Source organism: Argiope bruennichi, chromosome 6, assembly GCF_947563725.1.
Source record: "Argiope bruennichi chromosome 6, qqArgBrue1.1, whole genome shotgun sequence".
In the NCBI taxonomy this organism is placed as follows: domain Eukaryota; kingdom Metazoa; phylum Arthropoda; class Arachnida; order Araneae; family Araneidae; genus Argiope; species Argiope bruennichi.
Genome location: NC_079156.1, coordinates 79,347,364 through 79,491,542, shown reverse-complemented (window position 1 = coordinate 79,491,542; position 144,179 = coordinate 79,347,364). Strand labels below are relative to the sequence as shown.

Sequence of the window (144,179 nt, the reverse complement as noted above, 5' to 3'; positions counted from 1 at the left end):
GCTTTTCCAGATTTGACTGCGCTTCATTCCTTCATAATGCAAAGACAGACCGAGAATTTCATATAATCTATTATTTGCAGCGATCCATTCTTTGTTTCATACATTTCTCCCTCTCAGGAAATGTATTCATCTGAGATCGAAGGTCACTCAACAACTCATAGGAGCCACATCATATGTGTATATTACACCATGCTCAAATGCATTATGCAAAAATCATTCAAATTGCTTTATAGGGTTTACAGATGAATCTAGAGCTACACAGTTTGTCGCACGCTTCCTTCTTTAGTAATAATGCTCACTAAGGAAAGATATGACAAAATTTTTATAAGGTATTTAAACAAAAATTATTCAAAATTTCGACATTTTAAAAATGACTTCGTTGGATATTATTGCACAATAATCATTTTTTCCTGTGCTATTTTTTCCTGAATTTTAATAATTTTTTTAAAAATTTTTAAATTATGTTTCTATTGTTTAATTCATTTCAGCATTATTTTAGTTACTGGATTCATACGCAGTCCCGTTGTGATAATATTAAATATATTTAATACTTTATATAATTACTTAATTATTTATATTTACACAATTACTTAATATTTTATTTATTATATCAGCATAACGCGCGAATATTGCAAGACAGACATGTTACATACATAACTAGACAAATCAAGCCTAAAACATCATCATTCTACGAAATTTCTGATTCGAGTTCGAACTTTTAATTTTTTTATTTTGGTTTTTAATGTATTTTTAGTAAAAATTCGATTAAAAAAACTTTCTATCTTCAATCCCTAATTTTTTTTTATCTTTATTGTTTTATTTTTATTTAGAGAATATTATTTAATCTTACATCTCATTCGGCTGATTCTCACATAATGGAGTAACATTATTATTATTCATTCATTTTAAAAACAATTTTTGGGTTAGCGTTATTAATATTGCTTTCCATATCCAATAATAATATTTGGGGAATATCGTAGGAAAAAAAAGAAATGTATTTCAACTATAGCATCATTTGGCACCAATGAAAATTGCCTTCACTACGATTTATTAGGATCACACACGTCGAAGTGGGTAAAGATATGCGTCCGGTGTATGTAAAAGGTGTTTTCGTTGTCAATAAATCGCCGATTAGCTTTTCTACAGAGGTGAAAGTGACCCACTTTGGTGTCTTTGGGGCATCTTTGGAACCCCCTCCCATGTCCCCCTCCCCTAGGCGACGTACAAAATAAATAATCATAAGGAAAGAGACGAAAACGAGTGCTGCGCAATTTACGTTGCTCTCACCAATCAAGGACGCTAATCTGTGACGTCAGATACTACACGTCACATCTCTGACGTTCGCCACACTTCAAACAAATGATAGCACAAGTTACTATTGGCGTACGCCAAAGAGCTTCCAACGCAGTGTTTCGGTATCCTGTCCGTCCGAGTTACCTCTCTTTTCGCTTTCAGATGCTAATTTAAAAATCCTTACTTTCACTTTAATAGTATATTTAATATAGTGTAGTTTTCCTCTCATTTTTATAAATATTAATCTTAATTTTAATAATTAACCGCTTAACTGTTTTGCCCGAGTGCCATACGTGCATAGATTTATCGAATTTTGAAAGTTGTAAGCAAAAAATAAGCCATTCATAACGATTATAATTCGATATTAAAATTACTTCGAATACATAGATAAGTCAAGTATTCAAAGGATTTCCATTTGAAACAAAATAAGAAAATAGTCCCAAAATAGAAGGTGCCATCTTATTAGATAGTAAAGAAAATAAAACAGTTAAGGGGTTAACTTGGTAAAAAGTTCTGAAATTCTCGTGAAATAAAGGATGCATTTGTAAGCTTTTAAATGAAGTTTAATAGCATGAGTTTGATGGGATTTATAATTCATCCATGATTGAATGAAAGGTTAAATCTGCTTAGTACTACTTCCTGTTGCAGCAGAGAGTACAGAGGAAGTGATATTGCACCTTCCAATGTTAAGACGTTGATATGGTCATTTATTCAAACTTATCAAATAATTTTCTGACCTTTAATTTAACTTTACACAGAATATCGTATATTTTTGTTATATCAGTTGTTTATCTGTTATTGTTGATTTTGCGTACTCTGTTCCATTTGGAAAAACTTTTAATCGTCAATATATATTCAAAGTTATTTTAATAAATCTTAACAATAGTTGAAAAAATAAAGATAGACTCTTTGAATCTCTTATCCGAAACGCCATTGGTTAAGGGCCATAAACGCCATAAGGTTTTAGGCTTGAATAATCTATCTTTATTTGATTTTAAAATTTGCTTTGAATTGTGTAGATACAATAACAAAGAAAAGCGATATAAATTTATTTAATATCATCGTAACGTGTATGATTATAAATCCAATAATTAAGTAATGAAAATATATTTAAAAATATTTTTAACTTAATAAAATTAGAGAAAAATTCTACGGAATTGTATCACAGCAATTTTTTTTTTTATTTTAAAGTGATAGAATTACATGCGTATAGTTGTTAAAGACTTGTTTGTTGTAAAGAGTTCGAATACCAAGTGTATATTTTTTTATTGTGCATTCTGCACTCTGTTCCCACATAATAAAATTCTCAAAAGTAAATATGATGAAAGGTAAAACTCAAATTTATTTCAATAAACAAAAGCTAGAGAAAAAAAGCAGAGAACAATAATCGTAATGCATTTTTCCTTACTTTAATTCCTAAAACAAAACACTTAGCAAAATTAGAAGCCAACTATTTTAAGATGTGTAATTTAAATAAAAAAGGAAAATAAAACAAATGAAAAGAGAGTGCAAAAAATAGAAAATCGTATATAAAAGAAAAGAATGATATTAAGAGAAATAAATAAACTAAAAGTGATATAAAAGAGTAATAAAAGTCAGCAAAATTTGCTTTAATGAAATTGAATTCTTTTGCACATTATAAAGTACTTAATAAATTTCGAAATGTTATCAATTTAAATTCATATGGTAATCCTCAAGTTATGGTCAAGTTTTTAAGTAGTTGTCAATTACATATTTTTAATTCAAAACTCGTCAATTTATTTTTAAAATCCACTTTGCATCTTGCGTGTGAAAAAATTGCATAATGCCATAGCACAATGATATTACGTTGCTTTGGAAGTGGAATTAAGTTTGCCATGTGCCTGTGAATATTATGTGAAGTGAAATGATTCATTTGGGACAAAAAATCGTGTCAAAACGAAGATGAGCTAATGCCTTTACAGAGAGTATGGATGAAAGAATAACCAATAAGAGCACACTTGAAAAAACACATTAATTTCATTAACTACAGTGAATGAAAATGGTTTATGGTTGAATGGCTTAATTCTTATAAAAAGTAGGCAATTTTAGAGAACTAATTATTTGCCTTGCATTACTATTCGATTCTCTTAAGATATCTTACTTAAAATGAAAAATGCTGAAATTTTTTTTAATCTATAAGAATTATTTCAGGTGGTTGACTTAAAAGGGGGGGGGGGGAAATGGAATTATATGCATATCTGCTTCCTTCAGGATCTAGTATTTCAAAATTCAGATTGTATTGTCACCGGAATTGCACAATTAATATATCTGTTGCATTTACTGCGACGACTTATTCTTTCTCTTCAAACATAATACGCAATGAATTCCAAAATTATATTGAAGAAGAAAATTTCATGCATGTCACGTGATTATGAATTGATTTTATTGGCTAATATTTTATCTGTTGAAAATAAGACTTCTCGAAAAATTTCTGAGTAGTTTCTTGAAATATAAAACGAAATGAAAGGTTTATTACCTTTATTTGATTAATATTTTTCTGCATTCCGGCAATTCCATCGTTTTGATAAATTGTTAAATAAAATTCTCAGTCATCATCTAATTTAATTTATAGAAAATTCGATCGTTGCAATTGCATAATGAGTTTCTAATTATTAAATTATCCCATTTGTTTCGAACAAAGAACAGCTTTAATAAATTTTTTATTCAGTTTTAAATGCAGAGAAGAAATATAATTAACAATCGAGAAATGATAAGCTGTAACACGATTAACAGGGAAAAGTGATTTTGGAATGACATTCATGTATCACTGCATTCAGTTGACATAATCGATTAATTTCTTCCTATCGAATCCAGTATTTTATAATTAAAAAAAAGATTTTTTTTTGTTTAATCCGTTTAAAAAAGAATTAATATTAAATGTCGTTTTTCCAAGTTATACATGAAAATTTCAAATGAATCATCTTCGATTTGAAAAGCGGGTCTCTTCTCGAAATAAATTATTTATCTATCAATAGATACATTATAGATATATTTTTTAAAAAATTTATCACAAGATCAAAGAATTTTCAATGCAGTAAAAATATGTATAAAAGTTTTGAACTTTGTGATAAATGAATATTTTTTAATTAATGTCACTGGATCTTTTTACTCAAATAAATGAATGATTTGTTGTTCATAAATATAATCAGTTATTGTTCATGAAGTTTACTCCAAATGTGTTGAAACAAAATAATTCTATTATTCATTGCTCACATTGAAAAAGAAAAAAAGTTATGATGTCAGGGCAGCGTACGATAAACTATAATTGGATATTAAATTTTACCCACGTTTTCCTTGTGATTGTGAGGGTACACGATTAAACAAAACAGCTGGCTAATTTCACAGGTAAACCCCAAAAAATGCTGTTAACTTAAATGCCAAATGAATAAATTCGTAAAACACATACACACAAATTCTATGAGTGATAAAATATTTGGATAAAATTAACATTTGTAACATATAAATAGTTAGATTCTTATTTATTTCATTACATTTACTTAGTTATTACGGAAATTAATAAATATCACACTTCTACTCAAAATATAATGTGTACAAACTTAAATGTCGCGCAATCATTAATTTCATAAATATATATAATAAAAAAAATAAAAATCGCATCTTCAGAAATTACTAAAATAAATCACTTATTAATCACATTAATGTTGTTGTTCTTGTATCCAAGGTTTAACAGCAAAAAAAAAAGTAAGAAATAATTAAGAACATCCAATATACTTCAATATATAATTGAATGCAAACTTCTTCAAAGCTTTAAAAAACATTTAATACCTTAAAGCATTCAATACACTAAAACCTTAAAAACACACCAAAGCAAATTTAAAACACAATTTCAGCATCAGATTCCCCCAAAAAATTCGGCCTCCAACTCTGGCTCCTGAGAACTGAACAGAATTTCCCGCAGTTGGTCAATTTCCATGGATTTCATTACGTTAATAAATCATTTATTAAAGCTTTAAAAAATGTGCTGACATGTGAAACCAAATTGAACAGTTTATAAAAAAAAGAAGGGTCTCATAATGTGTTTTAGAACTGCAAAATGCCTATATCCATTACTAAATCTATACATTAATGAAAGAAAATGCTCAAAGTATTCATATCCAGGTGATCCTTGAAAATTCGGATTTCGAATTAATTTGCTCATTTGCAAATTAATCGTCCAGAAAATAATTTTACCAGTAGAAGTAGCTATTAATTAATCAATTTTATGTTTTATTTTTAGTAAACCATCCTAATTCTTTTATTAAAATTTTAAGCTAAATTCGTGATTTCTTTATTAATTATTGACAACACTTTATGATTAAATTAAAATCATTTGTCCTCGCTTACATAGTAAAAGTGAATTTAACTTGCATAATATTTAAAATTTATAAAATCTTTGTTTAAATTAAATTATTCCTTGGGTAACTTTTCATTTTTGTTAGTTGATACGAATGTGCAACATCAGTTTATTAAAAGTATAAAATTCTCCTTCGATTTTTCATAGCGTATAATCAATATATTAGAATTGCCAAATATTAATCAATTATGTGCTGCAGCTATCATTCCTTTTTTATGTACTAAATTGTCTCAAAACTGAAAAATTGTGCATATTTTCCTGATCACAAAGTTAGCTCAAAATGCAAGCATTGCTCATAAATTATTGAGAGGATTGATGCATGTTTCCTACGTCATGTAATGTAACGTTTAGCTTTGTGCTTAGATGACGCTTCTATCATGCAACATGAATTGATTCTGTTAATGGAGAGATCAAATTAACAAATTCTGGATTCAGTTATTAAACTCAAAAAAAGATACAAAGATATGGAAGTTTCAAAATTCATAATTTAAATTATAAAAATAGTTATTGGGATTCAAATGATTTCTACTATTCTGCTTCGCAGCTTTTAATATAATAAAGACAAAAAAAATCCAGCTTGTTCCCGTTAAATATAAAGATTTATAATACATTATTATTTAAATTACAAACAACTTTCAATCAAAAAGTATTAAAAATAATTTAAAATTGTAGTTTAATTCAACATAACACTTTAATTTCCAAATCAGTACTCAATTTTAAAAAATACAACCAGAAAACTGTATTAGTTAATATTTGTTCCTAAAATAAATTAAGAGAATAACATCTTTCTTAAGAAACTGCAATATCATATTTAATCTCAAAACTTGATTAAGTTTAAGCTCCATTTCTTAGAAATGAACCTAAATTCTTGGAACTATAACTTCTGCAGGTAAAGCAAGTTAATTATTTGCTTCAGATTTAAATAAAGACAAGATAATGCCTTTTATTGATTCTGGGACGTAAATAGAGCATGCTCTAAAAATATTTAATTTAAATCTCAATTTTATTATTTTACACTTTTCATTAGAAAAATTACATCGCAAAAAGTTTAATTTTAATAGTAGTTAATATGTGAGGGTCTACCCGATTCTAAGTCAAAATTTCCAGTCTTCATATAAAAGAAAACTTTAACGTCAGAGGGAAAAAAAACAACTGGGATTTTTAAATTTTAGGTAGCATTTTCCATCAGCTGTCAGTCGCAGTTTGCATTTAACACAGTATTAATAAATATCATATTTTAAAGAGTAATTCTTACCTTGTTTCTAATCAGCAGTCTGCATTTTTATGATCTTGCTATTGGCGAGCTCATGTAGAATGTCTGATTGATAGAATTCAGCTTCAACATTTTCAGTGAAAAAGAATGTTATAAGCAAAAATATCAGAATTCTGAATTCAGCTTGAAGAATTTGTTTCCTTCTTTGTACAAAACACAACTGAACATGTTACCTCTATTCTTTTGTTAAGTTCGATAAGTCACTTCTGAATCAAATGAAACCATATTTTTAATTTCCGTTGTCTTTGTCACCGTCACTTTTCCAAGATTAAAATTTTAACAATAGTATTCTTTCATGCTTATAATGTAAAACTTTTTGAAATATAGAAGTACAAAAGAAATATAAGCCTTCAGATGTAAGTATATAGATTCTTCGATTGACACTGATAATCTCTTACATTTAAAAGACAAATGAATCATTTGAAATTACCAAAAAAAAGAATAGAAAATGAAACGTTTGATATTTTTCCAATTCATTGCAGCTGCCATTTGTATAAAAAGAAATGAATTATAGCTGATATTATCGTCTGCAAACGATTTCAACAAATGGCAAATATGCATTGTTTATCTAGATTTAATGCTGTGCTTTTTTAAAATATCGTTTGTTAAATAAATTGATTTATTTTAATCTTGATGTATTAGACAATGATATAGCTAATCAATTATTCTATTAGTTATTTTTATTATTTAGTACTTACTAAAATTTAAATAATAAAACTGCTTAACATAATGAACTATAAAATTCTGACTAAGCATTAAAGGATAAGAAAGCAAAATAGCATGAATATTACTAGTTTAAAATCATTTATTTTTAAAAAGTGAACAAGTGAACGTCAAAACAGCTGTATCAAATTCTTCTCAAGTATGAAATATTTCATGAAAAAAACATGGTTAGCACATATTTTCAAGAAGTTAAAATTTGGGTGATAAAATTAAGTAGAAATATTTTTTTTCATAATCATTGGTTTTTATTTCTGTAGTGGTAAAAACAGATGCTCTCCTGTTAAACAGAATTAATTTATTAAAATTCCTCAAAATGTAATCGATTTTTTCACCCAAATATTGATTATATATTTACTAAATTCCACATTCATAAGGGCATAAAAATAAAAGATCTAATAAAGATCATACTGTGAGTAAATTGTATTTTTAAAATTGCTTTTCTGGCTTTTACTTTTAATAGTATGTCTTTTTGGGCATCTTTTTATTTTAGAATGAATCCAATAATGGAATTGGGAAACTATATTAATATCTGAAATATATTTTAGCACAATTTATGTATTTTTAACCGACTGGAGAATTTTTTTCTTTTATGTTAAATTTTGTAACTTTTCCCAAAATTGTTAATCACTAATGTTTTTATAAAAGCAGTCTGAAAGTTTTATGATATTCATAACTTCCAAAACGTTTGATTTTGTTTTCTATGCTTATAAAGTATATTAGAAGCAATCATTTTCTGTTATATAAGTTATCCTTCTTGATTTTTATTAATAATTTGCTAAACATATATTTTAAAATTTTGCCATGTAAAATTTATCAGACATATTACTTTCTGAGTTTTTATAAAAATAAAATGTGAGAGCGGAATTAAATTTTATGTTTAATTCTTCACATTCCTCCCCAGATTAATGATGAAAAGTTTCTTCACATTCCTTTTCATTACTTTAGTCATTGGATTTATACTAATGCATTTTACTGCGTAATTAAAAACATTTTTTACATGCATTTTACTACTGCTAAAGGATTAACAGCAAAAATAAATAAATAAAATAAAATAAAGAACCAGCGGGAATGGTCTCCTGAAAACTTTCTCGCAAACTCTTTAATATATTTGTCATACCAGAGAACGCCATAATGGCACTAGGCGTACAATAGTTACGAAATATTAATTTTTGGCGTCAATTTAGCATTTTTACTGAATCTATTGTGTCATCCTTGGCGAGTTATTTGGCTATTAATCCCTGGTATACGTCAATAGTATACAAAAATCGAATTTGTGGTTTAAATACTTTTTTCTCAATCATTCAAATAAAAACTTCCCGCAAAACTGCACTTTTAGTGACAAATTCTCCTACCAAATTTAATATATTTAAGTCATTCCGTTTTTGAATTTGTGGTAAAGACCGTATACCAAATTTCAACCAGCTAGCTCAAATCCCTTTTGAGTTATCTTTGTCACAGACAGATAGACGGACATTTTCCAAATATATATATTTATTTATTTAATTCAGGGAGTTCTAAATTGTGGAAATTCATCAAAACCTCGAGTTCGAATTTTTTTACCATTACTATACTTTCTCTATACTACGTATACGAGAAAGTAAAAATTAAAGTTTTAAGTGAAGCTTAAAAAATAAATTTAGACCAATCAGTACAAAATCATTATCATGCAATGTTTCTTTGGACCATTTTTATCTTTTAAATTTTGAATTCATTTTTCAGGTATAATTCCTAATCTCGGAAGAATAAGAAATTAAACATCAAGCGATAAACTGGCAACGATCTAAAAAATGAGTCAAAACAATAATTATTTATTATGTTTCAGTTGCATAGTTTTGTATAAGAATCCTTTTGCCCCACAAACTTTACCTCGAAGACTTTAAACACATTAAAAAAATTTGTCGTTAGTTTCTTAAATTTCTATTCTTCAGTATTTCGGCACAAAATATGTAATGGAATTTATAAATATTTATTTCAACATATCAAAATGATGGGTAAAAATTTTAAACTTATTTATTAAATAATTCGAAACTAAACAACAAACTTCATCGAAAGACTAAATCTGTTTATCATTTTTGAAGGCCGAAAAGTTTTGTTTTATTTAATGAAATTTGCGGAAATCTCAGTCACCGCAATCTAATTTCTTTTAGAATACAATTTAGCCTATGAAGAATGAAAAAAAAAAAGAAATTAATTAAAAATAAAACGTTTCGTTACTAGACGTAAATAAATTGTTTGTTTTTTTTTCGTTTGATTTTAGAAATTGCCACATAAACGTAATACGGAGATGAAAAAAATTGATTAATTTTCTCGAAGGTCGCTCTGTGAAATAAACATAAATGAGTACATTTCCGATGTAATCATCAAATAAATTTGCTTATTGAAAGTTCTAATAATTTTTTGAATAATAATTTATCTAAAAAATTTTTATTGTCTAAAACTCATTCATACATCAATTTCTCTTCTTCAGTAATATCAAGAGTATCCTTTTTTTATATTTAAAATGGCTTATACAAAATAATTTTCAGTTTTATAAATAATGAATTTCTTTATGTTTGGAATATTAAATTCTATACAAAACGAGAAGGAATAGTCTCCTCAAAACTTTCTCGCATACTCTCTAAAAACTTATCATGCCAAAGAAAGCCTTCAATAGCATTAGCTTGCAATATCTACGAAATGTTTACCTTTGTGTGAATTTACCATTTTTAGTGAAACTATCATATCATCCTTGGAGAATTTTTTTAATGATTAATCCCTGGCATACCATTAATAGTTTCCGAGTTTGCCAGTTTGAACTGCTCATTGCCACTATTTATAATAATAGTATTACATTTTTATTTTTAATTCTTACATTAAAAAAAAAATGCACATGCAATACTAGCTATTGTGGCAGATCGTTCATTGAAATATTTTTAACAACACTTTAGGGGTTTAAGTGGATAAAAATAGATTAATTTACTTTCGAGTGTTATTAATGCTTCTGTGTTTTTCTATCGACTAAATAAGAAAAAAAAGTATTTCAAATTATCTAATATATTTTCTGTATGTTCGGAAAATTGGAATAATATGCACATAATCAACTGAACAGTGAAGTAGATACAAGACATTAAGTAATTTTATATTACTTTATTAATTATTATTTATCCATGTACTGTGATGATTAGGAGTTTTCTGAGAAGAATTTGTTAAAAATTGTACGATACAGAAATGAATATGATTAATTTTTTAGGTTTTTAGTTTTAGGTTTTATCTTTATTATTTTAGTTAGAATATCGCTAACTTTAAATCTTTAACTTTCAATCAAATCATTATATCCCAACTCATAAGGAATGTAAATATCATTGACAATGATGTTAGACGCGCATAAACTACATCCGGTGAGGATTTTGGGAAACTAAAATCATTACGCTTTTGGAATTAAATAAATATGAAAGTTAATCCTGAACCGAAACCAAAATATCGCGCCTTTTCATTACTGACAAGTTTGTTTAGAACAGCATAACCAGAAAAAAAAAGGCCAGCGCAGCAGAAAAGGCCTTTGAAACCTATACCAGGATCATGATGCGTAATGTAACAACATTTTTTTTTTTTTTTTACATCAGCAAGAGCGTTTTTACAAAGTAAACAATATAACACTGGAGAAGATATAACACTTTAGAGCTATACAATGAATTATCACTTCCCCGGACAGTTTCTCGATCATTTCTTTTGGCATATGTTTTTCAAAAAAATAATTGCCAAATGAATAATTTATGTTTCAGTTTACTACTAATCCATTTTTATTAATCTTAGATAATGCATTACTTTCTAATAAATTTGTCTGTCATTTAGCCCGAGCGCACAGAGACAACTATTGCTGATGTGTACAACTACCAAACAAAACGCAGTCACCTAATATTCCATCATTCAAAATAATAGAGGCCCTTATTATTATTGCTATTTTAAAATTTGAATTCTTCCGCTTTGCCAAGGAAAGGAGCGAGGTCATTTTAAGTTATATCTGCCTGGAGTGAAAATAGCTAGATTAACAACAGATGAGAGAAGTTTATTTAACAATGGTTTTAAGATTTTCCTTCGGTTTTCATATCTCGTTCTTTTATCGCACTCATTCTTAGGCATGCTTTCTTTATCATGTTATATCACAACATGCAATCATGAAATTACGAACGGCAAAGCTGGATAAGAGACAACGCGATAAAATGGCACGGAGACAGTCTGTAGCCTGCCTTCGCTTGATATCAATATTGTCCCGTGATAAATGTTTTGCAGGACAATTACCATGAAGCTTTACTGATCGTCCCCAAAATGTAAATAAAATTATCCGTAGTCTAGAAATAATTTTTTTAGAATTTTGGGAGTGAGAATCATATTCCTCATTTTTGATTTTTCCCTTTTTTTTATGGCAGGAGGAGGGGGCAAAAGAGAATTTTCACATTTTTTTTTTTATTTGATAGAATGAAGAATTTCTTGTAAAATGATCACAAAGTCTTCAGACTGCTCTATTCCAATAACAAAAAAAAAAAAAAAAAAAGTCCATGAATTGTTTCGAGAAAAAAATAACGTTAAATTAGTGTAGATACCTGTTATATTCATCTGTATTTGTGATTGTATAATATTTTGTTTTAAATATATATGCATTTGTTAAATGAAAATTAATGGCACATGATTCAAAATACACATGGGGTTTTCCTCAAAAAGATTTCTTACAATGTTGTTTAACCCTTTATTTACCGAATTATTTCATCATCAATTTTTCAAATTTATTTTTGAACCATTAGTTTAGTTATGGTACGGAATAAACCAAGGAAGAAGAAAACATTTTTTAATTAGTTGAACGAACTTAATTAATTTAATTAATAATTAAAAATTTGTGATACGATTTTCAGTTGATATTTACTGCTTTCCGTTGGAAATGCACTCTACATTTTCTTTTAAATATACCGTGAGAAAAAAATAATCATATTATGAAAATATCAGCCGGATTTAAACGGTAATTTAAAGTACCGTCGGTAAATAAAAGGTTAAGTCCAGAAAGAGAATCTCTCAGAAGCTTTAAAATAAATAGTTAAAAACATTAGATACAAATTCAAACTATAATGCCTTTTTTTACAGAGTTAATAAATTTTGCCTCCTGAAAAAGAAAACCCTTTTATAAATTCCTTTTCGAATAATTCTGCTCAAATCTAAATAAACTTTTCTTTACTTTTACTTGTTATTTTTATTTTTATATCAATTTCATTTTGTTTTGTTTTTAAATTTATTTTCCTCACGTGGCATCATTTATTCAAAATCATCATAATTTCTCGGTAAAATTTCATTAAAAGCAATAACAAGAATTCACTTAATTACTTCCTGGAAACAGTTATCAGTCATTTTTATGATGGTTAGAAAGTTCATTTATCTGGCAATCATCTTAAGTCTTTTCTAAACAATAACAAAGAGTCCATTTAATATTTTTTTTAAATTGTATTTTTTACTTGAAGACCAAACAAAGATATAAGAGAATTAACTTCATGGCTTGAATAAGTTTTAGGACGGTCCTTCAACAGAAGAGTTTAAATGATGCTATTGAGAATTAATTAGCATAAATGTTCAGTAAATTCGGTTCATGTTTATATGCCAAAACAATTCCTTTCAATGCAGTAGAAAAAAGGGTGGATAATCATGGCAAAACTTAAGACAGCAGATGGCATGCTCAGTTTTATTAATCAGGTGACTGTGAAGTGTGAAATGACACCACTGCTTCAGGAATTTCATTATAGCTCACTCAATAATGTGACTTCTACAAAAATAGTTTCAGATTGATGATGGCTTCATTGTGCTATAATTCATCAATTCACAATGTCCAGAAAAGAAATAATCATAATCAAGAACTTCTACTGAAGCTATCATTCTTTGCCTTTGATAAATAATGCAATGTTATTCTCAAGCAAAGATTGCTGTTGAAGTTTACTAACTGCAGATGCTTGAATCAGATGATAGTAAATTCAGTGATTCATTCCAATGTTTAAATCTCTCATTTATAGCTGATGGCTTGATGTTTGAAGATAAAGAACTGGAATTATTGATATGCAGCTTGGGAATTTCAATGGTCTGTCTAGAAAAATTAATATTCTTATGCAGAATACTTATTTAAATTTAAACAGATTTATAATGATTTAAATTGAAAATTTATAATGACTTTCAATTAGAAGCCCATTTGAATATTTCCCTTTTCAATTTTTTTTAAAGCAAACCGAAAATTATAATAGTGACTACCTAATTGCATTTTTTATGTAATAAGGTTTATATAGTTCTTCCAGTTGCAGTTTTATAAGTCATTAAAACTTTGTCCGCCCAAAGCTTTTATCCAATCACAAGAATTATCCTTGGTACAGTAAAAATTAGATGTATAAAACACTAATGGAAAATTAAATCTGAAATCAGAGTTCCATGACCAATTTATCACTTTAAGTAGTTGACATTAATTATGCATGCCTTAACTGCATTGTGACGTCACTTTTTTGATTGTCCAGAAAATAGATAATGAATCCCAACATCTATAAAATTTCTTTTTTGCATTGAACGTGTGTCACGTCAGCATCAATTGGTTCCATTGATTTTTCTATTAAAAATTAGAAATTGAAAAAATATTCGACACCATGATATGCGCGATATCTTCAATTATATTTACCTTCTCGTAGACGTAATATAGAGAAGCTATAGTAATCACCGAAAAATTCGAGCTCCAGATTTTGAGGGATCCTCACGTTTTAAACCTTGGCGTGAATTTACATTTTTACTGAATATATCGTGTTATCCTTGGCGACTTCTTTGGTTATTAATCTCTGGATTGCAATAATAGTATCCAAAAATAAAATTTGTGTTTTAGATACGTTTTTCTCAGCTGACTGAAACAAAAATTTGACATAAAACTGCACTTGTAATTAAAAAATATCGTCCTAAATTTAATATATTTTACATGTTTCTGAAACTACTGACCACAGACAGTCAAATCCCTGTTGGATTTGCTTAAAAATTGATGTCTACACTATAGATGTTAAATCTGTGTAAGAAATTTTATCTATCTAGCTCTCTTCGTTTTGTAATTATCGCATTAATTTATATTCCAACAGGCGGACAGACGGACTTCCTCTGAACAGATTTTACACAAAATTTGATGGAAATTTGCAATTTTGGTGTAAAGACCGTATGCCAAATTTCAACCACCTAGCTAAAAGAGTTTTTGAGTTAACTTTTTCACAGACAGACAGGCAGGTAGCTATTCCCAGAAATGCGTTTTTCGAACCAGGGCGTTCTAAAACATTCAGTGATCATTCAATTCATTCAAAAGAATTCAGTGTTCGTTTTCCCATGGACAAATCCTCCATCTCTTCATAAAATAAATATCTTCTATCCTTTTACTGCTAAGAGCGAGAATGTGTTATCAGAGCGTTGGTGCCTCATATAGAAAAGAAAAAGTATACAAAATTTAATAGTTCCTACTTTCCTTCCCCTATAAGCAATGAAGAATGTAATTAACATTTTTAACATTACAGTATTTCAAAACAGGGAGATTCATTCCAATTACTCTTCACAATAGATTATTTTCTATAGCAGTTGCCTAAGAAATTTCTGGTACGATCACTTTATTATTGCAAAACTTATTTTTATTAGAACACATGAGATCATATAATATTATCTGTATTATTCCTATAATAATGATAATATCAATAAAATATACAAATCCAACCTACAAATACTCTTATAAATGTGGTAACTAGTACCAAAATGCCGAATTGAGCATAATTATTTGTTTGTTGCATTTCGACGTATGAAACAACTAGCGACCTTTCTTTCTTTCCTTTCTACCCCCACCCCTCTTCCTTTTTTATAGTTCTTGCGTGGGAAATCACAGCTGCTTGTCAATGTTTTGAATAATCAAAACCCCTCCCTCTGATGTCAGCATTAAAAGGTGGTCTTTAGCCCATCTTCCGGGTAGATTCCACATGGTTAAAAAAAGACCACATCGGCTTAAATTGAACCAAGGCTTCTGAGAGGTGGAAGTTTCTGAAAAAGAAGTGTTATTAAGCTCGGTTTTGAGAAGTTTCTTCCTTCTTTGTTTATTCCTAATTAGTTTTTATTAGGAAGAGTTTTCTGGTATTAAAATTCACAAATAAATCCCACCGAGAGGCATTAAGTTGCTTTCGTTTTTCTGATAATTCTTAAAAATTTTGATATTTTATTTGTTGTTATTGTTTGTACTCAAAAGATCTGACATATGTTAGATCAGCTCCAGCAGGTTGTAAACCTCCAAAAAATCTATAATAATAAGGGGATCGGATGTGAAGCCTACCTCAGAAAGGCCGATGCAACCCAGAATGTGATCCGGTAAGGCTGAAAGGTCATAACGTTTTTTGCAAAGTGAGATGGATTTTTCTACCACTTTCAAAGGAAAGACACTTAAGATGTCCACTTTTGAAAAAAAACAAACTTCTATTCTTGGACATTGCCCATGATGCTCCAGTCTTTTTGACCAACAGAAACTGCTCACTTCCTCCTCCTTATAATTTTGTTAACTATACTGAAGGCGCACTCGCAAAACTATTATAGTCACGCAGGATAAGATTTTGGATTATTTCATGTAAGACCTAAATTGAATTTCTACTTCTGAAATAAGCATTACTTACATATAAATAAGCTTTCAGAATATTCATCTTAACTAATAAAAAAAGGGAATGTGTGTGTTTCTCATCTGGCGCCATAAAAGCCACGCCATTTAGCCTAAAGCTACCAAATTCGGTAGAAATATACTTTGGGAAGAATAAATTGCTATTATTTGAAAATATTAATCAGAAACGGTTTGTCCTGTTCAACATTTTGAACACTTTTCTGGATCATTCATGCCGTATCATGTATATTGCAATTTACAGAAAAATAGATCAGTTTATAAACATTAAATATCAGATCGAATTTGGCACCTGAGTTTCAATTGTTTGCCCAGTATAGCGTTTTGAACAAATTTTTTTAATATCATTCAAGTCGATTTATTTAATGTAAAGATAGCATACAAACATATACTTTAAACATATTGTCATGTTAATAAAGAACACCAGAAAAAGTATTCCAATAAAACTTTGATACGATATCCAATAAAATTCATTCTATTTCTTTATTGAGTTGCTCGTTTTAAAGCGTCCGAAACGAGTATAGTAAATTTTCTTCTTTCTATACATTTTTAGAGACGACTTTAACGTTTGCTTTGTAAATGACTACAAAAGGGGAAGTAAAAACTTCGATTAAGCAGACGGGGATTTTTCACACCCTAACGGGAAAGAAAACTTTTCTGATAGGTAGTTTTGAGCTGTATCCAAAAAATAAAAAAAAGCATAAGAGGAATTAATTCCTCTTTTACTTTCTAATGATTCCGCGAAAGAGAGAAACGGATTCAGCGAAATGCGCCCACGGCCGCTCTCACAGGTGTCCAGAGCCTTCCCTCAAGGCCAAGGAAGACAGGTAGAGAGGGTGATTGTTTCCATCCACAATGGTCCCGAGATTTTTGGACGTCGGCCAACGGGGTTTTTTAACCACGAAACATTTTGGTGGCTGTCATTATTGTATCCTCGCTAGCGAAACAAAAAGATGGAGGGAAGAAAAAAGAATGCGTGTTATAGAGACTTTTTCCGTCTAACTCTTCTTGGGGAATGTGGCTGGCTGTGTTCGGTTGGTTGTTTTCAGGCGAGTACTGTAGACAGACTCGAAGCAAGACCAAAGCCCCTTTTCAATTAACGAACGCAGCTGCAACTACAGTGGGAACCTGATTAATAAGGCAGTTTTTAATATGAAATCGACGACACTTCGATATTTTTTCTAAAGCCCTTGAAATTTCCTATTAACCTTTTTTTTAAAAAAATCAACTATCATTCGAATTAATTTTGGTTAGTTTGGGATCAATACTTAAAATTCTTTTTTATTGTGAACCACCCGCCTTTGACTGTAATCTGATTTGCTGAAAATATAGGTTATGTTTATATGCTGTTAAATCTATTATAATAATTTTGATAAATCGTATCTTCCTTCAAAAATGTAAAAATACATTGTATAAATGAACCTTCCTGGTGAAATCAAGTACCATCACACTACTGTACTATTAAAAATGTAGCTATCGAGTGCACTTTTGTTCTAATTTTTGCGTTTCTGTAACTTCTCATACACATTACATAGATATTAAACAAACCGTTTTTTTCTTTTCTTTCAAAGGTGGAATAAAATTAAGCGATTAAATATCTAAAGAAACAATAAAAACAATGTCTTCCCCGTGATTTGGGTGCCCCGGGTTCGAGTCCCTGTTCGGGCATGGTTGTTCTTCTGTGTTCTATCTGTGAGGTGTGTGAATGTGCCCCCCCCCCCCTGTAAAAAGGTGGTTGTGCAAGCGAATGTGACGCGTGAAGTAGCTAAGTCGTACTCTTAGACCCAGTTGGCGCAACTGAAAAAACAAGAAATGCTCACTCGGCCTACATAGCTGACAGATAACTGTCAGTGGGCTTGTAAAGTGCCATAAGTCAAAACACAACAAAAACTTTCAGCTGGCGTCCTGGCGTAGAGGTAGACGTCTTCCACGTGATCTGGGCGTCTCGGGTTCGAGTCCCGGTTTGCTCATAGTTGTTCTGGCTGTGATATGTGTGAATGTGCCCTCATGTAAAAAGGGGTTGTTGGCACTACTGAAAAACAAGAGACGCTCTCCCACCGACTTAAAATCGATGTCTTCATGATAACTTGCTCGAAAGTGCCACAAGAAACAACAATAACACAAAAAACAATTTGAATTTCATTGCAACAATAATATTTATTGTTAAAAAGTTTCGAAAGTACTTTTCAAAATTCAGAAGGAAAAAAAAAAACTTCACGACAAATAAGTTAATATCATATACAAGATAAAAATTTTAAAATGGTCTAAAATAATTTTTGTACCCTAATATTTTTAGAAATTATAGTGGACAAACGCCGATATATATTTTAATAGTAAATAATTAAAAAATTGCTCGAAAGCACTCATTTCACTTACCAAAGTAATCAAAATGATCAATTCGGTACCAAAATCTGCAACTCAAGATCAAACAATATAGCTTGCAAAGCATCAAAACATACACACGTTCTTTCTTATTATAAGTAGAAAGGGATAAATATTTTGGATATAAGGATATATACTTTATTCAGATCAATACTTTGTACCTTGCATCAATAAAGTTTGTAAGTGAATAATTTTTAAGGGCTTCAAATCCATTTTCGAGTATCTTACTGCTGTACAATGTTTACAATTAAATAAAACAATAAAAAGTTTCTTCAAAAAAACTCGAATGAATTTAATGATAACTAAAAGCCTTTCTAAGTTAAATGTTTTAAACGATTATCAAAATGAAAGCAAAAATAGCTTTGTATTGTTCATTTTTTTAAAGTTCATACCCACAGAAGAACGGATATACACGTAATTTAAGATGATTTTTGTGTGTGTGTGTATATTTTTATTCTTCATATTCTGATCTTCTAAGGAAATAAAAAAAATGTGGTTAAATATCAAACATTACTGTAAAATGATACCGGATTATATATATATATATATATATTTTGTCTATCTAAAAAATTCTTTTTAAAAAATTTTAAATCCTGATATCAAGTATAAAATTTAAAAAATAAAACTGAAATAGAGAGCAGATTTCAACTCTTGAGTTTGGTATTGTATAATATTAGAAATAAATACTGAGAAAATATGACGTGATATTATTAAAAATATTCTATTATGTTATTAAACAATAATGTACATTATTTTTAAAATCTTACAATTTTCAATATTTCCACATTCGAAAATTATATCGCCTAATTTTTTTTATCAAACTTGAATAAAAAATATTATTTGATAACAATTTTCTTAAAATTGTAAATTCAAATAAACCTATAAAAATATTTTTATTAATCCTAAATTTTAATAATAATATCATCCACTATAATGTTCTATTTGGTGTCATTTCTGAATATTTAATAGAATCGAATCTTATATAATCGAAATCAATTGTTATGCATTATTGGATAACTTTAACATATACGCTTAAATAATTACTTATATGATGCTAATATTTGTAAAATTATTCTGTTATATTATTAAAGAATTTTGTACAATATTGGAAAAGTCATATTTTGCAATCATTCGGCTTTGAAAAAGTAAATTGTCAAATATTTTTTCCAAATTCTAATAACATTATTGATGAATAGCATTTTTTTTATTAAAAATGTAAAATAAAGCAAGGTTATAGCAATATTTTTATTAAGCTCCTAAATTTTAATAATAATATTGTTCATTCTGTTTTACTTGTTCATAAATCGAGCATAAGACAAGACCAACCAATGAAATTTTTTATTGACGAAATTTATGATATTTTTAACCTCAAAGAATCTAATTGCAAGAAGAAGAAAATCGAATTAAGGAAGCTCATATTATTGAGTTCGTGATCCAGTTACATGTTCAACGGAAATAACACAAGGCAAAAATTCGAAAAGCCTCAAATTCATTGGAAAACTTATCTGTGATGTACAATTTTGGCTTAGATAGTAAGCTGCAAAAGTCAAAAAATAAAATTTTCCTTTTAAATATGTAGTATTTTTCTTGAGTTAATTCATAAATGAATATTAGAATTTTTTTTCATCACAATGATTATTGTAATAAAATACAAAGAAAAAAATACACCAAGGTAAAATTCAAAACTTCTGCTATTATACACGGTCTTACATCACAGTTATATCGAAAGGGAAGAGAAATATGATTCGATTCAAGACTCTCTATACTGTGCACGAAGGAAGCGGTTGTGACCTTAAGGAGGAAAAAAGAATGCCACATTTTTTATTCCTGACACGACATTGTTTTACAGTAGATGTTATTTTTCACTGATTTTCTGGGGATTTCAAATGCAAAAAGACAAGAAAGAAGATGACTAGACGATTTTTTTAATCACTACTTCCGTTAAACTGTGTGATTCATGCGTCTCCTTTTCTGAAACAACCTCAAATTAATGGCCTTGAAAATATATTTGTGACAGAAGTCATATAAGCAATTGTTACAATTTCACCCCCGAATTTTCGATATATTTCTGAAAGTAATATTTTGCATACTTATCCCAACATTCCAGAAATAGTTTTAAAGCATTTTTTAAAGACATTGAAATAGGATGAAGGTTATAAAAAAAGATCTAAATAACTCAGACACATATCATTCTAAGCGTGACCCATAACTAATTCCTAAATAATCAGATATAGACATATACCCCCAGTTAGAAAAATTCCCAAATTAATATAAAGAAACGTTTTTTTTAATGTCATTTAAGTTCATAAATATACCGTTGAAACAAATGACTAAATTTTTAAGAGTCTTGCAATTAAATTCAGTAAAGTAATCTTTACACTAATGTTTTAAATAAGAAAGTTTCATTCATTTGCGGTTAAACCTGTCTCAAAAAATGAAACTTTCAATTTCATCATTTTAAATCAATCAATTGCTACCTAGAGAAAATGCCGCGCATTAAGTGGTAAAACTTTCCCGAGATGGATATTGAAATGCTCTAAAATTATTAAATAGTGATATTGGAAGTTCAAATGGCATAGATTCGTTTTTAGTCAAAAAAGTTTGGAACTTTTTCCTTTAAAATGCTAAAATAGCAATGATATCTCGTTAAATATTACTAATAATTCCTGCTGCACATTCAATCTGTTGAGAATAGAATGTCTTCTCGTCATTCTCATTGAGGAAGTTTGAAGATGTGAGGAAATGGCCTTCACGCCGTCTTCACCATCTGACCATAGTCGAAACTGTTAACTCTATCCTAGGATAGTCCTATTTTATCTTCAAAACGAGAAATTAATTTATCTTAAACTAAATTATTAATTCCAGCACATATAGCGATTAAAATATATAAATACTAGCCAATGAATTTAAACTTGATTTTTTTTTAAAAATTAATACATGTTAAACTTATTTGAGACCTATTTTTCTCATTTGATTATAAGTTAAGATCCGTACTCTGAGGGAAAACGAAATGATATTCAATACTGTAAAGATTAAAATATTATAAGAACGTTTTTTTAATGGTGATTAAATGAAGAATGTGGTTTCTGGATTTATTCTCTAGCTTCTAAATTGGTTTTAAATCCAAGGATTTTTTATAGCATGCTTTTTACCAGCTATATGCAGAGAGTATCTGTATGATCCCACAACTGCCAATAATTTTCTGATGGAAGAATCCTATCTTCTACAATGAAAGTTTGCGAATTCGAGACCTTTTTGCACCAAAGAATTGCCAATTTTGTGAGCTTGGAAAGGTCTACATGCTTCATTCAATATAACAAGGAAGAGTGGTACTAGCTCAGATGCCATCCTTATAATCTGACCATGGTTCAAAACAACAGGATTTATTCCGAAATAAACCTCAAGTAGGTTCAAAATAGGGCATTAATTTGACTAAGAAAATCTTTCCAGTCTCTACAACACTGCACTTTCAAGTAATAAATTTAGTCACATCCTTTAAACATGAAAGCTATGAAAAACTAAATTTTGTTAATAAAAACAATAGTATTAAAAATTATTATTGAAGTAAATTTTGTTGAAACCATTTGATTTGATTTTCACTTATGAATGATAAAAATCAAAAGAAAGCTCTGTGCTTTCAAGACTCAATAGTACCCCGTACAACACAGTCACAAAAGAAGCCAACCACAACAAATCCCGTCAATACTGCTTCATTCAGTGACCGCGGGGTGGGCAGCTGTACACAAGAAGTATTCCGTACAAACCCCTCTTTGAACAGCGTCCCATTGTTAAAGAAAACTGAACTGGTAACATTCTTAAGATTGTTAAGTAGCCAGAGTTAGTTTAAGCGGCCAATGAAGTGTTTTAGAACAATGAAATCTGGGCAATTTTTTTGCCTGCAATCTCATGACCACACCTATATTTAAAAAAATAAAGAGTTGAAATTACTAAATTAAAATTTAAAAAATTGAATGAGTTCGAACCTTTGATTGGAGGTATCGAATCTCTAACCTTAGCCTGATAATAATTCTAGAATCGGTTCGTCTAATTTTATTTTGCATATGTCTCGTATTTATTGAAGCAAATTTTAAAATTTTTAATTAAGTTTCAGTTTTGTATATAGCAACGAAGTTTACACACATGCCAAAAAAAAAAAAAAAAATTACTTCAATTATGAAATTAGCATAATTTTAATTTTATATAAATATAATTTTGCATATCCTTTAACATCATCGCAACGCGAATAAGCATAATCCAGTAGCAAAACAAAGAAAAGTATCATTATGCACTTATATTTAAAAATATTCTTAAAAATTTATTAAAATTGGAGAAAAAATGATACAGAAATAAGATTAATATAACTAAAGGACCCATTTAAAAATTTAAAAGTGGTTTATACAGTAAAGATGGTTTGTGCGCAATAATACGCCCTGAGCGTATTTAGAAAATGTTAAAATTTTAATTAAATTTTTGCTAAAAATCTAATTAAAATTGCGAGAAATCTTTTATTATTGAGTACTTACTATCAAAGAAATAACTAAATGCTAAATTAGCTAATTCTATAGAGCATTTAAATTTTTCTTTTCATTAGGCATGTTATATCATAATACAGTACACTCCCGATTATCCGCGGAATTGGGTGGCGCGGCCGCCGCGGATAATCCGAAAAAAGCTAAAAACGGGTATAGCAAAAGAGAAAACAGTCATTCCAACTTTGAAAAAAATCGTTTTATGTACAATAAAACTTAAAATAAACAGCAGGAAATGTTTAACTAACGCTTAATATTTTAGTATATCACTCAAAACTAACCTAAAATACATTTTGTTAATGAAAACAGAAAAGTGCTTTGTACTTACGAGAGGCGTTAAGGATACACAGAAAAATTAATACATATGTACTGTTTTAATACTATAATGTATTATGTAATTACAAAAGCATAACTAAAAAACTACACCTTTTTGAAGAAATCAGTCATTTGTGTTTGCTTCTTGCTTTGGAAGCATTTTCTCTTTGCTTGAAAGAAAAAAAAAAAAAAAAACTTAGTGCGGCAGGCGCGGATAATCGGGAGTCTACTGTATTTATAAATAGTAAGCCTACTTTTAAATATTATATTAACAAAAGTTAGCTTATAATAATAAATTTCAAGCATATATATATATGTTTTAAATTAAATAAATTTTAAATAAGAATGCATGATGTGTATACAATGCTTTTTCTACATTTTTTTTCTGTACTATGTACTTTTTTTTTACTTGTAGTCATGATTCAAAAATCCAAATAATCTCACTAGCTGAACTGAACCAAACTCTTTCATTACATCTCACATATTACAGTTTGAATAAATTTTTGAAATCACTCCAATAGGAACGTACGATCCAAGTGTTAACTCATCTCTGAAAGTGTGGGCGCTGGCAACTCTCCAAGCCTAAAACAACAACATGCTTAAATTTTCATTTCATTAACAGACGTTTGTTTACTCTTAATCTGATCAAAGAAAAGCTTCGCATGATTAAAAGTTGAAAGAAAAATTTAAACAAACACATAAGCATATATATTTAGTCTTTGATTTGCATGGAATAGTGGTTCCCAGAAAATGCTGCGTAAATTAAAATCATGCCTTCAAATTAATATTTCGCTTTGAATGCGATTCAATGAAAACTTTCATATCCATCTGAAATACTGCGTACTTTTTTTTAAAAAAATGTAAGTATTCATTTTTAGATGAATATGAAATGATTCAAGCAAAATTGTGCAAACAAAAATATTTACAAAAAATTTTGCAGTAGCAATTTGAATTAAATAATAAAAATGTTTTCATTGCAAGTTGAAGATTCTTTTCCCTTTGAAATATTTTGGTGGGACATCTAACCTACTGCAATCACTTGAAAAGATAAAAGTGAAAACATAAACAAATTTACAATTTGCTTAAATTTCTTTTCTGTACTGATAATTTAGAACAGATTTTAGTTTAGTTTAGTTAAACTGATGTTCCATTTTAAAGCAACAAGAGAATGATACTAGAACGAACGCCATTTTAGCCGAAGTCAGATGATGAGGATGACGCCTGATCTGCATTCCCTTCGACAAACTTCCTCGCCAAACCAGTTGAAGAACATCTAATACTTGAAGTCTCATTTTATGCGCGCCAGGCCAATAAACAAAACGGGCCTTCAATGAAATTAGGTTTGGAACCTCAAATCCTCCAAACTCGAAATCGAGTCGGAGCCACTAGGTCCCTACGATTTCATTTTGAATAAGTGGTGTAAATAAAAGCATTCGAAATTCTTTCAAGCAAGATATATAGAAAGTTAAGTTAGGATTTATTATTATTTTATAATCCAAGCTATTCAGATTAGCAAAATTGATAAAGTTAAAATTTATCTAAATTCTTCAAAAACTACGAACCTGGGACTTACTTTTATATCTCTGTTTCCTGTTCAAAGAACTGTTCTGCAAAATTATCTCTGTTCTTTTGAAAATCTTAAAAGATGCTCCAGAAGCTGGTGATACTGGATTAAAAATGAACATCCAAATTGTAATTATAAGAACGCTGAAAATTTCTTGTACTAATGCAGAAAATGAGAATTAAAACGTGTCTTCATGTTCTTCTCAATAACAAGTAATAAACTGATCGTTTTTTTTTTTTTTCAACATCAATCTCCGATATCCAGAAATTTAGACGATTAAAATTACACGAGCACTTTTAACGTAGAGGATATAGGAAAAGCATCAATAAAAAAAATAATTAAATTAGGTGAACGAACTGCTTTTCCAATTTAACTTCCATGAAAATGAAATTAAGAAAATTTTCTGGTTTTACTTTTTTATCTCGTTGTTTCTTTTTACTTAAAAAATTATTTATAAAATAGAAGCCGATATTTTTTTTTTTTTTTTTTTTACAAAAAATGATATTATTGATCAAAATTAATAGTTTAAATTTCAAACTAAATCAATTTTTCACCGGATGTATGATTATTTGTTTTAAATTTATTCCTTAAAAATTTCCTTTTCATCTTTTCCTATAATTGTTCTATTAAATAATAATTAGTATTTAAAAGGAAAACGAAGTTTTGAAAGGTTTCCAAACTTTTCTAATTTTTTGGGAGAATATACATAGGTGAAAACTTTTCATTTCCACATTAATATTGTGGTGGTCAAATAATTGCGATGATTTGGATATTTTTATATTTATTTAATGTGTATTTTTATTTTCCATCATTTTTCAAAAATATTTAAATTAAATTTTTAATTTAATTCATTTATTTTTTTATTGCAAATTTCTTCGATCACTCAAAAAATTGTAACTTTTATAAGAAATAAAATGATGATTTATGATCTATTATAATTTATCTATGAATTATCAAAACTTTGACTTTTTAGAAATATTTTATAAGAAAATTAGAAATAAAATGAGAAGTCTAAAAATCAGTGAGCTCAAATAACAAAGATAATTCCTAAAAATTCTAAATAAATTCCTAAAGAGCTTACCTAATTGATGAGGGGAAATGCGGGAAGTGAAGTTATTTAATCACAATTCATTGCTGATAGACCATTCGGCCACAATTGTGAGGAATTCTTAATACAATAACCAAATCAACTTATATTAAATTATAACAATTTGTATTGTTACTTCCTTACAATAATTTTTAAATAAATTTTAAATTCAGAGCTTGATCTGAAATCACAAAAGTAAACTTTACAAAATTAAATTAGATTTAATAATATATATTAAAAATTAATCTGAAACAAATTATTATTTTTTAAAATATAAATTGAAATGAATTGGAAATTTCTAAATTGCTTGCAATGCTTCAAAATATTTTCCATTTCATTCTTTCTTTTAAAACTACTTTTTTTTAAGATTTTAAAAGCCAAAATAACCTTTATTAAAAGTGAGAAATATGTTTTCCTTGTATTTCCAGGTAACCAAAATTATCCCGACTTTAGAGTTTTAATTCATTTAATTTATCACGTGATGTCGAAATCACGTGATATATATAAATCATGTCTACCATTTAAAGCTATCTTGCACTGTGCCGTGAAACCATTATCTTTACTTCCATCAAGATGCGATGATTCTAGAATTAAATATATGTAACGTGCATCAAGTGAATTAATTCCATTAGTCAATTATTTATTGATTGATTAATGGAATCAAACCTATTTTCTAGAAATTTCGGCAGTAAAAATTACTTATGACCTCTTTACGATTAATCAGCGAGAAAATTTATACAATTTCTAGAATGAATAAAATATATATGACGTCCACTTTTTATATACTTTTATAAACATTAATATGAAAATAATTATAACTTTCTTTTTTAAGTCAGAAAGGCATTATAAATTTTTACATAATACTAAAAAAAAAATAGAAATGAAAAGAAACGATTAAAACGAACTTCACTTTTATTTGTAAAACAAAACACATTCCACATGTAAAATGTTAAAACAGTGTTTTTTTTTATATATATAACATCATGCGAGATATATTTCTCGCGCTTGCGTTTCAACAACAAACAACAATATGAACGGTCGGCATTTCACAAAAAGTGACAACAAAATACTTTTAACCTTGTGTATGAGTTTTTTCATCTTCAAGGAATGATATATATGTATACATATTATATATATATAACTTTATGCTATGATACATTATATTAAAAGATTCTCTCGAATTCTCTCACAATTGGCTTGTTCGATTATTTTGAAAAAAAAGGGGGGGAGAGAGACAAGCGAGCGTTAACACGCAAATCAAAAGATCTTTCACTTAGCGATGACACGAGCAGTCAGTGGCGGTTGCAGAGGAAAAAAAAAAGCAAAGAATTTATCTACAGTAGAGCAAAGAGAGAGGGGAAAAAAATCGTTTGCGGTAAAATCTAAAATAAAAACGTTTTAAAATAATCATTATTTTATTTAATATTGATTTTAAGCCATTTCTTCTCTAATAATTTACCTCATTTAAATTTAAAAAAAGAAAGAAAGAATTTTTAAAAAGCTGATTTATTACTACATTATTATGAAAAAAAGAAACTTTTTAAGTACATTATCAGTCTGCCATTAGAAAATTTTAATAAATAAAATTTGAAACCACCTTTGCTTGAAGTGTCAACAATTTGTGCAGAATAACGAGTGCATTAGGAATTATTTGTTCAGAAGACTAGGAATACAACAACCACCAATATACTGGACCTGGTAATTTGAATTATTATTACTTCGACAATAAATAATTATTTCATAAAAATATTTTCTAAAATTTCATCAGAAAAGAAGTATTTTAGAATTCTTCTTAAATAAATATATTCTGGAATATCTTCTGTTCGTGCAACAAATTACTATTTAAATCAATTAACGATTGGTATTATATACAAGTCTTCTGAAAAAATAATAATAAAGTTCAAACAATATAAATCTTATTAAAGAAAAGATAAGAGAAGAAATATTCAAGGAAAGAATATTACAAGAACACAAAACTAGAACAAAAATTTTAAAATAGTAATTTAAAAATTTAAAGGTATATACATTAAAAAAAAAACTTCAATAAATAATAAAATAAGTGTAGAGTTTTTCAAGAATAAGGTTTTGAAAAGTTCACAAAAATAAATATAACCGTCACATTTCAGAATAAATAATGTATTTTTTTGTAGATATAAATTACAAGTGAATTTCAGAGGGGAAGAGATAAAAAGCAAGAAATCTTATGATATAAAGTGTAAAACAGCCTCGCTTGCACAGGAAATAAAAAATAAATTACATAGAATACTTTTTTTTTTCACCAAAAGACATCGCTTCCAAAAATAAGCATTACGTTATCAAAACTTTGAGCTACTAATGAAGATACCTATGTGCTTTGCGCATGTAACAAGACGATGTTACAGAAAAAGAGAGATATTCGCTTTTTTGGTGATTTTTTTTTTTTCAATAATGCCACTGCTTTGACTATATGCGCTTTCTTCTAGCACAGAAATGGAATGAGGTTAAATGGGGAATTTAAAAAACCAGCACCAAAAGGCTTATTTCTCTGCTATTGGGTCATAGCAACGAGTGATGGCTTTGGAAAATTAAGTAAAATAAGGTCAAACACTCGTGACACACATCTAGCGAATGCTTTGGATGAATTGCGATGACTTTTACTTTCGACGGCGTAAAATGGCGATTACTTCCGAAAACGACTCGCCTGATTTTTCTCCAAAGAAGTTGCTATTCTAGCAGGAAAGTTTTTTTTCTTATTTCTATGAGACATTAGATATTACAAATATTGTATAAAACATCGCTTACCAAAAAATATATAATAAAAATTCTTTACCGTTTTTACTTTAACTTTTGTCATTCTTTTTTAAAAGGGGAAATCAGTGTAAAGAGAAGAAAGAAACGCAGATGATTATAAAAACTTGTTGCCATCATAATTATTAAATAAAGAGCTATTATATTTTCATCTAATTTATCAAATTTCAAGTGCATAATATTAAATTCATTTCTTAATATTTAAAATATATTTATAATTAAATACTTAAGACATAAATAAATATTCTTAAAGTTAACAACTGAATGATACTTCATAAAATAAATTATTTGTTAACATAGCATAGTGGAAAAATGTGTGCATATTTTCTCTCAACAGATATATATATATATACAATTTACATATTTTTACAGCACTGGATAACATCAAATTTTTAAACAATAAACTTTGAACATAATTACAAATTGACATTATATTAACTGAAAGTCCAAGTTCAGTGAAAAATTAAATCCAGATAATTGACCCAAGATTATTGTTAACAGGAAAGCTATGAAGTTTCAGAAAAGTACCAAATTACCTTTACTATTTTCAAAAATATTCGGCAGTCAGCTTTATCAGTAAATGCACTAGTAAGATTTTTTTTAAAAGAAAAAGAAAAGTCTTAAATAAAAGAAAAGCATTCCATTTTCAAGGTTCTGTGAAAAACGAAAGCGTTGGAAAATGCTCTTAGGAGATTGGTTTTATAATCTATCGTACACACACATAATGAAACAGCTTCCATTGCACAGATTACACAATAAATTACTAGACACTGTAGAACATACATAGATGGGGAATGAAAGTTTCTAACAGTACATCTATCTCTGGAGCTGAAAAACAAAGAATAAAAGATAGTACTCGTTCGGTCCGATCAGGATATTCATTGCAATAAAAGAAGCACCGTATTGAAATGACAAAATTCTCTCACTTCATTTGGCTTGCAAGATGGAAAACCTTAGCTCTTTCAGAAGAATGGAAGAAACAAAATAATAATACATTCCACTCAGAACAATATGCCCTAAACCAAAGAAATTCGTTTCTTCCACTCATTAATTTAAGCCTTTCTCTGTTTCATTTCTTTAACAAACTTTCCTCAATATTTTTTCTCAGCATTCTCTTGAAAAAAAAATGTCAGTCATTTTTCATGGGGATCTCTCATTAAACGAGGATTTACTTAATATCAAAATCAAACAACAGCCTCCTTGTCGTTCAGAAGAAGCATATAAAACAAACAAAAGGAAAAAACGTACCACGGTTAACTTTTCCCAGAGAGCTTGGGAGATGCAGAATAGAATCTTATCTGCTGCGCTCTTTCTCCTTAGCATACGCACTGTAATCGCCCCAAAGATGACAGCACCATTGGAACACTGTCTCCTGTTGGGATAATTTCCTCCCAGATGGAGATGTTGCTTCGGTGGACGACAAATTTGTCAGGTGAGAGGTCGTCTCAAAGAGTAGTGGACAACGTTTTTCTGTGAATTTTGCATCATAAGAACACAAGAGAAGAAAGAGATCTGTCACAACATCAGAAGAGAATTTCTTCTTCCGGAGAGGGAAGGAGGCCGTTTTCGTCAGAGGGGGTTGATCCAGATGATAAGGGGGAGAAAACTGAGACAGGATTTTCAAATGGACACAGGATTGTCCCAGGTGAAAGGTGGGACGGTTACAGGTCTTGCATGGCGTGGTAGGAGTCCATGGGATGGTGCATGGTGTTTTTGGCCAGTTCGCTCTCTGCGTTTTCTGGCTGCATTCCCACACTGGACAAGAGGTTCTTTAGAACGTTCAGTTCTTTGGTGAGCAGTTCGACCCTCTTTCGCAGAAAGTCGTTCTCCCGAACGAGCTCGGACACTTTGCGCTCAGTCTCGCGCGATCGAATCTTGGCCTTCTCCCGTGATTTACGCACGGCTATGTTGTTGCGCTCTCGACGGCGACGATACTCGTCCGAGTTCTTATCCACATTCTTCTTGTGCTTATTGTGCTTTGAACCCCCGCCACCAGATGACAGGGACTTAAGAGATCCATTAGAGAGGGGCGAAGGGGTGCTGTGGGCCGTGCCACGACCCAAGTTGGGCAGGTAGGTGCCCAGCACAGATGCTGCGGCAACCTGCCTGTCCGTTATGGGGGAGTATGAATAAATGCTGGCGCCGGTCTGGGTATAGGACCGTTGACTGCAGCTGCTCAGGTCGATGTGGTCAATGGGTTCACGCTTTATGGCCAATCCGGCCTCGGCTCCGTATTGGTCAGTGCCAAGGGTGGACTGCTGTGGCATGGGATATCGGCCGAAAGGATGGCCAACTTGTCCGTGCTGCTGCAAGACACTTGGAAAGCCCCGGGGGGCCTTCTGTTGCTGATGATGCTCTGCGAGTATGTCCGTGAAAAGACTAGATGATTCGTCCAGGGATGCTCCTGGATGACCGTTGTCCGGCCCAATAATATTCTGGAGATCGAAGGAGAGCTCCGGAGAATTGAGGTCCGAAAGGTCTGGCACAGAATTGTCGCCGATATGCTCAAGCAAGCCCTTTTGCAGTACCGGGGGGGCCTTCAACTTCGCTTTCAGATCGTCCACACTCGGGAAGGCCGGATCATACATGTGGGGGGAGCTCATGCTCTGCGCGTAGCATGGTGACAAGTTCCGACGATCCAGGTCAAACCAGGCGTGTGGGGCTGCCGTCGTGCTGGCGCACCACTATACACTACACAAAACACAAACACCGCCGCAGCAACGCACGGATATCCGAAGAGAGTTGGAGAGAGAAACTTGTTGCTTCGAAGGCAGCTCAGCTAGGTATGACGCGACGGTGAAACGGGCGCTACGTAATACGTCAGCTATCAATCCACCTATACCCCTCCACGCGCGCAAGCGCAATCACTCTCTTCCGCCAAATCAACAGGTTCCTTTTTTTCCTCTACCCCCACCCTACAGATTCCGTTCGAATGTCACCAGTCACTCTGAAATCGTCTGCCTGTGAGGTAGTCCGCGACTTGCAGTGGAAGTGAAGATTTGCGTTTCGGGGCGAAATGTTCGAGGCTAAATATAGGTCAAGACGTCACTTCTCGGCCCTTTGATTGGAGGCGATGGGACTTGCCTCCTACTGACGCGAGATAAGGGCGCTCGCTCGTATTTTATCTAACTCCGATTAGATGCGTTTTCTATTCTGAAAACTTTTAATTCGCTTCCTTACTTTTAAAACAATCACGGAAAACTTTTTAAAACATCACCATGATCACATGAAATTTCCTGCTTCACTGTCTAATTATTATAAAAATAAAAACATGAAAGAAACGTCAATAAAAATAAAAACATTCAATTTATTCTATCTTCCCTCGCGTTTTCTTTTATAAAAAAATTTTTTTGTGAGCAACTTAATTCAGATAACATGAGATTAAGAATTTTTATGAGCATATGAAATCTAAGTGACGTCTGAAGTTGCCAGTATAAAACGATCCTCCCGTATATCCTCTACATGTTTTAAGTTCAGACAACTTTTCTAATTTAGCTGCGATGTATTAATTCACTGAACATAATAATAAATATTTTCAATCTTATGCGATTTTGAAGACAGAATTGAAAACTATATTTTGTAATCTGGATCAATTGATCAATCAATGTTTGCATTTCATTTCTTAAAATCTGTTTCAATATTTTAAAAAAATATTAATTATATGAGATAGCATATATATTCTCTGTTATCAAACATACAAATACTATATATAGAGAAAGAGAGAGATGTGCTTTTTATTTTATTTACTTATTTATTTGCTGCTCAAAGATACGAGCATTAAAAGTACTGATGATTTAAAATATTGTCATGAGCAGTATTTTAAAAAAGCATCTTATTCTGCTCAAAATTTAAAAAAAAAATAAAAAAATTCTGTCTCAAAAACTTTTTTGAGCAGTTTTCTCCGATTTGTTAATACGCACATGTCCAGTGAGCGTATTTTTTCCACAAGCGAAAATACCGTGTTTACTTTCTCTTAGGTTTCCGCTTTCCCAGCCGGTCGAAACCGTTCTGCGGCGCAGTCGAGTGGAAACACTTTCTTCTGGCAACCCCGAATAGTTTGGCGCTACTTGGCGATCGGTAGCACTCAGTCACGTGTTCTGTGTCTTGTGTTGATGTCGGTTTTCACGTGCCTGTTGCGTCATCCGGGCACGTGACTAAACCGCGGGCTAGGCCCCCCGACCCTCTGTGAAACATTCCTGGATTCAGATTTATAAGAAGAAAGGCTTTCTTGTTAAAGAAAACCAATCTTAAAAACATATTGCTTTGTCGGCTTTTAAGCGCATATTTTCTAGAGAGAGTGAGAGGAAAAAAAAAAACGATCACTTTCTTAAATTAAATATTTATAGCAGCGAATCTCAAATTATCTTGGCATCAGAATTTTTGATAAATAATTTGATAATTTAGTATTTATCATGATAAATCATTATTTAGAATTTTACAATTTAATTAGAAAAAATGACAAATTTCTCACGAAAAGATGAAGCGACTCGAACAGAAACTATTCTACTTTAATTTACAACTTTTCTGCAAGGATGGTTTACAAAAATTTACTCAAAACATTTTCACTTGATTAAGTAACAACTTACAAATAAATAAACACAATAATTAAAATTGAGCGGAATATTCTTAAAATGATGTTCACAGACTGGCATACTATCTGTAAATTAATATATTAATAATAATATTATCTGTAAATTAAATAATTTGACACCTTGATCTAAAATATGATGACGTAACTATTTCGATTCATTATCCTCAATAATATACTTTCCTCAATAATATACTTTTCATTTGTCTTTTCAATATATCAATCTGCGAAATTGACCTTACAACCCTTTGACCCTGAGATATCATTTGGCCTATTAATCGAACGCAATTCTTCAAATTTGGATCATTTGCATGATTGATATATTAGGGATTGCACTTTTTTACTTCACTTCTTTGGGATAACTCTTCTTCAAATTTGGGAGAAAAATTTTGGTAAATCGCCATAGTAAGTTTGTTCACCGAATCTCTTGCGAAATATTTTCAGTAATAATATGTGTAAATGAAAGTTGTAGCGGTTACATAACTCTACAACCTTCTCTTTTGATACAACAGATGGCGTTATCTTATTAACATTAAGATATATTTCCCATGATCCTTCTTGGAGGTCATAATAAGATTATATTCTGAGTGAGTGTCGTGTACTTTCGTGTTCATGTTTGCATGGTCTTGTGAAATGTGGAACTTAAAAAATAATTAAATAACTGTACCTAAACTTCATCTATTATTTTCAATCTACCTCATAATGAAGTTATAAAGAATCTCGTCCCTTTACAAAGTGAAAACTGCTTGTGCACTCAAAAGTTCAAATTACTGAATGAATTTTCTTTAAATTTTGTTGACGAATGCCATGAAGCAAAAAGGTTTAATAGCAATTAATTAGATAACTAATCTTATTTTGTGCTTTCTAATTTTCTATTAATAAAAAATCTATATCCCCATACACAAAGAAAGATAATTTTATGTTTAGTGTTGCCATTCCCATTAAGTGAAAATATTGTAGATTATCTAAATCATTTTAATTATTTCTCTCCTAATTATAAATCATAACGTTTAATTAGAAATTATATATCATTCTTTAAAAAATAATAATTGCTAATGACAAAAATTAGTTTATAGAGCTTTTAAAAATGATACATATTATAGTATATTCTCCATTATAAAATAGTATATAATATATACTATTTTCGTATTATGATATTTCATGTAAAAAGTTTTCTTACATTAAATGTATTTTATATTTGAAAAATATATTTATTTTCACTTTTTTTGGAATACTAAAAAGGGCTAAATTAAATAGTTTTATTTTCATATTGTATCAACAATTGATTTGATATACAGTAATAGTAGCCCTTGTTATATTTTAAATATTTTGTTATGTTTAATCCTACAAATTTTGCTTATAAATATTGAAAAAGAAGAAAGGATTTAAAGAAGATTTCGGAAATTAATTAAATTATTAATATTTATATCATACTTAAAAATAAGCTGCTTTTTAAAAGAAAAAAACTGATTTGTTAGCAAAATGGAAATGATGCAAAATAAATCATAAAAGAGTTTTATTTATTTATTTCTGCTTTGATCGAAAATATGAAAAATTAATGTATTTTATTTGAAAATGGCATTACAATTTCACTTATTATTGCAAACATCAACTTTCAGAGGCTAATTTTTAGAACAATACATTTAAATTGCACATAAATTTTGAAATACACGTTTTTGCCGACACTCAAAAAAGGATTTAGTTAAAACTTTTTGAAAGAAATCTGTCAGAAGGGAAAACGGAGAACTCTTAGGAATCCTTCAAGGAAGGATGAATTGCGCCATCTATCGTTGAAAATATAAACTAGCGCTATTTTAAATAATAAAAGTAATTCCCACGTTTTAGATTATACATCGAAAATTCAAAATGTATTTGAATTGTAGACGATATTTTGACATTATTTTAATAGGAAAGATCAAAGGAACAATAACCTAGGAATCTAATTTAAATGCTTTTCAATATTTACGAGAACTAAAAAATATATGAACAATTTTTAAAATCCGAAGTATCGAAGATGTTATTTTTTTACATTAAAAACATTAAATAAGCATCTCCCATTAAGGAACCTTTCAAAATTAATTTTCAGAGCACGGTGCGACCCTTTAGTTAATATTTTCGTTGAGTCCTTAACTTGCCATAAATATGGTAGCCTGATTATTTTCATTATTATCAAATTGATGTTTAGTAACCAAAAAATTCATCTAGTTATTCTTTTTTGATGCGGCAGTTTGTTTTTATATAAATTTAAAAATTGTGTAGTTTAAAGGGAATAAAAATGACATTTGTTAAAAATAATTTTTCGATGACTTTTTAATTTTTTGGTACAGAGGAAGTATAGTAATCGTCAAAAAATGCGAACAAAAATGTGAGATTTTGACGAATCTCCATGCTTTAGAACTCCCTGAGTTCGACAAATACATTTTTAGAAATTGTTCATCGGTCTATCTGTGACAAAGATAACTCAGAAATGCTTTGATCTTGATGAATGAATTTTGATTTACTGCCTTTATACCAAATTAGTAGATTTCTATCAAATTTTCAACAAAATCCTCTTAGACGAAGTCTGTATATTGCTGTTCGAATATAATTCAATTATATTTTAATAACTACAAAATAAAGAGAGCTATATAAATAAAATTCGGTGCTCAGATTTCACATCCATATTATAGACACCTATTAAGTTTTGAGCCAAATCCAATGAAAGGTAATCTGCACTTTTAGAAACATGTAAAAGCGATAACTCAAAAACAGAATTACTTAAATATATTAAATTTTGCATGGGATTTTTGTGACTACAAATGAAATTTTGACTGCAAATGTATTCAAAAACACAAATTCGATTTTCGGATACTATTAATTACGTGCCAATAAATCGACTAAAATGACACGATAGATTCAGTAAAAATGCCAAATTCACGTCAAAAGTTAATATTTCTTTACTCTTATTTATTGGTTGATTACGAGTGCCGGTGTAATGGCCTAGGGGTAGCGCATCTTCCCCGTGATCTGGGCTTCCCGGGTTCGAATCCCAGTTCGGGCATGATTGTTCTTCATCAGTGTTCTATCTGTGAGGTGTGTGAATGTGCCCCCCCCCGCCTGCAAAAAGGGGTTGTGCAAGCGAATGTGTGAGTTTCATCTTCATATGAGCTAGAAATCGGACTTCTGCCCTCGGGTGCTGAGGGGTCTTTACCGTCAGGAGCTACTGCACTCCCTTTCCGTGGTGACACATCATCGTCATCATTAGTTGATTGACTCATAAGTTAATCGTTTCGGTAAACCTTTTGTTTAAATATTTGGATTTTTCAAAAGTCTGTACCATATTGTTTAAAATTACTTCCAAATTAATTTTTTCATACTAAGGACAATAAAGTCATCGCGAGTGGCTTCAAATCGAATTTTTTGTTATTCCAAAATGTTATAATATTTATTATTTAAACCAGTTTGCATACAAATTAAGTTAAAATAAAAAAAGATTTCATTTTTGAATAAATGTTAAAAAACGATATCTATTTTTTTTTTTTTTTTTTTTTTTTACATCAGAGAGAAAAAAGGACACCCCTCCCCTTCATTGCGCATGGCACCTACAAGGTTTAATCTCAACTTATTTTTATATTATCATTCCTTAATCCGGTGATCTATAATATGTGATAGTATGGCTATAGAGAGAATTGCATACGTTTGATTTTAGAAGAAGTCTACAAATGTAGACGAAAAAATATTATTTATTATTATTTGTTTACAGGTGGAAATATCTGCAACTGTATTGTTTATATCTAAATGTTTGATTCGAGAAATATTTGAGCTTGAATTTTCCTCTTTGTATGTATAATTCTTTTCTTTCTTTTTTTTTTAGATCAATAGAAAAAAAATTAAAGACAGTATAATGATTTTCTTTTATATTTCTGAATTGTTTACTTTAGTTAAATAGTCCATATTTTGTGTCCTCAATCATTTAAGTGAATAATTTCTGAAGTTCTTAAGTTACTCAAAAATGTCACTATTATATAAGTCATTCAATTTAAAAAGCAATAAAAAAAAACCTTACTTTTTTTAAAGGTTAAAATGGGCTGATGTTTGTTATTCGAACATAAATCATGTGAAAAAGTTGTTTTGAAAATATTTATAAATTTAAACGAAATTATTCAGTCTATACGAAATCCTCAACAGCATTAAAAAAAAGATCACTAAGTTAGTTATTAGAAGGGCTTTCTTTTATCATCTCTACCAAAAAAAGCAATTAATCTAACGTTGATTGTATTTTGATATCCTTAGCAAGGATTGCTGTCTATTTATTATACGGGTTGCCCAAATAAAAGTGGACAAGTTGAATTAAAAGAATACCTTTATTGCAAGTCAAAGGAAATTTTCATGGGCATTGTAACACAGGTCCCAACGTTTCGAGAATCGAGAATTTGGCTTTGATTTATCGCCATCAACATATGCATTGCAACATATGCATGCAACAACGCCAACAACTTCTGCATTTTCGAAACTAAGCACTTCTTTGTAAGCACTTCTAATTCGAAAAATTTATATTTGATTCATTGTTACCAACTCGTTACTAATGGTGTTTATAAATTGATTTGTTCTGAAGGGTTCCTCCAATATGAAAAATCTTCCTTTCCCAACTCCTTTTATTCTCCTTTTACGGCGTTGGCGAGGCTACGATGAATATAACGATGCCAGAATTATTCAATAAGATAAAGTAACAAAATAGAGTTGCAAGGAAATACTTGTACCTTTTTTTATTAAATAACTGCATGCAGCAGCTCTGAATATTGTATTATTTATTTCGAAATTTTATTTTATAATTACTTCATTCAAAATACTGTATACCATTTTTTTCTATTAAAATTATTTATTTATTCTTTGAAACTGTTGCATTTAAAATAACATTTTTAATCACAATTAATATCACATTTTTTCATTATAACTACCTGTTATTTTTTAATTAATTATGTATTATTTATTAAAATTATTACAAATTTCGAACACTTTTTTACTGATATTTCTAATTAAAAAAAATCTTCTCTTTCAGACCCAATTTTTTTTTAATCGAATTCTTATTGAAATCTCTTCAGCTTCGAGTTAGTCAATTTGCATGTATTATATGAACGAATTGATAGATAATAATGTTGCAGTTAATATTTTGTTTCCTTTCATCAAATATATTTTCCAAATTAGTGATAATAGCTAGCAATTTTTTCATTTGATACCATTCAATAAGTGGAAATTCATTCCGAATAATATGGAATTCGTATTACATGGGTCGCGCAGTATCGGGCAGATGCATGCAAGTTGAAACATGTCTCTCATTTTTATCTCTCTATTTCGATAGTGAGACTTTACTTTTTTTGGTTTCCTCGCATAAGGAGTATGCAGAAATGAAGTATTGTAATTCACAAAACATTCAAACTCTGAATTATGACCAATTTTCACGCTTCAAGTCTGAAAAACACGTTTTTGAAATTATATCTGTCTGTCTCTCGCTCTGCTTTCTTTGAACACAATAACTCGAAAACGCTTAGAGCAAGACTGGTGAATGTGTGGTCTTTAGTTTTAATCGATATATATATATATATATAAAAAAAAAAATAGGGTACTTTTCCGTTAGCCGGGTGCAAATGTCGCCAATTGTGAACCAAACGCGAATTTGGCGGAATTCTGCATTATTTGGCGATTTTTTGCTTGCGCCCGGCTAACAGAAAAGTACCAAAAATAGCCTCCAAAATGCATTTTCATTTTTCTGGTACTTAAGTATTAACCTTATGTCCGGGATTAAACGACCTCCAAATATAGCGGAAGTGTTTTCCCCGAAACTTTCTCGTATATTGTTTTGTTTGTTTGTTTGTTTTTTATGGCACTTGCCACTGACAAGCCCGCTGTTACGAAGACAGCGATTTAAGCCTGAGGGGGAACGTCTCTTATTTTTTATAGCAGCGCCAACTAGGGCCAAGAGTACGACTTTGCCACTCACGCATCACTCATTCGCTTGCACAACCCCTTTTTACAGGAGGGCACATTCACACATCTCACAGATAGAACAACAGAAGAACAACCATGCCCAAACCGGGACTCGAACCCGGGACGCCCAGATCACGGGGAAGACGCGCTACCCCTATGCCAGGACGCCGGTTCGTATATTCTAAAATTTTGGTACTATTCTCCTCCCCATCATCCCATAAAATTGTGAACTTTGAAAAAGGCCACCATTGTGAACTTTGAGCAATGAATTCTCAAATTTTTATTTCCTCGCAGTTTTTGTTTTGTAGTATAGCGAAGAAACCCGGTTCTTATGTTTTGTTAACCGAATATCATTTAGCGAACAATACTTACGAAAGAGCCTAGCAAGCCTCTTAGGGAGTGATTTTTGGCTCTTTTATTTATTTATCGCATTTAGATGCATGCGTAGGTACAAATCGACAGATGATCAATTCTTTAATAGATTTGGTTCCACATTTTATAAAAATCAACATTTTAGATTCTAAATCTGTGTAATAAATCTTATCCACCCTATACTTTTCATTTTTTTAATTATCGCATTAAAATGAAATTATGTGCCATAATATCATGATAAATGTATCATATTAACTTGTTAATAATCGGGCAACCAGACAGGCAGTGTCTGAATGTATTTCGTCCAAAATTTAATAGATATGTACAAGTTTATTGTAAAGATGTTATACTAAATTAAATCCATATAGCTCAAAATATTTTTGAGTCATTAGATTCACAGACAGAAAGACGCAATTTTCATAATTTATTTTTCGTACTCGGAAAAGTCTGAAACTGGAGATTCATCATAATCTCAATTATTTTTGAAGAATATAATGCTGTCTCTTTGTATACTTCGAATAAGAGAGAGTGAAAAGGATAAATGAAAAGGATACACTTTTTTATCTTGTATTTTATGCTTGTGAATCTTAGGATACCACAAAAGACTATTCCGCCCCTCCTCGAAAGCATTCGGGGTGCGGGATGAATGGTCGGAACACCGGTTGAGTCCTAAGGGCCAATCATGGCCGCGGTACAACCTTTACCATACAAGGCATGTCCATTAGGGTGGAACAAAAATGGCCTTTAAAATATTTTTTTTAGATTTTAGTTTGGTAAAAGTGCGGTAAAGCTTCCTTTTAGGTTCAAAATCAATTTTTAAAAATTTGGATGAAATATTACATTATCTTGAAATGCCGCAAAGAACTTGAAATTTGTAAAAAAAAAAAAAAAAAAAAAAAAAAAAATTAAAAATGAAAGTTTTTAAAATGGACCTTTAAAAAATTTTCTTAGATTTTAGTTTGGTAATGGTACGGAAAAGTTGTCTTTTAAATTCAAAAAGAATTTTTTAAAATTCTGGTTGCAATACAACAATATATCGAGGTGCCGCAAAAAGCTGAAAATTTGTAAAAAAATTCAAAAATTATAAATTTTGATAAAATATTTTTATGAATTTTTCGTTCATATAATGTTACAAAGGATGATTTTAAATACGTATATAAGCGCTATAATTAGAAAAAAATATTAATTACAAAGTATAATAATAATAAAAAAATTATTTTTGGTTTCCAATTTTACGTTTTTTACTTCTGTATCCTTAATGATTACATGTTACAGCTGCAAAATGCTTGTTTCTACTTCATTGCCACATTAAACTGTTTTTTAATTAAATTTTGGCATATTCACACTTTAGTAAATTTTTTCTCTTATGTTTCCTTCACTTGCGATTGAACCACAGACATTTTGAACCGATTCGCTCTTTCCACTGTTTGCATGAGACAAAGAAGCAGGGGAAAATCGATAACCGAGTCTCCTATACTATTTGGTTCAGTTTCAGATGCCTTCCGTATAAAGTCTTTCAGAGAGTCACTGGAAGCATATTTTAACGAGGGAGGCTCAGTTACATCTTTTTTCAAGTCATGAGATCAAGTCGATGTAATTCTTTGCATCGAAGTTTATATTTGGAATATTAAACTTCCTGACTCTGTCTTTACTTTCTATTCTTGCTTTTAAAACACGTTGGAAACCAAGTTCTCTTTGAATTTTATGTTCATCACATATTATGGACATACTGCAAATGCAGTTAATATTAATAAAATAAATCATATAAACTGAGAAATTTTGGAAGTACTACACAATACATATCAGGAATTTTATTTAAATAATAATATTTAATTAAACTTGTTATCATACGTTCAGAGGCGGCGTTAACAGAGAATGCTTGTGAGCGTCAATTGTCCCATGTCGGTAACCGCTTATGCCTCCCCCCCCGTCGGCAAGAGATGGAAAGTTTTGTTGACAAAAGTTTTCGCCACTTTAGGATGGTTGTGGAGAGCAGGGCATTAACGAATATGACTGTTTAAAAACTATCTTAAAGTTAATATACTAGAAACAATCGAAATATTAAAATAAGATTTCAGCGGTTTGACTATATTTGACAATTTTATCGATAAGATGGTAAATAAATAAGATATCACATTGTGCTGATAATTTTTGGTCGTTCCCCTAAAGCCCCGTTCCCATAGCTCGTTGTCCTTACGGATAAATCTGCCATCTGACTCATTGTAGGGACATTCTCACCTGTGGATGTCGGTCAGGAGCTCCCCTCAAACTGTTAATAAAAGGAACAGACATCAAAGAGTCCCGCGATAACAAAAAATGAAAACAAAGAGCTTCCCGCCAAAGAAGAGGGCAAAATGCACTGGACTCAAGGCGCGCAAGAGCCATGGGAACGGGCTTTAGAATGCGACGAATGGTGATGACTCTAAGTCTTCAGATTTTCAGACAACTGATTAAAATGTCGTTCATTCGGCTTATAATTTGCACTTCTTTTGGCAGTAAAACCGACAAGGTGACAGGTGAATAAGATATCACATTTTGCCAATTATTTTTGGTTGGCCGTTTAAGAACTCAATGCGATAAATGCGATTAAGTCCGCAGATTTTTCGCAGAAAAATTCATCTGAATTTTTAAAAAGCTAAATAATATTTAATTTTCTTTAATTAAATGTATAATAAATTAATATCAATTATTTGGTATCGAAATTAGAGAAATTGTACTTGCCCACCTGTCGGATTTGCCTTCCTCCCTCCCTCCCTCCCATGACATGAATCTAGCATTTTTACTGAGTCTGTCTTGAAAATATTAATTTTGGATAGTTTTTTTGCAGACCGATTCACACCAAAATTTGACATGAAATTCAGCTATAGTCCCAAGACAGCATACCGAATTTCATAATTTTACGTCCTCTCGTTTATGAATTATCGCTTTTATATGCATACGAAAGTACGAACCATCAGATGATCAACCCCTTGACAAATTTAGGTCAAAATTTAATGCCTATTAATATTTTTGATGCTAAATCTGTATACCAAATTTTATTTTCATCTCTTTGCGTTTTGAAGTTATCGTGTTCATTTGTACTTGAACAGCCAGATAGACGAATTTCTTGTAAATGTAATCAGAATTTGATATACATTTACAAATTTGGACATAAGTCCATGTACCAAATTTCTTTTGTGTAATTCAAAGCGTTTTTGGATTATCGTGTTCATAGATACTATCAAAATCTATTGGAGTGTATACGAGAAAATCTTGGAGGGACCATTCCCTCTGGTTTATAGTTATAGTATTGAATATGCATATGTAACACATTACATCGATAGTCTAATGTCTTGATCTAGACTGATCAAATAACGAAGCAGAATTTCCAGACAATTCTTTATTTTACAGACCTATATATACAAAAGAACAACTTGTTCTAATCTTGGTTAAATAAATAGTTATTTACACCTGTAGTAGGAGACACAACAGTCGAAGTCGAAGGTTTATCTTGAAACTCAGTTCTCCATCAATACGGAGAAACAACACCACAGGGAACTAACAGGTTGTTAGCCAACACGACCACTCCAGGGGTAGTTCTCGGACTCCGAACTCGTGGGCGTAGTCCCACAGTCTGCCTGTAATTCGTTTCTTCTCCTCTCTCTAAAAAAAATCTCCGCACTTTATTTCTGCGACAATCTCCGCCTCTTAATTTACATTGGTCATTTGAGCTCTCTTTCGGCCAATCGGGGTTCAGCCATATGCTCCCTCAGCGGCGCCAGTCGGTCGTGGGAAGGTCCTTTTAGTGATGCACCTTTCATAACTGACTATTCTGGAACACGGAGTTATCATAGTCCTTTCACAATGAGAAACATTTAGCATCCAGATGTTTGGACACCCCTTTCTCTTTGAAGGTACTATCAACATCTCTTGGACGAGGAATTTCCACATTTGGTCTTTCACTGTAGTCGCTAATGAACAGAGGTGAAAAGATCCACCATCTGGCTATCTCGAGGAGTTTAGTAATTAACAGCGACGACACAGCTGACTGTAAATGTCTTATCAGTACTGGGAAACGGGGAATGTTACAATATCGTATTAAGGAAATTGATTAAATGTGTTTTAAAATCTATATGAGTTTGTATATTACTTTTACGTCATATTATATAAGTTAAAAACGCATGAGGCAGTCTGCGTTGTAATGCCATCCTGTCTAAGACTCTAATTGGCCAAGGATCATGGATTGAATAATATCGTCATCGTATCCCATCGGAAACGATTCGATTTTAAACCCCGAATGTGGATTCTATGTGTTGTGAAAAAAATAGGCATTTTATGTCCTGATCTGTTAACATGATAAAATATAGAGGACTAACGACTATATCACAATTTGCGTCATGAAACATGCACAAAAGTCTCATCGGGAAAGGTTTCCACAAAACTTTATCGCATTTTTCCTATAAAAGTGTTATCTCCTTATGTATCTACACGTATAAATTATGGACTTCGATCGCCACGAGGACTCTCATTTTTATTTTTATAATCCTGCAATGAATATTTTGTTTGTGTTCGTAATATAATGAGGGAAACTGATTATGCCTTTTCTACACCTTTCTCTTTACCGGTCATGACTAAAATTTGGCAACTTGTTACGATTTTAGTAATATGATTACACGCCAAACATAGCTGTACTTATTATGAGTTAAACATGAAAATGCATAAGAATGAACAAAATGGGCAAACGATCGAACTTTAACGAATTTAGTTTGAAATTTGATACAGAAATTACACTTCATATTATTTGATTCGCGGCTGCTCATTTGGTTTCATTTTAGTCGAGATTTGAATCATGTATCTATACGGATCTATACTTTAGGTGCTAACACTGTGTGCCGAACATCATGCATGAAATCACTTAAGTTTTGTAATTGTTGTGTTCACTCGCATTCGGACAAACAGACAAACATATTTTAACTGAATTTTGGTCGCAATTTGATATAAATATACAAATTTAATCTACAGATTATATACCAAATTTCATTCGTTCAGCTGAAAGCCTTTTTATAGTATTCACAGGCTTCATTCGAAAAATGAGTTTTCACGCTCACGGAGATATAAAATTTAGATTCCTCAAAATCTCTAAACCAAATTTTTTTGGCGAATATAATTTATTTATTTTCTTTGGATGTTCGTACTCTAGAAAAGTGAAAAACTTTGAAACGTTTTACTTAGCAAACCGTGGACATAATACCACAAAATTTTGCACGAAATGATTTTGTAAATAAGGATTAACTGAAAAAAAGATTATTCAAAATTTAGTTAGAAATCAATCAAAATCATAAAAATTTCTAAGCGTTTTGTCTTTGGTAAAGCATAGTTGATGAAAGTAATACTGTTTCTCATAGCTTATGTAATAACTTTTAATTCGTTTTTTCGTTAAAAATAAATTTAAATTATTTCCATCATGTAGATTTGGTGCGTGCTTTAAACTCTTAATATTTTTTTACTTTGTATCTTGTTTGTGTTTGCAGAATATGTATAAAGAAAATTTTGTTATTTTTTTAATTGTATGCATTTTATTTTTTTACAATACTGTGGACTAAATAAAAGATAAATAACTACTACAATTTTTAAAAAATATTTCCACAGCTTATTACAATCCTTCCTATACCGTATTATAGAAAGGTTTTACATTATTACTTTCTCGTTTACGTAGTATAGAGAAAATATAGTAATCGTCAAAAAATTCGAACTCGAGATTTTTGGGAATCTTCATGTTTTAGACTTCTCTGAGTTAACTCAAAAAGGTAACTCAAAAACACTTTGAGCTAGATGGACGAAATTTGGTAAATGATATTTACATAAAATTTATAGATTTCTATAAAATTTTGAGCAAAATCTGTTCAGAGGAAGTTCATCTGTTCGAGTATAAGTTAACACAATAATTACAAAACGAAGAGAACTAGATGAATTAAATTCGTTATACATATGTAATAACTATAGTGTATACACTAGCCAAATCCAGTTATGGCTTGAATGTCTATCGGTCTGTACTTTCAGAAACATGTAAAAGCGTTCATTCAAAAACGCAATGACTTAAATATATCAAATTTGGTTTGGAATTTTATGACTGCAAGTGCAGTTTTGTATCAAATCTTTTGTTTCAATCGGCTGAGAAAAACATCTTTACACCAAATTTGCAGATTTCTATCAATTTTTGAGTAAATTCTGTTCATGGGTAGTATGTCTGTCCGGCTATTCCAATATAATTTAACACGATAACTACAAATCGAATACATCTAGGTAAATAAATTTCCATGCACAGAATTAATATCTATAGTGTAGACACTTCAAATTTTTAGCCAAATCCACCAAGTGATTGACCGTCTGTCGGTCTGTAATTTCAGAAACATGTAAACGCGATAATTCAGAACAGCAATGACAAATATATCAAATTTGGTACTAGATTTTGTGACTACATGTGCAGTTTTTTTTTTGTCAAAGTTTGTTTTAATCGATTGAGAAAAACGTGTCTAAAACACAAATTCGATTTACCGCATGCCAGGGATTAATCGCCAAATAATTCGCCAAGGATGACACGATAGATTCATTAAAAATGCCAGAAGTTAATATTCGTATGTTGCATAATTACGGCCAATGCCATATAATGCATAGTTTATAGAGACAAGTTTATAGAGAATGCGAGAAAGTTTTGGGGAGACCATTCCTGCTGGTTTATTTTATTCTTAAAGCGGTCTAAAAATTCAGTATGTTGATTCAATTGTTATTAGAAAATTTGAAAGTAATTAATCTGTATTTGTTATCACTGAAATCGGTATAAAACCGTTCTTTTTGTGTCGATTCGTTAAAAAGTCCATATGAACTTGGCCGATACAAATAAATAATTTTTGATATTCAGCATTTGCCCTTCTATTCCACCAATAGTAGTTGATCTTTTGACTTATAAGATGCCACGCTTCAAAGATAAATATTTTAGACTAAGCAAAGCTATTTCTTATTTAATAGAAACAGTTAGTTAAGAGTCCAGAGTAGAGTGGAGTAACGATCTTAAACATTTCATTCATACTTAGCACTTGCTTTTCTCGGTTATATTTATAAAGAAACGTTGATGTGAGCAATAAAAAAAATGAAAGTAAGGCATACCATATAATTATTTACCAAATTTTGTGAAGTGTTTTTGATCTATCATATTAGTTTGAATTTGTCTTATAAAACAAGCACCAAATACATGTAAACATTTTCCGATTGTGCTGCCATCTACAGATTATTTATGAAGTTAGACATTTTCTATTAAATTTTAAATTAGGGTTTATACAAAAACCGACTTTTTGAAAAACCGGTTTTCGAATTCGATATTTCTAAAAAAACCGGTTTCAGCCGGTTTTCGAATTTTTGTCAAAAAAATATTTTTCCCTATTCTACCTTTTTATTTTATTTTAATTTATATAAAAGAACAAAAAACGAAATCAATATAAATGTCAAAATATAAAAAATAAAATTAAAGATTACATATACATATTACTTCCACAAAATAACGAAAACTCAAACAAAAATTTCAAATAATATTTATATTATTTTCATTAATTTTAATTTCTCCTAAGAAAATAGGATTTTAAAAAAATATCCACCGAAAGGTGGTTAAGTCTCATTCTTATTTTGGACACAATATTGCCTGAAATTGAAAATACTCGTTCACTAGTTACTGAGTTTGGCATCAAATTACAAATCTAAGTTTTTTGTTCTTTTATTCGTTTGTTCAAATAATGAAAATTCAGCTTTCAGTGTCTTTGGATTTGTAAGTTTTTCTTCAGGGTCTTCAAGAAATTAAACAATTATAATATATCCGACAATTATTTTATGAACTTCTTTCAAATAATCATGTAGATTGCTCGTAGATGATCCTTTGCAGCTCAACATTTTATTACAATGATTTCAAATTGCCTTGTCTATCCCGTACTTTTTGAAATTATCCCAAACTTCCGACTTACTCATTTTTATCTAAAAATGAAATTAAAGTTATTAAATAAATATTTTCGACGTTTATTTTACAATTTTATTATTTTAACTATTAATATTAATGCAATTTAAAATAATCTAATCTACACATTTTCTAGGAACTTTGAAAAAAAATAAACACTTCTTAATCAAATTCCGATGCTTGCTAAAGACATAATTTAAGTTAAAACGTTGCGAAAGAAAATATGGAATATTTTAACACCCTGTGTTTTATTTAAAATTCCAATTTTATATTAATTGAATATTTCGTATTGATATGGCTAATTCAAGTGGTGTAGTAAAAAAGCTTTCAGGAGTGGTACGAATAAAATTTTATATGATATCATTAAATACTGTGATCAGGAAGCAGAAAACGGAGAATTATTTATTCCTTTCACATGTTCTTCGAAACAAGCCAGTCAAATTGCTGACGTTTCTATTAGCACCGACTTCATACCGATAAACAAAACATCCGACGAGAAGCAAAAGATGAACTTTATCAAACTTTTGTTTCACCTAGGAAAAAAAAAGTGAAAAGGGATGTTCATGAAAAACATAAATTGACGAATTCGAGGCGCAACTGTGCAGTGCACAAGAACTGGCCAACGAAACTTGCAACGTTGAAAAAATGTGTTCGCTGCCCGTTGCATAGAATGAATAGCAAATCAAAAAATTCAAAATTAATTTTTACATAATAATATGAATTCTTAAAACCGGGTTTCTTAATTTAAAAACCGGTATTCGAATGGAATAAATTTACTTTAAAAAACCGGTTTTTTAAAACCGGGTTTGAAAACCGTCAAACCCTATTTTAAATCTAATTTTGCAAGAGCGTAGAAATTTTTTAGTTGAATGAATTCAACATTTATTTAATTCTTTTTTTTTATCTCCGCATGATAAATTTGAAAAGCTACTTACAAGTTAAAATAAAGACAATTGATGTTTTTATACGTAAATGGAAAGAATTATTTAGGAAACCATTTAGAACAAAAAATTGTTCTTGTGATTAGATAATGTTATATTTCTGGTAGTCATAAAGCAGCAAAATTTCTGTTTCCCTTTTCAGTAAATTTCATAACTAATTGTTCACTGTCTTTTAATATATTTTTTCCTATTTTTTTAAGTAAAAATATCAATTTTTGAAATAATTAATAAATATTTTGATCAAGATATCAATGTTCAATAATAAAATTTTTTAATGCATTCTTGCTTATTATATGCATTTATTTGATTATAAGTGAAATTAAACTTATCTGAAATTTTATTAAATTTATTAAAGAATATTATTGAAACGAATTGTAATTAAAATTTGTTTGATTTTGTCAAAATGCCTTTCATCCGTAAAAGATTGCAAAGAGAAAAATTTGTTTTTAACTAAATGGCTTTCACTGATTCTCATATTGAATTAAATGACAAGAAAATTTATTTTAATAAATAAATTTTACTAATAAACTGAATAAATATGAATTTTTTATTAATTACAATTTAAAGCAAGCATGTTATTAAATAAAATAACAAGACAAATTAAATAATGTCTCAACAATACTAATTATAATAAAAAATTAATTTTACTTCTGTTTGAAAACATTAATTCTAAATTAAATCTGAGAAAATGTCAAAAAAATTTTGTATTTCTTATTTTAAATTGCTGAAATTCCGGTGATAAATTTTTAATCTAATTAATATTTTATTATTTACTAGGGGGCACCGCCTCTTGCTCGCTTATGTTCGCCAACCCCCAGGAACTGCTAATGCAGTTCTTGGATCGCTTCGGAATCCACGCTCGCTCGCCATCTACTTAACCACTTTAGTTTAGCTACAGATATATTCAGATTCAATTTATTCCTTCAATTGAATCACTGACCAGCAAGTCTTTCAATATTTCTGGTGGATTCAACAGATGTTGTGAAACAATTTTTTTTATTTTTATGACAACTTTTCGTGTTTTTGTCACTTGAATGTACTTCTTTTTCCCAGTAACATGCCTGACAAAAATAGTTCCGTCATAGTCCCCTATTATGCTCCTGTAGTTCGGAAACTTCGCTCCGTACACATAAACGTTTAGTCCTGTCTCGTTCATTACGACTAGATTTTCTTATGAACAATTCTTGGGCATTTTCATTCGACCTGTCTTCACTTTTTCAACGATTTCGTTTTAAAATCGATATGGCACGACTTAAACTCATTGTAAAAAATTTTGTCTGCTTTTTGACCGTCAATTTTTTGTTTAAAAAATTTTCAAACCGATCCAAGAATAGCGTTTGCTTGCAATCTTATCAAATCGCGTGTTGATGTTCCCGGGCGAAGTCGAAGTGTTGCCAATTGGCGATTAACAAATTCGGCCTGATTTTGCGTCCACGTAAGCGTTATATATATATATGTATTTCTCAAGGAAAACTGTGAGGACATTATAATGTAGAGTAAATTTATGAGAGCTTACTCGATTCATTTTAAGGCACCTAAAATGTTTAAACTACTTGTAAGGGTGTTTTTCTATGAAGTTTATAATCTGTACAAATTTTAGGTTTAGTGCTGCCATCTATTGTTAGATGTGGGATATATACTAACAAAAGAAAAAAATAAATAAATAACCTTTAGTTTATTACTGCATGACAAATGATAATTTTTTGTATTAAATTTTATTTTTAAAGAGATAGTTAAAAATTTTAGTATTTAGAAAATATTTTGAAAATTCCTCAATCAATTTTCTAAGTCTTTATTGTAATTAAAATTGACCTTCTGAATTGAAAAAAATTGTCCTATATTATAATTTTTTTTAAGATTTGCTCACTTTGAAAGAAATTTTCTCACAGGATTTTTAATTTTTATTTATATTATTTTTTAATTTTATGTTATTAATTTTTTATCATTAAATTAACATTTCCCTCACCCGTGCTATCCATTTCAGAGAGTGATTAGAGCGCCATCTTAACTTATACAACTGCTTTTGTTAATATCAATTTTTTAATAATAACTCGATGATTTGAATTAAAAAACAATTCATTATAGCATTATTATCTGAAAACAAATAAATGCCAGTAAATTTATCGTTTCGGTTTCTCTTCCGGGTTGCCACAAGTAATTTGTTGTAATTATATGCATCTCATTCATTTTTTTTTTTTAAAAAATATTTTCTTTGGGATTCAATACTTTATTTGAACATTTGCTTTCTTAATTTAAAATTAATTTGTGAAGGGCAATATAATTTAATAGTTTTTCTTTCGACCATTCGGCAAAAAACGAATTTAATCGCATTGTCCGGTCATTCACTTTGACGGCACGTGTGCTCTAGTGGGATTCTTTTTTCTCATCCAGCCGGTGCTGATTGGTTGCTTCTCTCAATGTTGATGCAATCAATTTGGCTTGGCAAGAAAGAATTACCAAATCCTGACGCTTCTAAGGGAACAATATTTCGTCTTAAAAGTTTGTATATTTGTTTATTTTTTTAAATAATACTGTAGAGAATGCATAGAGTACATAGCTTTTTTCCTATAGTAAGCTTATTTTTAAATAAATTACTTTTTCTGTATCTAATTTTTATGATAACTTGATCTTTGTTGACATGTTGATCAGTGATGCAATGGTGGCGTCTGTCAGTAACATTGAACTTGTACCCATAAAAGAAGCGATTTCCGCAAATTTAATTTTTCTTCTTTCCCTCTTTCGCCGCTGTAAAGATGCATGCATTATAATAGAACTGCTACTCAAATATATATATATATATATATGTTTTTTCATTTCTAAAAATAGGTTGCTGTCTTCCTTGGTTGTTGGATTTCGATTTGATTATCTATCAGACGAATTGCATGCTGTAAGTATCCAATTCTATTTAATTTCTAAATTCAGTGCATATTCTTACATTCTTAAACCATATATTAATAAATATATTGCTCCATATATTAATAAATTGCACTGAAAATTTGAATATTTTATTAAATTTTAAATGCATATGAATAAAATTGTGGTGTATTAAGTGTGATAATTTTTTTGTTTTTTATTAAAACTAAATGATTAAAAAATATATATAAGTTGTCACAAAAATTGAGAATTATAAGATTATCATATGAATCAAGAATCATCAAGAGATTATGCAAGAGAAAAAATTTTGTAAAAATTGTATAATAATATTTTCAATTTGATTTTTATTTTCATTCTGTTAATTCTCTTATTTTATGTAGTAGAATTTTAAGATGTATATTTCATATATCTGTTTCCTTAAAAATGCATGTTTTTGTAACTTAGTATTTACTCACTTTTTTTTATACTTATTTCCAAATTTCTAGAAATAATCCTCATTTACAAGTTATAGTAGTATTTCAATTCATATACAAAAAAAAAAAATTTTTTTAGAAATATTTTGTATTTTTAGAAATATTTGCCATACTAATTTAATGCTTTTCTATTTTTCATAATTAACTATTTAATTGATTATGCTATATGAGTATCAAATAATTTCATTTTTAAGTTTTAAAATAAGCACAGAAAACATTCATTAATGTTATATTTCTATATGACAATTATTAGTAATTTGTTTAGTCATACCCATTAGTAATCATTTAAAATAATTATTCCATAAGCCTCTTTTCAATTTCTACTCAATACTTTATCATATATTACTATGATGAGGTGTGTGATAAATGATTAGAAGTATCTACTAAAATATATGTGCAACAAATAAAGAACTTTTAACATCTTCAATTAAATAGAACCTGAAAAAAAAAATACTGGTGAAAAATTAAAAACTGCTGATATTTATTAGTTTAATTGATATTGCATTATTATTATATTTCAGGGAAACAAAATTAAACAACATTTTAAAGCTATCATATATATATATATATATATATATATATATATATATATATATATATATATATATATAATCACAATTAAGATACAGAATTTGTATGTGATAACTTTTTAAATCTGCCTTTTTCTAATTTTATTGCTGAAATTGTAAAAATTCATTGTTTGAAAATAAATTGAAATTTGCTATGTCAGCATAAGATGCTATGCCGATTAGGTGAACATTACTTGGCAAATATGATAGTCTATTATCTTTTGTGTGTGTCTGCCCCAGCAACTTTTTTTGGCATGCCCTTGCCATCTTTCTTCTTTCCCAGAACGTGTTTAATTGCTTCACTATCGTGAATAGAGAATTAAACAGGAACAGAATTTTATTGTATCTTCCCAATCTATCTTTTTTTCTATTTCTATCTTTTCTTCACTAATACAATACATTTATTAATTGTCGTCTAAGTCTAACTTTCAAATTTGAATCATCATTTTCAAATGTGAAATATTTTGAGATGGAAACTGAATTATGGGTTCTATTTTTATATATAAACTAATGCTGTGGTGTATATAGTTTTTTTTTTTTTTTTTTTTACTTCAAAATAAGTATTTTCTATTGATTGAATGTTTCATATTTTGATTTAAGGAACAAATATGTATTTATATAATTATATTCTCTGCTTACATGAACTATATGCATAAAAGAATATTTCACAGGTTAATTAATTAGAGAGTATGTATTGATTAGAGAGCCCTGTAGAGCATTTGAATTCTGCAACTATTGATATATCCCGTATTTTTACTGTTTCAAAACTGCACCTTAACACTTAAAGAAACTCTAAGAAAAATGAAATTCAGTTTCATAATATACATTTGTAGATTGAAGATGTGTTGAGGAAATTGTCAATTAGCGATATAGTTTAATTGACTATTTTTGCAGTTGTGTACTTTGAAGAGAATAGCAAAAAATTGACTTATCTCTGTGTGTGTGGTTTAAGACAAAAGGTTTAAAAAAATATTCCAAGAAACTCATGAGTTTACTACCTATGTTATTTTTTTTAAATCCTAAAAATTTGAAAAATGTATTTTTTTTAATTATAATTCAAATGAATAATTGCTATAATTTTTTTGATAATAAAAAACATTTACTATAAAAAAATTATATTTCTGCTTGGATTTTTTTTTTTTTTTTTAATTTTGAAACAATAGATTTACTAAAATAGCATATGGATTTTCTTTTCATTTCAGCATTTTCCCTCATGTAAGTTTTTTTCTTATTCTTTTTTTTTCTCCCCCCCCCAACGTTAGTGCTCCTTGAAACTAGCGTATACCTTGTAAAATTGGTCAGTGAAAAAGAAAGAAAAAATAATAATTCTTGTAAGAAGGAGTCAAATTCATTTAGTTGGAATTTGATTGGTAATTTAATTATAATTCCTTTAGTAAATTGTATCAGTTTAATATATCAGTAAGATCATACTTCTGATCTTGTAAAATATTTTTGTAAAAATGAAAATTTTATGCATAAATGAAAGAAATCTTAAAATTGTAAAGACTAGTTTATTTGAATGCAGTGATTCAGATATAAACTAAAAATTCAAATTTTGGTCACATTAGCCAATACATGGGAAATAGCTTGTGGTGATGCTTATAAGCCAAATAACAACCTTGGGACACAGGTGATCACTTTTGTCTAGTGGTATTGTTACTTGGCTACAAGCCCCAATGTTGCGAATTCCATCCTACCCAATACAACTTCCTCATTGTTACTCGGCTACGGACCCCAACGCTGTGAGTTCGATCTTACCCAATGCAACTTCCTCAAGCTTATTTATTAGACAATATGTATAAGTAAATAATATTGCTTATTTTCACAAAATATGTATAAATTAATCTAAAATTATAAAATCAGCTATGTCATGTTATTCAAATATTTCATAGATGATCTTTTTCTCTGATAAGGTTTATTATATGTATTTAGGTGCATGAAAAAGTTCCAAGACAACTTAAATTGATAAAATAATTAGTAACTTAATTAATAAAATAATTTGAACATTATCTTTTTGAAATAATGATTTTCTATTGCTGGAATATAGCTTAATCATTTTATGTATGAAAATAAATGAGTTAATGTTGAACTGCTGCAAGCAATTAAATAAAAATGTTTTTAGCTGTATGTTTATCTGATAGTAAATATAGAAGTTAAAGACAGTTTCTAGTTAGATGAGTAACTGTGAAAGTGATAATATATTGTAATTGGCAAGAAAACTTGTTTGATGCCTGCTTATTAATCATATGCACTTTGGGGGAATCTAATTCTATATATGCCACAAATCCAGTAGGCAGAATCTAATGTTCTAAAAATATTGGAACTTTAGAACTTCACCACAAAACTTTATAATCTATCACATTTTTAATGAATAATGCCATGAATATCTATGAAGATAAGCAAGATCTCTTGCCATTTTACCCAGTCTAAGACATAATTTTATGTGAAGTAAATTTTACTTTGCTTTGTTCTAATTATTTATCCATGATTACATGTATAACATCTAATGTTAATACATTGATGTCAGTTGACTTAATTTTTTTACCCTACCTGTTGGTTATTTTCATTGCTAGCTGAAGCCTGTATGGTAATATTTTGGTATTTTACGACTGTTTTGAAACTCTTTGATTTGAAGGAATCTGCATGCCTGGAAAAAAGGGTTTTTAAGCTGTATGTATTAAATACAGCATTTCCCTGTCCAAAGAATGTTGCTGTTGCCCGACTTGTATCAAAAAGTGCTGAGTGTTTTCAAAATGGAAGAATATAAGGATTTGAAAGCTGTACAATTATTAATTCTGATTCAGTTTGATAAATTATGTCTGAAATGAATGAGCAGTTCAAGCATTGCTTTCTACATGTGTCCAATGCCATTTGTTCCATGATACAAAATATGGTAATATGCAAGTTTTTTTTTTTTTCCTTAAAATTATTAGTCTGGTGTAATTGATGCAGTTGCTGCTTTAATCCGGATTTTGAAGTCGAATAGATCAGCGGAAAATATAGGTACATCATACAGTTTTTTTTTTTTTTATAAAGCCCTAAAATTGTTTTTTAAAAAATTTGTAATGTTATGCATGAAGGACTTATGTATTCAACATTTTATTCATTTTCTTGCCTTCCTCTTTACTAAGACATTTAGTGCTTTTAATTGATAATGCCATTTAGAGAAGATACTGTCAATTGGAAGATTATAATAAAAATTGATATGGCATTTGTATTTGGTTATAGAGTCACAGAAATATTTTTATTCAGGTGATCATCATTTTGCTGATAGTAAATCCTTTTAGAAAGTAGAGGTAATAGGTAATAAGCAAGTATACATCATAAACTGTCTTTGATTTTTCATTTCAATGTTGAATCTTTATTTTATATCTCGTATAAAAAATGTAATAATTTCTTAAAATCCCTATACTCATTTTGAAGTTTTCAATAATTTGAAATTGATTATATTATGCTTAAATTTTAATGTTACTTATTTTATTGAGTATTTGTTATTCTGTTTAATTCTAGATATAAGAAATTATGCCAAATTTTGAAAAAACGTTTTTTCCTATTTTATGGAATACTTGAATTTCATACCAATAATGTTAACTAAAACAAATAATTTTTTTTCACTTGTTATTAAATTTTATGATAATTTGTTCACTACAAAATGCAACAACATAAGTAATTATGTAAATTATGATTTAAATTATTTTTTGAGTTTAGTATTTGTTTCAATGGATGTCATGCTTCCATTACAATCCAGATTTATATTTAGTTGAGTAATTTTCTCTTAGGTCTAGACAAACGTTTTTATTTCTTTATTCATTTATCTAATTATGAAATTTGTGATTTTTTAAAATTTCTAGGTAGTGTTTTAACTGTGCATCGTCATGGCCCCTCGAAATCCAATAAAACGTGACATCGATGATCTCTCCTCTGACTGTTCTTCTGATTCCTTCCGTAAAAGCAGCAAAATAAAACGTACACATTCCCTTGATAAAGACAGTGATGAGTATAAAAAACGGCGAGAAAGGAACAATCTTGCCGTGAAAAAGTCCCGTTCCAAAACAAAACTTAAAACTCAACAAACTGTAGAACGTGTGAATCAGCTGCGGGAAGAGAACGAAATGCTTGAAGCCAAAATAAAAATTCTCACCAAGGAGCTCAGTTTCTTAAAAGATCTGTTTTTAGCTCATGCAGGAAGTGCTCATGGACAGAACTTGACAGATGCAGAACTAAATTATTTGAAAAGTGATGTTGACCTTAAAACGGTCAATGCTGATGCTAACCATTCAGCATGAAATGTTCCATTCTTTTAATGCTTTTTTTTTCCCCCCTGATTTCACTTGTCGTTCATTTCAGTAACTGTTTGTTTTCTATATTTTGAAAGCTTATGCATTACATGACTGTGCATTATTCTTATGCATAATTTTTGTTAATTGGTATTAATAATTTTATTTATTATTATTAGTAAATGTTTTGTAAAAGTTAGTGAAATATTTCAATTATTTGATTTTAGTAGTCATTCTTTACCATTCCTTTTATATTCAGATTATTACATTTACCCTTGTTATTCCTACAATCATACTCATATTTTTAACATATTTGTTAGGTTTCAAATTTTAATTAGATTTATTATTATAGTTTAAATCTCAGATTTTTTTTGTATTTTTTTCTATAACCAATTATAGAAAATATCGATTTTTTTTTTTATAATAACATTTTATTTTCACTATTTGATGATGTAGATCTTTACCATCTTTAGATTTTTTTCCCCAAAGATTTATTACTTTTGTTAAAAGTTTACATAGTTTAAAAAGAATCATTTGTAAGATGTCTTCATTTTTCGAAACTTTTATGGAATTCTTTTTAATGCTTTGGGTTACATATTCAAAGGAAATTAAGAAATCTTTGACAACTATATGTTATGAGTTAAACATAATTTTAAACATAACCTTTCAAGGTGAATTTGTTTAAAATTGGTACTTTATCATTTAACTTGTTGACAATTTTAGTAATATTACTTGGGTGTTAAATCAGCATTACAAAATAAGTTTTGTTTATTGATTTTATTAGGATGTTTCTTCATATAACAGCAGCTAAAATATCTCCAAAGTTAAGCAAATGTACATCTCATAATTTATTTGTCATTAACTTAGCTATGAGCAATTGATGGAAATAGTGATGCTTTTCCATATTTAATAGCTGCTGTTTTAATAGAAGAGTGACATTTTCACTAAAATTTAAGCTTGACACGATTGCTGTGGAGCTAATGGAAAAGTATTTTGTTGTTAACCCTGTAAAATATGCTTATTGAAATCTTAAAAAAATATAACAAAATCAAAATTATTTGTTTTGAGTTATTATCAGGCATATATAACATGTATAGTTCTTAATCATCATCCTTACATCATTATATTTGAACTGATTATCTGGCAAATTTTAATTTCCATTTTAAATTATTATTTTCCTCTGAAAATTTAGGGAATTGCCATGCATTTCATTTTTGGACCATAAATTATTTGTAATCTTTTGGTTTCTTGGTTTAGTACTTTGAGTGGCTGAACTAGCTTTATCCACTTTTCAGGATCTGTTTAAAAATCATATGCATTAGTTGTTGCTTAATGTGGTCACTTTAGATCTTAAAAAGTTTGATAACCTTTTTTAAAAAATCAGTCATTCAATTGAGTAAATTTTTATTACATAAACAAAAAGTGTGAAACGAAACTCTTACATCAGGATGATCTTCAATTTATTACAAAATAATAGATTTTTAAAAAATTCATTAAATTCTCACTTAAAATTAGTCTACTTATAAATTATGTGTTCTCATAACATTTTTAGAAATTTATTGAACATTGTTTGCACTTTGTTTTACAAAATATCCTTTGCAACAGTTTGGCTTTCATTAGAGGATTTACTTCAGTGCAAATGTGCCTGTCAGAATCTTCATTATTTATTGCTGGGTCTTGCTCACAAACAGCTGGCAAATTTCCGTCAGTATAGTAGGTACTGAAATGTCCCCATCAGTGAGTATCCACTTTCCATACTCTTCCTTTAACATACCTCTAGAAGAATCAGGGATAATCCAGTGTTGCATCACTGCTACATCAGTTGATATTTGTTTTCATGAATTTTCTTGGAAGTGGTTTTTCTTGTTTTCTCTAATACTAGAATCAACCAACTGTAGCAGCAAACTCTTTTTTTTTTTTTTTTTTTTTGCAGTTAAATCTTCTGCTTTATGGTGCAATAGTGGGCTGTGGATTGGAGGGTCATGTCCATATACATTTATAAACCAAAGTTTCAGGACTTTGCAGTTTTTTCATTCTTGCAGAATTTACAGTTGGTCTTTTTCATTCCTTTTTACTTCCCTTAATAAATCTTCTTTTTTTAAAAAAAAAAATTACTGAGACTAAAATTTTCAACTATACTACAATATTAGACACGCTGTTGGGGTAAACTTCCATGCTTATTAAGAATTTCAATTTTGTCTTAAACATTCATCTTGCATTTCTAATTCGCGTACAAGCATCTAATTTACAGCTGTTCAACAGATTTCTAATCATGCCTCATAATGACCATTTAGTATGTATTATCCTTGTTCATATATACTAAATGGACAAACGTTCAAGATAGAGGTAGTGAAAGATCTCCATGTCAAAATTCTTAGCATATTGTGCGAAGACAATGGAGAAAAAATGTTCCCTAAATGTTTCCTTACAAGCAGAGCAATAAATTCTATGAATATCAATTTTTAAAAATTGAGGATTAGTCAATTCTCTACATCTTAACATTTATAAAATTAATTATATTAAACAGAATATTTTAATGAACTTTTAAATATGTTGGTGTGGGATCTAAGGTAATAATAACATTAAATATTACCACATTAAGCAGCGCTCATTTATAATTCACGATTCAGTGTTTTAATTTAAGAATAAAATATTCTTAATATTTTAGAAATTTGATGAAATGCAAAAAAGAAAATCATTTTATTTATTACATGATCTGATTCTTCTGACTTAAAAACCTATGACACCGAATAATTAAGTACTAAAAAGTTTAAGAAATTGTGTTATATTACATAATCAGTCTTAAATTTTTATATAAAACCAATTGCAAATGGAATGAATACATGATTTGGAGGGGAGGGGTCATGTAGGAATATATTCCTTTAATCATTGCTGTGAAGTTACTAGAGCAAAAACATGGGTTGCTATTTATCAAAATTTTCAAAAATGTTTATGAAAAAATAAAGTGTGACAACTGTTTATTCCTTGCTAGGGATTTTTTTACATTGCTTATGTTCTTTCTGTAATTATCGATTTTTGCTAAAGTGTGGAGTATCAGATGATTAAATATGTAAGAAAATATAATTATCTTAAAACATTTTTCTTACATACATTTACTTTACATTTTTCTTACATTTTAATCATACATTTTTTCATTATATACATACATTTTTCTTTTTGTGAAATATAAAATTAATTTTATCTGGCTTTCTTTTTATTTATGTGAAGCTCAACAACTGAAAAAAAAATGTTTACATTTTAGTTATGGCCTTACGGATAAGAAAATATTTTGTAAATCAATCTTGAAACTCAAAATTAAAATCATTTTTATTTAAAGTTTTGTTTTTTCTCAGATTTTACTTCATAGTTTTAGGAAAACAATCAATTTTTCTCTAAATGTTAGCTATTGTAGTTGATGTGTGTAAATGTTATTTATCTTGTTGTCAATAGCCGTTTCCTTGCACTCTTTTTGCTCATAGTGTATTTTTTAAATTATATGCCAAGATAATTGCTAGTAAAACACTAGTTTTCTCTTCCTTGGTCATGATTTTATGTATGTATATGTGTATATATACTACAGATTTTTCTATTGGTACTTAATCTTTTAATTATAGTTGGAATAAATCAATTTCATAAAAGTTCTAAGAGAATACCTTTTCCTATTCATTACTCTGTTAGAAATTGGAAAGAGGTTATAAACCCACTGAAATATATACTTTGTTTTAATTGAAGAAATCATAGCTGTGGCAGCTGGTATTCAGTAAATTTCTTATTTGCATCTTAGAGGCTGAAAAATGGCAATTGTAGCCACTAATATTTGTCATGATATTGAAAGACATGTTCAGTTGCTCTGAAAAATATATGCAACATTATAAAGCTTGATTGGTTTTATTTATGATGCATTTATTTGACATTTAAAAATATGTTGGAACAAGCTGCTGATTTTTTTTCTTATACATTTCCAATGCAAATTTTTGAAATTATTTAATTCAGAATTTCTGTTGTTACTAAGTAGTGGAAATTATTTTTATTATTATTATTTTACCCACTAGCTAAAAGATGAATATTTTATTATTATGTGAAGTAGATATTTTAGTTATGGATATGAAAATAGGAGATACTTTTTATTGTTGTTTATATTGCACATGTTTTATTTTAAAAAGTGTAATTATTTTTGCACTGCCAAGAGCAATATTATTATTTTGCCAAACTAATTACTGATCACTCGATACTTTCATCCATTAACATAATGTAAATTATTTTTGCTTTTTATTATGAATTTGAATTCAAACTTATTTTGTTGTTTATTAATGTGTGTTAAAAATGTGACTGTAATTTAATGTATTGTTTGTTCAGTATATGGATGTAAGAAAAACTTTTGTGTTTACTTGTGACTCTGTATGTGTATCACATTGGGCATATTTATTTTTACATAAATTATCAGATTATTATCGAAATTTTTACTTTTTTTATCATTTTTGTTTTAAGTAAATTAGTATATTATTTTAATAAAGCGAGCAGCTAAACTGCACAAAGATTGTGCAATTTAGTTTTTTTTTTTTTTTTTTAATACGGAAAGAAAATATAAATGACTTACATTAGCATTCTGTTGAAAGTGTATAACTTGATATTAAAGTGAAAATTAGAAATTAAATTTAAATTATAGTACTTCTATATGTTATATATTAAAACTTCATATTAGTTCTATAGTTTTGTCCAAATTATCACCAATTATAAATGGGTAGATGCTCAGCCATTTCCTGTTACATATTTTGCAATGAAATATTTCATTTTCAATTATTTATGACCTTGTTATAAGCGTTATTACATTAAGCATTTATGTTTATGCATGTTTTTAAAATAAAGCCAAAAGTTTTGTTCAATACGTGAAGGATAGGATTAGTCAATTAACAGAATATGGTGTAAGTCATTGATATGCATCACTAATTTATATTGCTATTAAGGCAATATAATTCACCAACATGTTTATAAAAATAAATGTTCTACAGTTATAGCATTTATAGTGCATCTAACATGAGAAGATAGGTGACTTATGACCTCTTATAAACAAGTGCTGAGAAGGATATAAGTATGTAACAAAAACAGTTGCAAAAAAAAAGTTGTGTTAAATGGACTTGATATCTCCAAATTAATCAAAATATATTTGTCTAATATAAATTATTCTTACTTAACACCTGCCTTCTCAAGACGGATGAATCATAGAATGTAACACACTTTTATGCAAAATATGATATAAATACTTTTTTAGCATCTACTTTCTCCAATCATTCTATGCAATTTTTAGATATTCTGTCAGCATGACAAATATTTTTGCTAAATATAAATGGTATAAAAGCATGATAATTAGGTTATTTATCTCTTCTCTTCATATGTATCTGTATACGGTGGCAGATTTTTTAACTATTCAACTTTTTTGAGCTGAAGGGGGGGATCTTCAGGCAAATCATTTAAAAGAATATCAAAATAAGTTACTTTGTAAAAATTACCATTTCTATAAATTATGAGATAGTAGGATAATATTAATATTTTGTCAGGTTCATGTATGTCTATGATTAAGTCATAATTACATCATTTTTAAGCACCGAAAACCTGTTTGAATAATATTGTACTCAAAGATTGATTTTACTCAATCATGAGTTATAATAAATCAGAATGTGTATATTTGCACAAAATTACTAAAATAGAAGAATTGGCTTAAAATAAATCATTAAGATATTGTTTTTATAAAAATGTGAAGCTGAATTTACCTGTATAAAAAGAAATGTCCCATAATATGAACTGTCTAGGTCCACCCTTATCCTGCCACTGTCTATATATAATTTTTTTAACCCTATAACCAATTTAGTTCAATGTTGATATCTTTATTCCTTTTCAAGTTTCCTTTCTGATGCCAAAATAACTTTGGGTCTGGATTTTGCTACTGTATGTCCAGATGCAATTTTATACAATGGATCAAATGTCCTATTTGATGTAATTTCACAAATTAAATGCCAATTCCAATATAATCCTAAAATGCAGAACCACTAAATTTGTATGAATTATTCATTATATATCCTACATACAGATCATTGCATTGTAATTTGATCAATAGGCATGAAGTTAATTCAGTTATTTATAAAGTTGTAGTTGTTATGCATGGGAGGGTATATTAATAACCATGTGATCATGAACCATTACTGTGACAACATTGTGTAGAATGCCTGAAGAAATGTGTTCATTATGTGACCTATTTAGGTCCTACTAAGCAATTCTTAATTTTTGCCAATTATGTGTATAAATCATTTGACTTTTTATATTTATTATTCTCTTAGAATGCATTTCATTATAAATTGAAATTATGTTGATATTTTTTTTTCAATGTTTATTCATTTTTTTGTAGAATGTAACCAGTAGTTTTCTTGTCCATACTCTGTGCAAGTTGAATTTAAAATCTAGATGAAAAACATAGTTTATATAAATTATTATTAGAATTTTGTTGAATACTTGATTGTTTATGAATTAAAGACATGATAGGTTCTAGTTAGAATATTCGAATTAATCTGAAGTATTATTCATCATTTTTTTATTGGTAAGAATAATTCACATTTGTCCCACCGTTTACATCAGATTTATTTTTAGTAAACTTGTGAACAATATTACATTTTTTTCCTGGAATTTCTTTATTTATAGTGGATTATTTTGTAAATATTTTCTATATTTGTGCTTCCTGTTACTAATAAAACTGTATGTCTTGGTGTTTCATCATTCTTGTAATGCTAAATTGTCATTTTTTCTATTTGCACCTTACATTTTTTAAAAATTAGTATTATAATAATATTGGGAAAAAGCAATGCAAATGTACAGACATGACACATTTCGATTTATTTCATCATTCTTGAGATAAATTAGTTTTCTTTTATGTATTAATTTTGCAATATTTTTAACATGTCAAGTACTTCTCGTATGAATTTATTAATTTTATTGTTCAAATAATCAAATTTGTTTTACTTATCATTGTTTGTCACAAATTAATTAGTTTTATAAAAGTCGTGGTTCTTTTTTCCAAAGGTTTTTTCAACCTATGTCGTTTCTAATTAAGAAAGTGAGGAAATAATCGAGTGACACACTTATATTGTTGTCAGACCCCCCCCCCCCAGTTTGCTTTTTTTTTTTTTTGAAAGGAGAAGGGGGGGGGAGAAAAGAAAAGGACTGCACTTGTTGGAACAATGAAAACTTATGTTTTAAATACATTATCTTAATTTCAGAAAATAATTGAATTTGGCTCAAAAATTTTTAGTTTGTCTCAGTGAATTGAAAAAAATTTCCTTCAATTTAATATCTTGTCTTAAAGTCAAGCCACGCACACACACTTAATCATATAAAAGGGATTGATAACTAAATGCTTTGTCAGTTCATGCAAGATAAAAGCACTCTATATATATGTGTCCATTGATATATTAAAAAAAAACATTTTTTAACAGAAAAATAAATGCTTGTATCATTGCCAAAGTTTCAAATTCTAATTTCCTAATCTTCATAATGTCAAAATTGAAGTAGTTTTTGTTTTTAGATTTAAAAACGTGGTTTTTGTACAGATGCAATTGTAGTGCAGATATAACTGGAATACTCAAATTTGTGAAATGTTGACTATTTCTTTCATATTTCATTAACCCCACAAAGATATTGGTAGAGTCTTACGGCCTTTCATTAAAAAAATTCTAGAAATTTTTCATAATTCTCTGTGACTGAACATTTCTAAGGGGATTTCAAATTAAAATTTGTAGCTGTAGATACAGGGGGAAATTGTGCTACATCTTTTTATTGGTGGGAGGGGGAGCAGAGAATTTATCTTATGCCTGTTATAGTATCTTAGATTTATTTTATGGTATAACAAGTATATAAAAAAAATCGCTTCAATAAAAAGCTATTTTAAAAAATTTTCTTACATAATTTTTTTTTTTTTGGGGGGGGGGGAAGGTGGACGATACTGATATACTGTTCGTCAAGAGGAATGCATTTCCGGTATTCCCTTTGACCTTGGATTTCCTCTATTAGATACTAGTGAATGTAAACATCTCCTTTCACCTCTATTTTGACGAATTAAATCCATCTTAACGCATGCGCAAAAGCGCGGAGGGTTTTACAATCCGTTGCTGAACAATATAAATATTATTATTATTTTTGGGGCGTTCGTATAATCCGTGAGACCCAAAAGAACAATAAAAAAATCTTGACAGATTCTTCTCATTTCAGATTCCAGCTGGGTACCTGTATGTCCAACCGGTGCCATTTAAAGTGAACTTATTGCCCTGGAGGTCGTCCATATCGGAGGTAAATAAACAAATAATGGATATCATCAAGAATTGAACCATCCCTAGCGGAAGTGACATGAGGATCATTGGTATGCAAACAAGTTGGTCTCATTAGTTCTCAGAATTCATAAATTAAAATTATTCGCAATGCAGAAATCAAAATGATTGTCTGTACCCAAGACCAGAAACGAAATGAACATGGATGTGATTTGCATTTCTATCTAAAATACAAAGTACAGGGTGATCAAGAAATAACAGAAAATGTACGGAGCCCTGTAGCGTGTTATGTACGGGACGAAATATAACAAAATTTGGTCACCATACACATTAAAGTATGCGGTTTCTATATATATATATATATAAAGAAAATTGGTACCAAAAAACGCCGATAGGGGAAATCCTGGCGTGAAAGCGCATAATGTGTGAAAAAAGAATACATAACTGCCAAGGAAACAATAAATAGCAACACACCAAATACCAATGAAAAGCGTTTATTATATTAACTATTTATTTATTAATTTTTTTACACGTTTATTAATTTGATGTTCTAATAATTGCATGTGGTACATAAGGTTTTCGACAATGGCTCATAACATATCGGCATTTATTCGTCTGACATGTAACGTTATTTGATCTTTTAAAGTAGGAATGTCAGGAACATGTCATTGATACACAACGCCTTTCAAGTAGCCTCACAACCAGAAATTGCCAAAATTCAGATCAGTGTTATCTTATACCGATAAAATTTCAGGGTCTTACGCAATATCTTCTGCACCATCGAGAACGGGATATCTGTTTGTCGTGATATTAAACGTGCATTGCCGGTATCCTGCTAATTAGTTCTCGTCTGATCCATAACGGCAGTTACAACTTCTTCAACTTGTTCCTGCTTGATACCTTTGGGTCCTCGGCCTGGTTGCACACCAATAATTCCTGTTGTTTCAAATCTTTCAACCATTCTTCATAAGTTAGTTAAGATCATCGGTCCTCTACGTAACTATTTTAACCGCCGGTATTCACGAAGAGCAGCACTGGCATTTTCATTTCGCTGATAAAAACAGCTTGACTAATAAGGCGCGGTCACGTAGTGACAACGCATTCGACGGCTAAATTCTTGTAGAATGACTTAAATTCCCGCAACCCTTCCTTTTATCTTCGATATCATATCACACAGTACCCGTATAAGCAAATTACATAATAAAGTTTCCGATCGCAGCGCCAGAATTTCCCCTATCGGCATTTTTGGTGCTATTTTTTTCTTAGATAAATCGAAACCGCATATTTTAATGTGTATGGTGGCCAAATTTTAACACGCTACAGGGCTCCGAACACCTATTATTTCTCCCACACACAAATATATATATGTGTGTGTGTATATATATATATATATATATATATATATATATATATATATATATATATATATATATATATATAAGTAACCAATCTAAAGTAAGAAATAGGTTGAAAACGAAACAGAACAGTTTCGAAATCGCAACTAAAAATTATTTCCTATTAAAACTAAAACCAAAAATGGAACAGGAAAAACTTCATAGTATTTAGAGAGCGCAAATGCAGCTACTTCTAAAATACATATGAATTGATACAAAAATATTAAAATCAAGTTAATAGGAAAATAAAATAAACCAAATAAAAAAGAATCCGGCCTGAAGACTTTTTCAAGGGTCACCCTCAGGCAGGGATTCAAAAAAGGGCATTTTTTCTGTGAAGGAAATGCAGACAAGAATGTCTAAAATGTTTTCGGGTCACGAGGAATTATTATTAGACATTCCTGTCTGCATTTCCTTCACAGAAAAAAAATCCCTTTTTTTGAATCCCTGCCTGAGGGTGACCCTTGAAAAAGTCTTCAGGCCGGATTCTTTTTTATTTGGTTTATTTGATTTTCCTATTAACTTGATTTTAATACTTTATATATATATATATATATATATATATATATATATATATATATATATATATATATATATATATATATATATATATATATATATATATTAACAGAAAGACAATGCAATAAAAAGTAACTTTTAGAAACATGGAGTCAAAATTACTTCAGGCACATGCATTACTGTACAGAAGATGAGAGCTGGATTGAAAGTCGGTAGATTTTGCAATTTTTCTTTTAATTTGTCACAATTATTGGAGAAATTAATTTTATTTCTATAATTATTAATATACGATTTAATGGAATGGCAATAGAGAAAAGTCGTTTGTTTGATCAGTATTAATTACAGTAGTATTAATTGAAGTAATTATTTTTAAAACTCATTGCATGTATTTAAATGGTTAATAGATAAATTATTTGTTGATTATGTAAATATGTAATGACAGATTGTTGAACGTATATAACTTGCATTTTGTATAGATTATTAAATATTGCTTCTCATTAAATAAAAATAATAATCTGTCTTAAGTAATTCTTCGTCTTGGTTAAGATTTTCAGAATAATTTGAATAATTGTCAAATTATTTATTCTTTCCCTGAAAATAGTTCCTCATCCCAAAACTTAAAAATTATTTTAATTCTTGTTGGAAATTCCAATATCTACGTTATTAGTCATATTGAAGTTACAAATGTATATAAAGAAACCTACAATGAATACAATACCTAGAACTAAACCCTCAAAACGAACAAAAAAAAAAAAAAAAAAAAACCCGTTCTAAGCTTAATTATTTTTAAAAACCAAACAATTTAATGAAACAAAAAAAAAAAAAAGTGCAATATTTATATAAAAAAAATTGGTTTTAAAATTCTTAGAAAATATGCCTGCATCATATTAACCCTTTAATAAATGTGGAGATCTAATAGATTACATATTCTTTTTATCCCTGTTTCTAATGTTTTAATCTTTATATTTAATGTACGCTTATTTTTTAAACCTAATTTAATTTTACTGTATTACTAAAACATCCCGTCCCCTAACTCTATTGCAAAAACCACCTAATTTAGACTATCAATCGCCACCTCGGAAGGAAATTCCTTGGTCTCTTTACACACATTTTGTAATTAAAAAAAAAAAAAATTATAATATACAACTTTCGGCGCTCGGAGTTGCGATTTACTGCCTTTGTCGATCAGCAATTAAAACAGAAATTCCGCTAAACCCTCTTCTTCGAAGATTTAAGAAAACAGCTGAAAGAGGTCTAAATCATTGCGGACGAATTTCAAGGAGGTAAATAAAATATACCCAATGTTACATCTGACGTCGTTTCAGAAGTGTTTCGATATATCAGGCCCTTTAAATCTACCCGATTTCTTCTTTAAATCGGTGAATTACTCAAAAAGATGATAAAATCCAGCAGCAAATACAGTCACTTGCATTTTAAAATATTTATTTTATTTAGACGCAACATATTTTTATCAATTCACAGTCAAAACACGGCTATGTACAATGCTTATATACAATCAGTTACGAAACTTATTTTATATTGATGGAACAAGAGCTCGCAGGTTCGTGAACAGTCCGTTCACTTCAATTTGTTTTTAAACGTGGACGGCTTTCTTCACATCCTCCCCACTTTTTGAGTGATTATTGCAACTCAAAAACATACATAGATTGGTTGAATAAATCAAGCTTATTGGGAACTTTGATTTATCTGCCGAATCGTGTAAATTTACATTCGGTAGCTTCAGAGATGGAGGAAGTATTCAAAGTATTGAGAAAAATTGTCATTACATATAGTTTCATTTTGAATACTTTTATTCTCATTCTTTGTGAGAGAATCTATTTCATTAATGTTTAATTCTAGTAGAAAAATTCGCTGCACTGGTCTCAGAGAAATTCCAGATTGTGATTTTACTTTAACGGTACGAATTTTTCCGTCGCGACCTGACAACACAATTACCACTATCGCCAAAGGTCAATTCAATCGTTTTTTACTGTTGCCTCCTATTAATACAACTTCACCAATCTTGGGTTCGTGAATGTTTTTTTTTCCCCCCTATTTTGTTTTTGAATTAATAAACTCAAATATTCTTTTCGGAAACGAAGTCTTAAATCTTTCAGCAACTTAGTTCTATATCTCATCCTTTTTCTTAAACTTTGGATCTCTACCATGTCTATGTCATTAGTACTAAAATTTCGATTCTCAATTAAAAACACAGAAGGAGTTAAAGGAATAAGATCATCTGAATTTTCAGAGACCCAAGTTATCTGAGAAATTGTCCTTGCGTATTTAAGGATTAAAGTCTTTAAATATGTGAAAAGAGACATTTTTAAACTATGTTATTTTTTTTAATAGGATTTCACTCACTCGATTGTTGCTATCAGTTGTGAAATTAAGAATATAAACATGATACATTTCGAAGTCAAAATTAAAATATAGCAAATTTATTGATGTATTTGGTTCAAACAATTCGTATCGCAACTATGCAGCGAAAATTTCTGAAATCCCTCCATTAAATTTCAAAGTGTGATAATACGCATAGCGTTATTGAATGACAGAAGAAATACATATCAGTTTACACTTTCCATAATTGGATGAACAGTTTCAAGGCAGCTCGTTTCGCTGTGAAGTGGATGAATGCTTTTCTGTATTCTGTACAGGAATTTAAGATGAGTGGAATCTTTGATCTTTAACTAGTTAAGTGTGTTCGCCGTGTAGACGCATCAATCCAAATCTTCATTTTAGCGCGATCGATGAGTCATTTTTACTTTCTTGTATACGTAGCAAAGAAAAAGTATTTTAATCGTCAAAAAATTCGAACTCGTGATTTTGACAAATCTCCTAACATCAGACTACCCCGAGTTAGGAAAACATATTTTTGGAAAATGTTCGTCTGTCTGTGACAAAGATAACTCAAAAACTCTTTAAGTTAGATGGATGAAGTTTGGTATATGATGCTTACACGAAATTTACAGCTTTCTATAAAATTTTGGGCAAAATCTGTTCAGAGGTTTATCTGTTCGAGTATAAGTTAACACAATAATTACAAAACGAAGAGAGTCAGATGAATTAAATTCATTTTACAGAAGTAATAACAATAGTGTAGACACGAGCCAAATCCAGCTATGGGTTGACTGACTGTCTATCGGTCTGTACTTTCAGAAACATGTAAAAGCGTTCATTCAAAAACGCAACGACTTAAATATATCAAATTTGGTTTGGAATTTTATGACTGCAAGTACAGTTTTGTATCAAATATTTGTCTCAATCGGTTGAGAAAAACGTATCTAAAACACAAATTCCCCTTTTGGATAATATTGATCCATGCCAGTAATTAATCCCTAAATAACTCACCAAGGATGACACGATGGATTCAATAAGAATGCTACTTTCTCGCCAGAAAATTTTTATAAACTATTGTAGACCAATGCCATGTAGGGCGTTCTTTTGCATGAAAAGTTTATTAGGAAGTATGCGAGAAAGTTTTAGGAAGATCATTCCCGCTAGTTTATCTAATAAAAATGAAATCTTACTTGCTTTATTATGATTTTTGTAAAATTTACTATGCAAGGCAAATGTCTTGCGTTCGACTTATATGTGCATCATCGCTTGATTTTCAAAATGGGGATTTGGGGGACTTTAATAAATTGAGAATAAACACTCTGGATCGATTTTTAGATAGATTCCTATAGGAAGACTAGATATACAATTGTTCTCATGACAAGACTTCGGAAAAGGTTCTGCAGTTCTTCACTGATCATGGTCCCTAGAACCAAAACCCACCCATCGTTCAAAAGTTAATATATGTGTGTGTTATCTTGTAAACAGGATAATTAGAGAAATTTTATTTGGATTTTAATAAGCGTGAAATATGTTGTTAGAAATGTAAAAATCTCGGAAGAGTTCGTAAATGTCCCATCTAACTCAAAGGGGATGGAAATAGTGGGGGCCGGGGTTGAAATGTTCATTTCACTATAACTTTCTTAACATTGAAAATAGAAAAATATATCCAGTTAGCCAAATTAGCGTCTCATTAAGGCGAACAACTTTTGTGATATTCAATAACTGCGATATTTTAGAAATTAGTTGCGAAAAAGAGATTTTCAAATCTTAATATTGACTGTTTCTTACGTCAGCAATTTATGTTGTTATAGAATAATTATTACAGATTCAAAAGAAGTAGTTTATATTTTGACAATAAAAAGTAATCAAGTTCATAAAAAAACTTTTGATGGATTATTGCATTTAATAAGGACTTTCAATTAATAATAAGCAATCTCTAATTCCTACATTACGTTTCGCATCACTAAAATAATGTTTATCATTTTTCATAATGATTCAAAAATTTAAATTGTCAAAATCTAAAAATTGAATGACATCGATACGAGTCACAAGAGGGAAAAAAATGCGAAGTTTTAAATAATTATATATATTTCGATCTGAGTAGTTTCAAAACCAATTTAGTGAGATATTTCTCCTTGGAATATAATACCATTTGATTAACTATTGAGAATAAATAAACGAAAAAAAGTTTTGGATGTTACACACACAAATTCAAGCAAGACTTCTTTTTCTTTTTTAAAATTTCTTTATTAAAAATGTCAAAAAAGCTCAGCAGAATATGAATATAAAGCTAAAACAAGAAATACATTTTGTATGAAGAATGTATATATATATAACACATTTTTACATTCATTCGCAAAAATTAGGGATTGTGATTTAAGATAATTTTAAGTTAATTCAGAAAAAATACTGATACACTTTAATTTACAGGCATATGTTAATTCAAGTAAAAACATAAACCAGTTAAGAATATTTTATTTGTAATAACGGCAGCATTTCCGATTGTATTTTTTTTCTTCAATACAAATATTAATAGATGCAAATACAGATACAATAGACTCCAAACTATCTGACCTAATGTGGTGAAAGGGCAGGATAATAAAAAAAAAAAGCAGGAGTTCTATAAATACTCATTTCCTGTCCCACCCATTGTCATTAAATATTTCTCTTTAATGCCAAAACTTCCTCTTATTCATATTTCTTGGCCTCTTCATAAATGTCTACAATGTACTATACTGTGCGCTTTAAAAATTCATTTCAAAAAACAGTTTTCTTGAATAAAAAGTATTATATACATTTTATATATTACAGTATTTAACTGCAGGAAGTATAAAATGTACAGTATGAAAAAGTAAAATTTTTTTATATAAACAAAGCATTAACATAAATCATAGACTTAACTCTTTCAAAAAATTCATCAATAAATTATCACACTAACGAGAAAAAATAACCCTAAAATAATAGGCAAACAATTTATAACAGATGCTGAACAAAGTAAATTATTCCTCATTTTACCAAGGATATATTTTTTTTCACAACTAAGCCAGATGGTTGAGTCTATTGTACCTTGAACAGCTGAAAGTCCTTCATTTAAATTGTAAAAGTATTCAATACAATTTAATTCAAGGAATAAAAAAGGAAATTGTTTCAAATAAAAATCATCTCCTCAAAATATACAATATTTCCTTATTCTTACACCAACAATTAATACTCAGCATTTCATATCACATTAGAAATTCTCAATACGCACCTCCTAAACGAACAATCTATAAAAATGTTCTTACATTCTGGAAGACTCACAACTGTTTTTTTTTTTCTAAAAATACTTTAAAGGAAGCATTATTGTGTACATGGGAGATATTGAAGCAGCTTTCTTATTAAATAATCTGTAAAAGACATTTTTGCTCATTTCAAATGGAATGAGAAATTCAGAAGAAAAAATGTATCATACTAGAGTTATGCGAATAATTACTGCCGTTGTATCTTTTCGAAAAATAAAATCCTAAAAGATAAATTAAAACTTCCAATGCCAATATGTAGCATATTTACAAAAGCCATTTTTACATTAAAAAACTACTGTACTCAACTGTGAATAGTATCAATAGACAAAGTATACCACTTGATGCGGATGTCATTATATCAGCGGAGAAATAGTCTCCAGCCAGAATGCGGCATTCTATACCAACAGAGACTTGCACCAATTTTATTATATTCAATGGTGGTATTTATCTTTGAATTTGGAAAACATTTTTTAAGAGCAGTGGTAGAACTCCACTGGTGCTTCTTGATTTGAAAGGGCACAGAAATATTCTATAATTTTAAATAGATGTGCAATTATTACTCAATGCCAGTTGATAGCATTAACTAAATTAAAAAGTTTTATTGTTACATTTAAAAAATGTTAATGAATTTCAAAAAATTGCTCAAAAAATATATGAAGCTTTCAGAAGTTTATTATTTAAAAAAATATATATTGGAGACAACAGTTACAAACTGATAACAAATTTTATTCTAAAGATGATTCTTTTCATCATAATCTATTTATTGATGAACTGCAATGTCCCTGTAATTAAGTTTTAGCTTCAGGACTGAGGCAACCCCACTTCAAAATTTAATTTACCAAATACCAGCCATGTATGTGTGTGTGCCTGCATCGAGGGTTAGTTGCCTTACTACTGGATTGGGATGAAGGTTTGGAGAAAGATTACTAACTAAAGTATTGTCAACATCATTACCACAATTCAAAGTTACTAGGTCCATATCACAACAGGATCACATATTTCAAAATGGTAATTTTTTATAATTTTATATATCTTTGATAAATCCACTGAATCATTCTATTCTTGAGACAGCAAAATACTTGAAGAAAATTTTCTTCTGCATTCCAGCAATTTTTTTAATGTAAGTGATGAGAAATGTAATTCATATGTAAATCATAAATGTAATAAAATGTAATTCATATCAATTACATTTTTGGTCAATTTCATTTGCAATTCAAAAATAGGTTCCAAACATATATATATATTTTTAAAAAAAACTTATATAAATTAATTTATGCTGGAAAATTCTTGGAATTTGATTTTTCTTACAATCTAAAATAGCGAGTCTTAAAATATTATTCATGGGGATTAGGATCTTTTTGTTTGGATTGAGTGAAGTGTCAAGCACAGTATTCAAAAGAATGAAAAGTAATTGTTGCAATGCTTCAATTCTAAACTTCCAAAATTACAGAAAATGATTTTAAATTACAAAGAGATTAGGATTACAGCTTTTTCAAATGCAGTAACTGAAACACAGTAATCTGAATATACAATACAATCTGTGCCCTTTCATAATCTTACAATATTAATGAAGAATCAATATGGTAGTCAGCAAAGATTGGTGCAAAGAATAAGCTTGTGCAAGACTCCATTTATAGATAGTAAAAAGGGGAAGAGAATATTCTGTCATTTCTACAGCATCACAGCTCATACACAATATATGACAAAATATTCTTTTTGTAGAAATTAGAAAGAATGCAACTTCAACTACAGAAAACATTCATGATATGTTAAATGTTGTGACAGAGAAAAAGCACTTTTCAGTAAGCATTAAATAGAGATACTTTGTTTTATTTGGAATTATTTTTTTCTTAGTCTAACTTTCATTTACTATCATTCATTACAAAATACATTCTCGTTTCTTTTTCAAGAATTTTAACAGCTAGTATTATATATCACAAATTAATAATGCATTTTATTTTCAAAAATAGCTAACTATCTCTTACAGATGCGCATCACAATATTATAATATGCTTTCTTACATTTCATACAAAGTCAGTCTTTGCAAAAATGGCATTATAAAAAGAACATACACACAATCACAAGACAGCAAAATTTCATGATTTCATATTTAGGTAAGTGAAATATGAAATGAAAATTATAATCTCAAATGGAAGACAAATTTTTAACTGAACCAAAAAAAGAAACATTACATTATGGATGTGTTGTGCTTAAACAACTTGAAAAGGAAGCATCTCATGTTGGAAGCGCACTAGAAAAGTTTTTGTTTTAATGGATTCTTAAACTTCAAAGTGAATTTTCAAAGATAATACAAATTCAGTCCCCTACAAGCTTTAAATATATATTTTACCTAATATCAATGATACTTTGACAATGAATCACTTTTTCTCTATGATTATATGGACTGGATTAATGAAGCATTTTAGCTAGATGTAAAAACAGTATAAGCAGGGATGCCATTTTAAATTGCTTTTGAAGTTCTTCCTGTATTAGTAAAATCTGGCAAAAAGACGCTCCCTAGCGCTTCGGTAAGAGATCTGAATACTTTGAATTTCATCACATAATATAAGCTTGCATTTGTTATTTTAAGAATAATGATGCTTCATTATCATTTAAACGACAAGACAAATCTCTAAGTATCTTACTTTTTCTTGATTTCAAAATCAAAGGCTGTAATAATTCTATACAAGGCTCATGAATTTTGAATAATTTTATTGCTTTCATTATATAATCAATGATTAATAAAAATAGATGAACTATATCGGCATATTGACAACACTATGAGATAAGATCCACAAAAGAAAAGAGAGAGGAGAGCTTATGCATGAGAGCCAAGTATTTGTAAAATGAAAAAATGCAATAATTCATATTAATTTTATATCATGGTAATTTTGAATAATAAATTTTTCAAACTAATTTTAGGAAAAATAATTACACTGCAACGCACAGAAATTGTCTTCTAATATTATTTAAAAAAATAATAAACACAAAAACTCATCTAAAGCAAAGAAATAATTCAAAAATGTTATCTCAGATTAGAAGCAAACAATATTAACATTCTGACCAAAATATCTAGATCGACTACAGTTACATTAAAATATAACGCTGTAGGATAATAAAATGCTTAAAAGGGAGGATAGCTGACCACAAAACACAGAATTTTCAATGAAATGCAAAATAATACATAATAAGGGAATAGATAGAAACATAATCTGGAGTTAGATTATTTATGTAAATTAAAATGTTTATTTAACCCACAAGAAGCCTCCCCCCATTACACATTCAGCAATTGATTAAACATAACCAATCCAAAAAACAATATTGGATTTACTTATTCAAAACCAATGTAATTAGAAATTTTTGCAACGAATTAAGCTTACAAATAACAAAATGTAAACACAATCATATCATGAAAACGCAAGTGCTGATAAATTAAAATAAGAGCAAACATAATGTTAAGATTTCTCGGGGAGAATTTCAGGGGTGTTTGTGGGACCCCAAAAAATCCCCGGAAACTTTTACGGACTTACTACCGACATTTTGCAGTTTCGAGAAGGGGGGGGGGAGAGAAATGAAAAATTACGATTATTAAGTATTGAATGACCTAATTATAAAAGTTCAATGAATTACTTTTTTTGCAAAATTAATAACCATTAATTTTGCAAAATTAAGACCTTTGAACCCAGGTCACGTGATCGCACATCTGGTCGAACGAAGTCTCTCCCTTTTTTTTCTGCCGCGCCTACTTGCCGAAAAGAATCCAGAAGAGAATGTCCGAGAACCGGGGGAATGAGTCATAACTCGCAATAAGGAAAGAACAAAAAAGAAGTTTTTCCCCCCTTTTCACGCATTATCACTGCCTTTGGAGAAAGAAAGGAAAAATTTTCACCACACACACTGACCTTGCGCTTTCTGCTTTCAAAGCAAACAAAATTACCCAGATGAAAATAAATAATTCATTATTATTCCTACTTCCTTTTGAACGACGATCCCCGGAATTTCCGGGTATCGAAGTTCAAAATCCCCGGAATTCCGGGGTTTCCCCGGAGCACAAACACCCCTGGAATTTTAAACAAGACTGCTAAAAAAAAAATATTAAAACAGAAATAAATTCCAGAAATGATGCAATGAGGTAGTTTAGAATAGTTGCAATCTAATATTTTTAGAGTGCTTGAACAGTTAATGAAGAAAATCATTTTTTTATGAAGATAAAATTTAGTTTAAGTAGAAAACATATGTGCTTACCATTGAGTAATGAAAAATGCCTAATGCAAAAAATAAGGAATTTATCAAAATTTTATTTCTCAAACATTTTAAAAAAATGATAACTAAATGAAAAGATCTTTAAAAAAAAAAGAGAGAAAATGCAACTAAGTTTTCCTTCTCTAAAACTGACATAAGAAAAACAATTTTAAAATGGCAAATAGAGAAAACAGAAACACATATCATGGCCAACTAACTCTACAGCAATACTTTAAAAGCAATATAATACAAAAGTTAAATTTACAGAGGTAAGCGGAAAACTTAGGAAACAAAACAAAAAAAGACTTCTAACAAAAACTAAATAAGAGACCTCAATCATAATGAATGACAGAATATCCAGTTTTGGTATTCATTATTTAAATCTAATATATATCATTTTCCCAATCTCTACAGCTGCCTTACTAGTAAAAAAAACAACCTTAAAATGAAGAGTCATGTCTGTTCATCTACAAATAAGATAAATTTCTTCACCAATAAATGAAAATGCTCGACATCAAAACTTTTTAAACTATGAATCATAAATGTAACTGAAGCTAAACAGGTGCCAAAAAAAAAAAAAAAAGGGAAAACTCTCAGTGATTTCAGATTCTTCAACAATTGCAAACTCCAAAATTTTATTTAAATATGTCATTTTCAAAACTAAGGTTTACTCTTGCATTTTTTCATTTAGTTTCACTTTTTAGGATTGCAGCAGAATTTTTTCCCTATAGTATATATAGCTTCAAGAAATCTCTTCTAAATAAAAATAGAGATAGCAAGATTTAAAAAATTCTTGTTCTATGCAAAAACATTATTCCAATTTAAAAACAAGTAAATCCTTAATTTTTTCCAATATAACAAAATGTGAATATTTTATGAAAAATGAATTGATTTATATTATAGAATTTTTATTACTTGAGCAGTTTTTGAGGGCAGTTGATATTCTTTTTAAAGTATTAGCTTTGTAACTTTCAGTATGCTCTTTTTGTTGCTTCTTTTTTAACAGCCAAGTGCTGTTTTAAAAGACCTTTAAAATCAAAAGTTTTTATTTATTTATTTTAGTTTCCTATAAGAAAGAAGTAATTTGAAATCCAAAAGTGTCACTCTATTGAGCAGTATATGTAAACTAATTTTAAAAAAACTTAGCTGACATAAGTTTTTTTTTTAAATTAGCTTGTGAAAATACCACAAATTTGTGGGAAGTTAAATGAAAATAGAATATGCTAAATTGAAATAGTTTTAATTATTGACATAAATAAATATTGCTGGAGTCAGATAAATGAAAATGTAAGGAAAGAAATTGAAGGCATATCTTTTAAAATAAATATCCTCTATATTATATATATTACATGATATACTATGTTTCAAAATAAAAACAGAAATTTTAAATTCAGCCATCCATTATGTTTTAATAAAACAAGTATTAAAAGGATTCTTAAAACCGAAAATAGTTACATTTATGTTTGAGATACTAGGCAGCTTCTCAGGTGATCAACATCCTCCAACTACTACATCAGATTACCTCATAACAAGTATCCTGCCCCTATTTAAGACCCCTATTGCTGTTCAATAGATCAACAAAATTCCTTGGTAAGATTTAGTGCATCAATTTTATAATCATTGATCTAACTTGATTTCACTTAAAGCTTATCTCTGATGCTATTTATAAGCCGATTTATTTAATTGTTTGTCAATTTATATTATTCATTAGCATCAAAATATTTCAAAGATACATCATAAAAATCCAGAAATTGGTGTTGCAGCAAAAGAAAAGTGTCATCACTGAAAAGTTTTCACTTTTTTTACCCCTCAGAAGTAATTAAAAAAAAATTAGCTTCATTAGCATCAAACTTAACAATGGCACACATTAACACCCGAGTCTAATAGACTTTGAATTTCCAGCAACTATAATCATATGAGGCCAGGATGCCATGTTTACCTGATCTGGATGTCCTATAAAAAAACAACAGCAAAAGAAGCTCTTCAATAATCAGCCTATCTTATGATAATGAAACTACAGATTTCATCTTTTGATTTATGATTTTTAATTAATACAGACCTGTTGTCAAGTAAAATGAAATATTAGACAGTGAAACACTAATGTATCACTATTATCACAGTAATAATCAAACAAGATTTTCCAACAAATCAAGGGAAAAAATAATGAGCAAAGCAACCCGAGAAAACTCAGGATAAGCACCTCAAATTTGCAATTTAAAAAATTCTTCATTCATTAACTTCAAGATAATTATAATCCATCTACACGGAAAAATTTCAATTGCTTTTTCATGAAATTTTGTGAGTAAAAGTAGATATATATTCACAAAATACTTTCATTTGAAAAAGAGAAATTATTTTTGTTGTCTATGATTAATGATGACTAATAAAATCACAGATAAAAGCCCTCAAAATACAATAAAATTTCTCTTTACGGATTAGGATTCTTCACAAAAAAGAAATGCTTGCCTTATAAAAAGCTTCCATTTCTATATCCTGTCTACTTTGATTTGAATCTCAAGGGGAAAAAAAAAAAAAAAAATAGTTTTTTAAAATCAGAATTAAGGACAGGTTAATAGATATTTCAAATGATTTACTTACAATACATTATATGCATACATACTTGCACCAAATTTTGATTTGTCTAAATTTCAAAAAAAAAAAAAAAAGTGTACAAAATAAGAAAATTGTTTAAAACAAAACTAAATTATATAATTCAGTATTAACACACACACACACACACACACACACACAAAAAAAAAAAAAAAAAAAACACTAACTGAAACATATACACTGTCTTTAGAAAATTAGAGTATTAAATTGTTTCATTTATTTCAAATTACTTATATTTTTAATTTGAAATTTCAAAATTCATAGAGCACGAATTTCAAAATAAAACTTACAATTTTAAATAATTGATTACTTGCTTGAGATTCCAATCCGTAAACACAAAGTTAAATATATAAATAATAAAGACTAATATTTTGGAACACAGAAAAGAGAATCCAATATATCAAAACAAACTACAACAATAATTAAGTAGCATAAACTGCAATAAAACACTGCCTTCAGGAAATTTCAAATTTTTTAACATTGTAGTAACCTGAATATGTAAATCAAGTCACAAAAGGAAATACTAGAAAAGCAGGTTTTCTTATAAACAAGAATTTCACTCCTACAACTTTTAATCAGAAAGTGGGAAAAATTCTAAAAATGCATATTTATAAATAAATTATACCAAAAGAAAAAAGACATGTTGTATCATAGTTTTATATTTATGAAAATAATTATTAAATTAAACAAGAAATAAAAGTAAAAATTTTATAATAGAAAAATATTAAATAAAGAAAAAAAAATCATTCTAACAAAATTTTGCATTTGTAAATCAGAATTTCTTTTGTTATAATAATAAAAAGGTGATTTTCAAAACAAATGCAAAAATAAAAATCTTTTTAACATGCGCAAAAACAGAAGATGCGAACTTCTTTGGGAATTGACAGCACCTCTCAAATACTAAAAAGTCAACAATGATAAAATCTACAGCATGACTTAATCTACCATAACAAACCAAATGGTAAACAATGAGTATTAAATTAGGAACAGCAATCTTTTTCTTTATAATTTTCATAAAAGAGTTTTTTTTTTTTTAAGAAATTCAATTAAAATATTGATGAAGAAAGAGTCAAAAAATAAAAGAAATGTAGCACAAAATATGATTGCTTTAAATCAATTATTCTTGATTTTTTAATATAATTTTCTTAAATTTTATTTAACAAGTGGATGTATAATATGTCTATAATTTTTAGGTTTTCATTTACAGGAAAGAAAAAAAAAGTACAATTTTTCAAACCAGAGCATTACATATTTGGTTTAGAATAAGACTGGGCCAGGATTAAGTTGAAACACATTTCTTCAACCCACTAGATATAGCCTCTGCTTAGCGCTTTTAAACTTTAATAATTGCTCATGGAGTAGTTCATAAAGAAAAACACTGAGGACAGTGACATACTAAAATATACGGAAGCAACTATCTCATATAATTTTTTATCTGCATTAAATTAAAAGTTGAAACCCTATCTGTTAAATTAATATTAGGTAAGTTCATAGATAGAAGGGTGCTTCCAAAGTGAGAAATAGTTACTTCCTTGAGACACACAAAAATTCTAAAGTTTAACATCAGACAGTGCATTAAAAAGCAAGCTCTTCACTAGTTCATATAATAATTTGCTTAGTATTAGCACAAAACAAGACACTTATTTGTTAATAGTTGAAGTATACATGGAATCTTTTTTTTTAAAAAAAGGCTTAGTTGTTACTTTGTTAAAATAAAATGTAAATGCTACAAGGCAGGCTCGAAAACCAATTTTCTAACATTATTCTATCAATACGATAATAAAGATAACACAGAAGGAAAGGAGAATACATAGAAATAAAATAAAATGCAAAATTCAGAAGCTTTCAAGAGATTTTTACTCTAAAAAAATGAAATTTGAGATTTATGCAAGATATATAAACATCACTTTAAAATAAAAGGAACAATATGTTTATCTGATTTAATTATACTTCCAATACTGATAGTTGAATTTAAGCATTTATTTATAAATTTATCTTTTAAAAAATTTCGGAGAATTGTTAATTTTACTATTTAAATCTCAAAAGGCAAACTTTTATGGCAAGATCCTGAGTTTGCAAGCAAAATCTTTTCTTAGAAAAGTACAAATGTATTCAAGGCCATTGACTATTCTAGCTGTATATGAGCATTAAAATATCAGGCACTAGAGTTAAGGAATACTAAACCTCATAATGTACAGTTTTCTTGTGCAAAACAGACAGTTATATTAAGAGTTTTGATTACATTATAATTTCTTAAAAAGTAATAAAAGCATTAAAATGTGAATTAAAATCCTTGCAGATTTTTAACTGCATAACTTCAACTTCTAAAACTTCAGCAAATGATGATTTTTTTAAAAAAAATTTACTATTCATACAAAAAAGTTAGTCAATATAATTCTACTCGCAAACATCAAAAAATATTTATAAAAGACAGTAAATCATACTCAAGATAATGATGTCTTAATATAAAACACAACTGTATCAAGTAGATGTAGTTATGCTTATGTAGACATCAATCCACTTTAGATTCACATTCACATGCTCTGTAAAAAAGTTTGTAGTTTGCTAGGCAAAAGTGAATCAGCTTAATCTGTAATAGTACAGATTATTTATAATGCAGTAATTAATTTTTGAAAAATGCAATATTACATTTTTTTTATCTGACTTTCTGTAAAAACAGCTATATATTAAAGGAAGTACTTTTTTTAAAAAAATCAAATACCACCTAAAAATTTTATCTTGTTTAATTTATTTGAGAGAGATTTATTTCAAAACTATTCATATTAAAGAACTAAAAAGCTTAAAAGCATTAAGCAAGCAAAATTATTTCAAATATATTCAAATCACATAAACCAATATTACCGTTTCTATTTTACTGCCTGTTTTGCTTATTCTCTAATAATTTAAATGTACCAATAATATTAAAGTCATCAATAGACTTAATAAAAGCTTTTGTTTTTAGTTTCATATTCACTTTTTCATACATGAAATACATGTATATATCGTCTATTTAGTAAAGTTAGACTTAGAAAGTGAAAAATCTTCATTAAAAAAAGAACAATTTTAAAAAATTATACGAGTAGCATCTTGAGAAAAGCTTGAAAAATATTAGAAAAGTTGAAAGCAATACCAGAAGCTTTCACTTACAACTGAAAATATTCGTATTAAGATACATCAGCAAAACTTTTAAAATTATAAATGTTCATGAAATAATTAATCAATAATCAATGATTGCTCAAATTAACAGTGCCAAGAAACCATATGTTCAATTTATAATTCACAACTTAGATAATTATAAGCAAACAATATAAATATTTCCATAATTATGGAAATTTACTATATAAAATACTTATTATTATACTTTGAAACAAAATTCTTTTCAAAATATCTTATTTACATTTGAATAAATTCAGGTTTACTTAAATGGTTGCAATGATATGGCAATAAGCCTTTCAGGCACAATCAATTTGAGCTGTCACTGACTATAGTATAGAAAGAGATGCAATACATAAAGAAACCCAACAAATTAAATTATTCATAACATATATTAAAATTAAATATATCTAACAATCAATAATGCATTTTCAAGTGTTTTTTTAAAGGAATTAAATATTCTTTTCCTTTTAAAAAATTAAATTTTTTAGAGAAAATTGTGACTTAATTTATAAATTTTTTGAAAAAAAAATATTTGTAAATACAACAGTATAATAAATTATGAAATCAGTGAAAGGAAATTCATTACAAGCATTATTATAATTAATTGGTATTGATTGCAATTCAATAGCAAATTAATTTTTCCCAAAGTAAAAACTTACAATGATTAAAATAAAACACACACACACACACATATATATATCACTGGCGTGACATAAATGAGAAAGATGTTTCACATGCACAACGAATTCTGTGCAACATTCATGCTTTATACTCTCATCAAAAATTGTAAAGAATAAAATTATAAATTATGTAATATATTAAATATATATAAATCACCAGTACCAATAAATTGTTTTAAGATAACAAATTCTACAACATATTTTATAAAAGATTTGTGGTATCAATATTATACTTTATTATACACTTAACAACTAAAAATTTTATATTTCGGATAAATCATCAAAAAATAATAATAATAAGAGCTTAGATTTACTCATAGATTTAAAATAGTTCAATATCTGAAACTAAGATTGAAACATCTGAAAATGTAACAAAAAAATTAAAAGCCTTCCGGGAACAAAAGATTTTTTTTTAAAATTTATTGTGCGTTCAATCACGAAAAATATTCTTATAATCAAATTCATTTAATAAAGAACTGTTCCTTAATGCACATTCACTCTGATCGCCAAATCTGTATGTAGTCATTTAGTCTTAAGCATTTCCATTAAGTGATAAGTTAATAATATAAAAAATAACATTTTATAGTATTAACTTACAACTAAACTTTAAAAATTTTAGCTTTTCACAGTTTTGAAAAACACAGGTGTATTTAAGATGTCTTAATATCAGAGTAGTTACATTTAGTAAAAATATGTATAACAAAATACTTAATTGCAATCTCAAAAAAATATGAATTGATATAAAAAAGAATTAATCACTCCAATTTATCTACAGACACAATTTAACTTTTTAAAAAATGTTATATTTTTAAGTTTCAAATGCAAGAAAAGTCAATCACATTTTCACAAACCTTATATATAAAGAAGACTGCTTTATTAGTCTCAAATTCAGAGAAACAACAAGTTAAAGCCACCTATAGCTTTAAAGTAAAAAGTATTCCATTTTCTCAAGCATTCCAAATCATTCTTGTCTCTGCTTTAATTATTATACTAATAATTTAAAGTAAGATCTGTAAAACTCACTTATTTCACCTTTATGCATTTTTTTGTAAACTGAAATTAAATAGCAGAATGCAAAACATAACTGCAAGAAATAATTACAATACATAATAATGCAACATTATTACAATAGCAGTACAAAATGTTTATAATGTAACAAACAATCATGAGATGGCAATAAGAAATTTTGACTAAATGTACAGAATGTTACTATTCTCCGTTTGGAAAGTAATTAAATTAAAGTTTTCAGACAATCATACCTTGGACTGTTCAGTGGAAAAATTATACATAAATAAAAAGTTCAATAAGGATGGTCCCAGTAATTATTGGTCTCACTTCCATTACTTTTGCAAGGAACAATATTTAGCCAAAACATATTAAAGAAGAGGTATCAAATGATTTGGAATGACATAGAGAAAAGCAGAAAACTGCTCAATTCAATAGGTGATTCAGATCAAGATTTTACTAGATAATATTACAAAAATTTTCAATATTTTGGAGCACTTGTTGGTAAATTTGATAGCTAAATAATCTTCAGAAAGAGAAAAATTTCTTTGTGGGTTTGCCAATAATACTAAGAATTTAAATAAATTTAATCCTATTGAGAACATTTAAAGAATATTAGCATGCAACTTTCACATTTAATCATTTCAACAATGCTAATTATAATAAATCTTTGTAGCCAAAGATAGTATTGAAAATCAATAAATCAAGAATGAAAAAAAGTAAAATCTTGAATAATAATAAAAAAAAAAAAAAAGAATTGCTTTAATTTATAATAATCATAAAAACAATCTTAATATTTGAAACAAAATAATTTTGATGTTGTTCAGCAAAAATTTCATTAATTGCAAGTTTTATTTCATAATTTGATAGCAAAAAAATATTTCATTTCCTTTAGTAAGTGTTTATTAAATATCATTTACAAACTAGCATTAGTATGTGTTGTGCATTGTAAAATTATATCACTTCTGATGTTAGATAATGATTTCTTTATGCAGCTAATTACTTTAATTTAGTATGTTTTTTTTTATTAAATTAACAATTTTAAACCCAAAGATTTTTTTCAATGATGCCAAAGCTCTATTTTTGCAATGAATTATAATATAAGTAAAACTAAAACAGGTCATAAACATTAAAATTCATTGCAAAAATGATAAATAATCCATCAGCATCTCAAGTGCCTAATGGATTTTTAGCTTACTGCTGGATAGGTTAAGAACTTCCTATCAAGCTCTAACCACAAGATTACATAAAACAAATAAAAAAAACAATTTAAAAAATCTATATAAACTTATGGTAATTTCATAAATAATTGTTTAATTTTATTATGTGTTTTGTATAATGTAATAATACTGAGATATTTATCTTAATTGAAAGCTAAACCTCCTTTTCTTAGCTGAAAAACAATATTAAGTTAACAAAATGATATCAACCGTAAAATTAATTTTAATTGTAATTGAAAATTATCTAAAAATTTAAATATTTCTCAAACTAATCAAAATATGATGACCAGTTTCCAAAATTTATATAAAACATACCTTGAAATTAAACATCTTAGAGCATATAAAGCCAAATTCTATTAGTACTTTCCATCAATTGCATGTGAATAATGACAGAGGAAGTATCTCATTTTCTAAATACAATCTACAATTAACATAATAAGGAAAAAAAAGTTTAAATCCTAAGTTTAAAGTTACGAGTTCCATACATTACTTAAAATCAGTGAAATAATATAAAACTTTTTTTTTTAAAAAAAAAAGATCTTTTAACATGGAATATATTAAAAATTTTATTCATTATTTTAAGTGTGCATTGAGATTAAAAGGAATTTGTTTCAATTTCAATTTTTTTTTTTTATAATTATTATAATTAAAGTAAAACAATTTTAGTTTTTTTATATTCGAATTACTGATAATTCTTAACAACCATTATAGATTTTGAAAATCTAATACACTTTAAACATTATTCATAATTTAAGGTTTTAAGAAAAGGAATAATCTTAGTTTTAATAGCAAATGTATATTCTAAAAGTTACTATTAAAATATATTGATTGCTTCATCTTTGAATGCATAACAATGGCAGTTATGACTCTTTTATGAAGGGCGGCCTATCCATGCATAATTTTTTAAAAATATTTGTCTATGATCATGAAATCAAGAAATTACATTTAGGGGTTTTAAAAAATAACAGTAAACAGTTCAAAGAAAAAGAAATGAAAAAGAATTTTTGATAAAACTGGGAGATACCAAATTATGATTTAAATAAATATTTTAATTTAAAAAAAGCATAATAAATATGAAAATTAATCTCAATTTTAAGAATCAGAAGTGAACTTGATTCAAGAACTAAATCAAAATTTAACATAAGAGAATCTCAAAGAAGGGGTAGGGAGCAAAAGGGAACCCTGTAAGTAATGTGAACCTGAGGTGAGTAGATGGCACGCCATTGATATATACGCATATATATACATATGAGTAAAAAAATAGGCACTGCTAGTCCTTCCGCTGGGCCCACTTGAGGTCATCTGTCCGGGGCTTGCAGCTGAAAAGGGTCTGAATGGCCCACTCCAAACAAGTCCAAAAACCCAGCTTTTCTAATGGATAGTTGAGCCAACCTGTGGTAATGCAGAAGTAGGTCTCATGAGGCGCCACATGGTGGATGCGATGATGCCGCCTGGGCAGGATGATGTGGAAATCTTGGAGGACGGTAACCCAATAAGGGATGCCAAAATATGTGTGAGACCATTTATGAATCTGGAATAAAATACATCACAGTAAATAATCATTTTCATATTACTTAAAACAGCATTACTTACTTTTGCCACAACGGTTGCTATTATGTGCATATAATATTATATATGATTAATTTATGTATTTATGTATGATTAATTGATATGCTGCAATGAAATGAGTGTCATCATTTTATCAATGCAAATGGAATTTTTAAGGATATCTTTGTAATATCATTCTTAACACTATAAGAACACATAAATTAAATAATAGTAAATAAAGAATATTTAAAAAATACATTTGGAAAAAAAAATTCCCCTAAAAGTATTTCTTTATTAAAGTAAAACAAGATTAGAAAATTATTTAACGAGAACATCTTAAAATATTATTCTTTTGTTTATCTACAACACTGCATTTAAACTTAAACCTTTTAATTGGTTAATGATTTGCTTTTCAAAATACTTCTTTTCTATAAATCTAAGTGTATTTTTTAAAGAACAAAAAAATGTTTACAAACAGAATTTTCTTACACTTTTTTTTCATCAACAATACCTTTTCCTTTAAAAAAAATCATTTTTTTTTTCTATTGTGAAAAAAATACCATTATAAACGTTAAAAAAAAACTAACAAGAAAATTAAACACTTATTATAATTAAAAGATCATTAAAAAATATCATCTAGAAGTTATGAAATTTTGTCAAAACTTTTCAAAAGTATTTTTAAGCAAAAAGAAAAAAAGACTTATTGTAACTTTCACGAATCAAAAGTTTTTCAGTATGACTTTAATCTTTAGTCATAACAATGACTTGATGTGATGTTAGTCTACTAGTACTTTCAAATATTGATGCAAATCATCTTAAAGATATTGACTATAACAACTATTCAATTGCAAAAACTACCAGTCAATATGACCTAATTTGGAATAAAAACAATTAAATTGAGAAATCAGTCAATTTTTTTTATGTTCCTGATTTTATTTTTTCTTATTTAATATAAATTTTGTAAGACTATAAAGCCATTAAAATTCTTGTAAAATAGTTTAAGCAGAAGCATTATAAAAACAGAAAACAAGATAGTTCACTCAACAACAGCCATTCAGAAAATGAAATTCATAACAAAGTTGAAAGAAAAATTTAAATGCATTAATATGTTTAAATACAATTCACTACTCTTTCTTCAATAATTTTAAATCAGATGGTGACAAATTTAAACACACAGTGGGTGTATGTAATGCAAATTATGAGGTCCTTCAATTAATAATATCAATTTAGTTCATGTTTCATCAATTTTTTTTACTAAATCATGTTAATTTATCTGTTTTATTTATAACTTTTATTTATTTTAGTAACTTTTTAAATTATATATTTCTTTATTTATTTTAATATATATGTCATTTATGAAAAAAAAATAAAGAAATTAAAAAGAAATAAAATTGTTGAAAAATTAAAAATTATTAATAATGATTTTATTATTTACAAATAAAAAGATTTAAAATCATAATAGGAAATAAAGGAAAAATAAAATTCAAATAAATAAAATTATCATTTTACAAGACATGTCAAGTATCAAATTGTATAAAAAGTTAAATTAATATTTAATAAGTAATGAAGTCTGTAAATTCAATACTATTTAGATTCATTTTATATACATTCATTTAATATCTCATATAACTATGCATTCAATTAATTTAATAAGCTGTATAGTCAGCCTAATCGTAAGCTACCACTGAATTACATCAACAGTGATACAAGAAGGCATTAGTCAATGCATTTCTTAGCTCTATAAATAATTCAAAATACTTTATCAATACAATCACTACAGAAATTCCTAAGTAAAGAATAGATAGAATATTTATAAAAAGAAAATGTTGAGCTTTTCAAAGGACACACAAAACTGAAGATATGTTAACATATATAAGAACAATGACTATTCAAATTGCAATATTATATTTATTTGAAAGTAGTATACTGTTATATGTATGCTTTATGAGTGTCTTTTATGAATTCCTTGTAAAATTTGTAAATCAAATGTAATTTCTTGTCAAATACACTAAAACAGAAAAACTTTTTAAATAAAATATCACTTCTTTAAATATTATATATGCTTAATTTACAATGATAAAAGAAACTAATTTTCTAAGTAAAGAGCTTCATTTAAAAATACTTATTAAATCTTTGTTTTAATTTAAAATGAATTTAGACAAGTTAGAAGTAGTATGCTGACATGATAAAATTTTTCCCCACATTCACAACATCAAGGAAAGAAATATAAGCTTCTATTCATGAGATGATGACAGATTCTACAAAATCTTTCCATCAACAAATTCTGTCTTTCACCAAAATCTCTGATAAAAGGATAAAGAACAATTTGCTTAAAATAATTTTAATCTACCGCTGCTCATAAGATAACACAAACTTGACGGCTATTCACTGAAGTTATGTAATCAAGTTCTGGGTATTTTTAAGTGCTTCAAGTGGGGCAGATAAGGAATTTGATAACACAGATGCTTAAAACAGTAACATAAATACAAAAGCAAATATATTATCGGATAAAAAAAATCTTTAAAAAGTGAGCAAGAATCATATTGTTTCAACATTTTTAGTATTTGATTTCACTAATAAGACCCTAAGAAGAATGCTTTTATAAATAAATTTTTCATCTGTCACTATTTTATTCAGTAGTAAAGGCTGAATTAAAAATAAAATAGAATAGAAACTTTCAGATTCTTGTGACATAGATGCCACATATTTATGTCACATTTTATTAAAGAATATTTCATCTGCTCTCTTAAAATTTTTATATTAAGCATTGGAAAACTTATATATTTAAAAATCCTTTAATGTTTTACATATCATTGATATATTGCTGAAAATGACGAAGTAAAAAGAAAAGGGGAGGTAGCAATGTATTCTTGAAGTTTCAAAATGGCTCCTCTGTGAAACAGAAAATCATATACTGCAATGTATCATAAGCATACAATGTATACTGCACATAATATTGATATAAACAATTTATATGTATTGTAGAGATAATACATTAAATTGTTTAAAATATCAACCAATTTTTTTATTTTCTTTAAAACTTTAATTCCTTTAGCAGTTTACCAATGATATAAATCCTATGAATTTCTAATAATAAAATTAATTCTTCTAGCAAAAACAACCAAATACTAAATTACAGAATTCCTAAAAATATAAATGCATTGTAATGTAAATATTTAAATTTCATAACAAAAAAAAATGTGCAGTCCAAGCAATATATTACCTTACACCAAATACACAAATAAATAAAAATATAACTAATTACCTGATTTGTCATGGCAATGAATAAACCAAGTAGGAAGACGAAGCAATTCCAATGATAAATACGAAATATTTTCTCCGCAGGATAGCTGAAGAATTGATAGGCCATATATGCTAAGAATGGAATGGGCACCATGAAATTATCACCATTTGTTTCAATAAAATCATGCCTTGTGATGGCTGTGGGATCAATATGATGTTCACGAAAAGGACGAATAAAAGCCTAAGATGAAAAAACAAAAATAAATTTCAAATCTTTCATAATAACATTCTAAACAATAATCTGGAAATTTTTCACAATTATCTGGGAGTATTAAGTCAGTTGTATAGTTTCTTTATAACCAAAATTCCCCTTTATCAAAAAATATATATATATATATATATACAATAATAAATTATTTGAATTTTTCATTCTAAAACTGAAACATGAAAAAAATATTCATAGTTTAAAATTTATCTATTGTGAAAAAAAACTTGATAAATCCACAATTGAGAGAAGAGATTAAATTTTGAAAAACAGAATTCAAATGAAGAATAAAAATAATTTTATATAAAATCAATTTCGGATTGCTGAATGCTTTACCTCCTTACTAAATATTAATAAATATTTATGTAAAATCTTCTTTATGTTTTCTTCTGATCTATCCATGATTTTTCTAGCTTCTTAGATTATTTAAAAAATATGGGAAATTACTTTGAAGCAAAAATCCAATAACATTTCAAACAAACATAGTATTAATATGCTATATAAACTTATACATATATTGTCCAAAAATTTTATTTGCAAAGAAAAATGAAATAAATTTTTTGACTCATTAAAAAATCATTTATGATAGATTAGATTATTAAGTAACTTATCTGGTTCTCTTATTTGACATTAAGAGATAGAGAATCCATTTGACTGAATGCAAATAGACCAAAAGAAGTTTTTTTTTATGCATAAAACAGTTAAAAATTAAATGAACATATTCTTTAAAATATGACATTTCTTTTATTCACATTTTCCTGTTACAAAATAAAGTGTGGTACTTTTAGATTCTGATCAAAAGAAATATAAAAGTTGATGTGAAATATTATTTCTCAGTAAGTATAGAAGTTGTTAAACGTGTGCAATTAAGCCAAATACACCAGCTGCTTCAGTGCAGCTTTTTCTGTATCAGGATCTTGCGCCAGAAATCTAAATCCAAATACAAAGCCAAATACACCAATTTCAATTGTAAAACAAAAACTCTTTTTTCATGCATGGTATTGAAGTGGATGCAACATCTATATACTGACAAGCTAATGAGAATGTAGGAATTAACAAAGTTTTAGCATAATATCAGTTTTCAATCAATACAATAATGGTTAAAACTTGAGAAATCTTGTCAAATACATCGACTGCTATATTGGTAAAAAATAGAAGAAAGAAAAATATATTTTTAAAAAATCATATATAGTTGCAATGTGCATATTTTGTTAAAAAAAATACAAAATGTTTTTTTTTTCAATTAATGAAAAAAATACACATTAAAAAACAAATGGAAAAGTAATAATTTGAATATGGATTTCATTTGCCTGAAAGAATATACTAAGAAAAAGAAGAATATACAATTAAATACAACAGAAAAAGGAAAACATTTTTATTAGTAGCATATTTTGTTATGATTATTAAACATGATTACTTGATTAAATTTTGAAAATCTTAAAACAACAGGTTATTATTGTAAATAGACATAAGTAAACTTTAAAACGACAGAAATTTAGAAAAACAGTGAAAAATAAAATCAACCTACTTTTCCAACGATGGGGAGATCTACAGATCCCCAAGTATCAGCACCCCAATGAACTAAACCACTCAGAAAATCTGCTAATATCACACCACATACTGAAAAAAAGTGAAGATTCAAATATAGAAACATTAATAAAAAATTTTAAAAAATATTATGATGATCAAATAAATCTAAAAATAGAAAGCAATAATTAAACATTTTCAATATAAGAAAAAACATCATACTATTCTCTTCTACCAAAATATGCATGCAACATGGTTTGAAGAAGCATTGAAATAATGGATTTAATAGAGTTGATATTAAAAAAGTCACTAGACTGAATAAGCAACTATAAAAGATTTTTTTTTGAAAGGTGAAATACACAGAAGTCTTAATGATTGTTAAATAGAAAAATTTAAACCCTTCTTAATAATTCCTAAATACTTTATTCGAGGACTTTTTCAGTTTAATTAGAAAACTTATGTCACATGACATATAATCTTACATCAAGTTATTCAATACAGTAAATGCAATATGTAAAAAAAAACTATTATGCAATTTAATTTACAGAATGATATGTTCAAGAAGAGAATGGAGAATCTTGCAGAAGTGAAAAGTTTTTTTGGTATGGTTCCAAAGACTAATTTGGATGAACAATATAAGAGGGATAAAAAAAAAAAAAAAATCTGAGGAGTTACAACTATGAGCAAAGTAATTAATCAAAGGAGCTAATTCAGGAAAGATTATTTTCAAGACAGGAATGACAGAACATGTGCCTGCTAATGTGGAATGTGGAAAATTGATGCCTATTTTTCCTCTCTCAACCCTCCCTGCCAATAGAAATCTCATACGATTCAAAATTTACTTTGGCTCATTAACTGTAAATGATTAACAAGAATACAGCTAATAAAAATGCTTTTTTTTTTAACTAAGTTTTATTTATATGTAAAAAGTAAAAATTTTCATTAATTGTTATGTATTTTAATTTTTAATTTTCAACTTATTATTAGAAATGTTATAGTATTTTAAATCAATTTTTTTTTCTAAAATCCACAATCAGATGATTTTTTTTATATTAAATGGATTAATTCAATAATTGTCAGTTCAATTTTGAAAGCATAAAAATTTATTATTAAAAAAAAAGGATAGAAAATTTAAAAATTTCAGCAAACCAAGAAGAAATAGGAAAACTGATTTTAAAATTCCATCTTTACAAACATGAAACATGTCAACTTAAATAAAGGCATATAAAAAAAGTCCCCTCAAGTCTTCGAACATTTTTCTAAATGCTAAATTATATCTGTATTTGAGCTTGAGGAAAATAATTAGATATCTTTCAAGAGTAAATTACTAGTTAAAGACCATAATTTTGTGCACTTATAATGCAATAATTATCATTAATGAATAATAATTAATAAAATATTATGATGAGCCTCCCAGAAATGGAATTTGATAATCCTACAGTAAAAATTTTAACAAGATTTTTTAAATCCAGCATACAGGTTTGTAGTCCATAAACTACAAGAGGAATGACTTTTTAAACTTTTAAACTTTCGATGGAAAATACATTTTTATTTTGGAGTTAATAGCTTACACATTCACCAAAAGTCTTATTTACTATTAACAGTTGTACTACAGTATTTTAAACATAGATGTAGTAAGTAGATGTTTTCCACATAGATGTAAAATATATAAATATCAAACCATCTACCATATTAAATTTGAAACAAATAAATGAAATCCAATAACTTCTTGAGTTTGCAATGGATATATAAATATCACAGTTCAATGAGGCCACTAAATGTAAAGCCACATTGTGGAAAGGAAATTAAAATATCTATGAAGAGTTTGTCCATATACTTACAGGCAGCTATAAGAATAGAGCTCCACTGACTAGGCTGAAAAAAGTAAATTAAATGGACAAAGTTGATTGCCATCAAAGCAAGGCACAGAAGCACTGAAATTATTTCCTGAATTCTTTTACCTGTGAATAATAAATAATAATCTTATATGCATTATTTTTATTTATATATATAAAAAAAGAAAGATAACACTTAGGTAATGGTTAATTCAGCTGATTTAATCCTTTAGTGATAACTTAAAAAAAAAAAAAAAATATGGCCTTAATTATTTCCTGAATTATAAAAACTAAATCATTTAATATCTGAACTCTAAAAAATAATAATGTACTATATGAATGGTCAACCAGAAAGAAGCATAGGAAAGAATTGCCATTAGTTTAATAAAACAAGATGTTAATAGCTTAAAATGAAGTTTCAATTAAATTTTACATCTAATGAAAAATAATGAGAAAACACAGGAAAAGAATGAAGAATTTCATTTTTGAAAACAATTTATCTACTATTTGTTTCTAATAAAAGATTATTAATACAAATAAATTTTTACTTTCAAAATATATTTTTAAACAAGAAAACAATTTTATTTCTTTTAAAGAAATTTATTAAATATTAGTCAGGATATTACTACAATTAATAATTAAAATTAATTCATTTTAATTAATTTCAAGAACATTTATTCAAGAATTTAATTTCAAGAAAAATATTACAATAGAATAATTTTTTAAAAAAGAAAATGTCGGATTAAATCAAAGATTACAAACTCGATTAGCTAAATCTAGTTACATTTCACATAATATGAAATCATCAATATTCAATCCTTTTGGTGCTGAATGATATATTATTGCATATGCAATGGTGTCATACTTTTCAACAGATATTGAAGTAGCATTAATTTATTCTCTCTTTAATTCGAAACATGTTCCTTTTTTAAAACTTTTGTAAACATCATTCTTATTTTGTTTTTATAAATCTTTCCAAAACCTAGGAAAAATATCAAATTGGTTTTCAGCATTCTTTGCATAGATACAATATTATAGATATACACAATATACCAAATAAAACAGACATTAGCTGAAACAAACAGTAACTAAATTTATCTTAAAAATTATTTCCAATTGAAATTGATATGTAAATATTCATCAATATTCTATGAGCATTTTAAGAATAAAAAATATATATGTAAATACTTTCATAACTCAAGTGTATACACATTTATTTAGTTAAAACATTATTAAAAATAACATTTCTAAGATTAGAATTTGAAGATGGATGATGGAAGAAACTTGATGCATATACAATAGATTTCAGATGAATATTTTAGTAAATTATATACTGTAAATAGGAAAGAAGAATAAATTTTGTCTGAAATTAAATTTTGAAATGGGAAATTATACAAAATAAGAGAATTTTAGTTTTTATTGCTAAAAATTCCTGATCTCTTTGTTGCAAATTAAGTCAAATAAAAGTTCAGCATCAGAAATGAATGCAAAGAAAACTTAATACCCTCTATAAGCAAGGAATATTATGGCATTGTTAGTTCAGTTTTCATATCAATAATGATTTAATATCTAAATTTTAAAATATAACCACTATTTTTAGATTCATTATTATTAATAATACAACTTCCATTTAATATAGTATTGATAATTCCAGCAAGAAGAATGAAAAGTTTAAACAACAAGGCTTCCCATAGTTATCAATCAAGCACATATTTTTTTAATTACATTATTATTTTGAAATAATACAAAAGTATTTAAAATTTAAAATGTTGCATTTGCTCAGCTAATTCAAAAAAAAATATTATAATAAATGCATTAAGATATTACAAATTCAATATTAATATTTTATGTATTTAATGGCAATAATTAGTTTGATAACAAATTAAGAAAAGAAAGAATGCCAAGTCCTATATATAAAACTTTTTGATTCGCTTCGAATTTCTTTTTGTTATTACTATCTAAAACATTCCCTTTCATTATAAATTCCTTTTAAACCATCAAATCAATTACTTAAAATTAAATACTTTACATCAAAGCAGTGATGTCCTTTTAAACTGCACTATTGTCAGTAATTAATGGATGCCTTTTTACATCCCTACTATAATAATTATTATTAGATTTTAAAGCAAAGTTAATGAATTTGAAAACTAATACGATAATAAAGAAAAAAATAAAATCCAGATGGTTTAGAATGCTGTTCAGAAAATACCACCTTCAAAATCATAAATATATACAGAAAACCACTGTCCTAAGTTTCACAGCTCTTAGAAAATCTAAAATCTGATATTAGATAAAAAATTTTAATATAATTTAATAAAAAAATTTTAATATAATTTAATAAATATATGAGCTATATATATTGAAACAAGCATTTTCACAGATTTTAAATATGCCATAAGTTATTCATGCCTAAAAAGTTTTTATTGTAATAATTAAATACTTCAATAAGCAAGATGGAAAAATAAGAAAAGTATCATTCCATTGATGAGGCAGCAACGAATATGGAACTTGAATATTGACACTATTCTATCAGAAGAAATATTCATCACAAAGTTAGTAGCAAGAATCGTAAGATCCAATAGATCTTAGACTGCAATCTCACAAACAGAAAATTATCATAGAAGATAATAGTAGTTTCCGCACATACATAACTCAAATGGGTTATGAATAATAAGTTCTACTTTTGTGAAAGCAAAAATTTTCATATCTCTTTAAAAAATTCCATCTTTTATTTCATACATTATCCATTAATTGGTAGAAGAGTGTAGTGTGATAAGCATAGTATGTCATTATAGCGCAAGAGTTTTATACAATTTTGACAAACATCAAAATCTATTTTTTTCTTAACTACATAATAAACTATTAATATAAATATTTCCTAATTAACAGATTAATTTTAAAACATATTTTAACCTTCAAGCGAAAATATTTCCTAAATAACAGATTAATTTTAAAATATATTTTAACCTTCAATCAAAAATATTTTTTAATTATTTAAATCTAATGACATATACATATATTATAAAGAACTCATAAATACATTAGAATTTCATATGAGCAGCAATAGTTATTGTAATTACATTTTTAGATTAAAAACTAACTTTTTTTTTATCAGTGTGCGTTTCCATTTTAATTTTATCAAAAAAAAAATCTTTTCAGTTTAAAAAAAAAAAAAATTAAGCCACATACATTATTTCAGAAGTCATCACTTGAATGTAAATAATATGAGATATATGGCAACACAAGCAGAATATTTACTAAATGTCAAAAAATAAATTACCATATACTAAAAACAAATGAGTTGTGAATGAAGAATGTAAATTATAAATATGAAGAAAATCAAGAAATTTAGCAAAATGTCATCAATATGAAATTAAAGACTTCAATGCCTGCATAATATATCTGATAGCTAATAGTGATATAGTGAGAAGATTTTGTAAAATATAAATATTCCAAAGAATTCATTATTTTCATAAAACTGTTTTTCTTACATATAACTGATACAAATCATATGTATGTATATGAGATGGTGCGAACCAAAAACAATTACGTTAACATGTTATTAAAGTCAAGGAATATTGAAATAGAACACTAATATTTTGCAAATGAATCATCGATTTATACAAAACATTTGAATGAAAAAAAAAAGTTTATACAAATTTAATTTCGTTTATCAGATTTAAATGTAAACAACTTTCTTAAACATTTTTTTTTACAACGCCATGAAACTTAGGTATCTGATATGGGATATTTTGTTACACTTTGTCCATGAGATCACTGAACTGTGGAAAGACGAGGCGAATAAACAGTGACACAGGCTAAAAAAGGCAATGAAATACAATACAGATTTATTGTAAGTGGGAATTGATTCTGGTAACTGAGCATAACAGAATATTTATTGTACCTCTTGTGTATAAGCTTGCCAGTTCTTTAGCACCAGCATGATTAGGGCCCCAGCGTGGTTTCGTGAAATCCTCCTGTTTAAAATCCTCTTTTATCACATCTGAATTACAGTTCGGATCATCCTCTGGCATAGAATCCTCGAATATCTGTTTTTCAGTTTTCACAGGAGATAATAAACAAGAAGACATTTTCACGGCACGCCTATAACGCCCTTAGGGTTAGGGTATCAGCTGAGTGCCGAATCCGTCTTCAATTGACAGTGTAAGTTCACGGCATATAGATGAATGAATAAATAAAAATAGTAAAAAAAATATGCATTCTGATTCGATGAAAATAGAATCGCCATCTTAATCGATTGTCAAAATTACGATTAATTAAAAAAGAATTCTAACAAATTGCTTTCCTTTTTATTGCAGCAATTCGAAAAATATTATTATGTGAGTGGGCTATTTTTTGAATTTGGGGAAAATAAGAGTACCAAAATAATTTTCTGAGCTCGACAGAAATTAGATTACTTTCACTGCAGTGACGTAATGGTGCAAAATTATAATATTAATTTTTTTATCTTTTCTTATTCCATTCGCTGACTCTTGCCGTAATATAAAAAGTATATCAAAATATTATCGATAAGTTCCTTCCTCTTTGCTTAAGCTAAACGAGTCGATTATTAGGGAAAAGAAATTACATGCGAGCTCCCCGTCTCCTCTTTTATTTATGGAGTTGATGGCTCCTCACATAAATCGTGACCTCCGAGAATCTTGCACAAACTCTACACAATATAAGTACCCACTATGGTTGAAAATTTATTTCTATCTATATCTGAAAAGCCTTCATTCTGGGTTCAGACATTAGAAACTGGCATTTGCCCCTCATTAGAATTCAGGAAATAGTTGGATTTCGACCTCAGACAATAAAGTGCATTTGCTGAGAGAAAACAAAGTACAGAATGGTGAGTACATAGTGGCAGATAAATAAAGACTATATTGAAATCTCCTTACTCATCAAAATAGCTTACTTATCAAATTAGTTTCACATTTTTTTTCTTTTTAAAATAAATGATAAGATGAAGGTTCTAACCAATTCTACTCCGATTACATTTCAAGAAATGGTTTATGGGGCTTTTGATTAATGAAAAAAATATAAAAGCACAATTCTGTACTAAATACAAAATTTATATTGCGTGAAATATATGAATAAATAAATAAAGCATTATTCAATAAAATGCGAAAGCAACTTCTTGTGCTGAGATAATACAATGTCACTAGACATTCCCAAAATATATTCTTATTAAAAATAAAACAAAAGATTATAAAAGTTTCGATAATTATTTCCTTTATATAAAACTCTTTAAGGCAAAAAGATAGTAAGTATAAATCAATGCCCCCCCCCCTAAAAAAAGTTTCTGACATACTGACTAATACAGGTGTAATCCCAGAGAATGCCTCGCATGGCACTGGCGTACGTTAGTTACGAAATAATAATCGTTAGTATAAATTAAGTATTTTTACTGAATCTATCGTGTAATCCTTGGTCAGTTTTTTGACGATTAATCCTTAGCATGCAGTGAAAGTACCCGAAAATCGAATTTCGGTTTTAGGCACGTTTTTCTCAACCGATTGAAGTAAAAATTTGATGCAAACTTATACTTGCAATCCAAAATAGAGCACTAACTTTGATATATTTAAATTGCTGCATTTTTGAATTATTATGTTTATATCTTTCTGAAAGTAAAGACAGACAGATGGTCAACCTTTTGTTGGATTTGATTTAATATTTAATAAGAGTCTACTTTATAGATTTTAAATCTGTGCACCGAATTTTATTTATCCAGCTCTCTTTGTTTTATAATTACCGTGTTATCTTATATTCGAAAAGTCGGACAGACTGACTTCCTCTGAATGGATTTCGCTCAAAATTTGATAGAAATATACAAATTTGATGTAAAGACCGTATACCAAATTTCATCCGCCTAACTCAAAGGGTTTAGTTATCTTTGTAACAGACGGACATTTTTCAAAAATGCATTTTTCGGATTCAAGGAGATCTAATATTTGAATATTCGTCAAAATTTCGAGTTCGAATTTTTTGACTATTACAATACTTTCACTTTATTTCGTATGGAAGAAAATAAAAAATAAAAAAATGATTTAAAATATCGTTTAGTTGAAATTTAAATATGAAATCAATAACATAATTGTGTGTGTGTGTGTGTGTGTGTGTGTATGTGTGTGTGTGTGTGTGTGTGTGTGTGTGTGTGTGTGTGTGTGTGTGTGTGTGTGTGTGTGTGTGTGTGTGTGTGTGTGTGTGTGTGTGTTTCATTAATAAAGGAATGTTTCGGAAACTAAGAATTTGACTTTTATTTTTCAACAGCTTCAAAAACTTTTGATTTTAGCTAGTTTTATTAATAATGAAATTTATTAATTAGCCTTATTTTATAATTATTAATTATTTGTTATTTATACACCATTAAATATGCAGTTTAATATATTAATTTATTATATTAAGCAGGTTTATTATTTATGATACTAAGTAGGTTCCGCATGCTTTCTCTATATGGTGGAAAGAGTATACCATTCGGAATAATCACACTGTAAGTTTTGAAATAATTAAGGAAGGGAGATATAAAGTTGCAAATAGATAATACGATTTTCATCTGAACAACTATAAAACTTTGGATTATTGTTTCCTAGCTTTTAGTGGGTGTAAGTTGTTGACTCCAATCCTTGCTATTTATTATTTGCCTGTTGAAAGTACTCCAAATAGACATAGCATTGAATTAAAAAGATAATTACCATGTTGCTTTGAATGTGTAACTTCTAGATAGGAATGGGTAATTTCGCTTCAGATTGTAAATGCTATCCATTTTGAATGCTGGTATTTTCAAACTTCTCACTTTGATGGATAGATTTTGAGGATTTCAATATGTAAATTTTGGGCTTGTTAGAGATTACTAATAAGTATTTTTCCTACTTGTCTAGATAGGCAAAGATCATCCGGTTTAACTATATATATCTTGATGATATATTAAAATACCTTCACTTTGCATTTTATGGTGAATGATATGGGCACGATAGAATTTCCATGCTTTCTTTAAAAATTCATTTAAGAAATCTACCATACTAACCATATAAGATGCTCTATAATTTGTAAAATCTTCAAATCAATTGTTCCTTTTCTACAATTGGTTCTTTTCAGTTTTTATTATTATTATGTGTCGTTCACTCGTGATAAACAACAAAATGATTTTAATTGCCATTTTGTTGGTAATATTGTTTATCTATAAACCAATCAATTAATTATAAATTATTTATTTGGTTGCGTAGAGAACTAGTTACATATCACCAACGTATTTTTGATTCCAATACCATTTATTTTTAACACTTTCTGATCAATATGTTGCAAATTTTTAAGGACAGAAGTTTAATTTTACTATTTTGTATGTTGTGTTTTTTATAGTCTATATAAATATTGATCATATAAAATTATTTTGTAACAAAACAATAACTTTTAAAAATAAAAATACTTCAGAAATTCTAATGCATATTTGTATTTGTATTGCCATTCCAATATTTATTGAGAATTGTTATGTTTTTCCGCATTTTTTTCCTATTTATTTGTTAATTAAATGGGAAAATAAAATCAGTGACAATTGTCTTCTCAAAACTTCCTCCCTCCTACCTACATAAAAGTGTGGGGAAGATCGTGAAGACCACGGGTGCTCAGATTTCTATGTTTTGCACATTAAGCATTTGCTCACATTTCTAAAATTCAAGGACAAGACAATGTCCAAATTTTGAGGAACAAGTTGGTTGGCAGCAGCGATATAGGAACATTCTTTATCCTTTTGGAAAAGGGTTCGAAAATAATGAACAAAAAATTGTAACATAACCGGTTCAGTCACTACCTGACATACAAATTTGCTGTCAAGGAGCGTGGGATAACAACGAGAGTGCTCCAAGGTTTAAGATTTCCATATTTCGCTGATGACCAACAAAATTTTAACACACTATGCATAGGGATTGCAATACCGGTATACCGGGATACCGAATACCGGTATTTTGAGCCATTTGTACAACTTTGTAATACCGGTATTCACAAGTTTAAATACCGGTTTCTCGGTATTTATTAGAAATTTTTTAAATTGTCTCTATTATATGTTCAGGGATTGCCAACATAGCAAAATATTATACACTTTTATTTTTATGTCTCCCTAACGAGCCAAATAAATTAGCTAATGAATGGCTTAATTAATTGCTTAAATATAACTTAGCAAAACATGGATTATTCCTGAAAGAAGATATTGTATCCATAACGAATGATGGAGCAACAGTTATGAATAAAGTTGGAAAGCTGATTGATGCAAATCAGCAATTGTGCTATGCTAATGGAATTCAGTAAGGAGTAATAGAAGTATTATACTAAAAAAATAAAGAACAGAAGAATCTAAATACTGTGGATATAGAAACTTCGGATTCCAACTTTGAAAAGAGTAAGAGTGACAGTTATATTGACAATTTAGATAATGACCATGTAATTGTTGAAAAAGATATTGCTAATGAGGATGAAATATTAACACATCAAGAATTGCTTCCTAAAATTTATAAAGTTCGAAAAATTGTTAAGGTATATTTAAACGTTCCCCTATAAAAAATGACATATTACTAAAATATATACTAACTGAAAATAAAACAGAATATATATTCATATTAGATTCTAAAACACGTTGGAACAGTTTACTCCTAATGATGGAACGATTTTTGAAACTGAGAAATCCAATCCAAAAAGCAATAATCGGCTTAAACCTGTAGATTAATTTTTCAGATAGTGAATTCGACTTAATATCCAGAAATATATTAGCTCTACTGACTATAAAACTGACTATTGAGGCATTATGTCGGAGAAATTCTAATTTATTAACAGCTAATGCAACAATAAATTTCATGTGCAGTCACTAAAAGAACAGCACACATCACTATTTGAAGAATTATATATTACATTGAAAAATCGCATAGAAGAAAGGCATACCGAAATAGAAAATGTCTTATGGTATTTCCATAATAATAATGATTTTAAAAATGAAAATGAAAAAGAAGAAACGAAAATAACCAATTCAATTCTGATTAAGTTTATAGTAAATTTTCTTAATTTTTTTTTCTTAATTAACCCACAAACCTATCCACATTCAGAAGAATTCGGTTCAGTTATCGAAGATTATGATGGTACTAATGTCGATAGTGAAAAGGAATTGTCTCTTGAACAAAAATTAGAATTAGCGATAAATAAAAAAAAAATGTCAAGGAACCAAAATACAACACAGAGATCAGCTATATCCAAAACCATCCGACGAACCATCCATTGAATATGAGTGATTTAGAGGTAAATACTTGGAAAAAGTACATCGCGTATTGCTAACAGTACCACCAACTAGCGTAGACGCAGAAAGAGCGTTTTGGACAGCTGGTAATTTTTGCACAAAATTACTTTTCAGGCTTAATTACAGTACAATTGATGCATTATGTTTTTAAAGATCACTTTTCAAAAATTTGTATTAGTACCACCGACTGAATAGTGATATTTACACTTTTTTGTGATTTAAATAAATAAGATGTTCCCTTACTTTTTTTGTGATTCTTTATATACGGTTATAATTTATAAATTACAAATTATTTTTTTATGATATTTACACTCTCTAATAAAACTGGCAAATAAAACAAAGAAACATCTGTGTTTTCTTTCTTTTTCTAAAATTTCTAATACCGGTATTAAAACCGGTATCCCGGTACTAAGATCTAAAAAATACCGAATACCGGTATTGAACTTTTGGTCCGGTATTGCAATCCCTAACTATGCATTTATAATTTATCTTCACTTTCTAATATTTGTTGGAGTGAATCATGATAAAGTGACACTTGTGATAAATAGCCAAATTGTACCTCTAAGTTTTTTGTTTTGAAATCTGTCTAAAATGATACAGATGATTCATATATAGTTTCCAGATACTGTAAAACATTAACATTCAAAGACACGAAGCATCTTAGCCTAGTCCTTGACAGAAGTCCCATAGGCAGTATCATGTGTGTCACGTGACTAGTCAGTCGAAATGGCGGTGTTTGCAATGGAGAAGACTTTTTGTGTTCTTCAATTTAGCAAAACGGAATCCGCAACTGTTGTGCAATGGCATTTTCTATTACAATTCGGAAAATAAGTTCCAATTAGTAAACCTATCCATCAATGGCATGCAACTACGAGTTGCTTGTGCAAAGATATAAGTCCTGGACGACAGAATGTATCGCAAAATTCCGTCATTCAACCGTCTGGAAAAATCAGTTAAGAGGGTGAGACAAGAAGCTCATAATTCCATACGAAGTGCAGGTGTTTCAAAATCTAAATGATTTTGACAAACAAAAACACTTTGAATTTTTTTTTTTTTTTTTTGCCGATATGCAGCTTTGTTTTGAAAATAATGATTTTGCCAATCACTTAATTTTCATTGATGAAGCAACATTTCATGTCAGTGGCAAGGTATACAAGCACAATGTTCCCTTTTGGGGAAGAAAGAATCACAAATTCACAGTGTAACACATGCGGAATTCCCCTAATGTGAACTTGTTCTGTGCAGTGTTCAGAAAGAAAGCATAAGGTCTCTTCTAACGGTTCACACACAGAACATCTGCGACTGTCTCTAATAAAATTTAAAATAACCTCCATATAATTCTGTTACAGGTAGCATATAATATCTTACATTGTTCTTGATTTATAGGGCATTGAAACTGTATACTTCTGTATGAATCACCCTGTATATTTCATTCATAATTCATCTTAACAATACAATTTAGATATTCATTTCTTTTAGAACAAACGGTGTCACGCAAAGAGCAGAATATGTTTCCTTTATTGATATGCCAATAGTCACATATTTTCCCACTCTTCTAACCAATATATCTTGATTTTTAATTATGTCAGCGTTTTTTTAATGCATTATTTTTACGAAATCCTCTGAATAGAATTTCAGCATTTACAATATCTCATAATCTATTTGTAATGTTTACAGATCCTGTTGTTTCTATGCAGTATGGAAACTGAAGTTTCTCGCCTAGTTTTATAATGCCTTAAGATACAAATTGATTGGAAAATTTAAGAACTAATTTAACATTTTTTTCCTAAATTAAAAAAAAAGCTTTTCTGCTTTTAGAGATAAATTATATTCATATTTATCAATGCTAGTTCATTTTTCAGCTTCCTGTTGCAATTTCAGAGTTTTGATAGATTTAAGCAAATACTATTATCAGATTTACTATTAGAACTCTCTTATTTTATCAATAATGACATTATCATCAACTTCTTCACCATTCAATCGTGTTAATTTTTATCAGAGATTGTTTCCTTAAAATTGGAGTAAAACGTGAATTTATCACTATTCCTCAGATTGATCCAATTATCGCGAATGCTTTTCTATAAATAAACGGTATCAATACTGATAAAGAAGAATTTGACTCTTTATTTAATATATGCTGATATATAATGATTTATAATCGATTGTTATCATGAAGAAGAAATGAATTGAGATTTTGCCTTTTGATTTATCGAATGATTGTTTTTATTGCGCATATCACTTTAAAGCCAATTCCTTCCTATCTATATATTATTCCTCGAATATGTATAAAGTGCCTACTTCTGTTTCATTTATAAATAGAATATGGATATCATATTTATAAGAAGATGAAATATTGCTTATCAAAAAAAAGTCATAATTATGGTAATACCACCACACGTGTTATAACAGAAATGTACATTTTCCAATTTGTAATCTAAGAAACGTTTGATACGCATTCAACTATTTGAAGAATCAATTTCTATCTGCAGAAGTAACGAGTAGCAATTTTTGTTTTGATAAAAGGCAGCTGTTGATAGGCACGCATATATTCCTCAACTTACTGAATGAGGTAACAAAGTATAACCAAAAGTTCCCCATATCCTGCGGATCTCCTGGTCATAGTATATTTTATTTTTACTAAAATTTATTGGTAAGGAAGTAGTGTTAGAAATAGTCGACAAACTCGTTTCTCCAACAAAAGCTGAATGAATAATTTATTCCTCGGTATTTATTATATTGTTTGATATTGCCCAAAATATTTTACAATTTGTAGTGTTATACAGGTTATAACGATTATAAGATCAGATTTAAAATCTATTATTACAAACAAGATTTAATTGTCTTTGTAAATAATATTCTGGAAAGTTATTGTCCATGAAGTACGTTTAAATAAGTTGGTTGAGTGAAATGCGTGAATACCAACAAAATTTGATGATTGATTTTCACAAGATTTTAAAATTTTCTTGGTACTTCGTATTTTTTTTCCTGCGTGCTTCCTCGGAGGGCCTATTATATGTATTATTGCTTTACATTTGTGTTTATTTCAGCACTTTTTCAATAAAATATTGAAGATGATTTATAAGAGGTGCAGTTTGGTATCCGAGATGGAATTACTCCAGTTCTCAATTTAGGATGTTTAAAAGGAATGTAATTAAATTTATGACTTACAATCACATATACTCTTTTCTTTTTTAATATCGTTTGATTAGAAATGCAATTCGCAGACTTACATATGTCTTATAGTGCACACGATTTTAATATCGTATAAGAAGGATAGTAGGCATCCACAGCAGAATACATTTTTTTCACTCCCTAGTTGGAATTGGTAGGCGTTTAATAAATGCAAATTGCATGCAATGGCATAAATGCATAGATACCGTTATATTTTTCCCGTTATTTCATTCCGAAAAATGACATGAATGCACTAATGTTTTATCCAAAAGGTGCACTATAAGACGAATAGTCGGGGCCTATCTCTACCCCCCTCCCCAGTATAGAGGGAATTATTCCGAAATATCTAATTTTTTCATTGAATTGTCAGATTTAGACACAACAATAATATGCAATAGGGTGAAAGGAAAAATTCAGTTTTTGATTTTTAATTTGTAATAGGGCGGAAAAGTTGCCTTTTGATGTAGATAAAATAAATTATAAATATGAAAAATATTGGAGCAGGTTTTGAGGTACCGCAAAAATGTTAAAATTTCAAAAAAAATTGAAATTTTTGATACATTTTAAAGCTTTTTTCAAGAAAAAAATGATCCTTTGATTTTTAATTTGTTATAACGTGGAAAAGTTACTTTTTGGTATAAGATAAATAAAAAAATATATAAAATATTGCAGTACATCTTGAGGTGCCGCAAGGACGTTAAAGTTTCATAAAAACACATAATTTGCAACTTTTTAAGGATTTTTGCGTGCCTTGATTATGAAATAAAAAGGTTTAAATAGGCGTTGTCATATGAATATAAATATAAAAACAGTTTTACTTTGACGCTGACATGACTTTGAGTCGTCCCCAGAGCGGTTGTTATTGAGGTAAGGCGGAGAATTGTCTGCGTCCGATGACAAGGACAGGCCTAATTTCAAATCAGTAGCTTTGCCAAGTTCAATTTAGTTGGCTTCTCCCCTTCGTCTATTGTGCAACTGATTAATACGTAACTAACTTGTTAATTTATGCGCTTGTGTACTTTGCTGTTAATAAAAATGACTTAGTCTAAATTAGTGAAGACAAGACAAATGTCAGAGCATTCTATTTTTGAGAAATTTAGTGATTTGCTTGAAGTTGAACTCCCTACTTACGAATCTGTTATGAAGTGCTACTGTTAAATTCGGCATAACCTCAAAATTGCTTCAGAGAAGGATCCTTCTGTAAATGAAGTATGTGACACTTTAGTTCCTATAATAGAACAAATATGGTGAAGTGCTTCTATTCCGTTGCTTCTAACAAAAGAATTTCGCAAAGGATAAAAGTTTATCATGCTACATTCAGGAATTTATTAAAGTCTAAAAGCAGAAAATGTTAAGATAAATTTTATTCCATCTTCATAGAATTTACAGAAGAAGCTAAATGTTTATTTGATATTGCTGACTTGTATGAAAGAAAAAAAACCAGTTATGGAAAAAACAGTTTCTAAATGATCAACGTTCTAACAGGAAAATGGTTAAAATTATTATTGATATTGCTACCACAAGCGCTTTGAGGAAGAAAGAAGCAAGAAAGAGTAAATAACTATAGAGAATAATTAAGTTTAATCAAGAACAGACAAAAAATACTTGTGTATCAGAAACGATTACTAGTAACAATGGCAACGCTGAAGAACAGCAGTGTTTTTTATAAAAAGAGGCAAACGAACCAGATCCATCAAATAGACAAGAAGAAATAAAATTACCTCTTGCATGTGTGCTTTAATATTAAGTTAAAATCTTCATGTACTTATGGTTCCAAACATTTTTTAACCTTATCTCATATTCACGCGATCTCTTTGACGAATCACAAGAACGTTATAGATCAGATTATTCAAAGAAATGGGTACTTTGTTGCTTCAGAAAATAATCTTTTGTCCATGCTAAGTGGTGAACGTAAAATTCAAAGAGAATTTGGTTTCCAACGTGTTTTAAAAGCAAGAACAGAAAGTAAAGACAGAGTCAGGAAGTTTAATGTTCCAAAGATAAACATCGATGCAAAGGATTACATCGACACGATTTCATGACTTGAAAATGACGTAACTAAAACTATCTTGCTAAAGCATGTTTCAAGTGACTCTCTGAAAGATTTTATTCGGAAGGTATCTGAAACTGTATCAAATTGTATGGGGTATTCGGTTATTGACATTTCCCGGCTTCTTTGTCTCACGCAAGCAGTGGAAAGTGCTATCAAACTGGCGGCCGAATCGGCTCAAAATGTCTGTGGATCAGTCGCAAAAGAAGGCAAAAAACGAGCAAAAATTGATTCACGTATGAATATGCCAAAATTTAATTTAAAAAAACCAGTTTAATGCGGCAGTGAAGTAGAAACAAATATTTTGCAACTGTAACATTTGTAATCAATAAGGATACAGAAGTAAGAAACGCAAAATTTGACATAAAAATATTTTTTTCTATTATTATACTTTGTGATTAATAATTTTTCCACTTGTAATGCTTGTATATGTATTTAAAATCATCTTTTGTAACATTATATGAACAGAAAATTCATAAAAATATTTTATCAAAATTTATAATTTTTAAATTTTTTTACAAACTTTATGCTCTTTGCGACAAGTCGAGATATTGTTGTACTGCAACCAATTTTTTAAAAATTCTTTTTGAATCTAAAAGCTAACTTTTCCCCACTATTACCAAACTAAAATCTAAAAAAAAAAAAAAAAAAAAAAAAAAAAACCATTTTAAAATTTCCTTTTTTTTTTTTAATTTACAAATTTTAAGCTCTTTGCGGCACCTTAATATAATATTTCAACCATATTTTTAAAAATTGCTTTTGAACCTAAAAGGCAGCTTTCCCCCACTATTACCAAAAAATAAATAAATAAGGCCATTTTTGTTTCACTCTAATATGCAATATAAAACAATATGAGGCTGTAACTTTGCTTCCCAGCGCAGTAAGTCTTCAAGTAAGAAAGACAGTTTCACAGATAATTAACGTATCCTGGATGAATACCGGATCAATGATCGCCCCAGTCTAAGCGACAAATTTGACCACTATTTGGTAACTTTGGTGACAAAATCGAAGAATCCGCAAGCAACAAGAATCTTGGCAATAAATTCATTAGCACATCAGCTATGAAATTTTTTGAAACTTTCTTTGCCATGTTATGGAAACTAGAAAAAGCTATGAAACAGAGCCGAAGTCAATAATCAGTTGGAAGATGAATTCAACATCAAGCGAGTAATCGGTTATGAGTAGTAGACGATTCTAGAAGCTTGAGTTGTCTTGCAAGTTTTGAGTTTATCTCCTGCAAGTTCTCTAAGAGCGCTTTGTGCTGTTATGTTTATTTATTGCCGATTTGTTGCTGCTGTCAACACTCATGCTATTTATTGGAAGTATATCATTTTTGAACTCTTCGGTTGTGTTTTGTTTTCTGTGTGTTCGTAAGTTCGTATAGAATAAAAAGTCGTTATTTGTATTGAGACTGTTGGGAACATTTTATTGTACATTCACGTATCGGATCTCGTCTTATTTTCTATAACAATATAATCATAACTAAGGACCCAATTGTTTTTTTCTATGATTTTATTATCGTTTTGCTATATAAGTAAAACGCTAATAGTGTTTAAATATTGTAAAATATTTTGAACAATATTATGAATGTAAAGGAATATCGAATGTCGTTTCAATAATATCGTACAACATGTTAGAATTTCAAAAAAGATATTGGAATTTTCAAAAGCTTTTTTCCAGTGAAATTCTGACTCAAAACTATTAGTACTATTTTAATAACTCATTCAGTTTGAGATTTTGATCTAAAAAAGAAATTAACCGAAACAATTTTTCGTTAAAAGTCAAATATTTTATGATACTGTACAATATTATGAAAAAAATACTTTAAATTCTACAATGAACAGCATTGAGAAATACATTTCTATGTTTCCTAGATTCAACTTTGAGACAATAAAATTGTAAATTCTATATTTAACAACACTGATCAAAGTTGTGATGATACTACTGTAAATTTTGTGATTACCAATATGATATAACAGTTCATTATTTATTATTCATTTTTATGTGTTTACATTGAAATAACCAGACAATGCGTTTGTTAAAATATCTATTTTAATTTTTCATAACTATATAATGTATTGCATCTGCAGTTACCCTCTAGTACACTACATTGCATTTTTGTACTATGTAATGATACAGTATATCAGTTTATTATAGTTATACTATATGACTATATATATAACAATATAATGATAATAAAAATATATATATGACGAATGTTATAGTGATTTTTGCATATAACTCTGCTTATCTTACTGCATTTTATGAAATATTTTTTTTTAAATATTAGGTGATTAAACGCATGATTAATAAGTATAATAGTATAATTTAAATTTTAAAGTACTAATAGGTGGTTTCTTCTTTGTGAAATTTGACATTACTTTGAAAAATTAAGTTAACTTACCCTACAGTACTTCATCAGATAAAGTGCTTTATGGTGTACAACATTTAACCGCTACATTTCATCTTTCAAAATGCAAAACTCTGATTTTCGAATCATTCCTGTTATTTCCATTACTCCTACTATGGCAGAATAAAGATATTTGAATAGTTTTTGTTTTTTATAACAAATCCGAATAATTTTTTATAAATTACGCTTCTTTTAATTTCTTAAATACGAGACAGGCAAAAAGTTTTAAAATGACGAAGGAAATCTAATTCCTATTCTGTAATAACAACAAAGGAAAAAAAGTTTCTCGCGTTCCCAATTTTACAGCTATTGGTAATCATAATTCGGTGCGACATCATAATGTTTTTTAAATTTTGATGCTTTAGCTTTGTATCATCTGTGGTTATGGTCAATCTTGGAGCTCCCAATTGATTTGTCATCCTGCGTTGTCTTACTCTCAAGCAAAAAGAAGTTCGAATTTCTGTTGCAGATGCAATACGATAATGCCATACCATACAGCGAAAACTAAAGTTTTCTTCCTATAAAGTCCCACGCACGGTCGCACTTCTATTTTCTACCTTGTCATGACCACTGCTGCCAACTGTCTGCACTGTAAATATATTCTTGCCAAATTCCTCTGTGAAAACTATTGCGAAAAGTACATCCACCGTTTCAAAGCTCTATTACATGAAGTCGTTCAAAATCAATAAGCTTATGATACTTTTTTGTAAATTCTTATCAAATTAATGCCTAGTATGGAAGATAAGTAACACTTTCGGAGCTTATATGGTGTATTTAAAGCAAACGTGATTCCTTTATTCATCTAGTGAGAAATCTGAATGCACGTCATCTTTCAGATGTGCAAACATATCAACCAGATTCCATTTATTTATCACAAGTTTTTCGTGGTCTCGGGATTTTATCTTATGCCAATGTATCAGGAAAGAGTTAGCATATGTGTTGCAATATTGACGCTTTATCTTAAATGTCATCTTAAAGTCAAATTTCAAATTTCTGTCGTCGATTGCTTCATATACTTATACGATGCAGAATATTTGGTATTTAACTTTATATTATAGTGGTGAGAATCATGATGTACATTTTTAATCTTTTCATGTTAACGGAATTAATCTAGAATTTGATGAGGATCTAAAATTTTGGTGCCAAGACGACAGACTACATTTCATTCGTCTTGCTATTCTTAAGTCATCGCGTTCATTTATATACATAGGCTGTCAAAGAAAGAGGTAATCTATTCTGCTACAGGTAGATAAAAGTCTACAGTTTTTATATGAAAAACAAAGTTAAGTTCATTCACCTAGCCCTTTTTATTTTGAGCTATTACCTTTAAATAATTAAAAGTGCAAATCGACAACCGTTAATTAATTGATGGACTTAAAAATTTGATAGAGTTTAATAATTGCAATAATGTAATACATTTAAATAATTTTGCCAATTCAGACTGTCGCATTTCTGAATTCACGTTCACATTCACATTGATGGATAACATTATAAATGTAAAAAAAAATTCTGAAATATTTACAATCTTCGTATAAAGGTGCATACTAAATTTCATTTGTCTAGTTTGTTGTATCTTTCAATACAGACAGATAAATAGCATGTTCACAGACAGATTGACAAACATAACACTAAAAGTGGCATGGCGTGAAAAATTGATAAAATTTAGAAATATAATTTTTGACACTTACAATATTTTCTCCTAACTTTACTTTGTACATGAGAAAATAAAAGAAAAGAGGTCCGCTTCTATTTAAAAGCACACACTTTAATCATCGATATGATTCATAAATTATTGAATTTCGAACTGATGAGGAATAAAGACAGCCGAAAAATTCGAAACGGTTAATACTTCCGATTACAATTAAAAATTCTTGGCCTTTGTCCTAAAAGGAAACGCCTCACATCGTGTTCATCCTTTAATGGATTTCAATATCACGCAAATATGTGATAATGGTATGAAAAAGAATAATTAAATTAAAGATATAGATGCATAATGCTTTGTGGTTTTTAAGGAGAAGCGGTACATTCTAGAATTACCTAAATCTCCTCCCCCTCTCGGAAAAAACATCTTTAGAAGTATTTGTTTTTGTACACTATAATTCTAAAACAAAATGAGCTAGAAATGTAATCACGCATATTACTCCATGCACGCACACACACATACACACACACGCACTATGATTACAAATATATGTCAGATTTGGGATGGATTTCGCAGAAGGGATATTTGTCCGTCTGTATTTATATATGAATGCGATAACTGAAAACTTAAGCAGATGGATAAAAAGAAAATCAATATTTTGTTTCTTTATATCCTCAGAATTATTAGAAATATATTAAATTTTGAACTAAATAAGTCAATTATTTAATTATCTGTCTATTTGTTTAAGCGAACGCAAGTGAAAGCGATAATTCAAAAACCCAATAAGTCAGATGGACAAATTTTAATATATTACAGTTAAATTTAAAATGTAGATTTGTTATTAATTTTGTATTCAATACAACCGAACTTTTATTTTTTTTCCCGATATTTGAACATTATGAATAAAAAAAAGACATTAAGACATTATAAAATTTGGTGCAGGATCTTGTCACCGAAATGGCAGATCTGTAGTACAATTTCAGCTGTTGTAGATCCGATTTGACTAATACAACTAATTGTAGATCCGATTTGGATTATCAAAAAGTAGGATAATTGGAATATTAAGGATAATTTCTTTGGAGAATAAACGTACTTCGCTGATTAAATAAAACACTATAAAAACAATGTTTCCATTTTATATACCTACATATGGTATTAAAATACCATTTTTGGACATATATTTCACAACCAATCGTTTCAATGCCCTTACCCAGTTTTTGCTCAAGACAATTTTGGTTGTAGCTTATTTTTTGAGACATCTAGGATAGTTGGATAATTCTATATATTGAATTTTGGAAAAGATCAATCAACAGGAAGAAGTCTAAAACGTAAGGAAGACTGATGCTTCTTTATATATAATTAGAATCTATTATCTTTATCTTCATGTGAACTTAATAAAAACCTGCTGCTCTATACCATTCAAGACTATTTTTATGAATCTTTAAAACTGTTTTTATATGTAAAAACACAAAATTTTCGGAAAATATTTTTTTTTATTTACAATTTTTAAGAATTGTTTAAGGATTCCCTCTGTATTCTAATTGGCACAGTATAATGTGAGAAACCAAACTTCATGCTGCTTTTATGTTCTAATGTAACCTGTAAAGAATATCTTTTAATGGATTAATGATCTGAGGTACATGATGTTAATTATCGTAGGCTTATTCAAGATATCATGTCATGTTTTGGTTTAAGACGGGGTGGGGATTAAATATTGATTTTGAAACTATAAATAAGTCAGCTGAAAGAGAGAAGAAAATTGCATTTAGAAAGTCGTGTAGTTTAACGTTAAATTTATGACATTAGTTCCAATTTTGATGGTCTAGGAAAGAAAAATTCAAATTACTTTTCGGGAAGACACTAGAAAAATATTTTCGGAAGAAGAAATATTTTACTTACAAAAATATATAAAAGTGAATTCTGGATCGGCGGAAAACGAAGTTCGGGGTTCTGCTTAGAAATTTGCACAGACCAGTTATAAGAATCGACTGTCAAATGAAATAAAGAAAAAACAGCTATTGAAAAATGGTGAAAATAATTCATAAGACAAGTTTGTCAAAGGCAATAGCTATCAACTCTATTAGCGCATCACTTAGTCTCCAATTATATAATGGTTTTTTTATAAAATCAACCGTTCTTATACTATTTAATGATACAAAAACTTATTACTAAAAGATATCCAGGCATAATAAAAAATATCAATAATTCAAATAAAAATGTAAATTATCAATTTTTAGTTATATAATATATCAACGAGAGTGTTCTTCCGAAAGTATTCTGTCATACTCCAGAATAAAGGTATTACCTACCCATCCACCTGCCAACCAAGTTTTTTTTTCACATAAAAATTATGGACCTTGGATAAGAGTGTAAATACCAAGAGTACTCAAATTGTTATTTTCAAAGTCCTTCCAAATCGCCGATTTTCACTTCGGGATATAGGGAAGAAAACCAAGCATACATTATTGACGCTTTTTTTTTCGATCTATTGAAACCAAAATTTAGCACAGAAAAGCAATTTTTATAAAAATTTACATATCAAATTTCCTTTATCTGAAGTGTTGCATTTTTGATTTATCGCTGATAATGTACATACCAATAGATGGGTAAGCCATTAACGAAATTGATTCAAAATTTTATGTGAAGATACGCTTTAGATGGTGAAATTATGTAAGAAATATTATTCATCTAGGTTTTTACGATTTGTAGTTATGTGTTTTCTTGTACTTGTATTTTCAAAATTTGATGAAGATGCCAGATTCTGAATTTCATCCACCTTTCTCAAAAACCTTTTTGAGATATCACGTTCATTGACAGACGGGTATAATTCCGAAAATTTCGTCTTTAAATTCAAGGTTGTTTAAACCGTGGAGATTCGCCAAAATCTCGAGTTCGAATTGTTTGACATTTAAATACTTTTCCTTTGTATACACGAAAGTAAAAACATGTTTGAAGGTACAACTCTCCTCTATACTCTTTTCCTTTCTGTTTATTTCGAAGAATACAAAACGCAATGTGTTGTGGAAGAAAATCGAAAAAAAGAACCCTCCCACCTTTCATAACTAGTAAAATATATAATTCCCTTTAAAAATTTCGTAAAATTTTAAGCATTTTTATTTTTATTTTCAATTTCATATCTGAATAGCGCGGATATTTCCACTGAGTTTGTTGACCCTTGGTCAATCCAATAACAAAACGCACGCAGTACATGAAAGCGAATCGTTAACGTATTTTTTTTTTATCGAGCTGGTTTCCACTAGAATATACTTCGAGTGAAAAATTGCGTGACTGCTACGAAAAGGCAGTAGACTTATTATTAGGGTAAGCAGCATTGTTATGGTTACTAGCTTTTCCAGTAATGGAAATCAACTTCTAGTTAAAATCTTCAGACTTTTGATGTTTTCTTGTTTGTCACATATCAGACAAAAGCCTTTTAAGATAGATCGCGATAAGCTTTTGTATGTTAAGCTTAATATTTATTTTATAAAGTATTAATATTTTATAGTTTTGTATATCATTTTAAGTTGCGACATAGTTAATGAAAGAATCGTAACAAATTTCCACAGGGCAGACAGACCATTAGCTCTAGAACTATCAAATTTAGCTTTTTAAGTAATAGATGCTAACCAAAAAATAATTTTTTTTTTCAAAATTTTAATTTTTAATTAATTAAAATTTCTGTAATTTTAATAATTTTTTAAAAATATTTTTAAAGCACAATTTACAATACATTTTGGTGCTTTAGTTACTGAGTTTGTATATAAGCACACTGCAAGGTATTAAACAATTTTTTTTTATTAAATCTAATCACTATTAACAATACAGGGTCAATTTTAAGAATAAAATAAAGATAGACGAATGTATAATAAAACATTATCATGCTATGATGTTTTAGATATTTGAAATCTTTTTTACATTTTATATTATGTCAGTATAATTAGGCAAATAATACTGTTGAAATAAAAACAATTTCAATTAGTTTGCAATAGGAATGTGATCTATTATATTTTGTATGAGAACAGTAGGTTATCATTAAATAACTTCATTAAGGAATTTACTTTACTGCTTCAATTTAGAAAAAAAAAGAATTCACATATTTTATATGATTTTCTTTTTTAATATCAAGCATATGAAGTACAAAAAAGAAGAAAAAAATACCATTACTCGTGAAAAAATTTTACCTTGAAGTTTTGAGGAGTCATCGATGTTTTCAGTTCACTAAAAGTTTAAAAAAGTGGTAGAACGTGTCTGAAAAAAAAATTTAGCCTTATCTTGATTAACCCTGTCTGTGAATATGATGATTCATTCAGCAATGACATAGAAGTATAAAATGGAGTATATAGTGTTACAACAAATATTCTTAATTTCTACCAGATTATAGACGAAACTGTTAGTTCTTTTGCAAATTTTCAACTGCAAAATTTCACGATAATAAACAATAATATTTTGTAATTTGAATTAGAATAAGCGTAGAAATTCGCGAAAGGTTTCAGCAGTAGAAAAGTTAGCTTATCTAATTCCGGTTATAATACTAAATTCAGATAACACTGAATGTAAACCAAGTTACTCTATTGGTTACTACGAGGTTTCATAGCTGTCACAAGCAACGAAAATAAGTTAATTAATGTAAATTATTAGGGTTTATGGTGAAATCCGATGAAGAAGATATTTTGCTCAGTATTATATTAATGGTTCGAATATTTCTTACAACTTCCATAAGAAATATTAGCTTTTAGACAAACTTTTTAAAGCTAAAGTTAATAAAAAAAAATTTATTTAGGATAAGCAATAAGTACTTTAAGGCTAATTAACCTGGTCATCTTATCTATTGTGCAAAAATTATGTGATGCTATAAGTATTGATAGTGCAATCAAAAGAACTTTGATAATAGAAGGATTTGCTGCAAAAAGGAGGTAGCTCCAATTATTTAAGTTTGCAAAAAACCGGCGATAACACCAACAGCTACCTCTATATTGCAACAAATTAATGAGACAAACAGCTCCATCACTTGAGTTAACGCGAGAACTAACAATTGGAGCTACATCTTTCTGGCTCCAAATGAAAAAGCTTTTATTTTACAACATGATAGTGCACGTAACTCCAAATTCCCCTAATTGAAGCTACATCCTTTTTGCAGCAAATCCTTCAATTGAAAAGGCAGACAAATAAAATTTTAACCAGGCAGAAGTTTTATTTTTAATTCTGTTACTTTTACGATAAAAATAAATATTGTAAACATATCATTTCAGTTCTGATTAGAAGTTTTATTGATTAATTGTTCTATTAATTGAAAGAATTGCTCTTTTCTCAATAGGAATACTCAATTCAACAATTTGTTGCGCCGAATTTTTATTTATTTCTAATAATTTTGTTTTAAGATTTTCAGTTTTAAAATTTATGTCAAAAATTTTATTGGTTATAACAGCCAAACTATCAATACCTTCTTTACTACCCATTAAAACGTTTTTAAGAGTAATCTTTAAGTTAAGGTTTTTATCAAAACATTTTTATTTTATCTCTTCGATAATTAGAAATCTAATTAAAGACATTTAAATAGATCTTAATAAATGAAAATGGAATTGTTACCAAATGTATAAACAAACTATTTCATTATTATCATATGAGAACATGATGCTGTTTCGGTTTGAGGTTTTTGAAGCCACAAAATGCACGGGCAGAAAATTGTCGATTTATAGCTTTTGAAGCATCAATTTTCCGCTTTTAGGGTTATTAGAAAATGATAAAGAAGGATGTCGCATTTGGCGTCTTACTATTAACAAAAAGTTAAAACTTGGCGCGAATGTCCGCCATGTACCCGATTCTCCTGTCTGGCTTATAAAGGGCAGGGTCGTAAGAAGTTATCGCCCGAAGAAGCACAAACAAGAAACATATATTATATATATATTGATTAATAAAATTTATTAAACTTCCATTTTCAGTTTTTTCCAACTGGCAAAAAAAAAAAAAAAAAAAAAAAAAAAAGTTTTGGAGCTCGTGAGATTTTGAGATGAATATATATATTGCTTTTCTAAATATCGGCGCATGCGTAATCTGATATTCACGTGATTATTTAAAACCTGTTTAAACTGGTTAATGACTTAAATTAATTAAGTCAAAAAATAATAATGTTCTCGCATGATAATTTAAAGTGAATTCCTTTTTTCTATTTTATATATTTTTTATTTAGTTTATTCAAACATTATAGTCACTTCCTATATATTTTAATGTACGCTAGGTATTTTTGAATATTTCAATTGTGAATTTCTTTGTGTTTGATGGTATTATTGCAAATTTAAATAATCCTGAATCACTGTAATATCTTGAATTACCAATGATGCTGTAATTTCTAACAATAAACAAAAAAAAAGCATTAAATTGCACTTATGGCAAATATTACCTGATAAAATTATCTCAGGGTTAGTTAACATGCATTTTGAAGTTAAATGACGAAAGAAATATCGAAAATATCCATTGATAGCTGCTTAGTCAATGACAATGAATACTCATTAGAATATTAAAAAAAATAAAGGGAAAAAAATTCCAAAATTTAAAAGTTAAAAAAAAATGAATTCTACTCAAACAAAAAAGGAATACCTTGCAAATTTACGAAGTTTTGAAGAAAATTGTTTTTACAATCACGCTAAGAATTAAGAAAATTATTTTATTTTATTTTGTTATTTTTTGAAATGTGATTTTTTTAAAGAGTTTTATTTTTCGAGCACAATTACTAAAATACTGTTAAGTCTGAAATTTGAATACATTTAAATTATATATTCTTAAATGAATCAAAATATAAATGCAATGATGAAATAATGTAAAGTTATATACCTTTTAAATTTTGAGAAAAGATCAACATTTCACAAAATAGGTTTTAACCCTGAAACTTATAAGTTGCCAGAATTTCGAGTTATTCCTAAACAATCCCTATATCATTTGTTTTATATACCAATAGGTAACATATTCCGGTCATTTATTTTTGATTGAGAAAGTTCGGGAAAAAGTAGAATTTGGAGCAAAAAATTTTACATCTTTTCAAATATTTAAAATAATTAAAATATTTTATTGAATAAATTATGTTTTAGTATAAATGTCATTTGAATAGAAAAAATATTGCTTCAACTATCATTATTTATCTTTAAAAAAATGCCTTCGAATGCAGTCGGATGCTTTCAGAATCTAGTCTTAAAATCTAAGCATTTAATTTGGCCTGCCCTGCTATTTATATTCCATATATCTTCAATAATGAATAAATTTCGCTTTTTTTGGCAGTTACATTACTTTACCTCTATTTGATGAAACCGAATTTCTATCAAACCGTCAAAAGTATTTTAACATCTTACCTTATAAAATTCAACTCCAAATTCGTGTTTGCTTCGGTTTGGTATTTTATTTATTTATAGATCCGAGTTGCCAAAATATACGTTATTTTTTCATGATCGTCGTAGAAGTGAGTAATTTTTTTTTAGCTAAACCTAAATAATAATAATAATAAAACGAAAACTCAAATTACATTAATTTTAAAACTTGTTATACAGTGGAAAATATCAAAATTAAAATAAAACAAAATTTTATATATCGTTAAAAATGTTTATAAAATTAGCATAAAATTAAATATAATAATAATAAATATTTACAAAAAGGAGGGTCTTATAATTCATCCATTATATCCATCTATGTGAAGATTGCCCGTCTACTTGTGTGTATGTGAACATGATAATTCATTCTAGCACGAACTAGACAGATGAAATTTAGCATACAATGTTTTATTAATAAAATTGTTCGTCAATAAATTTTGGTAAGAATTCAGTAAAGAATTTTGCCATGTGTACAAAGACATAATAATTCAACACAAAAAAAATTAGTCTAAATATCAAAACTGTATACTTGTAGAAAATTTCGGACCATTTTAGTCAAAGGTCCACAATACGTATTTAATTTTTTTCTCTCTATATAAAAAAATTTAAAATGTAACATATTGTATGCAGTATATTAAAGTCAAGAGCAGGGTCAGATTAATATATAATCATCAAATTTTAATCATTTTGATGTGATTTCTTTCTAAATGTATTCGTGACAATGTTTTATTGCAATCCTAAAAACCATTTGTTATCATTTCTGGCTGTCGTCCAAGATGGCAGACATTTAGTTAGTTTGTGGAAGATTGGCATGATTTTTACGTATTTGGCGGAAAACCATACATTAATCTTGTTTTTCTAAGTGTAGAATACTTTGGCTGATTTTTTTTAAAATTGTTATTATTAAATGCAAGCTTTTAAATGTTCTCCAATTTTTACTGTGCTTCAATCCAGAATTTAAAACTCCTAATTGAAAAAATAATTTTATTTTCAAATTCATTTTTTTTAATCAGAGTAATTATACATTGAAAATTTATTTGATTATTTAGAAAACAAAGGGCATTGAGAGCAAAATATATTGTTTTTGCAACCGTTTTAGTGAAAATAACACAGTTTTCCTTAATTGTTTCGCCGGTTGGTTTGAGTGAATGAGTTATTGTTTTATGGTACAGGCCATACTGCGCCAATCAATGCATAAAAAAATATAGATATGCTTTTTTTTTTTGAAAAACAATTAAGGAAAATATATACATGGTACTGTAATCCCACAAGGACATCGATTTAGATAATCAACATAAAACCGATTTCAGCCAACTGTTGATTTGAGATAGAAATTGATAAGGAAAAGAATTGTCTTTAGTCTTACCTCAATATCTATAAACTATTTAGCAGTTTGTTCATATAAATTTTTAATTATGTCTAACAATTCTCAGAAAAATTGTTAATATTACTTGTAGATTATTTTACTTTCACTTCAAATAAAATGTTTGACACTGGAGATTTCTGTTGCCACTCCTATGCACTAAATCTTGCCGATAAAGAGACTAAATAACAGTTGGTAAAATTAAAAATATTTTAACTCTTTTGGTAATCATTTTATAACAAGCTATCAATATAATAATTATCTATTCATAATATATTAATGACAATTAATTCGCCAATATAGAAGTAAGTTTAATACTGCCAATATAGAAAAAAAAATTAAGAATATTAGAATCTATAAACCTTACCATCGTTAAGATTAATTCGTCTTTACATTTAAAAATCTATTTGTAATTACAGAAAAAATATAGTTCATGTAAAAGACATTTAATATTATTGTGGAAAGTATCATTTAAAATATTTTTTAAACTATTTTTTTTATTTTTTTAAAATTAGAAAAAAAAATGGTTTTTGAAATAAAATTGTTATTATTGAAAAGGTAAAGTTTTAAATTTTAATTATGAATATATATTTTTCTTTTTTCGCAATTATATGCCATAATTTTGTGGAGAATTTTTGAAATTTGAATTTTTGATTGAAAATTTAATATTTTAAAAACATTTTCTCATTTATTTATTGGGTATTATTTATTTAATACCCATTAAATAACTGCTTGCCGATGAGTTGGCAAGCAGTCAAACGATCTGCATTGTAGACATTTGCACTTGTTTAATCATGCATCACGTGAGCAAATTTTCCCGTGCCAGTTTATTAACATTATCTTGTTATGCATAAATATTTTAATTTCACATCTGTGCATAAAAAATTTTGAATGAAATCTACTTTTTAATTTGAAAAAATTATGTTCCGCAAAAGCTACAACAATACACTCGAAGAGAAGTCTTTCATTTGCGTCTGTAAAAATCAAGCAAGAACAGGATGCTCTTGTGTTGCAACTTTTCGTTACTTGGTTTTTAAAATTAAGCAGGTAGAAACGTTATCTGTTTTGTTGTTCAACGCCTTATTTCACCATTTAGAACTTGAAAGTACATAGAAATTTCTACAGATTGTTCTTATAAATATTTTTATTATTAATAATATTATTTTCTACTACTCTTTTAGTATCTAGAACTTTATCGTACTGTTTTATTATCGATTATAAGTAATTGATAAGACAAATTATTGTATTTATAGAATAAATAATCTTTTTTTTTCATAAATCATTCCTTATCTTTCAATCGATTTCTTCAGAGTGCTGCAATCTAATGGTGATATATTTTTAGGAATGATATTTAATCTTTCATTCTTTTTATTTTGTCTAGTTTTTAACTTTCTTTTTGGGTCTTTTGCAGATTTTTATTCTGAATATAAGATTATTTAGCATTATTTAGGCTATTTTTCAATTTAGTTTATATTTGATAATTTATTTAATTGTACTTACAAATTCTAATTTGTACCGAAAATCTTTTGCAATTTCATGTCATAATCTCAGTTTACATAAAGTTACAAAATTTAAAACTAATTTTAAAGCGTCTTTTATTTTTCAAAGATCTATGACATATTGATAATTTCATAGGTAATAGAAATTTTATTTGAAAATTAATGAAATTACATTTCTTTAAAATATTTCCTTAAATTTCAATCTCACAGTCGTTTAATTCAGTTTATTTTTTTTAATTAAAAGAGCAATTCCAAACACTTTTTTACATACAAAAATATTAATATTTTCATACAAAGTGGCTCATTTTTTTAATAATTTTTAGTTTACTTTGCATATGAAATACTAAAGGGAGAATCAATGGTCCCTAACGATGTTGACAATTACAAAGTAAACTAAAAATTCGACAGTCGCTTTTCGCCATATTGAGACTAAATATTTCGAGTTTCCCTTTTTGCAAGTAGTTTTATTAAAAAGTTTTATAAAATTGATCAGATCTAATTTTTTAAAAGTTGCTTTTCGAAGAGTTTTCCTGAGCATCTATTAAATAGCATACAAATTAAGGTCATAACTTTTTTTTTTATCGACTAGAATTCTATTCAGTCCTGTGAATGTATTTTAGAAAAGAAAAAAATTAGTTATATTAACTTTCCATTTGGAACCAATAAGAAGGATATTTGGGGACGGAACTCGTAGTTTTCAACGCTAATCAAATGACGTTTCAGCTACCACCCCTTTTTTCCAAACGTCCTGCACCATACTAACGAGAGGACATTTGGCCCACATGTATCCATATACGGATATTTGATGGAATGGTTTCGAACTTGGAACCCTCCGATTCCCAAGCGAAGACCCTTAGATCAACGTGACCCGAAAACATTTCGATGCACCCATGCAATGATTAAAAGCAACAGGGGGTTGGGGGGGGCGAGATTTTTATCAACCCTCATTTTTTTAATCGTTTTTTTTAATTGCCTTAAAAGTTTGTTTACCCAAGATGGATCGTACGTAAAGCGATGAAACTTCATCGATTAAACAGGGCATTCCCAATTTTATCAACTTGATCAGATTCAAACGAAATCATTTTAGTGCTGAATCCACTGATTACAATCGTACTCTCTTGAAGCCAATATAAAGAAACTAATATTTAATCTGTAATCAATACTAATATTTAATCTATAATTAAACTAATATTAATATTTATTTTTAAAGAAACTAATGTTTCCAAAAGCCTCAGTGGAATTATAGCAGCTCTAACTTTTTACAGTGCATAAATTTAATTACTAAAGTATTTAATTACATCCTTAAATTTATGTGTTGTTAAAGTAATTTAAACTTTCTACAGTGAAGATTGTTGAACAAAAAGGCACCAAATTTTCCAAGTAGTTTCTTATTGGCATGCAGATGCTCATTAAGAAAAAAGTTTTGAAAATGAGATTATTTGAAAAAAATTATAAAAATAACATTTTTCCTCAATAACGTCTAAATTTATTTACTGCACAAAAAACGCTTTTGCACCACTTTAAAAGTTAAAAAAAAATGTTACAATTATTCGTAAATAAATTACTGAATATTTTTTTCCAAAATTAATAAAGCATTAAAAATATTTTTTTAAAAATACTTATTGTCTTATAGTATTTAACTTTATTTGCACAAGCAGGCTTTAAGAAGTGCATTTTGTGTACATATGTGTGCAGGCAGGTAATTGTTACTATAGCTAATTTTTTTAAAATATAAAAATAGACGGCTCCAAACTAATACTTTATCATGCTACGATATTTCGGACAAGAGGTATTATAATCCCTTGACTTCTTGACTTTTCTGTAAAGTTTTAAGCATTCTTTTTCAACATGAAATTTTAAAATTGTCCCCAGTTGCATAATTACATTTAATTTGCTTAAAATTTCTGAACAAATTACAGACTATCGATAATTAAAAATTTAAATATGGAAATTAAAATATCTTTATTTCCAAGTTTGTTCCATCATTTGAAAAATGCCATTTAATATTTACAATATAAATTCAAGAAGAAAGGATATGACAAAATATTATGAAAAAAGTATTTACTTAAAAAAAAAAGTAAATTCTGTTAAGGCAAGACTGTTGACCAGGATAAATACGGTTAATACTTAACAATTTTTCGTCAAATTTATAGAAATTCGTGAATTTATTTTTCCCGAAGTTCAAGAAACCTTTTTATCTAAAAATAGGGGGGAAAAAAATAAAAGAAAAAAAACCCATCAAAAATCAATTGTGGAAAAACCATTATAAGTGCAATGTACTTAAAATGATAGCGTTTATTCAGATTTCAAAGCAAGTTTTATAATATTATTGGAAAAACGATTTAAATGAAAATGCAGTCCAATTGCACGCTGTTCCAACAATCATTCAAAATAAGTTATAAAAATCTAATGATGCTATTTATTGTAATTAAATTATAGATTTTTTTTCATTTATTTTCGACTTCTATTTTCAATTTATAATTCATTATTGGAAATATTAAGAATCTTGAAACAAATCTTAAATTTACAATCAGGCGGTATCACCAATACGGAATCAAAATGTAATTATATTAATAAAATGGTAATTAAATTTTGAAACAATAATAATAATATTTGGTCGTCTAATATATATATATATAAGCGTACGAAAATTCCAAGCTCTGGGACATAAAGAATGAGTCTAGAATCGATCATAAAATTACATCTTTATGAATACGAAACCAGTCAAATTAAAAAGGTTAAAAAATGGATTGAAATACAATTTATGGCAGTCATAAAAGGGAAGAAATTTCTGACTCGTATTTCAGTTAATATGTGACATTAACGATTATGATTAATCACAAAAAACTAAAAACTCTTTCCAACTTCGATTATTCACTCAATTTTTTTTACTGTTTAATGATAATATTTATCATGCTCATAAATGTATTTTTACTGATACTCAACAATTTCTATTTCACATCTTACATCAATCATATAGTGCCTTAGCAGAGTTCTAGACAGAGCTCGAGACATTTTTTTTTAACCTTTAAAAATACGAAAACCTTTTTAAACACGAAATGGATCATTTGCCCTCATATTATCCTTTCAAGATGTATCAGGAAATCAGTACTAATCTGTTATTCATATTTATTATCATAGGCTAAGGAAAATCCTTTCAAACATCATTTTTTTAGCATCTTTATGCTGAAACTGATTCTCATTCGAAATTTAAGGCTCTAAAACCAGACCAGTTAAAGTAATTTTATATTTCAGATCTTTGAACCTAACAATTTAAATGCTTGAAATTAATATCCTTGCGTATAACACAGTTTGAACAGTAAATTTATTCTTGCTGATTGTCAAACTGATTAGGAATAATGACAATTCTAAACTTTCGAAAAAGAAAATTATCTAAATTTCTAAGTACCCTCATTCGATAAGTACTTTCTCATATATGAAGTACAGAGAGAGTATTGTAATTCTCAAAAAATTTCGAACTCGAAATTTTGATGAATTTTTACGTTTTACACTTGGTTGAGTTCGAAAAATACATTTTTGGAAATGTTATTGAATGTTGCCAACAGATTGAAGATATTTTTTAAAAAAATGGATTATTTAATTATTTAATTGCTCACATCGAAACTTGTTCAAGTACGAATGTAATAAGAATATAGTACCCTTTTATAAAAACAGTATTGATTTCTTGGCTTTTGGAAATAAATAAAAATTATATTTAACAACAGCGGATATTGAAACCGCTACGTATCTTAGTACTTTTAATTTACTTTTTATTTTTCAAAATTATTCTAGACTAAGAACACTAATATTGAGAATTTTATCAATCTATGCAGAATTTCAGTCAATGGCGTCACATCAATTTAAGTAAAAAATTCTTTCACATAGTAAGATTTGTCAAACTTAACTTAATAATCTCAGTCATAAGATACAGCGAAGTCTATTCACAATCATATGATAAATTGATCCGCATCAAGTCATATTCTACTACGGAATCGATTAACATGGCACAATTACTACTCGCAGAATTACTGTTTGTAGTAATTCCATGCATTTTCTTCGGCCATCAATTTTAAAGTAAGAACTAGAATTCAAATTTTTCAGAGTTTCCTTTATTTTTTCCTTTCTTTTACATTCCTTTTTTAATTCTTAAACTTTGTTTCATTTGTTTAAAATCATTTTTATTTACTAATGTTTACTAATGTTTTTATTTACTATCAGTATAAAAATTCGATGTAAATTATGTTAACACTTTTTTTGCATTTACAATATTTACTCGAATTATTAAATTATGCTTTATTTTTATCATAAATTAGTCAATACATCAAGTGCATAACTTTTTAAAGAATAAAATATTAAAATACGCGAACTTACATATTTCGAATTTTTTCGATCTGCGCTTTTTATAATTCAAGAAGGGAAAAATATTTTTGTAAGACAATCGCTTTTCGCATTATAATAGCAAAGAAATTTAAAAATGACACTTTTTTTTGTCTGCTAAAAATTTACACGAAATCTTAATATCAAAGTTTCAAAAAAGATAGACTGATGTATTGGTTTGTTTTATTTCAGAGACAAAGTATTTTGGTAAAATTTATTTCTATTGTCAAGGATAACTCGTTGATAATAGAAGAAGATGTATACGGAATATTAAAACGCTCAATCTAGTCTTAAATAGAGTTATGTCCTGTTGAAAGGTAAACAATTCAGAAAAGAAAAAAAATTAAAAGTAGCAAACGATAACTCTAAATAAAACTACATTCTTAATAAATCTTGAAGTTATTTCTATATTCTTAAGGCGTGTAGAAATTCATGTTATTCATTCTTCACTGATAAAAAAAATCATATTTTGCTTTACAAGTGTAGTCTGCTGAATTGTCGTTGACTATGAACAGTCGCAAGAGCTGAAAAGCCCAGTTTAGCGTTTATGTATCATTAACATTTAAGTATAATATTGTAAGATGTTGGAATCATCATTCAATCCTATTGTGATAAATTTCCCATCAGAAATTGGGTTACTACGCACTATATCTATTTATGAACAAACTAATTTATATGAAGAAAAAAAATCCAAATCATAAACTGAATATATATATATATATATATATATATATATATATATATATATATATATATATAATCAATATACAGCATTTTATTGATTGATTGAGTCGTCAATTTATTGATTTAAATTCCAAGAGCTCATGACGAGGAATCTGTTTTAAAGCCACAGTTTTAACGATTTTACACCAACTTCCGAAACATTTTTCACATTTTCAATAGTCATTTGACCAAGAATAGACAATATGAATTATTAAGTCGTATTTCAAATAAAAAATTCGTTTATGATGCGAGTAATATCGAAGTAGTTTCATTGCCATATTATTGTTCTATCCAATTGTAATGTCCTAAGATGAAGAACTTCATGTGCTCAAGTACTCAATGAACCTTTCCAAAATCGGCAAATATTATTTGTTATGTCGTCTCTTCCATCCCTCCCCAGATTCAGCAATTTTGAAACTGTCGTCATGTCCAATATCAAATGGATTCAAAATCAAATTACTAAGGCCCACTAAAATTTAAGTTTCGTGATAAAGTTGTCTACTGCTCTTTCTGGGATTCCGAAACAAGCACTTTTCGATGCTAGTATTTTACTAAGAGGTGGTACACAGAAAGTTGAGCGGTTATTACGTCTCCTAATTCCACGAATAATCTGAGTTTACCTTATTGCTAAATATAAACATCCTCTTTAAAATCTTTCTTCTCACACCTTTTTATTTTTTTATTTTTTGGACGAAATAGACTTTTCCTGACGCTTGCGCTAAAGCTGGAAGGGTTTTAGAATCCAAAAACGAACAGTACTATAAAGTGTGTAAAAGGGAAGAATTTCCTATTATAAGTCAAATTTAATTATATTTGCGTATCAGAAATTGGGCTATTTCAGGATGTCAATGAAAAGTTTAACACTTATCATTTTTCGAAATGAAACAAAATGTCAACCAATATGTGAAAGAAACAGTTTCGATTTTCACACTGCTGTAACATTCTCTATCACACACACAAAAAAATAATCAGAAACTCAAAACATTGTTTTCTTAAGCTTCAATTTTTGATATAACACTAATAACCCCATGAGATTTAGCTTTCATTAATATAATTTTACTATATATTTCCCTCCTTAACTCCAACTAAAGGATTTTGAAACAAGTTTCAACTCTTTTACAAATATCTTCATTTCCTTTTTAGCTACTATCGATTATCCAATGATTCATATGATTTTCATTTACATTATATTCGAAAGGATGTATAATTTATTAAACAAATCTTGAACTACCTTTCCAATATATATCTATATCTCCGATACATTATTTATGGAAGTGTCATGCTGAATAGCATAAATGTAGTTTTCTTTCAGCTTTTAAATTCGATTTTAAGTATTTGATATGATGCCTATGATAGGATATGATACATTATTTATGCAAGTGTCATGCTGAATAGCATAAATGTAGTTTTCTTTCAGCTTTTAAATTTGATTTTAAGTATTTGACATGATGCCTATGATAGGATATGATACATTATTTATGCAAGTGTCATGCTGAATAGCATAAATGTAGTTTTCTTTCAGCTTTTAAATTTGATTTTAAGTATTTGATATGATGCCTATGATAGGATATGATACATTATTTATGGAAGTGTCATGCTGAATAGCATAAATGTAGTTTTCTTTCAGCTTTTAAATTCGATTTTAACTGTTTTATATGATGCCTATGATATGATATGATACATTATTTATGCAAGTGTCATGCTGAATAGCATAAATGTGGTTTTCTTTCAGCTTTTAAATTTGATTTTAAGTACTTGATATGATGCCTATGATAGGATATGATACATTATTTATGCAAGTGTCATGCTGAATAGCATAAATGTAGTTTTCTTTCAGCTTTTAAATTTGATTTTAAGTATTTGATATGATGCCTATGATAGGATATGATACATTATTTATGCAAGTGTCATGCTGAATAGCATAAATGTAGTTTTCTTTCAGCTTTTAAATTTGATTTTAAGTATTTGATATGATGCCTATGATAGGATATGATACATTATTTATGGAAGTGTCATGCTGAATAGCATAAATGTAGTTTTCTTTCAGCTTTTAAATTTGATTTTAAGTACTTGATATGATGCCTATGATAGGATATGATACATTATTTATGCAAGTGTCATGCTGAATAGCATAAATGTAGTTTTCTTTCAGCTTTTAAATTTGATTTTAAGTATTTGATATGATGCCTATGATAGGATATGATACATTATTTATGCAAGTGTCATGCTGAATAGCATAAATGTAGTTTTCTTTCAGCTTTTAAATTTGATTTTAAGTATTTGATATGATGCCTATGATAGGATATGATACATTATTTATGCAAGTGTCATGCTGAATAGCATAAATGTAGTTTTCTTTCAGCTTTTAAATTTGATTTTAAGTATTTGATATGATGCCTATGATAGGATATGATACATTATTTATGGAAGTGTCATGCTGAATAGCATAAATGTAGTTTTCTTTCAGCTTTTAAATTTGATTTTAAGTATTTGATATGATGCCTATGATAGGATATGATACATTATTTATGCAAGTGTCATGCTGAATAGCATAAATGTAGTTTTCTTTCAGCTTTTAAATTTGATTTTAAGTATTTGATATGATGCCTATGATAGGATATGATACATTATTTATGCAAGTGTCATGCTGAATAGCATAAATGTAGTTTTCTTTCAGCTTTTAAATTTGATGTTAACTGTTTGATATGATGCCTCCTCTTCTTTGCGACGTAGGGGGTCCGCCACATGTCAAATATCAATCATCCGTGAAATCTACTTTATGCACTGATAAAAAAAATTTTTAATGGAGACTAAGTTACAAACTGTTATTAAATTTTAATACTTTAATTTGTCTTATTTTTAAATATTTACTATATAGACAAATGCTGTAACACTAAACTAGCAAGGTTGAACTCTCCACTTTCTAATCGCATTCCTAATAGTTCTATACCCCTAACCTATTGTATCTACTTTTATGTAATAGCTAGATTTATTATTAAACCAGCGGGAGTGGTCTCCAAATCTTTCTCGTTACTCTTTAATGAAATTTTCATGCCAAAGAATGCCTTTCATAGCACTGGGTTACAACAGTTACGAAATATTAACCTCAAGGTATCTATCTACGTTTAAAAGGCGGTTTTCAGACAAAATTCATAATTTTTTTATTGTTTTATTTTAAAACACATTTATTTGGGTGCCTAAATGTGTATTTTTTTTTTAAATACTACGTTAAATAGAAACTGAGATATGTGATTTTTTATAAACCACTGTTGCTGAAAACGAAACCGGAGAGCCACCCGCCAATGTGATTACTTTACCTGCCGATAGCCAATGAATACTATAGGACAAATAAAAATCTACTATTGGAATTAATTAATCCTTACTTCTTTATTATTATTATTATTATTATTCCCGTCAAGTCATTTCCCAAGTTTTTAGCTACATCTAATTTAATCTGAAGCTGATTTCAAATCCTAAATTGTTAATTATGCTCAACATAAGTTGTTTGTTACTCATTCATCATTTCAGTCGAGCGGAAGATTAAAGACCACAGAACCGGAAATTGAATATTTTCCAGCCTTCTATCAAATACATCTCTCTCTGAATTATAGTTTATTTTATATTATGTGCAATCAACAATCGACAAGTATTAGAATACGTTTTGAGTAGTTTTTATGCCGATAGGATTGGCAATTACATCTGTTTTGAACATTGTTTATGTTTACAAAGCATTTTTAGTACAAGACAAATGAAAACTACAAATGAATTTTTTGGATTTTGTACAAATTTTCATACGCAAAACATGATATCTTAAAAACTTATTAATATATTACCTTGAAATTTTGCATATATGTTACCTTGAGTGTTCCAAAGACAACAAAATAGGGATACAACTTTGAACTGAATAGTTTTTGTTTTAGAGCTGCTTAATGTAATTTTCAACAATGAATTTTGTGAAATTTAAAATACTCTACTAGCTATTTTTGAAAGTGCATTTATTTCTTAGTTTCTAGTTCATTCCCTTCACCATAATTGTAAGTATGTTGTGTATAAAAAAAAAATTAGAATATGTGCATCACAATTTTTTGTAGAGTGCTTTGCTTTTTGTTGCAATTTTAACTATTTTTTTACCCAAATTGGCACATTTTACAAAATATCAATTAGAATAGAATTTTCTGATCAATATTTTTCATTATATGCAATCACACTGATCCAGCAAATGAACTGAAATAGCTCATTAGAGGGATTTTTCAAAAATTTGTCCTTGCAGGTAGACAGATAGCTTAAGCAAGAATTTAGCCTTTTTATTGAATCCTTGGCGATCATCCTTGGCGGTATCATCCTTGGCGAGTTATATGACGATTAATCCCTGGCATGCGGTTAATTATTATCCTCATTATTCTGTTTTGATGTGCTTTTCTCAACCAATAGAAGCAAATCTGAGGCAAAACTACAATAGTAGTCACAAAATCCCATACCATATTTGACATATTTAAGTCATTCTGTTTCTGAGTTAGCAGATTTACATGTTTCTAAAAGTACACACCGGCACACCTTGTTGGATTTGATTCAAAATTCGATAGGTGTCTAGAATATAGATGTTGTACCGAAATTGCTATATATCTACTCTCATTGTTTTGTAGTTATCGGTAACTTACAACTTACAACGGTTAACTTATAACAGAACTGAAAAACTTTTTCTGAACGGGTTTTACTCAAAATTTGATAGAAATCCACAAATTTGGTATAATGGCCGTATACCAAACTTCATTCACATAGCTCAAAGCGTTTTTAAGTTATCTTTGCCTCAGACAGACAGAGGAACATTTTCCAAAAATATGTTTTTCGAATCCAGGGTGATCTAAAACACGGAGATTCATCAAAATATCGAGTTCGAATTTTTGATGATTACTATGCATTCTCTACGCTACGTATACAAGAAAGTAAAAAACAAGATGAGCACGAACCATTGAAGGTAGTTATACATCTTCTAACTCAAAGACTTAAACGCATTTTGTTTAGCCATTAAACTTCAATTTAAAAAAAAGGTTGACATTTCTTCCTATTGGTCTACTATTCTGTGTCAGCCGGATCTAAATTCATATACGGAAGGTTGAGTTACAACAACAAAATGTATGCGTCAATTACCCTAATTTTCTACGAATGTAAAGTCGAGAAGGAATTATTATTGCAGCCGGTTTAAATGAACATTTGAAAGGCATTAAATGTTCAAATTGGACAATAGTAATTAGATGAGATAAGAGCTCATTAGTGTACTTTCTAAGATTTCTGACAACTTAAAAAATTGAGAGAGAAATTATAAAACTCGTGATTAAATGACCATTGTTAAGCTAAATAAAATTAACACTGAAGAAATTCGCCGAAACGTCTTCACTGCAGACGTGTATGCAAGATAAAACTTTCGCCTGTAAAATAAATCACTTTTAATTTAACTAGCTGATTTGGCTATTCTTTTTTTTGATTTCTAAAACTCAATCAAGTTTTCATCATATTAGATGTCTGAATTATTGAAAATCTTTAAAAGGTCACCTTAAAAATGATTTAAGCGAGGTCGACATAACATCACAATAATATCTGTATTTTAACATGTTAACTGTTTTTGACAAGTATATTTGTCATGGAAAAAGTACAACATTTTGCATTATGACGAGTTTATTCATTAGGAGTAATAAGTAGTGACAATTTGAAATTTGAATTATAATTTTAGTAAAAACTCAAACATATTCGTAAATTTCAAGATGTTTAAAATATTTTGAGGCAAGTCGAAGTGAAAGGAACAAATAAAAGATAATAAAAGATTATTAATAATTATTAACAAATAAACCCAGCATATAATATGAATTATTTTTCTTAAATGTATCACTGTAGTGTATTAGTCATCGAATATTTTTTACGTTTCTTTTCGTTCATATGCAAAAAATGTATGCAGTTTAAGTAAATAAATAAATGTAATTATAGAAATTTAAAAAAATAAAAGTCATTTCATTACAATATAATTTCATATTATACATAATCTGCATTTGACGAGTATACTCATCCTCACTAAATTTTTGCAACACGCATTTTCCGAAGAGGTCGGCACAGTTAAATGGTAAAGAAATCGCTTATAATTCAGCTTACGGATTTGGCTACTCTTTGTTTGATTACTAAATCTCAATCTCAATACTGCGCCATCCATATGGTAAAGTAGAGCACTGTTAATGTTTAAAACTGCGTATAAAATCAAAGATATTAGATGTCTGAATTACTGAAAATATTTAAAAGGTCGCTTAAAAATATTTTAAGCGAAATCGGCATATCCAAATACACAATGGTATCTGTATTATAAGTATGAACTGCAGAATAGTGTGGTCTTACTAAATTCAGTCAAGTATGAATGGCAAGATATGAAAAGTGGTTGAAGATAAGTATGTCAAACAAACATTGACATCCTCTTTGGGTAGGCAGTCCCATTCCAAGGTGAAAACTTGAAGTTTTTCAGCGATGCCGCCAGGATGAATAAAAAAGTGTAAATAAATTATGTAGACACAGTCTACCACCAAGCGTTTTTCATTCATGAGATACGCTTTAGCTGAAAAGATAAAAGATAACTTTTATCTGTAGCCCAAAAGAGTAATGTTCTGTTTATTCAGTCACAAATTTTTAAATAAATTTTACAAAATGCTTATGTGCGGAACTCTGGTACAAAAAAAAAAATAATCTTGCTCTATCTAAAATAAAAATACTGTTTTAATTTTGTTTTGATATTAATATCTCATTCTGAAGTGGTAATAGCAGACTTAAATTAAAGTTGGATGGAATATGCCGACTCGGGTTGGTTGGTTGATTGATTTGAATTTTTTGGCGCAAGGACCATTTTTGCCCATACTGCGCCATCCATATGGTAAAGTAGAACATTGTTAATGTTTGAAACTTCGTATAAAATCAAATATATTTATGCATAAACTAATAGAAAACAGTTAAAATACAAATGAAAACGAAAGATGTGATCTTTGTTTTAAAACAAGTAAAAAATGGAAATTTTAAGTTAAATATACGGTAAAAGGTGTGTAGCAATTAAAATTTTCATACATGCTGATAAAGTACCAGATGGTGAACATCAAGGCAGATATAATGCTCCAACTACCAGTGAAGTAGCTGATGTGATAACTGTGGAAGAATTTCACAGAAGAGATATTGTATTGTGCTGACAAGATAACAGCCTCAGAAAAATATCTGAAATTCACAGATCCTATGATGGCTTGCTGTATCCTTTAATATTGTGTGGAGGTGAAGATGGATATTCAATAAATGTTCCCCAAGTTGAACCAAACACTAGGGCCCCACTACAAAAAACGGTATCGTGCATGAACTATTGTGGTGAATAGCATATAAGCCAGTTAACAGCCCTGCTACCCGAGCAATTGTTTTGGTATCGTGGTTTAGTTACTGGACTGCGAACCACAAGGTCCCAGGTTCTATCCTAGCGCATCGCAATCGCCTAAAATTGGTGACCCGGAGGTGATTTGAATACGCAACCTTCGCACACCACATATCGCCAAATTGATGACCTTGGGCAATGAATTTTCAACCTTCGTACAACTGTTTTGGTACCATCTACCCGCAACCAAAGTCGTCAGATTCACTTGACGTAGCAGCAAACCAAAGTCGTCAGACTCACTTGACGCAGCAACCCAAACTCGTCACACTCACGTGACGCAGCATCAGCAACCACACACACTCTCGCCAAAACGCTTGGCACTACTCAACTGGGTACAAGGCCCATTAGACAACAGCTCAATACATCACCACTCAACAGTCATATCGTTCGTCTCACCTCCGACTCACTGGAGAGAGAGTCTGTGGTGAATAGCATATAAGCCAGTTAACAAATACGCTGCACGAGCAATTGTTTTGGTATCATGGTTATGTTACTGGACTGCTAACCACAAGGTCCCAGGTTCTATCCTTCGCGCATTCACATACTTCTAAACTATTATTGCTACCGCATTATGACAAGGCAGGATGACTTTAATACAATACTGAGATTTGGAATGCTTCTAAACCAGTTGTAGACCAGTATGCTAAAATTGAATCAGAACGCTTGGCCTTTATTCGAAATAATCAATCAAAACTTCGAGCAGAGAATTATATTCATTTGCAGCATGCTTTACAAGCCAATGAATATGTCGACAATGTAGGCTAATTAGTTATCTTACCATTATCTTTCATGGGGGGGGGGGGGAAGATATCTTCATGAAAGAATACAGAATGCCATGACTTATGTCAGAAATTTTGGCAAACCTGATTATTTATCACATTTACCTGTAATCTCAAATGGATTGAGATTAAAGACAATCTTTTTTCGAACAATACACCACAAGATCGATATGATTTTGTTAATAGAGTGTTTAATTTAAAAATTCGAAAGTTGATGCATTTGATAACTAAAGATAAAATATTTGAACCACCTCTGTGTCATATGTTCACAGTTGAATGGCAGAAACGTAGCCTGCATCATGTCCATCTTCTGTTGTTGCTGCAAAATAAAATGCATCGAGATCAGATAGACAGTGTTATTTGCAGAGTTGCCGCTTAAGCAAGTGGATATTGCATGAATTAATGCATAGGAATTAATGCAGTGGAATTGCATTGATTTAATACAAACACATGATTCATAGTCCATGTTGCACGTTAAATTCAAATTCACTTTGCATGCGAGAGGGAATATGCACAAAGAAATTTCCTAAGCATTTTCAAACCTGCACATCAACTGGTGATGACGGTTACCCTAAATATCGTAGGTTGTCATCAGATAGTGGAGGGATAACTGCAATTCTCCGTAACAATGAAGTGGTAACCGATGGGTTGTGCCCTACAATCCAGTTCTGGAAATTTTTGATGCTCACATTAATGTTGAACTCTGCAGTTCTGTCAAATCAATGAAATATGTATGTAAATATATCAATAAAGGCAGGTAATATATCAATCAGGTTACTTTTAGCATAAATTCCAAAGATGAGATTCAGCAGTTACAATCTGGTAGAAACATTTGCAGTTCAGAGGCAGTGTGGCGGATTTTGTCTTTCAGTGGGCATGAGCGAGCACCTTCAATTGTTCACCTTACGATTCATTTAGAAAATGGACAGCGAGTATATTTCACAGTCAATAACGCAAGTGATATTGTAAATAATCCCCGGGATATTACATTAACTGTATTTTTTAAATTATGTATTGCAGATGATTTTTCTAAATATCTTACTTATGACAAAGTTCCTGTTTATTATACTTGGAATGCGACTAACAGGAAATTTCAACGTAGGAAGCAAAGTATTCCAGTTGATGGTTATGACAACGTTAAGAAATCAGATACTCTTGACCGAGTAAATGTAATCCACTCTAACAACAGTGAATACTTCCATCTACGGATTTTACTTCACGTAGTCAAAGGACCTACTTCTTTTGAATATTTAAGAACTGTGGATGGAATTACTTACAATACATTTCAAGCTGCATGCAGAGCCATGGAATTGTTGGAAAGCGATTCTCATTTTGAAAATATCTTATCAGAAGCGGCATTATACAGTTTGCCAGCATCATTTAGGTATTTGCTTGCTATTATTATTGTTTTCTGTCATGTTACTTATTTGTTGACGCTTTAAAATAATCATCAAGAAAGAATGTCTGAAGATATACTGGACAAAAAACGAATGCAGCTGGCATTAGAAGGCATGAATTGCAATCAAAGCATGTTTGATGAAGCTTTAATCGAAATCAACAAAATAGTATTATCTCTTGCAAACAAATCTATCAGAGACTTTGGTCTTCCTTTGCCTGATAACTTTTATCTAGAACCAAGCAGTAATGAATATTCAAGAGAGTTATCATATGATAAATCTCGGATGTTATAAACCATTTCATATTACGAACAACGACTCAACATGGGTCAGAAAAAGCCTTATGATACAATAACATCTAGCATAAGAAACAGGTATGGCAAACTTTTTTTCCTGGATGCTCCTGGCAGCACGGGCAAAACATTTTGATTAATTTACTACTTACCAAAGTAAGATCTGCTCGAAATATTGCTCTTGCTGTTGCATCCTTTGGGATCGCAGCCACACTATTAGTAGGAGAAAGAACAGCACATGCCACGTTTAAACTTCCCTTAAAAGTTTTCAATGATGGTATTATTATTCAAAATAAAGCAGTAGCACTAAATTATTAAAAAATTGTTCATTTATTGTTTGGGATGAGACAACAATGTCACATAAAACATTGTTCGAAGCATTGGACAGGACGATGCGTGATATCAGGTGCACTAACTCTCCTATGGATGGTTTCACAGTTCTGTTTTCTAGAGATTTCCGCCAAATCTTGCCTGTTGTAACTAGAGGAACAAGAACTGATGAAGTAAATGTTTCGCTCAAAAGTTGTGCATTTGGCGAGAAATGACAATATTATCACTTAAAACCAATATGCGAGTTCTTTTGCCATCAGAAGATAATGCCCTTTTTGCAGATTTATTGCTTAAAGTTGGGAATGGTGAACTGTTGATGACTGATGGGAAAATCCTCATTACTGATAATTTCTGTGTTTCTGTTAAAAGTTTTCAAAATTAATTGTTAAGGTTTATTCCGATATCAATCAGCTTCGCAATAAATCTCTGACCAGGTTTAAAGAAAGGGCATTTTTATCACTTACAAATGATCATCCTGAAGTCAACCACTTGGTATTATCTTTACTCGTTACCCCAGATCAAGTTCATTATTCAGTGGATACAGTTGTGGATAGTGAAGAAACTGTTCATTATCAAACTGAATTTTTAAATTCTCTTAATCCATCTGGTCTTCCTCCCCACAAACTAATTTCAAAAGTTGGTGCTCCTATTATGCTACTAAGTAATTTAAGCCCTCCCAAACTGTGTAATGGCACTCGATTAAAAATAAGTTTGAAAAAAATTCTTTATTGAGGTTTTAACTGGTTCTGGTGTTGGCGAATCAGTTTTAATACCAAAGTTTCCTCTCATTCCAACAGATTTACCGTTTTCCTTTAAACGTGTTCAGTTCCCAGTTAGACTCTGTTTGATGACAATAAATAAAAACCAAGGACAAACGTTTCACACTGCCGGAATTGACTTAAGCGAAGAATGATTTTCTCATGGACAACTTTATGAGGCACTTTCTAGAGTTGCATCCAAACAAAATCTTTTTGTCTTGGCACCAGGAGGGAAAACAGCCAACATAGTTTACAAAGAAATTTTATGAAGTAATCTGAATTTTATTTTCATATCAAATTATACAGAGTTGATAAAATAGTGTGGAACAATGGGTACAATGACTTATTTGTATATTTTTAAATTTTAAGACAGTTTTTCTATTGCATATTTTTAATGAATTGTTTTGTCTATAAACATATCATATTTTTACCTTTTTAACAATCTAAATATTTCTGAATGTGTGCTATAAAAAATGGCTTTGTTGTTATTTTTGATGATTTCTACATATATTTGTATGCTTGTTTGATGTTGCGTGACATGCCCATGTCATATCGGGTGGAAGCTAGACTTAAATGTAAAGCTAATTTTTTTTCTTGGATGCTATGCTACGGGCAACGTCGTGCGGGTACTGCTTGTTTTAAATAAATAAAAAAATATATAAAAAAATAGCAGCATAGTAGAAATACGATAGAAGATGATTTGCCATTCATTCAAAATATCTTCAACTGTACTAGTACAGTTTTTTCTTCAAGTATCAAAAGGTACAGGTTCACCAGTCATAAAAATATCAGGAATTCAAGTTCAACAATGCATTCCTGTTTAGAGCATAGAAAATAAAGAGCCAGCGATTGAATGATGGTTATTATTAGACTGGATTCAATGGTGAAGGAGTCAGATTTGATCATGCACCACCAAAACTGGATGGCTAATGGAGATTCGTTGTCACTATGAAAAGGCACTCTTTCACCATAGAAATAAAAACTACTGGTCATAGAAAATTGTGGTTTGTATTTAAAAATAAATGAGGCAAAATGCTTCAAAAATAAATATTTAGAGATGACAAGTGAGCATTTCTCAGCATATACGTTACTCATTTGCTGTCTTCTCGGTTCAATCGCAGTATGATGGGGAGATCGAAAACCTAGTTCGCCGATATGAGAAATGCTCTAATATTCATGGAATTATTTAGAAAAGAACCATCTTTGAATATAACTTTTAGCAGTAAATTACATTTTTCTCTCTGTTTTTATCTTTTTACTTTCTCATATATGTAGAATAGAGAAATAATAGTAATCGTAAAAAAAAAAAAAAAAAAAAAAAAAAAAAAAATTCGATCTCAAGATTTTGACGAATTTCCACGTTTTACACCTCTCTCAGTTCGAAAAACACATTTTTCGAAATACTTGTCTATCTGTCCGTGACAAAGAAAATTCAAAAATGCTTTGAGCAGGACGGTTGAAATTTGGTATATGATCTTTACACCAAATTTGCAGATTTCTATCAAATTTTGAGTAAAATATTTTTTAAAGAAGTCCGTCTGTCCGATATAAATTAATAAGACAATCACAAAAGGAAGAGAGCTGGATAGATGAAATTCTGTATACAAATTTAACATATATAATGTATACAATTGTCAAATTTTGAACCAAATCCAACAATTCGTTGACAGTCGGTCGGTCTGTACTTTCAGAAACATGTAAACAACACGATGATTCAAAAACGCAGTGATTTAATTTGGTCAAATTTGGTATGGGATTTTGTGATTGCAAATGCAGTTTTATGCCAAATTTTTGTTCCAATCGGTAGAAAAAACCTGTGTAAAACACTAAATCCATTTTTGTATACTATTAATGCATGCCAGGGATTAATAACCAAATAACTCGCCAAGGGTGACTCAGCAGATTCTGTAAAATTGCTAAATTTACGCCAAAAATTAATATTCTGTAACTATTGTAAGCTAATGCCATATAAAGCGTTCTCTGGCATGACAAGTTCATTAGAGATAATACAAGAAAATGTTAGGGAAACTACACGCCAAATGGTTTTTGTGTGTAGTTCATCGGATTCTTAAAAAAAAAAAAAAAAAAAAAAAAATGACTTCGTAAATTTGTATTTTCAGAGCATCTCTTAAGTTTCTTTCGCACCCCGCTAGGAATGACTTTTACTATGTTTTTATGTACATGCAGGCTTATCTATTATCGGTCTACGGCATCTAGCTCTTTTAAAGTTCTTTTCTTTGGTGATAGACTCTTTTAACATTTTTTTATGTTAAAACTTGTTTTTCAACATGTTTAATACGGATAGCCAAACAAAGCACTTGCGGCACGTTATGCCTTATTGCTAATAAAAGGACAATAGGTATCTAAATAATTTTACTTGATAAAATTAATATTATCTTAAAATTCTTTTATTCATAGATTTTGTACTTTTTGTTGATTTATTTATTTGGAAACTTTGAAAACAAAGTTTTTCAATCAACCTACTAGAAATCCTCTTCAGCCTGTCGGCTGCCTAATTGAAAATCCACCACTGCCTTATTTTATTTCTTTTTCGTGACTTAAAAAAAAATTTCAGACGTTAAGCGAATTGCCAGGCCATATCAAAATATCTATGTTAAATTTTCGAAAATTTAGTCTGCATCCAATAGCATAATAAGCGAGCAACGCATCTAGGTAGAATCAAATATTGCTAGCGACATTCATATCAAATATTAATATTTCTACAAATAAAACAATTATCCATTTAATATTTACTTTATTGTTAATTAATAATAAATAAGATTAAAATAATTAGTTACTGAAACGTTTCTAACCATGTTTTCAAACATTTCACATCGCATAGCAAACGCTAAAATAATCTAGTCTTCTTTCCTTTTTTTTTTTTTTTTTTTTTTTTTTTTTTTTTTTGTTAATTTAATAAATAAAGGTTTACAAATTCTATTTTGATGATATGAGCCGTTTATTTTGAAAATGGGGCAAGTCCAATTTTTTTTGTGTTATTGCGAGATATTTAAAGGTTTGCGTTTTAATAAATTTAAAAATATTGGTAAGTATTAATAGATATATTTTTTGTATTTTGTGGAACCAAATAATGTAAGTTTGTAATCCAATAGTGTTTACAATGCTGATTAAAAAAAAAAAAGAGTTTTATTATAACTAAATGGACTTGCCTCACTTTCAATTAATGAATTATTGTAAGCGTACATTTAATCGGAAAATATTTCAGTTGCATCAGTCTTTTTTTAGTAATAAAAACAAAATACTATTCAAATTTTTAAAAATATTTAATCATTTGATAAAAAGTGAAACAAAAAAAAGAATATTTTTGTAGAAAATATAGCATAACAATAATTCAGTTTTATTAAAAATTTCAATGAAATTATACATTTTCAGTTTATACCCAGGTGTAATTAAACTGAATTTTATTCAGGATTTAACGTTTCAAAATGTTCATGATGGACGGGAGGTACATATGATAATAAATCCATCATATCCTTGTATTTTTCTGATGTAATAAATCTCCTTTTTTCATAAATAAAAGATAATTTTATATTTCTGAAATTACTTGGAATTATTTGCCTTCCTTGTTGTGTTGACAAACATTCAAAATCTCGTTCTATCGAAGTTTTGTTGGACATTTTGTATGGTGCATCCCTTGTAAATCTGATCAAGCATATAGTTAATCAATTCACGGTTTCTCCATCGGTATTTTTCTTTCTTTTTATAACCGCTTTTCCAGAGGTTGGGTTGAAAATAAATTTCCATGCTTCATTTCATGTACTAAAAATTTATTATGCTTTCGACAATTTTGTATTATTTTATAGTAATCGTGGGGAATATGCAAGGAACTGGTTTCTGGATTGAATAATTACAGGATAGCTTCACTCCAAAATCACGATCGTTCGGTAGAAATGAATGTCATGACAATAAAAATCTGTGATCAATGATATTTATTTCGTTGTCACTGGACTGAATAATCGGTGATGGAAGTAAACATATTACTATCGACACACAAAATTAAGATATACTTTTTATTATTTATGAAATACTGTACAATCCCCGATTTTCAATATCAAAAATAGATAAATAGAAACACCCTAGATTTCAGACATGATGTCAAACGGCCACATTTGCTTCACGATACAGCAACCGGAGCTAAATTTTGCCGTAATATACTCGATTAAATATAATTTCAATCTAAGATGGACTTGCACCACTTTCAAAATAAACATATTTTGAATACTGTTAAGAGCTAAAACTTCCATCTCCCAAATACTAGAATCTAAATTTTATTTTACTATAAATTTTTTAAGCATAAAAAGATCATAACAAGTTTCATCTATAATTGCCATTATCCCCATTTTTTTCAAAAATGGACTTGCCCCACTTTCAAAATAAACGGCTCATATACTAATTTTTTATTCTTTAAACCGCCATTATTATCAAATTTATCGAAGAGGTAACAGAAATTTCATGAACGTTATCATGAAAGTTTCAGTGGCGGATTTAAGTCTCTTGCTGCCTTTGACAGTGTATATAATAGCATATATTTTAGTTCAGAAATGGACTTAGAGGCGATCTGATTAAATGAAAATTATAATTTTGAGCATGGAATGTTGTTACCGTGCCTAATACAAGTGACACAGAAATTAATAGTTTGGTTTATTTTGCCATTTACCCCCAAATAAACCCACGAATAACCACTTCAAAACTTGATATTCCAAAAACGACAAAGGACTAGCATTTTAAGATTACAATTGGCATCCATAACACTGTTCGTAATTTCTTGGACAGCAATAATCAAATCACGACTGACAACCGTTTAGAATTTTGTAATTGGCTCTAATTCAGGTAGGATCTAATCCTTTGTTCTTGGGCAATGCAATTTAGAAGCACGAATATTACTTTTATCTTGAAGACAGCAGCAACTGTCAAAACGATTACTTTTGGAACAATACGAATCCATTCTTCGTGTGCGAGGTCCATCATCGAAATCTAGTTTGTTTGTTCTTTTAAATAAATTAGCGGTGTGTCATTTTTAGAAAACTTGCTGGTTGGCTCCCTTCTGCAACAATACATTGCATAGTGACTGATTTATTGGAGTAGTT

General features: G+C 28.7%; 3 protein-coding genes and 1 long non-coding RNA gene across 4 annotated transcripts; 2 read left to right on the top strand and 2 right to left on the bottom strand.

Annotated features, from left to right (window-relative positions):
* Positions 1-27,103: 27,103 nt before the first annotated feature.
* Positions 27,104-31,993, bottom strand: LOC129971580 (CCAAT/enhancer-binding protein epsilon-like). The gene has a single exon (XM_056085479.1). The coding sequence runs from the start codon at positions 31,597-31,599 to the stop codon at positions 30,658-30,660; it is 942 nt and encodes a 313-aa protein (XP_055941454.1). The 5' UTR covers positions 31,600-31,993; the 3' UTR covers positions 27,104-30,657.
* Positions 31,994-51,200: 19,207 nt separating this feature from the next.
* Positions 51,201-65,653, top strand: LOC129971676 (uncharacterized). The gene is made up of 3 exons (XR_008784820.1): positions 51,201-51,338; positions 51,666-51,726; positions 65,286-65,653. It is a non-coding gene; the product is annotated as an uncharacterized LOC129971676 (long non-coding RNA).
* Positions 65,654-86,555: 20,902 nt separating this feature from the next.
* On the bottom strand, positions 86,556-98,374 carry LOC129972297 (plasmanylethanolamine desaturase-like). Its single transcript, XM_056086384.1, has 5 exons — positions 98,111-98,374; positions 94,213-94,332; positions 92,373-92,464; positions 90,602-90,820; positions 86,556-87,319 (listed from the first exon to the last, which is right to left on the bottom strand). The coding sequence occupies exons 1-5, from the start codon at positions 98,295-98,297 to the stop codon at positions 87,059-87,061; spliced, it is 879 nt and encodes a 292-aa protein (XP_055942359.1). The 5' UTR covers positions 98,298-98,374; the 3' UTR covers positions 86,556-87,058.
* A 36,521-nt stretch (positions 98,375-134,895) lies between these two features.
* Positions 134,896-137,735, top strand: LOC129971797 (uncharacterized). The gene is made up of 2 exons (XM_056085773.1): positions 134,896-134,977; positions 137,314-137,735. Exons 1-2 carry the CDS (start codon positions 134,896-134,898, stop codon positions 137,733-137,735), a joined length of 504 nt encoding a protein of 167 aa, XP_055941748.1.
* Positions 137,736-144,179: the final 6,444 nt, after the last annotated feature.

Excerpts from the sequence above, each read along its gene's own strand:
- LOC129971580 (XM_056085479.1), bottom strand. The coding sequence starts at position 31,599 with ATGAGCTCCCCCCACATGTATGATCCGGCCTTCCCGAGTGTGGACGAT.
- LOC129972297 (XM_056086384.1), bottom strand. The coding sequence starts at position 98,297 with ATGTCTTCTTGTTTATTATCTCCTGTGAAAACTGAAAAACAGATATTC. Across the intron at positions 92,465-94,212 it reads CTCTATTCTTATAGCTGCCT|TATGTGGTGTGATATTAGCA; the intron begins GTAAGTATATGG and ends ACTTTTTTTCAG. Across the intron at positions 90,821-92,372 it reads ATCTCCCCATCGTTGGAAAA|GCTTTTATTCGTCCTTTTCG; the intron begins GTAGGTTGATTT and ends TTTTCATCTTAG.
- LOC129971797 (XM_056085773.1), top strand. The coding sequence starts at position 134,896 with ATGCCGACTCGGGTTGGTTGGTTGATTGATTTGAATTTTTTGGCGCAA. Across the intron at positions 134,978-137,313 it reads CATACTGCGCCATCCATATG|ATGATTTTTCTAAATATCTT; the intron begins GTAAAGTAGAAC and ends TATGTATTGCAG.